Raw genomic sequence first — 144,179 nt, 5'->3', positions numbered from 1 at the left:
TCAGGTAAATGAAATCTATCAAACAAAAGGCAAGAAGTTATTACCTTTTAAGAGAATGGTAGATGATCTCAAGAAGTACTTCCCATATGTAACATTTCAATAGTTTCCAAGGATAGAAAATAAAGCTATTGATACCATGAAAGTTCTTAACTAAATGTTACAAGTACTAGGAAATGATTTGTGCTATGAATTCCTAGTAGAAGAGTTATGCTACCTTTCCTATGATTCTCTAGACTTCTAGATGATCTATTCTATTGTAGGACATGATTAATCCTGCTATCATGACATCTACTCTTATCTTCAAGATCAAACTATTCCTGAAAACCTAACTCAAAATGAGAGATGTAATTTTATTTGTAACACTTCATGGTGCATAGTCATAGCTAACAAGTTATACAAAAAGGGACTATCTAATACCTTACTTAGGTGTTTAGAATGTGAAGAATCTAAATGTGCATTAGTTGATGTACATGAAGGTGTTTGTGGATCACTCTCTAGTGGTGTGACATTAGATTAGAAACTACCAAGAGCAAGTTACCATTGGTCTGAAATGGAGAAAGCTATTCAATTTTCCAAAGCATGCAAATAGTACCAACTACATAGAAATATGATCCTTATGCCTACTACAAAGCTCATACCTTTCATCATTCTTTCACCATTTCAACAATGGGCCTTTGACTTGAATAGATAGATTTACCTGTCATCCTCTAATGGACATAAGTTTATCATAACTACGACATAATACCTTAAAAAGTGGGTAGAGGTAGTATCTCTCATAGAAGCCACTGGTAAACAAGTAGCTATGTTCATCTTGAAATACATAATATAGAGGTATGGTATCCCATCTTCTATCATCATGAATAATGTGAGGAAGTATAAGAACAAATATCTTAAACAACTTTTACAAAATTCAAGATCAAACAATAGTTGTCATCCATCAACTATCCTCAAGGTAATGGACATGAAAAGGCATCAAAACAAGACCTTGCTAAAAATCCTATATAGAAAATCAACAAAATTAGAAGGGATTAACACCTTCAACTCAATCCATCTCTCCGGGTGTATATAATGACTATTAGAACATCTACTGGGGCAACAACCTTTGCATTGTGTATGAAGCAGAAGTGGTACTACCTATTGAGATTGAGATTCCCACTTTGCAAATTTCTCATAAAGGTTTTATCACAGATGATGATCACAAAATATCTAGGCTACAAGAGTTGTAACTATTGAATGAAGGTCACCAAGTTGCATTTGATCACCCGAGGGCTTATCAAAAGTAGATGTCAAGAGCTATAACAGGAAAGTATGACCAAGATAATTCCAAGTGGGTGCTCTCATTCTAAGAGAAAATCTACAAAATAACAAGAGCATAATTTATAAGGGTAAATTTGAGTCAAACTAGCTTGGACCTTTTATCATTACTGAGGTCTTTGGATTAGGAGCATACCAGTTGTCAACGCCAGAGGGAGAATCATTCAAAGAACCCATAACACTCTTCATCTGAAGAAGTTCTATAGTTGATATTTTGAGAAGCTATTTGTACATTCTAAAAAGTCCTAAAAAATAATAAAAATTGAAAAAAGTCATGAAAAATCATCATTCTGGTGAAAACCTAGCAAATAGGCACCTTGGTGATATAAAAAAAAGTCATTTGCTTATAGTTTTTCTTGCTTACAAGTGTATTCATACTTTCATCTACTGCTTTAGCTTGTGCATAAGATTTAGTCACTTTTGTGACCTTGCTGAGATCGTGATGGATTGAAACCAATTAACATAATAGACATGGGAAAATGAAACTGTACATAGGGAACAAGGTCCTGAGCATCTAATGTGGTTATTCTTCCATCAGTTACTATCTTTCCAACCTGAGTCATTCACCTATCTCCTAACCACTGAAGGTATCTAAAACCTAACATCTTGATCATCAGACATGGTAGACAATCAAATCTATCAACATAAAGCAAGAAAGAATAAAACTTGCTTGGTTAATACTAGATTTTTTCTTTATATTGATTTTGCTTATTGTTCTCCCTCAAGCAACTCTGGGATGTCTACTTAGACTTAAACAAGTGATGACAGAGGCCATAGTCTTTTCTTTATTTTTTGATTGATGGTTTTGTTCCAATGATCCAAAAAATCCAAATGAAAGGGGTATCCACTATGAGAGCCTCCATCATGTGTTGGATGGCCATGTGTACCTCAAATCATTTTCTTTGGACACTTTGGTGAGGTTGGAATTTCTCCTTGTCTCTTTGAGTAATATTTTGATTCTATTGTAATTTAGATGACTATCCTAAGATGTGAATGTACGAGTCACTATAGGTAGATGAAGCTAAATTTTGTCTTAGGTTATGAATAATAAAGGATCATTGTGAACAAAAAAATCATAGTTATATAACATAAGAAGGAACTCTAGCATATTTGATGTGCTTGTACACAATGAAAATTTTGGTCATCCTAGAATTTATGTGTTGATGCTTATGATAAATTTCTATATCAAAAGGAAATGATATGCTAGTCATGCAACTAGTTATGCCTCAATGCTTGGTTCTCTTTCTGATGTTAATAAATAGAAAAGAAATAAAAGAAAGCAATGAGTGTCATATTCATATCCTTATGGTATTCTAGCTAGTAGGGGTCGTATTGACATTCGATATCCATACAAAACCTTGTTGGAAATTACAATTGGAATAATTGTTATGTTGTCATTAATATCAAACCTTGCTAGTGAGACATTTACTGATAGTTTAGAGTGCCAAATCAGTTGATTAATGAAGAATATTTAAAAATAGAGATAACTAGATGAACTAGTGAAGTTGTTGAGTAAAAAGGAGTAAGTATATTGGAATTAAAATGGGAACTTGATCAGTTAGTATTTGAAAAAATAATGTGTTTCTTAATCATTATATGAAGTGAAGAAGATTCTTTAGTTAATTTATAGAAGAGAAGATAAGAAGTTGAGTAGAACATTAAGCTTGACTGAGTCACAGTTTTACTAGATTGATGAAGCAATACATTAAGGAACTTAAGAGATAGCCAAGAAAGCAGTATCAATCAAGTGATAGTTATGGGCAAGAAATGTGAAGAAGAAAATTGAAGAAGTGATTGAGCGTAATGAAGATTGAAAGAGCCAATGTAAGCCAAACAAGATAGAATAGTAAAGATCAAGCTACCTAGTATTGACCAAGAAGAAGAACATAGTGACAATCAAGTGTCAACATTTTAACACTTTGTGAAAGAATTGAGATTTGAGGCTGACATGGTTGAATTTTTGGATTGGTCAAAATGCATAAATGATAAGGATTCATGAGATAGAATATTTAATGGATGAATTAAGTTTGTTATGCAATCAAAGGAAAGGATTCAAGGAGTAATTTCTAGTAGTTTTAAGAAAGGAGGACATAACAATGAACATATTTAGTAATTTGATCAAACCTTATGACCTACAGTGATGTTTAAGTGGAAAAAGATCAAAGCTACCTATTTAAGGATTGCCAAGAGATGTTTAATAAGGTTGGCTCATTATTGATTGTCAAATTTATGAAGAACCTGTGAAGAACAAAGCAATAGAGGAAAAGTGAGTATATTGGTAAAGTGTTATTACTTGAAGGGTTTCCAAGTAGATAAGAGATGGTGAACATAATGAGGTCCAATTAATGAACCATTAATTGAGCCAAATGGAGATCTAAATTTGCAAAATGAGTTGCATATTGATAGATCAAACATAGCTGTTATTTTCTAACCATTTTGGCAATAAAATCCTTTAACCAAGGTTGACCTAATAGTCATTTGTAAATCCTCTAAAGAAGGTGACATTCTAATGGAATGATCCAAATTCCTCTAACTAGGACACTCCTAAAAGGGTGATCAAATCCTTTAACATGGTCATACCTAACAATGTGTTTTGTAAGCTTTAATAGGCCCGACTCTTCACCAAGCGCACTTTGGAAGAGTGAAAAGTGGTAGCATGTGACTTGGTTGTTTTCCCAAATTGGGTTTCCACATTAAATTTTGGTGTCATATATGTGTGAATGTTGTTTTGTAATGCATGATATGTATTGTTGTTTATTTTTGTTAGTCAACATATATTGATCAAAGAGCTAGTGATGAATGAATAAGTTAAGTTGTTGATAAGTTGCTATATTGGCCGAGTGATTTTATGAGATTGATTATGTTGTTTAAAGTTGTTAAAAGTTTAATTGGTACATCTAGACATGAGGATAACTGATTCATCCCCTCTCTCTAGTTATTCTAAATATTCTAACAATTGGTATCAGAGCTTTGGTGCTTGTAAGGAAAGTTTGAAGGGACTTAAGATGAAGATCAAGATGTACAAGAGAGAGGTACCTAAGATGAACAAAGAAAACTTCCCAACATGACAATGCCTGATGAGATTGCATCTATGTAGAGTTGGAGATTCTACATTATACTACTTGGAAAATATATATATTGAAGTACCTAGACCCATGACTATTGAGAAAATGAAGGAAAATCAAGAGTTCAACCAAATGATGATAGATCTAGTTGTTAGAATGATTTTAGAATAACTGAGAGGGTGGGTGGGGGGGGGGATGAATCAGTTATCATTGGGTCTAGATGTTCCAAATAAAATTTTAACCACTTTTAACAACTTTGATTTATTCATTAGTCCATTTGGTCTCTATATCATCTTAATAGTAACATAAACTTCTAGTTCATTGTCCCAATAGTAACCTACTTGTAGAATGTAAAGAAATAAGTAATAAAAAACATAAAATAAAATTCACACAAGTATGATACCATGATTTAATGAGGGAACCCAATTTAGGAAAAACCACCAGTAACATGCTACCAACTTTTCACTCTTTTGAAGTGAGCTTAGTTAAGAGCCAACCCTGTTAAAGGTTACAATACACACTGTTAGGTGTGACCTTGTTAAAGGATTTAATCACCCTATTAGGAGTGGCCTTGTTAGAGGTCTTAAGATACCCCATTAGAATATCACCTTGATTAAAGGATTTACAAATGATTGTTAGGTCAAACTTGATACAATGAAAAAGTAACAAGTTGATCTGATAAATACAACTCACTTTGCAAATACAAATCATAATGTAACTCATTTGGTGATCCAATAACTAGCCTTAACTAATATCTCCATCACCAATTTTCTTGGAAACCCTTCAAGCAATCACACTTCATCTCTACTTAGCTCTTCACAATCTTCTACTCAAGTTTTCCACTCAACAAAATCAATAATTGCTAACGTCTATAGGTTAATCCTTATACCTCCTTAAATAGGTGGGTTTGATCTTTTTTTGTTTAAACATCACCATTGATCTTAGGGTTATGTTAGATTTATCAAATCCTTCCATCATTTCATTTCCTTCTTCTCCTTCTAGATACTTCTCAAAAATTCTCTATGAATCCATGCTTGGGAATGCTCAAACACGGTTTATCATTCATTAAATTCTCTAGCTCATCAATACCTATTCTTCACGTGCTATGACCAATCTAAAAATTTAACTATGTGGGAACATTAATTCCTTTGAAAACTATCAAATGTTGCCACTCAGTCAATATTGTGTTCTTCGACCTCGGTCATCACTAGACAACTTGGTTAATACTAATTGTCTTGCTTGGCATACTCTGTCTTTTTTGATACTTGGTCGACACTATATTTGCTTGAATTCTACTATCACTCAGTCGATACTAGCACAACTCAACTTAACTATAAGTTCCTTAATCTTCAGCTTTGCTGCTTAGTTTAGCCTATGCATGCATTTGGTCTTCCATTGATCATCTGTATTAGGCTTTAATTCAACTATCTTCTCCACTTAATGTAATGATTAAACAACACATTATCTTGTTAATGTGTGAACTAATCAAGTACCCTTTCTAGTTCCACATAACTCAACCTTTTCGGTAGGTCTTTTTGTTATCTCTTATTTTCAAATCCTCTTCATCAATCAAATAATATGGCAGTCTACTTAGGTAGCAATTGTCTCACTAGTAAGGTTTGACATCAATGACAACATAATAATTGTTCCAATTGTGGTTTCCAACACTAGCATCTTCCTCGAGTTATGTTGAATATGCTAATGTAAAGGATTGTACTATTGCTAAGAAAATGTGGGATAAGTTGGCACAAATTCATGGCGGAGACAAAAATGTGTTAAGGGCTAAAGCAAAAAGTTTGAGAGGCAAGTTTGGTGACATAAAAATTTAAAGGAGAGACTGTTGCACATTATTGTGGCAAAATCAAGGAGGTTGTGAATGCTATTAGAGGGGCAACATAAAACATACATGATGAGACTATGATAAGAAAGGTATTGAGGACTTTACTTCCTATCTATGCAATTAGAGTATCTGGAATTATAGAACTAAGATGTACACCTAGTAATGATCTGACCTTATATAGTCTAATTGGTAGACTCACTACATATGAATTGTGAAATTTGATAACTATATACCTTATACCATTGAATGTTCTTTCCAGTCTCAACTAACCCTTGATGGATCTAAAAGAAAGAAAAATAATAATCCTATGGATAGTGATAGTGAATTAGATGTTGACCTTGATGAGTTAGAAGAATTATTGGCAAGAAGGCCACCAAGAGGAAAATGAAAATACAAAGGTAAACTTCCTATTATCTATTTTACATGTAACAAAGTTGGTCACATTGCTACAAGATGTCCCAAAAGAGATGATAAGGAAGAAAGGAAAGACAAAAAATACCAAGAAGGAGAGACAACCGAGGTAACAAAGACTGTAAAGTAAAAGGTAGGAAATCATGTTACATTGCTGAAGAAGATGGTTCTGATAGTGATACTAATGAAAATGATGAAGAAGTTATTTGTGTTGCAATGAAAGATGAATCTGATGAGGATGATAAAATTGATTTAACCTCACAAGTGAATAAGAATGACAACTGGATAATTGATAGTGGTTGATCACATCATATGACTGGTGATACTAGTAAGTTCGAAAATCTTGAACATTATAATGAGAGTAGTGTTAAGTTTGAAAATGATGCACCATGTTATGTGAAAGGTAGAAGATTGATAATATTGAATGATAAGATCATATGTGACAATGCATATTGGGTTGATTAAAACAATGCATGAGGATGTTGATCAAATGGAGAAGAACAAGACACATACGTTAGTACCAAGACAAAAGGACAAGAATGTGATAGGAACAAAGTGGGTATTCATAAACAAGTTGAATGAGAAAGGTGAAGTCAGAAGGAACATAGATTGACTAGTTTATAAGGGATATACAAAAGACAAAGGATTTGACTATGGAGAGACAAGAACCTTGCTTGCATATGCTACTTTCAAAGGATTTAAAGTATATCAAATGGATGTGAAATCTACATTTTTGAATGGAATCTTGGAAGAAGTCTACATTGAACAACATGAAGGATTTGTTGATCCTAACAAGAGGAACATGGTACGCAAACTACACGAATAATTATATGTTTTAAAACAAGCCCCTAGAACATGGTATGAAAAGTTACATAGTTATTTGGTGAAAATTGGCTTTGCAAGAACTAATGACGATAAAAATTTGTACTTGAAAAGTAAATACAAGAGTAAGATATTGCTACCAGAAATATTTTTTGATGATATCATATTTGGAGGCCATGATATGCTATGTAAATCATTTGGTAGTGAGATGAAGAAAGAATTTAAGATGTCAATATTTGGAGAGATTAAAATATTTTTTGCTTTGGAACTTTATTAGATGAAGAGTGATACTTACATTACACAATCAAACTATATCAAGGAGATATTAAAGACTTTTGGAATGGAAGATTCAAGACTAGTTAGAACACCTATGATTATTGGACATAAAATTTCAAAGAATGATGATTCTACTGAAGTAAATCAAACATTGTATAGGTCAATGATTGGAAAATTACAATATATTGTTCATAGTAGACCTAACATTGAATTAGTTATTGGTATTGTTGCAAAGTGAACCAAAAATTGAACTGAATGGAGATCTGAATTTGCAAAGTGAGTTGTATCTTGACAGATCAAACCTAGCTGTTACTTTCTAACCATTGTGGTAGTAAAACCCTTTAATCAAAGTTGACCTAACAATCATTTGTAAATCCTTTAATCAAGGTGACATTCTAATGGAATAATCTAAAGTCCTCTAACTAGGCCACTCCTAATAGGGTGATTAAATCCTTTAATAGGGTCACACCTAATAGTGTGTTTTGTAACCTTTAATAGGGTTGGATCTCAACCAATCTCACTTCAGAAGAGTGAAAAGTGGTAGCATGTTACTTGGTAGTTTTTCCCAAATTGGGTTTCTACATTAAATCCTAGTGTCATATATGTATGAATGTTGCTTTGTGATGCATGTTATTTATTGTTATTTATTTCTATTGGCATATACTAAATAGAGAGCTAGTGATGAATGAATAAGTTAAGTTGCTGATAAGTTGCAATATTGGTCGAGTGATTATTTGAGATTGATTAATTTGTTAAAAGTTGAATCTGTACATCTAGATCCATAAATAACTAATTCACACACCCTCTCAGTTATTCTAAATATTCTAACAAATCTCAGTGATAAAAAATAATATGTGGTTTGGTGTCTAAAGTCATAGATTTGCATTCATTTTAGATTTGTATTTGATACATCTAGCACGATAAAGTTACTTATTATATTGAAGCATGAGAAATGTGTTAGGGTTTAAAGAGACTGAAAATAAAAATTGCATACAAATATAACCAATATTAGAAAATAATAATGCACATTGAAGATGATCATATCTCCTAGCTGCAGAAACAAAGATCAAGCATGTGTCATAATAATAAAAACATTTCCTACATGAGAGAATTAGTCATATACATACATCTAGTATCATCAATATGCATAATCATAAGGAGATATCTATCCATGCATTTTCATATCATTTAAACATCATTACATAATAAATGTTGCATAACATAACATCATTAGGTGCATATGAAAGATCAATAAACATCATTGCATATTCTCTACATACATCCATCCAAAATCAAAATGAAATTACATGATACATCATCATAGATATATTTAATGATAAAATACATACATACATGACACAATATCAACATAAAGTACCTCATTAGCAACATCTCATGTAAGAAAGAAATCAAATATTGTATATCATATATATCATCAAATATCAAGGGGTGATACAATCAAAAGATAAAAAATAATGAGTGTTAATCAGAGCACTATCGATGCATAGTCTCAAAATGATACAAACAAATATGTCATAACATCAAGTATGATCAGAATATGGTACAAATACATGCACAAGGAATAGGGATACAAAAAGAAACTAACTACATCCTTCCCCTTCATCATCAGGAGGAGGAGGAGCATCTTCTCACATAAGGGGGGATTGCACCATCAAAACCCCTCACATAGACATAAAATCTAGCAACATGTTGATCCTTAGACATTGCAACAATATAGGCAACATAGTAATAAGTGGCCCATACAGTCTGATGGTGGGTCTTATCACACTTTCTGTCCAACTGCCTCCTCAAAATGAAAATTTCTTGATCACACTTTGCTAAATGAGCATCTCAAGCTGTAAGTTGAATATGGAGATTTCCTGCCTACTTTGAGTGGCTTCAGACCTCTCTCTAGCTCAACAAAGTGCATCCTATGTATGAGCTAGGAGATCATTAGTTAGTTGTGCCTTTGGTGGCTGGTTTGACATCTCATCATATGCTCTTTTGACATCTAACTCTAGAGCCTATTGTGATAGATCCTCCAACCCTTGCTTGTAAGTATCTCCTCCTACAACACCTAAGGTGCCCAACTCTCTTCTAGTATGCTACTATACCTACCCACCACCGCTACTGACTACAACTAGATCTACCCTCATAGCACGAGGAGGGATAAGAATCTATGTCACCCTCTCTCAAGGACCCTACCGTTGTGCTAGCTGAACATCAGGACCTACTATGGTGGTGCTTCTATTGGAACTATCTATACTGGTGTACCCATCCCCATAGGATCAATGATTATAGGAAAAGGGTGAGTAGCAAAATACCCTCTAAACTCAAGTGTACCCCAACATATTCAATATCAAGTAAGTAGTCCCATCTTGAGATGACAATGCCTTAGACATCAATCATGCACCTCCTAGGATCCAATCATGGAGACCAACCCTTCTTCACCTCCTCGATGAAGCAAGCATAAGAACAATACTCTTGAGAAATATCCCGAGGGCGACCAAATTGTCTCCATAGTTGTTTCAAGGGAAATCTCTCAATATGTTGAATAGAATGACTGGTTAGTAGTTGTGAGACTAACATGTATCTGAGTTGGGATAGATTATCATCCCATGCCTTAGTACATTGTCATGGTTTTAAGTAAGAGACATCAAATCATCCAATTGCCACCATTAGTACTGTTGACCTAGTTTTTCACCTAGTAGAATTTTTAAAATTCATTGGGAAAATCTAGATATTCATTATATGTGATTAGGGTTTATTTTTCTCATGATCAACCATACCCTAGAAAAACCCTAATTATTATGCCCTAATGTCTCGTGCGCCCTAGGTTTCTTCAGTTTTTAAAACTAACCACACCTTTTGAAATTGAGGTGGTAGATTTAAAAATACCCTAACACTTTTTTAAATTTCTTGTTCTAAAGGTTTCTTTGTGATAATTTAAAAAAACTTTCACAAATTTTTCATTTTTCCCTAGCTCATAACTCATTTTTTTACCTAGGTTTATGTCATTGTTTGCCACGTTTTGTTTTTCCTCATTCATAATCCTTCTGATGAGTTTCTTTTTCAGCCATTGATTTTCTTCAAGATCAATGGGCGTCACATTCTCGTAGATTAAAGATGTGAATATTTTAACCAAAGTGAGAAAGCGACATAATGACATCTATCCAGTGGGACTTGAGGAAGTGTAGAAATTAATTGTTTAACTATAGTTGTTGATCTCCTTTTAGATCAACGAATATTGTATCCTTGCAAATCTAAAATGCTCATTATTTAAGGAATGCAAGAATGTGACATATTGACGCATATCACTACACATGTCAAAGGAACACTTGTTTTCTAGCTAGGTTTAAGATGTTTTATTGAACCTACCCTTTAGCCTAATTGTATAAGAATGTGTAAATAGGGGCATCCTATAGGATTATGAATGTGTTCACATACTCCTCCTGGTAGTTATTTAGGAGCACTTGTAATAGTGAAAAAAAGATCAAAACTATCAATCTTGTTAGGTTCTATGATTTGATTTAGTGTTAGTTAATCTAATTATTGAATTATTTTTTAAACACAAGTGTAATAGAATTGTTTGTTAAATTCATTTTCATGTTAAGGTAGTTAATCAAGTAGTAGTAAATTACAATTAGTTAACAAAATTTTTAGTTACTCATGTTCATTTGAAAAGGAAAGGAAATTCTTCTTATTAATTTGGAATAAAAGTAAAAATATATATTTCTTATGAATTGTTTGTTATTTGATATTCATCTAGTAGATAGTTTTAACATGTTACGTAAATAATTTTAACACAATTGTAGAAATCATATCGGTATGTAATAAAGCTAGATTTGATTTCATGATACCTCCCCATGTGTTATTATCATGAGATTTGGGTAGACAAGAGTGGAAAATTTTACAAAGATTTCTTGGTTGGGGATTTTAATATTAATAACAATTCTAAGGTAATGATTTTCTTTAAACACTAATGAGACTAAGAGTAGGACCAATATTTTTTGTAGCTTATTTTGTTTTCAAGTTATATCCACCGAATGAATATTCAAGCAATATTATCATGATATTTGGATGTGCTATATCAAAAATTAATATGGAAGACAATCTCTTGATTGAGCTTTTCATTCTCGTGGCTTTCAATTTGGCTCAAATTTTGTCATTCTAGCTAGCCCAAATTTTGTTACTAAGCCATAGTAATAAATATGATTGTAGTTTTATTAAATATTATCAAAGATGAAGCATGTGCATCCACATTTCAATTGGAAAAAGAAGTATTTGTGGAAAATAACTAGAGTTTTTCCTATGTATCTAGATGGGCCAATCTTGGGCCTAAGAGTTTATGTGACATTGCAAGAATATGGTACCTTGTTTCCCAAAATCACCATTTGAAAGGACATGGAGGTGAGTGTTGATCCCTAAGTCATGTTGTCTATTAGTGTCAAACACTTAGTCATTCACAAGGTAGGGTTGTTCAGTCATCATTATAGTTGAGCCATCCTATATAGGTTGAGCCAAGTATTGAAGACTTGTATATATTCCAAGTTATGTGTTGAGCATTAGTTACTACCAAGTGAGTTAAAGGTCACCGATTACTACAATGAGTGTCGAGTTTATCAAGGATAGTAGTTGACCCCGAGTGATACAGAGGTCAAGTAACCTAGTATATGCCGAGCATATTTAAGGCCAAGGGATAACATGATGAAATAGTTTATGTCGAGCATTAGTATGGTGTAATTGATGAGTAACATGGTTTTACATATTTGTTTCGAATGACACATAATCTTATATAAACCATATTTATCGAGATGGAAGTGTGTTTTGAAGATTGAGGAGGTAATTGAAGAGTTGATTATGTGTCAAATGGAATATTATTAATCCCTATGTGAAGCAATCCAACAATGATAAAATTGCATCTAGACTAAGCAACAAAAGAAATGAAGGGTCTATGACCTAGTTTGTTTGTGTGATTATTTATGGATGAAGAGTCTTGTTGCATGCAAAGCTTTGTAGGTGAATCAGAGTGTTAGGACATAAGAGACTGAGTAGTGCAGTGAACAATTTTTTCCAGAGATAAAGAAGATCAATCATAGTAAGGTGATATTACATTGCATAGAGGAGATTTGATATTAGTATTGTAAGTGCATACCAAAGGACTAGGCACTAAACACTCTAAAGTGTCTTAGGGTTTAAATTTCTTAACATAGTAGCTTTAACAAGATTTTATAAATCTCATAATAGATTAATTACTTAGTTGTGATGTAAAAATTATTTAATTACGGTAGAACCTAGCAGTTCTTAAAGCCTTTAACAGGGTAGGCCCCTCACAGGGTAGATCATCAGAAGTGATCAAATATTGTATCCTTAACAGACATAAATTTATTGTTGCATTAGTGAAGATTTTGTGGATGTCATCCACACCATAGTTTTACCTTCACCTTAGAGGGTTTTTGCATTACCAAATCTATGTGTTAATGTGTTATGTGTTTATGATTTTTCATTCATATAGTTAGAAGTTAGATATGATATTATATTGATGTGAATGATTACATTGATGTAAGGTTTATTTTTTCAAATGAGGGTTTATGTGAAGATATCAAATATGTTTCATATTTCACGTTTGAAGTGTGAGAAGTTTTATAGATCCTGATTCATGCACCCACCCCCCCTAGTATCTCACTTTCCCTATTAGATTTTCAAACAACTAGTATCAGAGTAGTGTACTCTTGGAAGAAGTCTAACCACTTGGGAGTTAAAAGATCTTGAAGATGGAAGCCTAAAAACTAGGAATGATCATTAAGAACCAAAAAAATTATGTTCATCTTGCATATGAACAAGTCAAGATTGTAAAGGAGACATTAAGGCAATCCTTAAAGAGAAGGAAGGACATGGAAATTCAACAAAATGACACCTAATACAAAGAAGAGACTATTGAAGAACTATTTGATGAAGGAAGTTCCAGTGAATCTGTTGCAACAATAGAAGATCTGTTGGAGAGGAACAACATTCTAAATGAAGAAGTTAGAGCATTGAAAATAGAACATGAGATACAAGTAGTGAGGCTATGTAAAGTGATTGAACACAAGAAAAAGGTTGAGGAAGATAAAGCAAAGGATGAATAGGACAAGGCAATGGTTGATGAAGACTAAATATAGATGGCTAAAAGACTTGATGAAAGGATCAATGAAGTAAAAAATACAATCTACAATCAATTTGACATGATCAATCAATTTCTAAATGCAAATAATGAGATTGCAAGAAAGAAGCTAGAAATTGCAAATCTGAAATTTGAGAATGATGGATTGGTAAATGGGTTGAAAGATGAAAAGGAATTTATTGAGAGGTTGAAAAAACATAAAGAGGCTATGGTATTTCTTGATGAACATATGAATGCACCAAGGAAAACTCATGACACCTCTGGACTAGGCTATGTCAAATTCCTATTAGGTTTCAAGCAAGGAGAATCATCAAAGAAAGGAGAAAAAAGGAATATGACTGCAAAACCAAAGAACAAGAAGCCTACACATTATCATTGTGGAAAACTAGGCCATACAAAAAATGTCCACAGGAGCAAGATTGGTAAGTCAAACCCTAAAACCAAACTCAATAGTTATTATTTCACTTGCAACAAATAAGCTCATCAAACACATGAGTGTAGATCAAAAGTCAATAGGACACCAACTACTTCTATATTTGAAGGTTATTGTTATACAAGTGAGAAGTATGGTCATAAGGCACAAGATTGCATATCTAAAGAATAGAAAAATTGGACACCTAAAGGTCAAGGCAAAGTACCTAAGCAAGGTAATAGCATATATTGGGATTACAATACTTGGGTGAATTGTCAATATTGTGGAGAATATGGACACAGTGTAGAAAATTGTGCTAGGATGCATCTTAGAGAAAGATTTGGAAACTAGAGAAATTCTGGACCAATATATTTCAATTGTCAAAAGGTCTATCACCTAAGAAAAGACTGTATGAACTAAGCACCAACACCCAATGTTGAAGTGAACCATGGGAAGGACAAGGTCAATGTTGAAGAAGTATGGAATGAAATGAATCAAACATGGAGGAAGAAATCAAATAGAAGCAACAATTCCAATGAAGAAGTTGTGATCACCAAATCCAATGGATTAGGTAATTCCCCCACCTCAAACTAAATGATAAGGTATGTATGGAACTATGTTTCAAATTGATAAATCATGCATTAGTTCCTAATACTATATGCATGTAAGTCCAAATTTGCATGATAGAAGATGCATAAGAACAAATCTAAAGTTTTGACTTTTGGGGCTGAGTTGAAAATTTGGCAAGGACCAAGTGCTAGTATTAAATATTAGTATGAACTAAGTCATGATACTGACCAAGTGAAGCTAAAGGAAGTATGTGTTCCGAGTTTCACTAAGTAAGATGAGATAGTTTTGATGCACTTAACACATGTACAGAGCATTTATGGAGATCCAATTCGACAATTTGAACCTGTATAGTATATTTTGAATCTCATTTCAATTCACTAGGTATTCAAGAATTTACAAAGAAAAGTATTCAAGTAACTATAGAGAAAATTTATGTGAAGTTTTTGAAGATTTAAATGTGTGCCAACAACTTCACAGGTAAGTTGAACATAGTTGTATTTAAACTGATTTGTGAATTTGTTTACATTTAAAACCCTAGATTGTGAAGATGGCATCAACCACATCTTCTAGCGAGAAGAAGGAGGTATTGGAGGATATAAATTCTCAAATTATTTGTAACAAGGCATGTCCTCTGCCAAAATTTAAGGCATACCTAGATATTGCTTTGACTAGAGGTTCTTCAGTGGCATTGTCAGTAATGCCACCAAGAGTGATCAGGGTTCATAATGATAGATCATGCTACATGTGCAAGATTAGAGAGATCAGTGATTTCAAGCTAAGGAGTGTGTATGAAAACTTTGTAACAAAGGTAGATTGAAAGACAAGCATAAGGTAGTAGCTGAGAAAGGATTAACTCTTGCCTTATATTTTCTAAAGGTTTTTTAGGTGGAGTGGAAAAATATTGAGTTAAGTCACATCCATGACATGAAATTATGGTTGGAGAATGGACAATTAAGAATCACAAAATCAATCATTCATCATGTAATTAGATACCCTATTCTAGATAGGGTAAAGATAGTTTGATGTCAAGGAAGGGATGTAATTGAGAATAACATGAAGGCAAAATCAAATAGTAGAGGCATGTCATTCAACACTATTAAAGACCTAGAGATCAAATTCATTGTTTGAGTCATTGCACACAAGTTTTATTAGTCAATTCGACTGAACAACATGTCATATGTTGCTGTTGATAAGGGTAAAAATCCAGTTAAGAAAGATCACATATATGATTTGGTCGAGCTACAGCTTACTCAATTAGAAGAGAACCTAGAATTAATAAGGAAAGTGAAGAACAACTCATGTAAGATTAATTATCTCATTGTGTGTATATCCTTTAATGTACATAATTTATTCTCCATGATTGGAGATGTAGTTTAGCAAAGGAAGATTCTAGTTATCGAGTAGATCAATGATTTTATTGGTTAGATAGGTGATAATATTGAAATAGTTATAGATGAGTATTTTGAAAACTTCAAGAAAAATATGAAGAATAGGTTTAGGATCCCTAAGTTGGTAGTTCATCTTGATGACATATTCTTCTTAGTGGATATTGATTACACATATGCTCAAGTTGTTATTCCAAGAGTTGCATGGTTAAGACCTCTTCATTATGAGGTAAACATTGATGGAGTTTCAAAAACCATCATTGCATTATTGGCCAAGAAGATAGAAAAAAATGAAGAACCTTTTGGTACTTATGAGATGACTAAAATTAACATGATGATGCAGACCAAGGTTCCTAAAATGGATAGAAAAAGAAAGAAGATGATAGAAAGTTTAGAAGGTAATTTTGGTGAAGCACTGTTGTAGATAACAGGAGGAAAAGGTATTTAGACCTTACCACTGAGGAAGAAGATGAAGGTGATGAAGAAGGACATGAAAGTAAAGGTAAGGAACTAGTTGTTTTCGAGCCTAAGGAAACCAAAGGAAAATAGTTTTTTGTGCTTGAACCAAAGGTGAAGAAGGTGGCTACCAAGCCAAAAAGCACACCACAAAAGATCATTGGAAAAAGATCCTAGGTAGTTAGTCTTGCATTTTTCGAGCCATTGAAGAAAGGAGTTGTGAAAATCACCAAGACTGCACTAGTGTTGAGTGAAACAAAGAAAAAGACAACATAGAAGAGACTAGGCCAAGAAAATTAGTGAAGAAACTAAGAAGAAGGCTCATGGTGAAGAAAGATGAAGAAGAAGCATAAGGGATTGAGTCTAATGCCTTGAGTCAATTTAAAGTTGTAGTACATAAGAAACCTTAGAACATTGATGAGGTATGTGACAATCTTAGAAATGATGTAGGTTTATATGATTTTCATTTCATTAAATATCATAAAATGAGTAGAGAAGATAAGGAAAAAGTGGAATAGGCAGTAATTGATATGATAATCAATTTTAAGTATATGCCTATAGAGCTAGGAATGTTAATTCCAAAGGAATTTTACATTAAGCTAGATAACAAGTGGAAAGATGATCTAAGCACTGAAAGACAGATATGGGAGGCCATATTGGCACAAATAATGGCTGAATTCACAAAAGGGTAGATTATTTTAGCATTGAGAGAGCATACCAATAAATTTGTACCTAAGAGGAGAGACTATTTAGTTTTAAAAATATAAATTGAGGATATTGTGCAAGCTGGCAAGGTTATGTGGAAGAAGGTATATGACTTAATGTCGAGTGATGAAAATGACAGGGAAGGGGAGGAGAAAGAGGTTGGTCAAGTAGAACTTGACACTACAGAAGATGTTGATGATTAGGGAAACCTAGGTGATACCTTCAATGACCTAGTGAAAATGAGTGAAGGAAGGATAGAGACTATAACAATCAATGATGAATCAAATATTAGTTTATTTAAGTAATAACCAAGTCAACACAAAAAACTAAGAGCCAAGTTCATGTCGAGTCTATTCAATTGCCAGTCCCTACATAACTATTAGACTCTAATCATGTTTTAGTGTAGATCAAAGATTATCCTAAGATCAAGGCACGAGTGGAAACATAGTTGGTTGAACTTGAAAATTCTCACGTTGAAGTACTAAGTAAATATGTCAGCTAGGGTGATGAACAAGCAATTTTTATCAAGCAATTGCTATTGAAGAGACAACAAAGATAGATACAACCATAGAGGGAAATGTTACAGAAAATGTTGAAGGATAACAAAGAGAAAAGGGTCATAATGATCAAGTAGAGAAATCTACTAGAGGCGAGGAATGGCCACAAGCCTCAGGACCTCAGATTGAGAGAGAAAAAGAGGCAAGACAATATAGTTCCATAGTTGAACTAAAACCTACTGGAGAGAAGAAACAAAATGAATAGCCTAAGAAGGTAAAAGATACAAAAGTTGAGACTCAGAGACCAAGTTTGGAGCTCCTGCAAACACAAAGCTTGCAAGTATCCATGCCAAGCTCCAATACTCCAAGTAAGAAGACTAAAAGAGAGTTTAGTCCCCTATTTCATTTCAAGCTAAGCTTGTTACATTTTATGAGGACATAGTTAAACTAGATTGGGACAAGTCCAACTTGACTAGAGAGAAAATAAAGCTTTTAAGTGAACTATTTGCTAGGAAAAAAATAAAACTTTAGCTGAAAAGAGAACACCAGCAAAAAAAATCTCAAAATAATGTTATATGACATAAAGGATATATTTCTTGATTCTTTTGTTGTTGATAATTTATATGAGAATGTTCCTATTGTTGAGAAATTGATAAAGATTATAGAAATAATAAATGACCCAAATGTTGATGCAAATGAAAATTTGAGGTAATGGTCAGAAAAGAAATTTGAGAATTTAGAATAATGGAGAAGGTAGTAGTACAAATTGCTATTAGGCAGATACAGTTGTCAAAATTTGTGACTAATTTGGAACAAGTTTCTAATAATTTACATATAATGTTTATAAATTTGTATGATAGCTCAACATACACAAAGGACATCAAAGATATGATGGATAAGTTAGAAGATGATTTTCAATATAGTGCTAATGCACTAACTATGGATGTCAGTTCTAGTATTGTGCACTTATCCAAGGTTCATTTTCAGTAGGCAAGGCTTATAGAGTTGATTGTAGAATATAACAAAATACAAGAAAATTTGATTTCAATACAAGCCATGGCAACACCTCATCTTGAGGTTATGCATATGCATTTAAAGAATGAAAAAGAGCTAGTCCAAGTAGATTCAAATCTACCAATTTTTGATAGCATGGTGGATCTTGTAGAAAAATTGGAGATAGTGATTCATACCATTGAATCCATCAAGACTAACTAGGATAGTACCTTAAGTAACATTTTGAAAATTCATAAACCATTTTTGGATAAGTTTGGTTTGACCCCTCCACCCTAGTAGTCATATCTAACAAAAATAAGGGGGAATTTATGTAAAAAGGGGAGATAATGATAATGATCAAGATGACACTGATGATGAATAAAGATGATCAAGTGGAGTTTTGCAAATTTTGAAGTTTTGAATGAAGTCTTGCATGTATATACCGAGTGCAGAGTCATAACATGTACAAAATTTACTGAGCTAAGATATGAATTATATTCTAAGGAGGTGTACTTGTGTTTCATATTTGCAATGAATTTTTTTCACGATGAATTATTTTTTCCACTAATGTCAAAGGGGTAGATTGTTGATCCCTAAGTCATGTTGTCTATTAGTTCCAAACACTAAGTCATTCACAAGGCAGGGTTATTTGGTCATCACTGTGCCTGAGCCATCCTATATAGGTCGAGCTAAGTATTGAATACTTGTACATATTCCAAGTTATGTGTTGAGTGGTAGTTACTACTAAGCGATCTAAAGGTCTCCGATTACTCCAACGATTGTCGATTTTATGAGGAAGAGTAATTGATGCCAAGTGATACCAAAGGATTAGGTACTAAACATTCTAACATGTGTTTTAGGGGTTAAATATCTTAACATAGTAACTTTAACAAGATTTTGTAAATACCCTAACAATGTACTCACTTAGTTGTTATGTAAATATCTTTTAATCAAGGTAGAACCTAGCAGTTATGATGTAGGAGCATCCTAGGTGTAGGAGAAATCTTGCATCACCCCAAAATATTTCCTTTTAGTTGTTTCAATAAGGGTTTTCTCAATGTAGAGTTGTTGTTTATGGAGTCTTTCTACTTAGTAAGTCACACAAGCTCATAATGTTCTAATTTTAGAGGTGAAGGTTCATTTTAGTTATATCAATTTGTTAGTGGAGTTTCATGGCCAGATTATATGTATTTGTGAAGTTATTACAAATTTTGGTATAAAAACTTCAAGCTCAGTTTTGAAGGCCTTAGAGGCTCCAGATGAGGCCTAAAAATTTGATGGATGGGCACATGCACATATCTGATCTTGTAGATCAGGAGCTAAGGTTTCTAAAAGGTGGTTATAATAGCCAATCAAAGCAACAATTTGAGAGTTATTGTCTTCTGAAGTTAGGCTACCAAAAATTTCTAAAATAAATGATAAAAGTGTATTTGGTTGACTCTATATGTATTTTTAGGGTCTATCGGCCCTAGGTATTAAGTTTGAGTGTCTAGAACCTTCGCAGGTGGCATAAAATTGCCTATTTAAGAAAGGCCCAAATATTGTCTAGGACAACTTTGGGTGATAGTTGAAAACTTTATCTTGTAGATTATGGTAATGAAGGTGCCCATGTGAGTTAGAATATTGAATTTTTGAATTCTATAATTCTGCATTTGTGGTGATAATAAGAAACCTATAATTTGTTCTCACAATTTATGTTGTTTCTTTGATTCTATTATGTGTTTATGGTATTAAGGGGAGCACCCTTCAATAAGTGGTATTAGAGATGAAGTTCCTCAGTGTGTGGACAAATCTATGATTGTGAAGTAGTTCGCACCAAGACCATAGTTTGGGCTGAGCATGTAGACAAATTGCCAATTGCGAGGCAATTTGTACTAGGGTTTTAGTGGAAGCATGAAAATGCCTACATGAAGAGAGCGTGGTGGAAGAGTTGAATGTGTTACACTTGGAAATTTTAGAACCATCTAGAGGAAAATGCAAGCATTTCAAGAACAAATGTGTAGAGGAATGAAACTTACCATCTAGGAGATGATGAAAGTGAGGATGAAAGAGAAGAAGAAGAAAATGTGGACCGAGCCACAGTACAGGAAGTTCTTAACTCAGAGGAGGCAAAGCTTTTTAAGGCCATTTCTAGTATTGGAAAAAAGACCTAAGTTTGATGTTCCCACATTTTTGGAAAATCTCAACCTTGAAAAATTGGTTGACTGGATCAATGAATTAGAAGAGTACTTTGAATATGAAGATATTGAAGATCCAAATAGAGTCAAGTTTGCAAAGGTCAAACTAAAGGTTCATGTAAAGATATGGTGGGAGGAGATCCAGTTAGATTGAAATAAAAGAGGAAAGGAGAAAATCACCAAATGGGATCAGATGGTAGCTAAAATGAAGCAACAGTTCATTCTTGTGGATTATGAACTTGATTTGTTGAAGAAAATACAAAGGTTGAAGCAAGTAGGAAAATCTATAGAAGAGTATATCAAAGAGTTCTACCAAGTTCTAATTAGAACTGGCCATGTAGAAGCTGATAAGGAGGAAGTGGCTAGTTACCTTAATGGGTTAAGGCCAAGCATTCAAGAGGAGCTGATCCTTTTTTGAGTGACCAGTATTGAGGAGACGTACTAGTTTTCCCTAAAAGTTGAGGAGTAGCTAAGCAAAAAGTTAGATAACAAAAATAGTGGTAGAGGTCATAGTGGAAGATCTGGTGGATTGTCTTATGGAGGCCAAAATGATGACCAGGAGAATAAGAATAAGGCTAGAAGTAGTAGTCAAAACCAGAGGGGAAATAATTCCACTCATTTCCATGATCAAAATAATAGAGATTAGAGAGGAAGAGGCAGAGGAAAAGGATATGGAAGAGGAGGCTTTCGTAGGAAATGTTTTCACTACAGAGAAGAAGGGCATATAGCATTTGAATGTTCCTAGTGCCAAGGAAGGACCGATCAAAGAATAGAAGCTCAGGCAAGAGTTGCACATGTTGATGAAGATGCTAGGTCATCACATTCTGAAGATGCTAAAAGGGGAGAAGTCCTAGTTAATATAAGAGTTCTACAAAGTGGCGAGAATGAACCTGATCAAAGAAGGATCTTGTTTCGCACAAGGTGCAAATATAAAGATAAATGTTGTGACATGATCATTGATGGTGGAAGTACTGGAAATCTAGTGTAAAAAATGACGGTAAAAAAATTGAACCTAAAGAGGCAGAAATACCTGCGTCCATACCATATTTCTTGGCTGCAAGATGACCAAAAGGTCATGGTCAGTGAGCAATGCTCAATGAAGTTCAAGATTGGAAGCTACCAGGATGAGGTGCTTTGTGATATCATATCGATGGACATATATCATATGTTATTGGGTAGGCTATGGTAGTTTGACAGGCATGTTGTACATGATGGGAGAGAAAATACCTACACTCTAACAAAGGATGGAGTGAAATATAAGTTGAAGTTGTTGAAGGAGAAAGAAGAAAAGGTATGTAGTGCTGCCAAAATATGTTTCATTGATGGAACGAAGTTTCTCCAAGGTATGAGACATGAGTATATGTGTTTTGCTATAATTCCAAAAGATGGTATAGAAGAAGTAGAGGAGGTACTTGCAAAAGTTGCAGATATGTTGGGAGAGTTTTCTGATATTGTGTTAGATAATGTACTAGATGGATTACCCCCAATGAGGAAGCTTAGTCACCAAATGGATTTGATTCCAGGAGCCAGTTTGCCAAACAAGGTAGCGCATAGAATGACACCAATAGAAAGTGAAGAGTTGAATAGACAAGTTCATGAATTGTTATAGAAGAGATTAATTTGGGAGAGTTTGAGTCCATGTGTTGTATCAATGGTATTAGCACTAAAGAAGAATGGAGAATGGAAGATATGCATAGATTCTTGTGCTATTAACAAGATCACAATCAAGTACATATTTCCATTGCCAAGGATAGATGATGTTATGGACTATTTCAGTGGAGCTATATATTTCAAAAAATATATTTGAAGAGTGAATACCATTAGATTTGTATTGGAGAAGCCAATGAGTGAAAAACTATTTTCAAGACAAGGGAAGGGTTTTACGAGAGGTTATTCATGCCTTTTGGGCTAACCAATTCACTGAGCACTTTCATACAACTCATGAATGAAGTACTAAAGCAGTTTCTGGGTAAGTTTGTCATTGTTTACATAGATAATATTTTGATCTTTAGTAAGACATTAGAGGAGCATTTGATGCATATTTGAAAGATGTTTGATAAGTTGAGGGAAGAAAAAATGCTAATAAACCTGAAGAAGTGCAGTTTTGTGAAGGAGTTGGTGTACTTGGGATTTGTAGTCTCAATAGAAGGTTTGAAAATGGACCCAGAGAAAGTGAAGGCTATCTTTGAATGACCTACTGCAAAGAGTGATTGAAACAATGAAAGGGGATAGAAAAGAATTTAAGTGGACTATAGGAGCAGATAAGAGTTTTAATCTATTGAAATAGAAAGTTACTAAGCAACCTATTTTAGCACTTCTAGATTTTAACAAGGTGTTTCAGGTAGATTGTGATGCTAGTGATACTGCAATAGGAGTTGGTTTGAGCCAAGAAGGTAGACTTGTTGCTTACTTTAGTGAGAAATTGAGTGATGCCAAAAGAAAATATTTTGTTTATGATTAGGAATTTTATGCTATAGTTTAGGCATTGAAGAAGTGGAGAAATTATCTTCTTCCTAAGGATTTTTTTTTTTGTATACTGATCATCAAGCTTTGCAATATTTGAATAGTTAAGGAAAATTGAACCAAAGGCATTTGAAGTGGTTAAATTTTTGCAGAGTTATACATTTGTTTCAAAACATAGGAGTAGGAAGTCTAACAGGGTGGTAGATGCTCTCAGTAGAAGATAGATTTTGCTAACAGAGATGCAGATTGAGGTGGTTGGGTTCAAGGAACTCAGTAAATTGCATCTAGAGGATCCTAATTTTGGTGAAGCATGGAAGGCTTGTACAAAAACTATTACTCTTGATAGGATAAAGTGATTGGATTTCAAAATCCAAGATGGTATGTTGTTCAAAGGAAGTGAGTTGTGCATTCCAAGAATTTTAATGAGAGAGAATCTCATCAAGGAGAAGCATAGTGGAGGATTGGTTGGACATTTTAGTAGAGATAAAACCATTTCTTTGGTTACTAAGAACTATTATTAGCCATAATTGTAGCAAGATGTGAAGAATTTTGTACAGACTTGCAAAGTTTGTTAGATAGCAAAAGGCATGAAGCATAATACTGGATTGTATCAACCATTGCCTGTACTAGAGAAGCCATGGGAGGATGTTAGCATGGATTTTGTTCTTAGATTTCCAAGGACTCATCGAGGGAATGATCTATTTTTTTTGTTGTTGAAAGGTTTTCAAATATGACACATTTCATTCCTTGCAAGAAGACTAGTGACGTTGTTCATGTGGCAGAGTTGTTTTTCAGAGAAGTGGTGAGACTACATAATCTACCAAAGAGTATAGTTTCAGATCAAGACACCAAGTTTGTTGGGTATTTTTGGCATACATTGTGGAAGAAATTGAAGACAAATTTAAAACTTAGTTCATCACATCATCCACAGACTAATGGACAGACATAAGTTTTGAATTGCAATTTGGAAAATTTGTTGATATGTTTGGTTGGAGATAAGACAAAAGGTTGGGATCTAATTTTACCATAGGTAGAATTCGCATATAATAATTCCGTCAACAGGAGTACTAGTAAATCACCATTTTAGATTGTATATTGGAGTAGTTCCAAAAATTCTTCTAAGTTGAGGTAATTGGATAAAGGAGAGATAAGTAGTGTTGAAGGAGAAGAATTTGCTGAACATTTGAAGAATATCCATGAGGAGGTAAGGAAACACATTATCAAGATGAATACACAGTATAAGGCTAAGGCAGACATGAAAAGAAGGTATAAGGAATTTCATATTGGAGATGATATCATGGTTCATTTGTGAAAGGAGCATTTTCCAGTGGGTACATATAATAAATTGAAAATGAAGAAGTTTGGACCATGCAAGATAGTGAAAATTGTATGATTTTGGAAATGCCTATGAAGTGGAGTTGTCTGCTAAATTGAATATTTCACCAGTATTTAATATTTTAGATTTGATAGAGTACCATGAAGGAGGTGATGGGGATGAAGTTGCAGACATGCAATGGAGTATTCCAACAGCTAGTTCAACAACAAAAGAGATGGAGGAGATATTGGACAGTCGTGTTGGAAAAAGTATAAGGAACAAAACTTATGAAGAATACCTAGTAAATGGAAAGGGAGGCTAGTAAAAGATTCATCATGGATAGTAAAGGAGGAGGTTAACCGTCTTGGTTTTCCTCTTAATACCTATGACATGATGGGGTCACTTCTCAAATTACCCTGGGTGTCTAATGCAAGAGCATCCTTGGTGTAAGAAAAATCTTGCATCACCCAAAAATATTTTCTTTTAGTTGTTTCAATTGTTTCAATAAGGGTTGTCTTAATGAAGATTTTTTGTCTGTGGAGGATTTCTACTTATTAAGTTAGTCATGCAAGCTTAGAATGCTCTAGTTTTAGAGGTGAAGGTTCATTTTAGTTATATCAATTTTTCAGTGGGGTTTCATGGCCAGATTATATGTGTTTGTGAAGTTATTACAGATTTTTGGCGTGTAATTTTGGTATGAAAACTTCAGGCTCAGTTTTGAAGGCCTTAGTGGCCCCGGATAAGGCTTGAAAACTCAACATATAGGCGCTTGCAAGGATCCAAGCTTTTAGATTAGGAGCTAATGTTTTTAAAAAGTGGCTATAATAGCCAATCAGAGCAACAGTTTGAGAGTTATGGTCTTCTGAAGTTGGGCTACCCAAAATTTCTAAAATAAATGTCAAAAGCGTATTTGGCCAACTCTATATGTATTGTTAGGGTCTATCAACCCTATTTATTAAGTATGAGTGTCTACAACCTTCCAAGGTGGCATAAAATTGCTTATTTAATAAAGGCCCAAACATTGTCTAGGATAGCTCTAGGTGATAGTTCACAACTTTCTCTTACAGATTATTGTAATGAAGGCACCCATGTTGGTTAGCATATTATAATTTTGAATTATATAATTCTGTATTTGTGGTGATAATAAGAAACTCATATTTTGTTCTTGCAATTGTTGTTGTTTATTTGTTTCTGTTATGTGTTTATGGTATTAAGGGAAGCACCCTTCATCAAGTTTTTAAGCCTTTAATAGGGAAAACTACTCACAAGGTAGATCATTAGAAGTGATCAAATATTTTAGGCTTAATAGGCACAACTTTATTGCTGCAAAAGTGAAGATTTTGTGGGTGTCATCCCCACCACAGTTTTACTTTCACCTTGGAGGGTTTCTATATTACCAAATCTGTGTGTTAATGGGTAATGTGTTTATGAGTTTTTATTCATGCAATTAGAAGTTAGATATGGTATTACGTTGATGTGAATGATTACATTGATGTAAGGTTAATGGATATCGAATATGTTTCATGTTTGAAGTGTGTGAAATTCTATAGATCTTGATTTGCCACCCCTCCTCTCAATATCTCACTTTCTCTATTAGATTCCAATAATGAGACAATATTTATGGAAAATAGCCAATTTTTTCCTCCATTGCAAGAATATGATACCTTATTTACCAAAATGACCTTTTGAAAGGAATGGAGGTGAGACAATAGCAATTTCCCAAAATTGCCTTTTGAAATTAATGGAGGTGAGATAGGAGAAGCATTTGAATGTGTAGCATATGAAATAAACTCCTTTATTTGCATGCTTCTCAACAAAGTCACACATATTTTCTAAATAATTCCCAAACAAATGGAATAAATATTTTTGTATGCTAATGTGCTAATGATTTTTACCATTCATACTATTAGGCTACTAACATTTCATTGCATTGTAATATATATTAACATTTTTCAGAAAAACTAAGAACTCTGGGTCTAAGTACTTTGTCACCCATGCACGAACCTTTGATTTTGTATCATTTTAGTTGTCTTTTGATAGTTTTGCATTGAGGTTCAACCATTCAACACATACTTTTCGCATCACATTTGGCATGATAAAAATTTACTATTAATTAGTTGGAACTTTCTTTCAAGCGAAGGATGACTAGCTTATATATTTATCTTGATATAATATATATATATATATATAATCAGAATAAATATATATAAGCTAGTAGCAACCACAGTACATGGAAGACACCTATGATAACAAAAATTGTTATATATAATTTCTTGATAATATTATCCACATTTCTAAATAGAAATACATATTAATATAAGTAAAACTATTTGAACAAAATATTTTTTGTCATTAATTGGAAATATATTATATGATAATTTACTGCAAAATAATTTATTTTTTATAATAGAGTAAAAATTGGAAGACATATATGATAACTAGAATTGTAAGATTTTTTAATAATATTATCCAAATTTCCAAATAGATTTTACTTTTTATTTTTATTTTTTCAATAATTGAGGATAAATTGGAAGACATATATGATAATTCAAATTGTAATATTTTTGCATAGTATTATAGAATTTTCTAAATGGATTTACATAATGATATCAACACATGCTTTTAGACAACATATTTAGTGACATAAATTGTAAAGATATTGTGGGTTGATTAGTACGCACAAAATAATTATTATATTTAATTTCAATAAGAGAGGAAAGGTGTGGAGCCATTATATTCCCTCGCCCCCATTACCAAATCTGAATAATTATAATAGTAACTTATGACTAATTTACAGTAGACAATTTTTTGAACAAAAAATAAAACGTTCTATAGTTAAGATAAACTAAATCTATTATTGTTGAACCTTTTTAAGAATATAGTATTAAACATTTCTAGAATTAGAAGAAGAAATAGTTCAACCATTTCTAGATTTACAAGAAAATTTAAATGGCATTTGTAGTAACAACAACACAAATTACAATAATCAATTTAAACCATTACAAAAGGATTAGAGTTGAAAGACCACATAAAATAATACTTCATGTTTTTGAAATAAAAAGTGACCAAAACAAGGGGGTTGACCCTTACTGTAAGAATTTGGTATAGATCTGATACCATGTAAGAATTTGCCTTAGGGAAAAATTCACCCAAGATCAAAGAACTCAAGCACAAGCACAACAGTAGACCAAAAAGAGTATGATCAGAATATCAATATGTATTCGATTGAATGTGAAAGTACACTAGGAGTGCCTATATATAAAGGCCTCTAGAATGCATAGGAACCAACAACATGATAAGTCATACAACCAGGTACATGTCCACCAAGTGTGGGTTATCCTCCATTAAGCACAAGAGTAAGTGCGATGATGAGAGGATAAGCCTACAAAGGTGTAGCATGCAAAATAATGTTATAGACACTATGTGCTAAAATAGGATTGCAAATAACTGTGTTGTCTACATGACAACTCAGTTAATTAAGCAAACTCCAGTGTTGTAGACACCATGTGTTGAATTAGAGTTGCTTACTTCTGTGCTTTCAACATGACAACTCATATAAGTATGTAAACTCCTAAGTGTCTCACTAAATAAATAATAAAATAATGCAATAAAATAAAATAATGTAATATAATAAAATAATGCATTAACCTAAGTAAACTTAAGTAAAGTGTAAATAGTAAATACGTATTTACACCAACACTTACAACCAAAACACTGCAAGCAAAAACAAGCAGATGGAAGTCACTACTACAGAGAACAACAACTAGCAACCAAAAAAAAACACATGAATAAACACAACTAACATAGACTCATCTATACTAATTCTAAAACTATAGTACTAAACATACTATGATTGTTCAAAACATAAACTGTTGGCATAAACAAACCAACCCAACCCAAAAACAACACATGATCATTTACAACTACCAGAGTATCAGCTATACTAATTCTAAAGATTATAGTACTAACCATACTATTAAAGTTCAGAATATAAAATTGTTGGCATAAACAAGCCAACCCAAGTCTAAGAATAAGTTATAGACCAGAAAACCAAGTAGCTGCAAAAACAAATAAACAACTAGGGCTAAAAACCCCTACAGACCACCACATTATTTCTCATCCTTATCTTTTCCTTTCCTAGCGAGGAGCACCCTAGCCCAATCCTCAGCAAGAAACTTATATAGGAGCTTGTTGTCCTCCATGTCCAACCCCATCTCGTCCTTCTCCTGCACCAATAATTGGAGGGTAGTAGTAGCAGCATGGGTTACCTTCAAGGAAAATTTAGAGGAGTAAAATCCATCCTCTATAGACTTGACCTTTTTCTCCATCTATGCATTCTTCTCATTCTGTTCCCCCTCTTTCTCATTTCCTTTTTCTACCTTCTTATGCGGCTCCTTAGTCTTTTTCAATGGTTGGTTCTCATCCTACAAAACCTGAGGGTTAGTAAAAACATTGGTTTTTTCCTTTGCCGAGGAGGAGATGGCAATAGGGGAGGTATCCACTTTATTGCTGTCCTCATAGAAGGTAATAGACTACAAGGTAAAACTAGCTGACACACGAGTAGTCTCAGTGGTATTGACACCCGGGTGTTATCAACAAAGTTTTCACTTTTTTATTTGTCCTCATTCCCCTTTTCTCTCTTGGATTCAGGATGTTTCTCCTCCTCCAACTCTCTTTCATTGTTCTTAGAATTCTCCTCTTCTGCCTCCTCGACCCTAAATCTATTTGCCTTTTTTTTATACCTTGCTTGTGTTTTAGCTAACCTTCTTGACCTTCTCCTACCATTTCCTCCCTTCTCCTCCTATGAATCCCCAATGTCCACCTCCACTGGCTTTTCAATTTTGATTTTTTTACTACCCTTTTGTTTAATTGCCAGGTCTGGGTTTTTCTTTTTCTTATTATCCCTACTAGGGGAAGGTGCGGGGTGTGGATTCTAGTTCTAGTGTTGGTACTCAGAGGGGGATTTTGGTGGTGGCGTTGATTATCAACAACAATAACCCTAGGGGGACAAAGGGCAAGATGAAACTTGTAAAGTCTAAAAATCATACCATGGTGAATGATAGTGAAATTATTACCCTTACTTCTCTTCTCCCTAACATCACTTATCGTGTCCTCAAGGGAATGTATCAGAAAGAACGAAATAGAAATAAAGTCTCTATTTCTAAAATGGTTCAGGAGAGGGAAGTGATAATAATAATAGACTCCAAACTTGCCTTCGAGCATGAGGTACTTCATGATCACCACATAGACATCATCCCAAGGAGCCTGTAGCTTATCCCTCCAGATGCCTCCCTTATAGCGAATAGGTTCTCCATCCTTAGCAAAAAAGCTATTCATGCTAGCCTCGTTTGCCATTTTCCTAACCTTCCATTTTTTCCCTTTTAGAGACAAACTAGTGGCCATCACAATAACCTCCTCATTTACTTGGAACGTGATACCATTTATGGTAAATCTACGATTATTCCACCCATTCACAAATTGAAGAACACAATTTTCATCGTAACCCACCATTGCCTGCATATAAGGAAGAAATCCTCCTTTTAACAAGAACCAAGTCACCATCCTATCCTTAAAATTTTCTATCTTTGTTGGCTCTAATCAATTCAAATCTCCACCCATTTCTTCTTTGCTAATTCCTGACCCCTCAACCTTAGTAATTTGCATCTGAACCTTCTTACCCTCAAGATTGCTGACAATGGGGATATTTTTAATCAATAACAACACTGCGATGTTGAAAATAATAACTCTAGGGCCTTTAAACATCCTACAAGCATGATTTTGAGGCACTTCAAAATCCCATACCTTTTCATTATGGGATCCATGTGTACTTTATATCATAACTCTAACACCCTTGAAATATCTAACAGTATCTACAATGATATTTTTCATACTTTCAAAAAGAAAATGTTTAAAATTTTGCATTATGTTACTATAATTGCAAAGTAACTCTTGCCTCAAATTGTGTCTATTTATTATCCAACCTGTATGATGGTGTCTCATCATCTTTCCTTTATACTTCTTATTAAATTTAGTAAGCTTTTCCTTCCTAGATATGATATTGCCAAATTTGGCACTGACCTTTATTTGTTTAGCCATGCTCAATTTTTGCCCCCCCCCCTTTCCTTGCAAATTAGGACCTTGATTTCCTCCTTAAGGATATCCATAATTCTCTAGCATGTCATTTCTTTTAACTCAAACCCCATGGAAGTAGCAACATCTGCCACCATATTGCCTTCCCTGCATATGTGTTGTAACTGAACTTTTTCCATCCCATTTAGGATATGTCTAATATCCGTGATAATATTTTGGATATTCCATCCTGGTTGAGAGACTCCCTTCTCCATATCAATTATTAATTTAGAATCACCTTCTATATGTATTTCCTTTATTTGCATATCATTAATCAATTGTAGGCCCCAAAGTAGAGCCATCACTTCAGCCATGTTATTACTCCCTCCACCAACCTTCCCAAAATAGACTAGCAACACTTCACCATTTCCATTCCTCGGCACTCCACTAGCAGCCCCAACACCCTCTCTTGCACCACCATAAAAGTTTAATCTAAGTTGTGTTATTGTTGGTGGTTTCCATCTTGTTTGTTGTCTCTTTATTGTTTTAGAGTTATCAAAATGATTAAAGTTATACTGGTTACCCCATCTTTCCGCTATTTGGCATTCTTTCCTTCCTGGTTCTTCCTTCGGTGTCTTACATTTGGTAATCATTATATTTCTTTTAGCAGTTTCTCCATAATTCCCATAACTACCTCCACAGGCCTTTCCTCTTCCCGAAAGATTCTATTGTTTCTTTCCTTCCATATGTGCTAGAAAATGTATGGTGGGAAAATTCTCCATAGGAATACCAGCTTGGGGTGATAAAAGGGACAATCCCAGTTTTCCACAAATTGACTCAAATTTTTCTTCAGCACCCAACATAGTCCAAATTTTTCCCACACTAGTGACCAGATCTTTGGAGTATATAGGCATTCAAGGAAAAGGTGAGAGACACTCTCCTCTTTTTCTTTATAGAGATAACATTATGTGTGATAAAAAAACCTCTTTTTTCTAGATTGTCCAACGATAGTATCTTACCATGTTGAACAATCCACCAGAAGAAATTAATTTTGGGCAGAAGATTACTAATCCAGACTTTACGCCATGTTGTGGGACAAAGGTCTTTACAAAAGAGAAGTTTGTAAGCATATTTGATAGTATAATGGCCACTAGAAGTTATATCCCACCCCACTTTATCCTCTTGTATTAGAATTGGGAGTCTTTGAGCTTCCATCAACTCCTCAAGTTCTTTAAGTAGTTGAATATCCTCCTGAGGACATGTATCCTTTCATAATTTCTTCCACTTCCTTCTAGGTTCAATATAATCTGCCACTCTCAGCCCAACCTTTGCCTTCAAAGTTTCCATTAGTCTTCTAAATTTGTTGTAAACCAGCGGTTTCCCCCACATCCAATTATCCTCCTAGAACCTGATGTTTTACCCACTGCCTGTAATCCACGTCACCCTTTCCCTCAGTATACCTCTGTTGTTGACAATATTCATCCATATTTTGGATCCTCCCAAGAGATCATTATTAAAAAGATTTTGAGTAAATAAGGAGTTAGATAGGTATTTAACTTTCATGATATTGCTCCAATCTGTGTTGTTTTCTCCAAACCTCCCTAATTTTAGCAAGAAGGGCTCTATTCAAATCTCTCAGTCTTCTCACTCCTAAACCCCCCCTCTCCTTTGGTTTGCAAGCATCCTCCCATTTGACAAGATTTAATTTGTTCTTTTCCTCCATTCCAGACCAAAGAAAATTCCTCTATATCCTCTCAATTTTGTCGGCCATGTTTTGGTTTATTTTCAAAAGGGATAGAAAGTAAATTGGAATTCCCTAGAGAGCCACAAAGAGTAGCTATAGTTTTTTGGCATTACTGAGGATATTCCCTTTCCATCTTGCTAGCTTCTTTTGGATTCTTTTAACAATGGTATTCCAGAAGTCATTTGTTACCTCCTTGGTGGTTAAAGGTAAATCAAGATAAGTATTCAGGAAGTTAGCCGATTGACAGCCTAAAATGTTCCTAATCTTCCTCTGCATAAAAGCATCAATGTTAAAAAAATAAAGTTTACTTTTAGAGTAATTTATTTACTAACCTGAGTTGTCTTCATAGTTTGTAAGGATACTCTTCCATGCTCTGGCTTCCATGATAGAGGATTCTCCAAAAAGAAAAGAGTCATCAACAAATTGTTGTAAGACTTCAATTTCAGCAGCAATGGCAGGTTTAATACCTTTAACACAACCTGTATTCACTAGTTTGGAAAATGATCTTCCCAACACCTCTGCCACCATAATGAAGAGGTAGGGAGATAGTGGGTCTCCTTGCCTTAACCTCTCCCCAATTCAAATTTACCCCAAGGAGAGTCATTTAGTAGGAAAACATACTGGATAGTACTTACCATCAGCCTAATAAGGTTTATGACCTTTTCATTAAACCCAACTCTTTCAAGAACATCATAAACGAAGTCCCATCTTACCTCATCATATGCCTTAGAGATATCTAGTTTGAATGCCATACCAAGTATTTTATTTCTCTCCATTGAATGTATGATCTCGTGAGTGGTTATCACAGCATCTAGGATTTGTCGCCCCGACACAAACCCCTTTTGTGGTGTTCCTATAATGTTCGCTAGGAAGGGCTTAATCCTTTTGACCATTACTTTGGCAAAAACCTTATAGATTGTGCTACAAAGGCTTATAAGTCTAAAGTCAAGGAGACTCGTGGGTATCAGAGTCTTAGGGACCAAAGCAATAAAAGTCTTATTTATCCTTTTTAGCATCTTCCATATTTTAAAGAAATCCTTGGTTGCCCAAATCATCTCATTTTTAATAACCTCCTAGAGTTGTTGGAAAAATGCTGGGGGGAAACCATCAGGTCTTGGGGCCTTGTAAGCTTTCATAGAAAACACTACCCATTTCACTTCCTCCTCTGTGATGTTTCCTATAATGCTATTATTTTCTACTTCTCCTAGCACTTGCGGGATCGTGTTTATCAAACTTCTTCTTATTACCTGATTGCCTATTCTATTTTCCTTTTTATAAGCCTTGCAAAATTACTCCACAACATGTCTTCCCATCTCCTCCTAGTCCTTATATTCTCTTCCCCCTTCTCCTTCCAACCTATTGATCATGTTTCTTCTTTTATGGTTCGAGGCCGACTTGTGGAAAAAGGTAGTGTTCCTATCACCTTCAATTAACCATTGAACTCTTGATCTTTGCTTCCAAAATATTTCCTCTCTCAAAATGATGTCCTTCCATTTTTTTCTGTACTCTTCTTCTTCTTCTATAGCTTCTTCCAAATTATTACCCTCAGCAATCTCCCCTTGCAATTTTTTAAGTTTCTCCTCCACTTCTCTTTTGACTTTGAAAAAATCTCCAAAGGAACTCTTAGCCCAGCCCTTAACATTTCTCCTTATATTATCTAATTTTTGAGTTAGTCTGTACATTGCAGTAGCGTCTATCCTTATGTTCCACCATTCTTGGATTTGATCTTTGAATTCTAGGTGGGATTCCCACATTATTTCATACCTGAAAGGTTTCAGACCTCCTTTTATACCATCCTCCCAATGGAAGATTAAAAGGGAATGGTCAGAAATAGTTCTTTTGAGGTTCTCCAGAAAGGAATCACTCAACCTGTTCCAGTTCCCCATCACCATCAGTCTATCCATTCTTTTACTTGAATGAGATCACTTATTTTTCTATTATTAGTACAGGTGAATGGGTTCCCTCTCAAGTTTACATCTATTAAATCTATTTTTCCCATAAAATCATGAAGATCTTGAAAACTTTCAGGGCAGTCTCTATCTCCACCTAACTTTTCTGTGTGGTAGAGGGGGGTATTAAAATCTCCCATACACATTATCTATTTTTCCTTCATAGTATCCATTATCCTTTCTAGCTTTCCATAGGTTTCTTTTCTCCCTATCTTATTATTAGAAGCATAGATATTGATAATCCTCCATCTTTGATTACAAGTTTGGAACTCAGTTATTAGAATTTTTTTGTCTTTCCATAACTCAAATCCAATCATAGAGTACAGGTTCCACATGGTAGCAATACTCCCTGAGGCTCATGTTAACCATATGAATTGATTTGATTCAAAATAGCTGGAAAATCTCTATAAGCATTACCATATATATCATAAACCATAACGAATCATAGTCCAAACCATGTAATCTATATCATAACTTAGAAGTTTATAAATGGTTAAATAACAATTTTTTTCAAGTTTTGAAAAAACATCAAAATTACATAGAGAATACTTCATTGTAATGGTGCAAATACATTACATATTCTTTGGTTATTAGAATGGTATTATGACCTTTATTATGCAAGTGTTCGTGATATACTTCTTCTATAAAACTTGGGAAAGTAACCACTTTTGTATATGTTTCCTTAACCTTGTGTGCAACATCTTTCATTTTTATTATTTCCAGCTCATCAACATACTTAATGGATAAGGAAATGTTTTCAATATCTTGACAAAGAGCAATACTGTAAAATTGATCTTGTACACTTATCAATACATTTTTCATAAAATGAAGTAGAGTTGACTGAGGTGTTTGGACTTGCATCAATAATTTTAGATTCATTTTTCGATGGATCCAAGGATTGAAATTTTATGTGAGAATTTTATAAAAACAAATGAATGTTAATATATATGATTTAAGAGATTAAACTTCAAAATAAATAGTATAGATTCAAATTTTAGTTTTTAGTTATAGAGATAGATAGATAGATAGATAGATAGATAGGTAGGTAGGTAGGTAGGTAGGTAGGTAGCTAAATAGATAGATAGATAGATATGTGCAAGTTTCTATTGATGCAAGCATTTTAAAGTGTTTGTAATTTTAACTCATATAATGGATCAAAATATTGTAATTGAAGCAAATTTAAACAAAAAATTAACACCTCAATATTCTTCTAAATATTTAAGTCTATTTTCCTCAACATTTCTTTTTGAAAGTTGTATGTCATTTTTCATTTTCTCATAACGGTCATATGTGAATGGTGGTGCTATTCAAAGATTTTCTAGAGATTTCACATGAGATATAGACACAAATGTCAAACTTGTTCTCTCTCTCTCTCTCTCTCTCTCTCTCTCTCTCTCTCTCTCTCTCTCTCTCTCTCTCTCTCTCTCTCTCTCTCTCTCTCAGACCTATATCAATTGTAGGTTTTGAGAGAGTTAGTCCCTGAGATTTATAAATGGTCAATGCCCATCTCAATCTTAATGGTAATTGCAGTTTTCTACCCCTTTGTATTGGTATTATTGGGACTATATTTGGGTGATGATCTTAAAAAATATTCCAAAATAATTATCAAATTCAACCATAACATGTGTTGGTGGTCAAGTGGTTCACTTTCTGGTTTGTCGACAATCTTTTGAATATACCTCAATGCTCCATTTACAAGACCTGTCTCTACCCAAATATTTGAAGTCAACATCACCCTTGAATTTTTTGCTAATTAATTCAATATCAAGCTCTCTATTTTAATAATCTTCTATTGTATTCAAACTTCCCACTTTCATTGCAACGCTCTGTCTACAAGATGCTTTAATGAATGTAACACTATCTTGTTATGATTATAAACATTGCCATTTATGGAGAAAAAATGGACATAGTTTCAAAACTCGTCATTTTTTATAGCATTTAAATTGATGGGAGTTCTCATCATAAGCAATTTCCAGTCATCAATTTGTGGGTTAGCATCTCTAAGATTTGTTAGAAGTTGACGAAATCTTTGTTGCTTGATGTTTCCCCTTCTTGCTTAAATTTTTCATCTTAAGTTACCACAATTTTCAATTCTTCCCACAAGAACTTTGTTCATCTTTTTCTATCATATGTGGGTTTTTAATTCACTGGGGGCAATTGACACAAGTATCCAACAAAATTCATAGATATACCTAAAAGAAATTAGCAAATAAATATTAAAATTTGTACAGTATTTTTATTGTGCTTATGAGGTATATATTGTAGTAAAAATGACATAATATGGCAACGTGTATTAATAAAAGTGAAAATATACTTGCAAATCTTTAGTTTGAACTCTATGGAAATATTTTCCCTAATTGAGAATCTATGTCTTCCACCATACTCTAACCAATAAATCTCATTTCATCAATCAAGATATATTTGATATGTGTCATTTCACCTTGGAAACTTGTAAGATGTGCTCCTTCTAGTTCTAAAAAATCTCTTATTGGTATTCTTAGTTTTGAATGAATTATAAAAGCCCCAATATTAAATGTTGCAACTCTTGTCGTTGCTAGTAAAAGAAGGGGGCAAGGACCTAGCACAATTAGATTTTGAAGGGTTCCGCTAATGGCACCAATCATATATGAATTTCATGTTTTTTTGTTCCTTGAATTATCATGAACATTGGGCTTCTAATTTTATTTCTATAGTAGTGTTTCATAATTATGTTCATTGCCTTTTGCTATTTATTTCTAAGGATTCTATAGTTCATGTATTGTGGGTTATCGTTATATATGAGACATCCATATTCTTTCGTATTTTTAATAAAATCAATTGCTCCCATTGTGTACTCTTCAACTTGATATTCATTATACCAATTTCTATTGTTATCAATGTATCTTCTTCCTAATATATCTATTTATGAAATTTACATATTTTACTGTTGTGAAGTCTAGACATGATTTCACATTTGTGCTCTATTGTACTACTCGCAATAGCTTCATCTTCTTCAATTTATAAACCATTATTATTTTTATCTTCCTCTATAATTGTTTCTCTTTGCATATGCCAAGCATTATAATTGAATGAGTCTCACTTTTCTATTATGGATTCAATATCTACATCAATGCCCCTTTCTATGTCATGAAATGGCTTGTATAGTAATAACTATAAAAAATAGAACTCTGCCCATATTTTTGAACCAAGTGGAGGAATGGATGCAAACCTCATAAATACTCTGACTATAGTTGCTCTTTCCCTTGGCTCCCTTTTGTTGTCTTTTTCTCTTTTAGAATTATATATCCATGATTTGGCCACATCAATTAATGTGACACCTTCCATACAAAGAGGCCTTTGTTTTTATCCATCAATGAGATTTTGTTTGTTCATCATTGTTCTCCTCCTTATTCATAGTTAGAAATTTGAACACTTCATGTGAGACATTTAGATTAACAAATCTTCTACTACTCCCCATGAGTGGAAGTTCTAACAACATGTCATAAGTTTCTTGAGCTCAAATGTCCCTTTCTATCACAATTTTTGTTAGAAGCCTTCTATATGCACATGAAGCTAAATTATCAAATTTTTCCAAGTTTGAAAGATGCATCAACATTTGATGGTATGTTTTAGAGATTTTCTCAACTTTTGATGCATACTTTGCTATGTATTTTATTGCTACATGTTTGGAAAAAATATGTTTCCAGTCTATATTTTCTCTTTATAATTGCAGTATGTGATGATAATCTACATTCATTCTATCATCATTTCTTGTTGACTCAAACTTTTTATCACCTATTTATATGTCTTCATATAATTTAGATCCAATACTTGATTCAATGGTCAATGAGCATGATATCTAAAAGTAGTATAAGAAGATGAATGATTTATTATTTCATTAAGTAAATATTAGAATGTGATATACAAATATTAATTAGTGTAATAATTACCTACAACCCATATTTCCTTATATTTTTGTGTAGCCATGTGCCCTCTCTACGAACTATGTGATGCTTAATACAATTTAGTAGTTCTTCATAGTTGTGGCCGATATCCATCTCAAAAAGTTGTGTTTTATTTTTGAGACATGGATGTTAACTAAAATTTTGGAATGCCTATGATTAAAATTAAGATATTTGATATATGTTCATTATATCTATATACTTTAAAATATATGTCATATAATAATGAGATATTTTAGACAAAATTATGAAGTCACCTATATATTTCTTTGATGTGGATCTTCTCTAGGATTCCATATATTTATAGTGCAATGAAAATATTATTCAACAGCTCTTCGTTCCTCCTCATTTGACCAATCATTATTGTCCATATTGGGAACACCACTGATCCATAAAATTCCATGCACGTGCAAAGAACCTATATTTTACCACTCATACCTACACCAAGAATCCTTGACATCCATTCCATTTTATAGGATCTATTTTGTAAATATTGTGTGTCTTAAATGCATGTAATGTGAAACTATAAGAAGATGGCTAATAACATTTTGTTTAAGCCAATTTTGAGCTTCCCATGCATTATTTGGGCATTTTTCTGGCATGAGAGCATGTAGATAAGGTCAATACATATCTTCTACACTTAAGGTGAAAAATATTGTTTGAGTGTCAATTTGGTGAAGCATGTATGTCAATTCAACACAACACTTAGTCCAATATGACCTTGTTCCCCTTTATGTTGTTCCAAACTACATCAACTTATCAGCTAAATCAAATTGTTGCATCATTTCCATATGCTCACATAACTAATTGATAGTGATGTGCATATTTTGGATATTTATTTTCACAAATATTGGAGATGGATTTTGTTTTTGGTGTCCCATTACGATGTTCATCATAAAATATCTAAACAGTGGATGTTTACCATACCTATTATCCCTATAGCATAACAGACATTTCAGAAATTCATGTAGATGCACACGCCTTATTTGTGGTTCTAACCAATCACATCTTCTATCATAAAATAGTGTTGGAAATGCCATGTCTAGGAATCTTAACATTACATACTCATTGTGATGCATGATGCTCCTGCATCCGAATTGATAGGAGAACAACAATACCAAGCCACTCAATCAATGTTGTTGGTTTTGCATCATGATTATAACCCTCAATTGAATTAATTTAATTTCTCTTTCAGTATTTAGTGGTTTTGAATCCATTGATGTAGCGTTGTCTATTGTATTGTCTTCACCAATCTCCAAAGTAGGACCAACATATGTGATTTCATTAGTATCGGAATCAAATTTCATTTGCACTATATTTAATCTATAGAAAATATTTTCATCTTTATTCCTTGGTAGGTCGTTGAGAGCATTTTCATCAATAATAACATATATATATATTTGAGTTCTTTTTAGACACAATCTCTATTGGCTACAAAATTATAATTTGTGTGATGTTGATTCCTTCTTCAAATAATAATAGGCAAATTTTGTATTGTGTGGTATAATTTTTTAAACTTGTTGTACATTTTGAGGAAAATTTATGGCTTTCCATTTGTATTTATATTGACCACCTATTGCGTGGATCACTCATAGTTTTGGGCTTACATGTGCAATCAACATTTCCTCTACTTTGGCAATTTTGAAATATCCTCTAGTTGTGGTCCAAGATCCATATTATTTGAAGATGAAAACCTATGAATTCCTCTTTCTTGCTTGCATCTATTGCATATAGGACCTTCATAACTTTGTGATACTTTGATTCCAATATAAGATTCTTGACAAACATAGCACATCTTTAGGGTTCTAAAAGTATCTAGTTGAATTTTAATTTGCATTTACAATCTTTTCAAATCAAACTTAACTAAATCATTAGAATTTTCCATTTTCTCCACACCACACTCAACATATACATTCATTTGTAATGAATTTCCATGTTAAGGTGTTTCTGGAACACAGTGTATTGGGATTGAATTTTCATCTACATCATTCAACTCCATATCTCCATTTAGGTGAGAATAGGTTATCTCACTTCATTGGGGATGAGTCTCTTGTCTTTTTTGTCCTTGAGAATTAGAGGTTTGTTCAGGTGTCCTTTGATGAACATTTGTCTACAGACTTGTTCCCTCTTTATTCTCAACTTCAAAAAGTTTTACAGTTAGATTTACCTTTTTTTTAGCATATCATTCTCTATTAGCTTTATTGCACGTTCCTCTTGGTTCTTCTATCTAATCACTTGTTAGTTTTTCTCTTCTTTGTCTACAATATTCTATTTAGCATTCTCTTAAATATAGTCTTCGTTGCTTCGTTGATTCAAAATTTCATTTTGGGTGACCCACAGTTGATATTGGAAAAATTTAGTGACACCAAAGAAAGTAGATTTCAATATGGTTGATATGGTTGATAATAAGGGACTAAACGTATTCTCTTATATAAATCATGACTAAGTAATTTATTTATTTCTTTTAGTATTGTGTTTTTATTTTCCAATAGATGTTTACTTATCAATGAGACATTTACTTTTATATTGATTTTATAATACTCATGCACAAATAGTGAATAATAATATAAATATATATATATTTACATAGATTAGGTGGTACACAAAAATTCAAGAGTTCATTTATTTGAGGTTTTTGCAACAACATAAAGTCAAAGAGCAACATTATAGTATCTACTCATTCAAGCAACGTAAGAAATCATCGCATAAAATTTAAGATTTCTCTTAATCATATTGCTTATCATAAACATCTTTGTCATAAATACTTCAAAGTTTCCTAGTTTGCAAGCTACTTTTTGTATGAAGCTTGTCATTTCTTTGGATATGTTGACATCAATAGCATCAACACATGTATACATAGTGCTAGGTTATCAATATGATTTACCATCTCTATGAAATGGCCACAAATATTTTTCATTACATTTTCAATGCATTTTTTTACGTAGCCTTCTGAAGCTATGGAAATGGTAGGGCTTGGTGGAGATGGTCCATTTACGGTGCCTTCTATATCTGATATTTCTACGATGAAGTTATTTTCATTGCAGTGCAAGTCTATTGTATATCTAACCAATAAATATAATTGAAATTTATATCATGTATACTGTCAATTTCATAATTCAAATTCAAATATATAATCATACAGAAATACAATACAATATAAGAAATTATTTTATTAAAATAACAGTTCAAATTATTATTAAAACAAAATGGATCCATTCAAAGTACCTAGATAATAACCTTTATAGGAGTGAGATGAGTTGTATGACCACTATATCAGATCAAGAAAACAATATATTATGAGTGCCAAAGAAAATTAAATTGTTCAAAATATAAACAATATATAAAATAGTTCAAAAATTGAATGTAATGCACATTTTGCTTATCGAGTGTGTGTGTGTGTGTGACATTAAATAAATAAATAATATGTTAAATACTAACAATATCAAAAATAGTTTAAAAAATTTGAAAGCAATAAATAAAATAGTTAATGTGATGTTCTAATGAGTCTAATCTTCTAATAAGATAAAAATCATAAAAGAATGATATATAATAATAATAAATAAATTAAATTTATTTTTTTTAAATGTAAATAAAGTAGATAAAAGATAAGAAAAATCATAAACTAAATTAAAATTGACATGAATTTTGGAATTTTGTCATTAGATATAAAACTCCACACTTAAACTTATTTTGTAGTTATCTTGAAATTTACAAATATTTTAAAGATAAAAGAGAATATTAATTATTTAAAAATATTCTTTTACCAATAAAAAATATTTAAAAGATAAAAAGTGAAATTAAAAATAAATTTATCAATAATAAGATCGCATTTTACTCTTATAACATAATTGAAACTTTGATATTTTTTAAAAAAATTAAAATATCTTAAGCTAATTTTTTTAAAAATAATTATTTAATAGTTGAATAATTTTAATTTAAATGAACTCAAATTAGATTAAAACCTAGACTTTAAAAAAAAGTTACAATAAACTTGCTTGAAAGAAATTAAATAAATATTTAAATCATAAATAGAAGACTCAAATATAGAGAAAGAAACACTATTAATAACTAGCACTTGCAGTCGATAAGAGGTACGCCCATAGGAATACAATGTGAGTAATTATAAGTTATATGTAATGTATAAGGATTTTATGAATAGTCATATCTAAAAGGTAACAAATATACTAAAAATATATATACAGTTTTATTTAATAGTATATACAACATACAAAGGGGGGAGATGTAGTACAAAAGGGAAAAGTGCAATGCATACTTGTCCTCGCTTTATTGAGAGTTGGTGGAGTTGAGACTTTTCTTGATAATTGTGAATGGATTATTTTTCATTCATGAATATCAATCAAAGGAGAATAGTGGTTGTATACGAAGGTCGTACATTATTTTAACTCTTGCTATGGCTATAAAAGTTAATCATTGTCTTTCTATTCTACATATACAAATTGTTGCTTTGGGAAGTGTTAGCCCCTATGATTTATGTATATTGATTTTTCATGCCATGGATATTAGTATCTACCTATGGTTCCTTAGGGATAAGGATTTAATAGGTATTAATTTTTATGGGATATTTTGGTTCCAAGGTGCGCCAGTAATTATTGAACGTAACAACCATGTAGAGAGATTAATCTAGGGGTTTAGTGCTAATTGTGTACACAATATGTAGTACTTCACTAAGAGATCCATTGACCAATAATGTTTGGCTCCACACATGTTTGTGCTAACATTGTTCTTTGTCCTTTACATAAAATAATTTCTCATTGTAGGTGGTAATCATTAGTATTAGTGTTTGGATTTATGTATGTAACATAAATATATTGCACTAAAAGAAATATATCTCTATCTAATAATAGATAAAATATGGAATGTTTATAAGGAATATACTAGCATTCATTATGCATCTCGAATAGCAAAGAAAGATAAGGATGATCAATATCAAAATATAAATGTTGTTCTTCATAAGGAAGAGATAAGAAGAAGAATAAGATAAGGGTATAATACTAATGGATAAAAAAGAAGGATATAATATTATAAAATATGAAGAATACTTGTCAAGGAAGATATAAAGTTAATACATTTTATTATCCCCTGTCTAAAAGCTAGAAAGGTTCATTTTTTAGCCTACTATTTGCATTTGAAAAATGAGATGAAAAGAAAGAAACAAATCATAAGTTTTCATATAAATTCAAGAAATATAGTTTATTTTAATGATTACATTTTTTGTATTGGATCTTAAGGGAAGTATGTATAGTTGAAGCATGTATGTTGAACACAACAATTCCTAGAGGAGCAAAAACAAAAAGTGGGCTTTATGTTTTTTATGTTAAAATCTAAAGTGTGTGTTTGATGCAATGTATAATGTAATATTTGTATGTACTTGGTGTTCCTTGTATGATCATGTGTAAGGGATTCTTGTAGGAACAATTAGTATAATGTTCTTTGACAATGGTAAGTGTTAGTTGTTTGGAAGATAGTGGGTGTGATCTCCACATACCATCCACATTATCAAGGTCATTAGCCTCTACATGGAACTAACCTCTATATGATTGAGGTGATCAATATGTTATTCATGGTATTTATAAGTGTTACATTTGCATCCAATTTTTAAGAATGTTCTCTTTAGTTAGATAAAATAAGATAAGATAAATTTATTAATGTCCAACAAGAGACCACAAGGATCTATGGGACTGAAAAGTGTACAAGATAAAAGACCACTGGTTGCTAGAGCACCAAACAATGCCAAGGAAAGAAAACAAATAGGAAAAACAAGAGATACAAGAAGAAGCAAGGAGTACAAGAATGAGGCAAGGACTAAGGGTCCTTCCTCGGTAAAAAATAGCCAAACATTGAAGTGTACAGACTAGGGCAAAAAGGTTCCCTAAATTGCCACCGAGAAAAGTTGGGAGGGTTTGCTGATGAGTATAACAACTACAAGGTCTCACTGATCTAGAATGACTGGCCACAGTGGCACTAGAAGGTCGCTTTGTCCCACATGCTAGAGACAGGGGAGAGAAGAAAGCAGTGATAAGTTGAACTGAGGTCACTCTTTGAGGGAATAAAAGTTGCAAGGTGTGGTCGCAAAGTTGCATACCCTCTCTGAGGTATAGTTTAAGGTATCTTTGGCCCGTGAAGAAGGCCACGAGGGAGTTGCACTCCCTAAATAAGCAATAGAATCTCCCACAAATCTCGTAGTAGGTAGGATAGTGAAAAATGAAATGGATCTTCGTCTCGGTCGTGCCCAAGGTACACAAGTGACAAGTTTGGTCCTCTTTGTCCATGTGGAGATATGTCTAAATCCGAAGCTAGTGGGAGCGAACCTTGAAGGAGTCCAGAGAGATGAAAAGGCATGACACCAACATCAACACAAGTAGCTAAGAGGCACAATGATACCGTCTCTGATAACCAGAAAGTGTTCGGCATAAAAGGCCATCTTCAGGCGTAACCCACCACTAGGATTACACCAAGTCATGGTGATATATTGTCTATAAATGTCAAGTCTGACATGCTGGTTCAACTCCTGTTGTGAGGGGAGGAGGTGGGCAGGAGCATTGAGAGAGAACTGAAAGGGAGGGAGGTGGTCAGTATCAATTTCAATTGAGCTCAACAAAGACGAAGCCTGCATGAACCAACAATAGGTCCAGGAGGTCGAATCAAAATCCACCACAATGACGGAGGAGAAATAAGCCAAGTAAGAGTATCTACACAAGTCACCCACAGAATCAACAAAACCACGAAGACGATGAAGAAACCAAGTCAGGTCAAAAATGGCAACCAATCTAAAGGGATGGGCACCGAACTTGGCCAAAACAATATTGTGGGGGGTGAGCCGATGATATCTGATAATATGCCAAAGAAATATGGTCTAGACACGCTCGATGGAAGCCCAATCAGAATCAAGGAGAGTGGATCCCCAATCCATCGAACCATAAAGAACCATTGGTCGGACCAAGGAGTCTAGGAGGGACAACTTGGACGAAGTGTCCTAGAAGTGGTGTCTGAAGCACTATCTCTCAAGCATGGCAAGGGAGCCCATACCTTTATTAACCCTAGGCTGGATGACGAGTCTCAAACAAAAGCGAGGTCTAGAGAACTTGACCCCAAGGTACACATGATGTGGTGATCTTGATTTCATGACCTTGGAAGTAGAAGTATGAGAGGTCTTCAAGTAGTTGAAGATCATAACCTAAGTCTTTCTCAGGTTCACTAAGAACTGACGAAGGTCACAAAAGGAGGCCAAGCCATCGAGAAGTCTCTGAAGAGACTCTAGAGAGGAGGCCAGAAGGATCATGTCATCAAGAAACAAGAGAATAGATATCAAGACTTGATGCAGGTAGCAACCATCCACATGGAGTGAGGAGTCTCTAAGGAAGGTCTCCAACTCATCAATATAAATACAAAACAAGGTAGGGAAAGAGGGCAGCTTTGTTTCACCCCAATAGTGCTCTAAATAGGGGCTGAGAAACTCTCTAGCGACTTGAACCTACCAGTGACACTCTCATATAGTCTCATAGTGGTAGTCAACAAAATCTCCAAAAATATCGATGTCTCTTAGTCTCTAGAAAAGGGCAACCCATGAGACGGTATCAAAGGCTTTATGTAAGTCCACGAAGCAACAATAGACTTTCTCAGAGCGATGACGAGCCTCCTCGATGATGGCCCGCAACATCAAAATATGGTCCATGGTTTGGTAATCAGCCCAAAAACCAGCTTGACCCTTGGCTTTGCACGCTCTCCTATCAAAGTGCTAGAAAGAATAACATTCAAAGTTGTAGCATAGAGCTTAGCAAAGATGTGCCCAATCATGGTAGTTTTGCAGCAGTTACCTGGATCCAAAGTTGAGCTAGTCTTAAGAATCGGATATATGATGTGCCTCAACCATGAGTTGGGGAAACCGATGCAAACAACACTATTGAAGAGCATAGGAAGAAAGGAAACTAGGACAGGGACGCCGAGCTTGAGGAGCTCGGCCTGAAAACCCTCCTTGTCTGCAGCTCTACTAGAGCTCGTGAATCTGATGGCCTCACAAATGATGGACAGGGTGAAGAGGTAGCAACTAGGAGGCAAGGTAAAGAGAAGAGGAAGTTGATCAGGGATATCGTAGAGAGTAGAGAGTAGACAGCAATATCTATACAAATCGTCCAAAAATGCTTGTAAAGAAGTATCTCACTCTAAAGAATTGTGTTAAATTATTTTGAATCCTCATTAGGTATAACATAGAATTGAGGAGAGGCATTGATAATTGTCTTTTGTTTCTTAGATTTCTACTTGGAACCTTTGGAATTTGACAAAAATGAAAAGGATCTACAAGATTCAAATAGTGTCCCCAATTCCATCTTAGCAATCATTGTATGTAGGAGTGTAGATAATTCATTGGCAATGCATTTTCATGTGGATTTCTTCTTAAGTGACGAAGTATTTTTCTCTTAATATTTGCAGTCATAAATGAACAACTACAAAGAACTATTGGCAATTTTTGTAACATATACCATGTCTCCTATGTACCTATACCATATTCTACAATGATCTCATCCATAAATTTTTAGTAATTGGTCTTCTTCTACTAATTTGTTAAATATTCACATTGGCATAGTAAGACAACTCTCTAATTTCCTTTCTGCCTTGGATGCATATTGGGCAATTATTCAAGAACAAGTTCTTTTGATACAATTGGTTTACAATCCATATTACTCTCCATATGGATTTCATTTTCGGGTTGTGTATGTTAAACTTATCATCATTTCTTGTAGGGGTGTGTGCTGTCTTTGCAGTGTCATAAAAGGACAAGGAAAAGCTAGCACATTTAGGTCTCAATGTTTTGTAAAAATGCTCTAAATCTTGACCCCATTTGCATAGGCATATTGTACTCATCAAGTGTATTTCTAGATAATATCGTTGTTGTATTCAACAAGCAAGGTTCTTCATGTGATTGATGATGTCTTATGTTTTATCTTTATTGACTGCAAGGAAGCACTTATGTATTGACAACAAATGGCTTTGCTTGTTCTACTATAGTATAGTTTTTCCACTCAAGTTGTCCATCTGTGGTGCATTGGGAAGCCAAATGAATCTAGGTTTGTGTCTTGATCCTTGATGTTGTCATTCATATTTGCACAAATAAAATAATAATATAATAAATATTGAATTGATTGACAAATTCGGAATACTAAATATTTAGTTTAATTAAAGCTATAATGCAACTTCAAAAAGTAGAGCATATAAGTACTAACTCAACCAAGTGCCATAAACGAGGCCCTCATAAAGAAAAAGTGGCCAACATTAATTAGGATTAATGACATAAATGGTGGAGTTTCAAAATTGAGAGAGACTTTGATTATCAGCCTTCAGAACAAAGTATATTTATAAAAAAAAGTTTATTTAAAAAACTTCATTGTGAAGCATAAAAAAGCCCCTAAATTCTCATATTGCCGAAGCTTCACACCGTCTCAGCTCACAACTTTTCTACTCTGTTTGGAAGGAATCAAATAATACAAAAAGGAGATTAATACAATGACTCAGAATTGCAGCCCTCAAAGATCATAAAACTTTTGGGTAGTAGCTATATTAAATAGTGCTGGAATATTGTGAGTTTTCGTTGTTGTATTATATATTATAGAGTGCTGGATATATGTGAACCCACTAGATACTTTATTTGATATAAATGAAATTATTTTATTAAATATTGAGGTATAATGATCAAATGGGGAAAAGCAGCTGGGTTGAAATTTGACCTGGATTTTTTTCACTAATTAGTTTCTTTTTTTCAACATTACCAATGGGTTTTTATATATTGAACCCTATACAATGGGATATATTTTACAAGGTTAGTAGCTCAGCTCATCCAGATTAATTGTCTATTCATACCCGTAAGGTGAATTTAACTCTCTCTAACTACATATTAGTTATTAAAATCCATATATACGGTTATATGGACTCAGCGGATAATAATATATTGAACCGTATATAATGGGATATATTTATATATACTTGTAATGTGAATTTCAATTTACTGTGTCTCGGTACAATATTCGTTAAGGTTAAACACTACATGATCCTGTAAAACAGTAAATTTACTGTGTATCAGTACGGTACAACATGATCATCAAGATGAAGCAATAGCTAAACAGGAAAAAATCAAAATTAGAAGTCTGACCATTTCATCACAAATACTCATATTACAAATGGTGAATCTGTCATGCAATAGTCAAATGAATTTGAATTTATTGTGTATCATACAATATTTAACTAAATTTCAATTTACATGTAATAACTAGCTTGTTCAGTATGCCTTGATCATCCAGTGCCTGGTGTGCAGCAATGCAAAAAGGCATCTGATCCATTTCACGATCTCACAAACTAAACCGAAAGCATGTTAAGAAGCATAATGCTATGTATAATTTCTCTCACTGTTATATCTATCATCAGTATGGTACAATGGAAACACAACCATGATATATATCTCCATTATATTGAAAATAAATTGAAGGATAGCGAAAGTTAATAGATGTTGATGCCTCGATGCCATAATTCATACGATGTGTCAGCTTATATGATATGAGAATATTATTATTTACCAAAATGCCTAAGAACTAGAAGCATTATGCTCCAAATTTTACAAAGATTTAAAATCCAGTGATAAATAATCACAGGCATTCTTCAATCCAGTCAAGCAGCAACATGACAGCTAGCTATTTTAAACTTTCTGCAGCAGAGAAGTCATCCCAACATTGTAAAATCATTGGCTACACGCATTGGATCTTCAGTAGTTGTCTAGCAGCACCATTACTAACTGGCTTCTGGATCGCTTTTGCAGCAGGCATGCCATCACTATCATCATTACCCACTCGCCAAGAGCGATCCTTTTTTCTCTGTGGTTTTCTATGCATTTTATGTGGAGCGTGCATTCCCTTGCTGTTTTTGCTCCTTCCAGAACCCCTTGGTCCTACACCATTTACAGAGTCAAAGGCATCAAGGTCATCCAGGACACCCTCTAGACTTGTGCTACCCATGATGTCTAAAAGTTGTCCCATTTTAGCTTCCTCATTGGAGCTACCATCATTAACATGTGCATAATCATCTTCTACAGAGGAAGTAGATCCTAGTTGTTCATCATGGATATCCAAAGCTCCCTCTTCCAGCCCAGCTCCAGAATCTTCTATTTGCAATTCTGGAGGATTGCAATCTCTGAAATCTTCACCTTTCACACTGTTTTCTCTATCCAATGGCATTTCAAAATGAGGTAGCTTTCCATCTATGTAGTCTTTCAAAATTTTCCGGGCCGCACGTGTCTCATCTGGCAAACCTCCTGTCCCAACATATCCTCGTGAACGAGCATATGTTCTTAGCAGCTCAAAAGCTGCAGGAGGTCTGTCCTGTGGCTCATATGGTTTGGGCTTAGGCAATGATATCCTATAAACATTTTCCAGAATATTTCTGGGAACCTTTTCAGCTACAACTTGAATAGCCGCCCTATGATCAGTCATCCGATCAATGGGCAAAACCCCAAAAGCAACCATATCAGCTCTGGAGCTGGAAAAGCTAGGAAAAACTAAACCTGGACAGTCACACAGCATTAGCTTATCAGAAATAATAAGTGTTTGGAAATGCTTGGTTTTTCCAGGTGTTGACGTGACCCCAGTTTTCTTCTCTCCGACCAATGCATTAATTGTGGAACTTTTACCAACATTAGGATAACCAACAAACCCCACAACCACACGTGTAGAAGCAGGACGCAGTGTAGTGGAGTTAGGGGATGTTCCACTGTGATAATGAGTTGAATCAGAATTTGAAGCTTTGATACTTGTTGAAATTGATTCTGCCTCTTTTTGCAAGCGGTTCAAAAGCTCTTCTCTGCCATATATTTTAATATCTTCAACTGAGACATCAGACTTTTCTAGTTCTTCTGTGGATTCTACAAAAGTTGCTGTGTTCAACCCTTCTTTACCTTCTAAAGCAAATGAAGCAGCCTTAGCAGACCAAAATACATATAATATACCCTGTGAATGAAAATATTTTACCCATTTGACTCTGCAATTTCAAAAGGCATACCCAAAGTTTGCATTCGTCAATCTTTTATTTGCAAAAGTTACATTCACAACTTCATGATATAAGAAATTCCAAATTATAATTATCAACCACTGCAAAAGAGGAACCACCTCATATATACTGGCAAAAGATCTGCTTTATTCACAAGCAACATTGTCTTCTTTTGGGAGTTGATCTCCCTCACATATCCCTGCAGATGAAAGGAACAACTGTAAACTAGGAATTTGTTCACTATACAAATCTGCTGGAAAGAAACAATATGAATGAAGTTAACTAATGCCTGTACAAATAACAAATTATTTTGCCATTTTTGCAATAAATAGCGTGCACTTTCAACACAAGATTTAGTGGTTTTTTATCCAGATATTGAAAAATTAATAAAGCTGATCATCAAACAATCAATAACACTATACAGGACATATTATGGAGGTCCTGTACAATCATCATGCAGTACTTTCCATCATAACTGCTATTATTTTCAAATCATCCAAAAGAAATGGAAGTGACAATTTGTGGTCTTGAAAAGTCCTGACGACAGGTCTAGTAGGATGGCCATTTTCTCAGAAACTTCCATTTTGATTTATTTATTGGTGCATTTATCAACAAGTTCAGGCTATCTTCTATTGAGTCACTCCTGCAAATATTGTCATTGATGTCAAGGTTACTCATATGTTTTCTAGACTTAATCATTTATATCAATAGCACTCTATGAAGATTGATTTGTTAAGAAAGCCATTGCCGCCAATTGATTGTCAAATGATAGTGCCATTAATTGATTATAAAGTTTCAGTTTGATAAAGACACAAAGAAGATAAACCAGTGACTAAGCTTGTCGACTATGAAAGCTCAAGTTGTATACTAAGTGATGGTTTAGTGTACAATGCTATCTTAAGGGAGACTAATACCAAAAGCAAATAGGAAGAAGTGTTTAATGATAATGAGCAGCAGTTCATAGATATATAAATAGTGATAAATATTTTGATGCAGAGAATTATATAAACAAAGAAGCACTTTTGATCATGACAAAACAGCAATGTAAATATGAAGAATGATATTACGTTCGCATACTGAGAAGTCATTATCAGAGTTGCAGTTATAAAAGATACACACTGGAACAGAGGGCAGCATCATATGCAGTGTCCTTGATACATAGTAGTTTCAGTCAGATACAAGGATGATTGCTTGTATTGATTATATGTGTGCATGTGTTTATGTATGTTCAGTTCATTATGTGAACTGACACACATGCACACATACACAGTTCTTCTGCTCAATAAGAATTATCATTTCATATACCTTGGAAACAAAGCAATCATTCTTGCATTAAATCGAAACTCTATATATCACAGTAAGTATACTGAAAACTGAAATTGTAGATTCATCTTCTCTTGGTACAGATCGAGTAAGGATCAGATATACTGATACATGCATAGAATCGATCAAGCAATGATCGAGCATAATAATATTCAAACATAATGAACCTGTTTTAGATCGAGCAATGATCTACAATAGCATATGCAGATTGGCAACTTGGCATAAGTAAAAACTGGCTAAGTCTTAACAAATCTGATTAGGATTATAACTAGCACTTGCACCGGAAGGAGCAAGGGGTATGCTGATAGTGACAAAAGGTGACGGTTGCCCATGCATACTTTTTTTCTAGTAAAATTAAAAAGATTATGACCATTTGAGATAGTAATTGAAGAATGATAGCCATTTTAGGCACTCTCTGCTTAAAAGACTAGGAAGCAACATTCTAAGTTTTTGTTGCTTTAGAAAATTAGGTAACTATAGCAATAAAATGCCACAATAAGGTAAAGAGGCACGACAAAATTAATGATTTTTTTTTCCTACATATCTCTTCATGAGCATATATTTGATCTTATACTTGATGCTAAATTTGTTATACATTCTGTTTATTTACAACACATAGGTCTTTTGAGTAATGTAATTAAAAAGAAGAGAACAAGAACGACAAAGAGAAAAATATTATCAAGTTCAAGATTTGTAACTTGACCTGCTACAGGCAAAGAGTACCCATCCAAATTCTTGTTCATATAGTGTTTTCATAGTTTTGGAATACAATCTCAATAAGCATCTTCTAGGCTCTGGAGACCACAATAGTCTACTGGTAAGGTGATCTTCCATCTAGGTTATCAGGGATGTCGCTTAAAACGAACTATCTATTGTTTCCTATTGATGAAGGGGCCTGAGTTCGCAACCTCAATGTTTTTAGAAGCCACCTATACTTAGTCAGTCATCATTTGTAAGTGATGTGTTGGAAGAGGGAACGGGTGAAGGAGTACTGGAATAGAGTCTGAGGCAACTTGGCATAAGTAATAACTGGCTAAGTCTTAACAAATCTGATTAGGATTATAATTAATATTTGTTTATGTAGAAAGTCATATCATGAGCAGACATGAGACATGCCCTCTCCTGACATGTCTTTTGGAAGCAATATTAATGCCCACCCGATCATCCAAGAGAAGCATCTAAATTGACATATGCTTTCTCATGTACAGATCGGTGGTTTCAGAATTGAAGACAAATTAAATATTCAGATTTGAAGCATAGATTTCATTGCCATTGAAATTCAGATTCATTCAAGAATCAGTCTGATCATAAACTGCAAATCGAATAGTAAATTAGTACTCTACAATCTGCAAATTGATAATATTACACCAGTCTGATAAGAAGTTTAATAAACATTCGCGGGTGTAAATTCCTTCACATGCTGCTGAAGTTTTTTACGGGGCTCTGCAAAAATAATTACAGAAGGTAGACAGACTAAAGACAGCAATTACTATATGATATACTTCACTGCAAGAACAGCCCAACAAACACTGGTAGTGATAAAAGAGATTGACAGAACAAACAATCAGCAATTCGGAACAATGTATATCTGGAACAATGAGCAATCTCTGTTAGAACCATTGATTTGTTATACTATTATAGGGAACGTTTTACATGGAGCAAATTGCAGGGACTATGTTTCAGAGAGCAGTAATCCTGATGGTCGACTCCCTTGCTGGCCCACGTACAACATAATGCCAAGTATAATAGTTCAGCTTGAAGCAATAAAAAGAAAAATATAAATCAGATTCAATGATGAAGAATGTCCACATGGTAACTTTAGAGTATTAAAAGAAAGCATCAATATACATAAGAGCATCACTGGTGTAAATAATAAGATGAAGAGAGATAACAAGAATGATCTAGTTGACATGAAAATATTACAGAAGTTGACTAAAGAGATTGACAACAATAACAAATGGTGATATATAGATTAATGACATTTTGTTTGAGTAATGAAAGTCAGCAATAAAGACATGATTAATATAATGCCACAGAAATGTTCAGTGATGTGGAAGACTGCATCGAAACAAATACATCAGTGATTAGACAACTTATGGGCAGTCATTGACAAGGGGTTAAGTATAGTAGTTCAGAATTATAATGGAGTGGTTTTCACAATGATAGCTACTACACACAGATCAAAGACTGAAATGGTGTGACTTTCTTAATGAATAAAGTATGCAGCGATATTGATTAGTAAGTCAAACTAAGAGACAAGTCAGCAAATGAAATGCTTGGATGAAACTTAGGTGTGATAATTCATATTTCCTATTGATGTGCTAAGACAACAAAATGTTTGTTATTAAAAAAACTAATAAACAGCAATTTTTTTTACAACAAAAATAATCAAGTTGCCAACTACAGAAGGAGAGATTAGTTAACAACTTCATAATAAGAAATATTATTAATCACATAAGTCAAATGGCACAATTTGACTTATTATCATGAGATGCTTTCATGATCTTTAAGTCATAATGTTATAGGTTTAAAGTAAAGTGAATCATTAAAAAGGCCACATCGTTATTAAAAACTATAGAGTAAAAATTTGACAGGATATGTCTATTCAATAAAAAAGGTGTGATCCTTGAAATAAAGGGATATGTATATATGAAAGTAAAAGAAATTTGCAGTGAAAGCGTAGGTGTTGTGGATAATGAGAAATATTTGAGTCTTGAGCAGATAAAAGAGAAAAGGCAAATGTATGAAGAGTGTTCTACATTCATATCAAAGATTATGCTATTATGGTGGATGAAATTTAAATTGTTGAAATTTGTTATTATGCTGATTCATCCCCAAGCACCCCCCACTCCCTTGTATAACCGTGTGCTCTTCAATTCCAGATTCATGATGTACATAACTTGCATATTTTGTCATTTTAAACAACAAAGAACAAGTGCAGGAGGTGAAATTTCATAGCAGTCTCCTTTCGCCCATTAAAAATCATTTTTCTGTTTAGCCTGTAGAAGCAGAAATCTGTAAACAATTGTGATTATACACGATTAATCAGGAATAGCCAATGTTGCCAAATTGTTTCCCAAAAGATTGTGATTATTTGGTCAACAATTATCAATGATTTTTTTCATGGTTTTTTGGGTGATTTATAGTTAAAAATTTGTGATTAATTGGCCAAAAAGAAACTATACAGTAGTTTTCATAGAGAATATCCGAATTTCAAGGGGCAACATGATGGTCAAGAAAGGGATCATGTTAAAGGTAAGGTTCCATGTATACGCATAAAACCCTACCCTACATTGGTAATTTCAGTATCTTCATTCAAGATTTGTGAGAGAAGTCACATTTGAATATGAGATGTCTTTCAACATTAGAAAGGTTCTAGAATTTCTTTAGAGCATTGATGAGATCAAAGAATACTGGATGGGTTTTCTTTTATCTGTTTATTTAATTTGATTAGTCATATTTTTTGAAGATATAAACAAAGCCCTTAGATTGACAGGGCACATCTATTCACTGAATCTTAATGGAATGGACAGAGATATCAGGTTCTGCTCATAAAGAGTATCCATTATCTTAAAGCTTACTACACTGTTCTAGATATGGGTTCCACTCTTCTTTAAAAGATCTCATACTTGGTTTCAAGAGACATTTCAGTTTTGAAGGTTTGTCTCATCAGTGTTCAAATTATTGTTTCGAAGATCAAAAGACTATCCTATAGGTGAAGAACTGTTCTATGAGAAGAGTGATTGACAGTTCTAAAAGAGTGATCAACTATCCTTGAAGAGTTTTTCTCCCTGTTTTAAGGCAATACTCACTGTTAAGAGATGAGATCTATGAATAGACAGTGTCATAAAAAGTACCTTTAGTAATATGCACAAGGATACATGTTATCGTGACAAAGAGAACCAACATGCAGAACAGTCCTATTGACTGTCATAGAACAGTGAAAGGAAGCCTTGTTGTCTGTGTTCTTGTCAGAAGGTTAAGACAATGTACAACTAAAGCGTAGAAGTGATAAGGTCAATGAAGCTTCCAAGAACAGTAGGTGGAAACAACGTGACAGGTAAAATTGTAGTTGAGAAGATATATGCAACCAAATGCATATAATGATGCAATGATATACTCCACTATAACACATGCTTGTGTGACCAATAATATTTTGGAAAGACAAGTGATGAATCTCAGCATTAGAGAGAAGACATCCATTCACAGAGAGACTCCCAGCTTAAGAAGACCACAAAAGAAAGAATATGTAATACATCGAGATCCAAGATTTGCTAGTACAAGTAGTCCTAGGGCACCAGGAGCTTCACTGCTTTCATGCAGTGAGAAACTTGTAAATGGGAGTTTAACCCAATTTGCTTGTGATGATCAGAAAGAACCACAAGGTAAGGTAGGTAATGCAAATAGTGCAGGTGTAAAGTTACAGGTGCACGGAAATGGCGAACCCATTATAGAAAATTCAATGGCTTTGTTACAATCTCTTCTATTTTCTACAATTAATGCGTTGAATTCTATATTTTATTTGCTCTCAATATATCTATGCTATTAATTTTTTTTAATGTATTTCTTGACTGTTTTCTTCAATTTTTCGCAATTTATTGTAAATACAATTCTTTCCCGAATTTTCAAAAAATCCTACACATTTGGTTTGTTGATATATTCCACGAATGATTAATGCTGCCACTTAGCCTTAACATAACTGATGTTATAGATGGAAAGAACAGACAACTAACCTCTAAATCAGGGCAACGGTAAAATAATGGATTGCGACCATCCACCACTGTAACCACCTGGAACATAAGAACATTATTAGTTAATCAGAATGTGAGAGTAAAAAAGATCACCTACAAAATAAGATAATAAACATCAAGGAAAATAAACTACTGAAGCTCCGTGAGTGTAGAAAGATATATGTATTCACAAGTAAGCATTTGCATTCTAGATAAGCTTCCTTGTGTGCTAAGTATAAAGAAGAAAGCATTTTCAGTTCTGCTCATTTGATAAATTCAGTTCTGTTTCCATCTAAGCAACATGTACATGAATCGACATGATATAGATAAAGGTGATACGCAGAAAGGCCAAAGTTTAAGTCAGGCCACTAACAATTTGAAAAAGGATCCAAATGAGATATGATTAGTGATCAGAACTGCTTAAATTAGATTCTAATACAAAGGGTTTGCAATTAAACTATTCACACACATCTGTACAAGGGATAAGCATTCTCCAAACCTTCTTGCATACCATTATCATTGTACATTGTAAAAACATTCCATCAACTGAAAATAAAAGTAGAATAGTCAAACTGGATCAGCTCAGCCAGTATATCATTGGTGCTTTCATTATGGAGACCCGTGTTCAAACACCCGGGAGACATCTTACATGATTAATATGTACATGTTAAATATTGAATCAGGTAAACTACTAAATCCAATTCTGGACGTGGAGTACCTAAATGGCTGAAGCTAGGTGCCAGTCCTGGGTGAATTTGGCAGAAAAGAAACCTGGCATCTAAGCAGAAGGTCATCCTATAAGGGAATATTCAACCTAGTAAAAAACAACACGAAGTAAAAATTAAAAAATACAATAACAATGGAGAATTTTATTCTGGATGGTTCAGACGTACTTAAACTAATAGCTACAGTAGCAAGTGAAATATATTAGTCAAAACAAATCATTGAGATTTCCATGGCAAAGTTACTCAACAGAAAATTTTCATGACTTTTGATGTATTTTAAGCATAACTTCAAAAAGTGTAAACATGATATCTAGTATAGCAGCCACAATTTTCAATGGTCCACTTGTTATTGAAATCCTTCTCATAACACTTATTGCCAAGAATATACAAATTCAAAATTCTGCCTTCACTTCAACTTCATGCATTTCCATAAAATTATTGAAAACCTAGACCATTCAAATTACCCCTACCCAATTTCACAAAAAACAGATAAACAAGGGTACAAAAACAATACTAGATCACTTCGCTCCAGCACTCGCCAGAGCTGCCTCCATATGTCAATATTCTTTTCGAAAGGCGTGATCACAAGTTTTTCATTCTCCTCCAGCCTGAAAGCCATTATGACAAACCAAATTAGCATACTATAATGAAAATTCACAGAAATTGACAAGTCATTAGTTGAATAAAATAAAAAACTAGTTCCATACACTAGTTATAATATAATATTCCATTTCAAAAGGTAACAAAAAGAAACAAAGCTACAATTGTCCACATGTTCCTCTGCCTCAGTGCTCTGAGTTTAAAGCATGGTGGGATGCCCTTTGGTTTGGTGAAAAACCTCGCAGATTCTCTGGAAGGAGAGTGACAATACAAAAATTGATGACCCTGGGGACTTGCCTGGACTCTGCCATGCAGCTGCCAATAGGGGGAAAAACATAGTATAATATGTTTAAAGTTGCTCTTTTTAGCTATATTTGCTCATCTCTTCTTAAAGCAATATCATTTCATTTCAATGACAAAGCAGGAGAAAAAAAGTTGTCAGCAAATTTTAGAGTGCATTCTAGGGCATCTAGCAAAGGAGGTAGAGCAAAATTCCATTGTTGAATTGTATTTGGGCAGCTCTGGGGATACGTTTGGTGCATCAAGAGGTGTCTACCAATGATTGAAGGGAGTGCTCATTGATTTCAACGTTCAAGTTTGTTTAAAAGGTAAGCTTAAATTTTGAAGTTTTTTTTAATGTTCTTATACTAAGAATTGCATTTTTTTTACATTGAATTTATTCTTTCCATTTTATTTTACTAGATCAAAGAAAGAACACTGGTTATGTTTGATTTAATTTTTAACAAGCCCTATGTGTTTTATTTATGAAATAACTAATTTTATAATTTCAAACCCTACTCTTTTGTATTAGTTTACTAATTAATAAATTATAAATCACAATTCACAAATGTTAATTATTTTGTATTTATACCCCAGTTAGAAGGGGCCCATGTTGGAAACATGTTGAACATTTCCTTGGCAAAAGAAAGGAGAGGTAGCATGTTATTATTTCAAAACAGTTTATAATGGAGGCATTAATAGATTGAAATACCATTGCACAAATAACAGCCCACGATGTTGTGTCATGCTCACAAGTGCCTGATGAGGCTATGCATGACGTACAGGTGCAACTAAAAATATTTGACTACAAAAAGAAGTAAAAGAGCCAACAGAGAAGATGGTGGGCATTGGTGGTAGTGGAGAGTCTTCTTCCATGCCTCCATTTTGTTCTTCTTCAGGTGTTAGGAATGGTAGTGCTAATGTTGGTGTCATTGTTGATGTTACTGTTGGTGGCGTTGTTGATGTTAATGTTGGTGCTAGTGATCATGTCAGTGACATTTAGAGGTATGTTGAAATTTAAACTCCCCATTTTACAATAAATTTATCTGTGACATCTGTAAGGTATTCTTATTAGCCAAATATAGGTGATGTCAATACTATTTGTGGGACACGGTCCAAATCTCTTAGTGAAAATGACATGTAAAGGGCCCAATTTTGACAGAAAAGGTGGCTGACGTAAAAGCCACAATAGAGGAGTAACAGTTGATATGAAGGACGGGTTGCACCATCATAACCAGTGGTTAGACTGATAAAAGAAATAGGACATAGTTAAATGTTATTGCTTCTTTCTCAAGTGATTATATTTCTGCAACGAATTGCTTCAGTGATTCATATTTTAAATTTATGCTTTACTGAATCATTAATTCTTTTTATTTTTTAGGTGGCACCATATGGCATATTCATCAATCAATTGATGCATCTGGATATGAAAAAAATGCTGCATTCCTTTGTGAAGATTTAGAGGGAGACCTAGCTGAGGTGGGTGAGGAAAATGTGGTGCAATTGGTGACAAATACTGCAGCAAACTGTTTTGTTGAAAGTAAACTATTGATGGAGAGACCCCCTCAATTGGGTTAAAAAGAGAGGCTGAAATTAGGCCATGGCAGAGGAGAAGGTTAGAGAATGAGCATACACATTGGATGTTGGTGCGTGTGGTGCAGAGATGGGCGGAGATTATGGTTGCAACATCAACCAAGACTTATCTTAGACACCTTTTTAGAAAGGGCGCAAGCTGCTTAGAGCCATAGACTTCTTAGCTTTTTCTTCGAGATTTGTTTGGAAATTTTGATGTTGTGGATTTCCTATTCCATGAGTTTTGCATACATTTGAAATTTTTTATAGTTTTTATATATCCATGTGTTTTCTCCTTCACCAACAATTTGCATTACTACTTTGTGATCAATGTATAGTAGTATATTTGACGATGTTATTGTGTCTGTGACATCTTTTAATAAAGGGTGCATCAAACAAGTTTTATTTTAAATCCTTTAAAATCTCTGAATTTCTTAAGTTTTCTAATTTGTCAACTCTTTCTTGAGTTTTTGTACCAAGTCCAAAATCAGTTTTCCATTTAGGCATGTCCAAGTCTCGTAACTATGATATTTTTATTTCTTCAACTTATATATATTCCAAAATTAGCTTGCCGAGCTTTAGGCGAGTCCAAGCCTCATAACTGTGATATTGATATATCTTCAACTTATATATATAAACTCTAAAGATGTTACATGTATGATAAGTGTGAATGATCCTCTCTGCCCACCAAAAATATCATCACCACCTGCTAAATTGAACTATCACAACACTTACAATTAACAAGTTTCTAGAAATGAAATACATAAAATGTAATATACTAATGAGCATTAATATTTACACCAATTAGAGGTAAAAGCCTACAACACAGTAATAAGTTGTGAGCCTCCCATTTGGAAGGTCTTGGGTTCAAGTCTACTCAAGCTTAACAAATAATAATAATTAATCTCAACAAATAATAATAATAACAATTAATCTTGGCTTTGGCCCATTACCGATCAAAAAAGTATTTACACCAATTAGAGTCTCCCAAGCCATATAGAACAATGCGATGTTCCCTCTCTAATATAAATGAAAATAAATAATTATTATTTTAAATATAAAAAAGATAAAGATAAATAAATAATAAAATATATTTCAATAATGACGAGCACAATAGATACTTGTAGGTAAGCAATCTCCATCTAATGGTCGTTAGGAGCAACGGAAAAGATGACAAAATCCATAAAAATATCTAATTCCATAAGTATCACTACTGAAGGATATTGATTGACTAAGTCATGATCATCAATTGACTTAAGAATTATTAAGAAGACCAAGGTATCAATATCTAACTGATTAGTGAAGGAAGCTAGTCCATTGGTTCATAACACAGTTCTTGGCAATGTACGGATCAATGATCGCTCTTAAATAAGAGATAATGATAAGAGTAAAGAAGTTACTAACTGATTATTTAATTTTAATGCTAGCTGTTAGAGTCGATCTGGAATATCAGCACTTGAATGATGAAGGGGTGTGATTCAATTTATATCAGATAGCTTTTCATATATATATATATATATATATATATAATCAGAATCATCAAAGGATAAGGAAGGGGGAATAGGATCTATGAGTGGCATACCTAGGAAATGATAAATTTAAGAGTTGACTGACACCCATTTCAGGGATGGCGAAGACAATATATCTATATATTATCTGGTAATTTATGTTATCAAATCATCTAGGAAGGATATAGTCAGCACTAAGAACAGTAGAGAGGTAGTATGATGAAAAGAATTAGATAAGGCAGCCCAATGACAAACAAATGATTGCAAAAGTATTAAGTGTTAAATAATGATTATATGAGAAGTGACACTATTTATAAATACAGAACAGTGATAAAAAAGATACCAGTTAATATATTGTATATTTATTTATAAAAAAGATATCAGACTTCTAATCAGAAATCAGAAATATAAATATATGTATATATATATAGAAAGAAAAGGAATGCCCTAACAATAATATATGTAAATATATAGCATTTATAAATAATTATTTATTATTACTGAATTACTGATTCTGATGCGAATGCAGGAATTGGATATGCAATTTTTATTTTTTGGATTTTGGATACATTTGGATCTATGTTAACCGTGGACACGTCCCTGCCTGAAAACCCAGAGTTTTGGAAACTTACATGTGATGTGATATATGTTTAACTTTATTTTAATTTATAATTTTCTCTATAGGTATTGCACATACTTCATCTTTATGGAGATGATGGTTGAGATGCATGAGGTCCTCTAATTGATGGTGGTGAATCCAGAGTGGACATGATGGTCCAATTCTAACTTCTTTGAAGGAAAATCGGTGAAGCAAAAGACCCTTGATAACAATTGGTGGTCTGCAATAAAGTAAGTTGCTGACTTTTAAATTGAATGTGAGTCTTTTGCTTACTGATGGTCATACTAACTTAATATTTCTAGTTTTGATTTTAATTTTTGTTTGCATCTTGTAGATATACTTGGTCTGTCATAACACCCATTGTAGATGTCATTGAATATGCAGGTACTAACTCTCCTAGTCTTGGAGAGATATATGAGACTTTTAGCAGCATGCTAGGGAAGATAAAGCAAATTGGAGCAGCAAAGGATCCTACATTGGGGTTTTATGAGGACCATGTTAAGCCTATTGTGACATGAAGGTGGAACATAATGAATGCCCCGCTTCATATGGCAGCCTTTGCTCTAAATGCCAAATGATATGCAAAGTTGGATGGAAGGGGCCTCCCATGTCATGATCCTGAGGTATTGGATGGCTTCACAAAATCCATTGATGAGATGTATTCAGCTTGAGAGGCCTCTACTCTTCATGCACAGTTCCTTGACTTTGCCAATCTTTCTGGCCCAAACTTGAGTAAGCCACAAGCGAGGTTGGATAGAGTGGTTTTGGCATAGAGAGATCCTATTGGATGGTGGACCTGGCATGGGAGAGATACACCAGAAAGGAATTGGTTGACATATTCATTCATCCACTCTGTCAAGAGGAATAGACTTACCTCTAGACGAGTGGAGAAGCTAGTGGTAGTGCATTGCCCCCTTTGACTTGCGGATCATCAGGCTCTAGAGTATAGGTGGACTTCAACTTTGCGGTGGGATGTTGATCCTCAAGATGAAACAACACCAGGATTCCTCTAGATGAGTGGAGAAGCTAGTGGTAATGTGTGCTCTTCAACTTGCAGATCATCAGACTCCATAGTATAGGCAGACTCCATCTTTGCGGTGGGATGGAGGATGTGGCCTAGATAGATGAGGATGAGACAGAACTAGGATTGGTTGGGGTTCCATTGGGTGAGAGTACGTTTCTTGTAGAGCATGATAGCGAGGATGAGGATTCTGATTTGATGTCATGGTGGCATAAACAGAATAGGAGCAGCAGTCTGCTTCATTTTTCTATATTTTGTATTTTATGTTGAACTTGAACATCATGATGAAACTTTATGGCAGTCCTCTAGCCTTGGGCATATTTAGATTTTCAAATTTCTATGATATTGTTCACTGCTAAACTTATATATTTGTTCACATATTGACAATTGAAATTGTTTTTAATATTATGCATGCATAAGACTAGAGTTAAGTTTTTAATACATATTAAGTACTAAATTGGTTATCATTTCCTAGATGGCATTCATGGTGTATGTTAAGGTTATATAATGTTTAAATGACATGCGTTGTGCTTAGTTTCATATGAATAACATGTATATTTGCAAATTTTAGTGTATATTTAAAAAAGGTCCTGTATTTATATAGTCATCCCGAAAACCCATCCCACTGTCCCCTGTCGTCTCCGTCTCAGAAACTCAAGGTAACATAGGTTTGGATGCGTCTATATATATATATATATATATATATATATATATATATATATATATATATATATATATATATATATGTTATACTATACTATAATTTATATATGCATAGAAATATACAAAAAAAAAGAAAAAAAACGTTCCACAGCATGATACTTCATCACTGATAGTTCAACTTCAAACTTCAGAAACACAAAGTGAAAAATATACAAATTGAAATAACTCATTAGTAGATTTAAAATTACTCAAGTTCAAGATTGCAATGCAATTTGAATTACAAAATCAAAACTTAGTTCATGATTCAATGTTGATCAATCAAGACTCGTGACTCAAGATTCACTAATCAAATTCAGTCATTCAGAATCATAAGGATTCTCAAAAAAGTCCACATTCTCATAATCATCCAGTAAACACGTGCTAAAATTGTCACTTAAGTGATTTTTGGCATTTAAAAGGCCTTTTGGCCTCGTGTGCTTTCTAGATGTGCCCAGATGCTCTAAGGATGCGCTTCTTGAAAGAATCTGTGTACCATCCTAACGCACCCAAGCATCCGGATGCATCAGAACCAGCATCTAGCCATTTAAGCAGAGAATCGGTATATATATATATATATAGTGAAATCAAAAGTGCATATGCACAAATATATATAAATAATAATAAGTCATCTATATAGATAGATATATATATATTACATTTAAACACATATCAATAATATTTACTCATACATGTATGAATTATATAGACCATGGAATATCTAAATACAAAAGATAAATTTGAATTATTTCACAATTATATAGATTTCAAATATATATCTATCTATTTATGTATATATATGGAGATGGGAGTTTTATAATATAACCAAACAGGGGAAAACTAAAAAGGAAAGGAAGTGAAATACAGAGAACAGATCAATACATCAAATATGCAGACTGTATATATATATATATATATATATATATATATATATATGTATACATATCTATCTATCTATCTATCTATCTATCTATCTATATATATATATATATATATATAACAGTGAGGCATCGTAAGTATAGAACAAATTCAAGCTATTGTGCTAATAAATATATAAATTCTATATCAGGTACGTATCGAAAACTGAAACTCCTGTTAATAAATGATTGATGTATATGTGTATATATATCTTGAATATATATATATATGATTTAGAGAAGGGAAGTCTGTGATGTTACCGAGGAGAGGTTTGTATAGATCCAAAGCAATGGATCTATGTCTCAAGATAGGGTAATGCAGTCAGTGTTCCGAGAGCCTTGAGGGCAAGACTCGAGATGGGATATGGATAGTTTATCCATTGAAAGTTGGTATCTAGGAAACTTGGATAACATCTACACCTTCGATCATTAAGCTGAATAGTAATATGATTGGATATGTGGGAATTAATAGATAATTTATCCTGATTCAACTAGTTTTGTTTATGAATACCTTAGATTGAGATTATTGTATCTTAGGACATACAATGCAAGAATTTGAATATGTAATAAAAGTCTAACCTAACAGGGGACCTTACAACAATACACAGCCCAACCATTTCCATTCAGAAACTTCTTTCAATACAAAAAATTTAAAAACCAATCTAAGAATTTTGCATCACAAGTTGAGTACAATAGAGACTCAGCACAAGCTAGCCAATTAAGCAAGCTTCCGGGCATAGATTTCAACCCTTCTGAACCAGAACCAATTTAGCCAAATTATACTGAGAATCCAAATCGGTTTCTCAGAACCTTTGGTCAATGTGTCCAAAAAGTGCAACATTCGAGTTTTGGAATACACATGGAAACAATTGTAACTATGCCAATTCAAAAACACAAAAGAACGATTCTGTCTTGTTACTAACAATTGTAACAAAAATTTTAGGTTCCACTTAGTGACAACTAGATTTCTCCTGATATTGCAGGAGTAAAAGAGTGAATGTTCAAAAATTGAAAAGGAATGCTCAGATAATAGATGTGAATTAAATTGTAAGCCAATTAGGTATGAAGACCATATCTGTTCAAGTGCTTGTATTTGTTAGAGCCTTTCCTATACTCTCAAAAATTAGGTACGCGGAAGATAAACACTGTATATATTCAACAATTTGTAAAAATGGAATTGAATATGCTACTATCGAGGAAAACATATTAGGTAAATCATTTCAAAAATACCTGGCAAGACTCCTCCGCCAATTTAAAAATGACTGCCTTTCTTTAACATCAAGTTCTTCTGCAGACATATTTGCATTCCACTGTGGCCTGCATTGCCATTAAATCATCAGGAATAAATTCTGACATATAAAATCATGTAACATAAATACTCTATGAGAACAAAGACTGCTGAATGAATTCAATTTAATCCAAGTAAAATCAGGATACGGGGATATACTTGCGAAATTTTTCATGAATCTGACAATGAAAGTCGTAAAAATGGATTTGTATCTCATTCAAAACTCAAACAACCTATCAAGATAACTTACAAAACATCCAAGAGACAAACCAAAAATAACAGAGCTTACTATTAAAGTCTAATTGGAAAATGAATATGCAATTCACAAGAACTGACTAACACATGGAATGATAACTTGGATTGAAGGAGCCTCTCATTTCAGGTACACTTATTCGATGGTTACCATCCAGCTCATTTCTACAAATTATCTGTTCTACTTATAATCTCAATAAAAGATCCCCTATCTCTGAAGGATAATTTTAAATAATTTGTCCATGCCAGATCACAAGCATCGTTGGTACTCTGATGAGAATATGCTTCCAAGTTGCTTCCATCTTGGTACTTGGTACTTTGATCACAAGTTGCTTCCCATGCATACATATCCATTTCAATCACAAATGAGATGGTAGATATATCCAGGCTTCCATTTACCTCTTCCCTTTTTTAGAGTCTAGATAAAGTCAAATTTCTTGGTGTTGAGTTTATAGAAGAGACGTTTTACAAGGAAGAACTTGGTATCCACAGATGTAGAGCTTACTAGTATTGGTAACTAATAATAGTACTGTAGGTTGCAAGTTTGCTAAAGTTCAAAGTTGCCAGTTCAGATTCGGGTTTGACATTCATTCAAAAAAATTGGGTTGGGTTCCAGATTCGTTTTGGGTTCATATGTACAAGAACACGTGTTTTTCAAAAAAAAAAAAAAAAAGATGTGTGTGTGTGTGTGCAGCAGCAAATAAGTCCATACACCACTTAGTTCACACATTCACAAATGACATATAAAACCACCTTTTTGGCCTTTTTAGTGGTTATTTTTAGGGTTGGAGGGTGAATGGACCTAATTTGGCAAAAAAATAAATGAAGAAGTCAACAAAACGTGTTTTCTGGACCAAATTCACTCAAAATTCTACAAAAATTTGTCCGGGTTCATCTGCTGGAATCCAAATTTGCCCAAAATTCATCTAAATTCTGCCTGTGTTCCTCTGCCAGAATTTCCAGAGAATTTCAGTCACTGTGGCAAAATTTTGAGCGATCTGGTAAGGACCAGACTTTGGAGCTAACCGAATTTGGAATTCCCAGGTCCAGGGGTAAATCTGGTAACATAGCTAAACTTGGTGAAGAAAGACAATTATATATTTGCCTCTGGAAAATTCAGGGAAGAGGCAGTACACAGTATTTCTCCACTATCGCTATTCCTTTTATAGATTCTAAATGAAGCCCAAATTTCCTGGCTACATCATTGCGCAGGTGTCCAGCATAAACTATGAAATAGCAAAGATCTACAAGTATGCAATTATTTAACCAATCATACAAAAAGGTTGCCAAAATGCAAATGCCTGGCTAAAATTGGTGCATACTCACACCAAAGATGCACCTAGGACGGCCCAACACCCAACCCATTTATCATGAATCTCACATATAACTTGTAGAGAAATTATACCCAAATTTCTTGTCCCATATGACAAAATTTGGGGCATACCAGTTGATTGTGTCTGTCATGTTTTCTCAGGTCATCTTAATCTCTAGTCAATACAGGTTATTTCAGGCTATAGAAACTTTATGCCTCACTTGCACATGCAAAGGACTGTGCATACTCCTCCACTCCCCTATAGTTTTCTTAAATTCACTAAAATAAAATCTGTCAGAACTATCAGAACATTAAGCACTCTGTGTATATTCAAATCTGTACATAAACCTCAAATCTGCAATCAAAGCCTTCAAATTTTGTCAGTGAGTTTGTGGGGATTATCAGAAATGAAATGCATGCAAAAATTTAACAAACAATATAAAAAAAACTTGAAATTTAACAAGGCAAAAGAATTGCCATGATCATCAAAATATGATAGCCCTCATGTATTTTAAAGGGTGCATACCAAACCCAAAAGTTCAACACAAAAGATTACTACATAAATATTTATATTTTGCCAGGTTGTTGGATCTCAATGCACCCATTGCACTATGTAAAAGTGATAGTTATCTCACATCTCCCATTAAGTTTTTCAATGAAGAAAAGGGGCTTAAAATCAATAGAAATCTGGATTACTTCCACCCCCTTGCATTTCATCAAAGCAGCTAATGGGTAAAAATGTTGGTATTGTCAAAGCCTCATATATCTCTTGCATTAAGTAAAAGTGCACAAGATTTCCAAAGTTTTAATCACAGCAAGTTTACGTTCTATATATGTAAAGTGTTTTCTGTTGAAATTGTCAGACCTTCTTGCATCCTTTGCAAATTGCAAGTTGTAAAGGTGCACACTCGCTTCAGATACCATCATTGGATGTGTGGTTCTAGGAAAAGGGTGTCACAAAGAAAGAGAACTGCGTAACACACCCATATGTGGTATAAGGTACCTATTCAAGCAGTAGTTGCTCCCCATGTGCAGATCCATTGAATTAATATGCCACTCAAATTGCACTCTAAAAATTCAGGAGGTGTCAACTTCTAATTCAGTTGTGGCCCATTTGGAAGAAGATTCCATGGATATCTTGCAAGGCATTTCACTTAGGAGGAGGTAAATCACAATGAACCATGCAAGTACACTATAGAATAAAAATGCAGAAAAGAGCTTGCATATAACAAGAACTTACAGCATAAAAATATGCAAAAAAAACATCAGGCCAGTGCAAAGGTCCTGTTCCACAATAATTTTCTCAATTCAGTTAGGGAAAACGGATATGGCATCCCTGCTTAGCAGCACTGTAGCCAATGGTAAAGCCGGGTAATTTCATTAGATGGACAAGCTCATTTATATTATTCCTGTAAAAAAAGAGAGAATTTCATTAGATGAACTTGCAACAAGGTGACCATTTCAACAAATCTTATGCTCACCTGCAGCAAAATAAAAAAAGTTCATTTTATTTTAAATTAAAGATTTGAAAGATTAGTTTGGTTCAATACTTTCAGAAACCAGCACGGCTGTGGTTATATACAACACCACCATCCAGCTGCTCCTCCTGCCACCATCCCCTTGGTGTCCCAAATCGAGGCCTTTTTCCCCCCATCCTAGAAAGCCATTCTGTTGTCCCCCCCATCCTAGAACTCCATTCTGTTGTCCCCCCCATCGCCCTTTCTCCAAGTCAGTGTAACACTGATTCTAACAAACACAGTGTGTCATATGGCATAACACAGTGTGTCATATGGCATAACACAGAATTAGTTTGTAGATGCACATGCTGGTGAAAACCAACTGATATTTCCTCGTGCTCATGGGAACACCACCCAAGTATTTATCCACTACTTTACTGATACCACTTATAAAACGGTCATACGTTGTCAACAATGATGGGGACTCTGTTTCTCAATGAGGTGGTGAAAATGTATCTTTAGTAGTGAACTTCAAACCTTTCCTACTGAATCTTGTTATGCAAAGTCCATACCCCAATGCTCAAAAGTGTTGAATATATGATATGTAAGAGGAAGCATGAGGTAATCTATCATTCCTCACTTTGATATAGTATCTTCAAAAATACAACCTATAACGTTACATAAGGTGACACTTAAAGCATCATCTATATGGATGAACTTTGTCAATCTTATGCAGAATTAATTTGTTTCTATCAATCATAATAGCTAGTAGTCCCAAATGCAAGGGTCATCTAGTCCCCAAACAGCAATGAACATTACTGCTGTTTTGGACGCATCTACAAGAATCAGGAACAGAGAGGAAGGTCCCCTTGCCATCACATCATTCGAAGGGATGGGGACAAGGATATGGAGGCTGCTGGGGAGGCATTCAAACATCAAAGTTATAAATATAAAAAATAAGAGTGATACTCATAAACCCATAATTGCCAATAAAATTATACATAAACTATCTCATATATTATTTTAATTATTTGCAAAAATAATAATATTCAAGAGTCATAATGTCATATCACAATGAAAATTCAAATTACAAACTGTTGTGTGGTTTTCACACCATTGCCCCAAAACTTTGGGGACCACCCCCCTTTTTTGGGCAGGCCTTGGCAATTTTCGTGGGTGTTGTAAGTCTTTGTTTGCCTTAGTGAATTTTAGGAGTTGTCTAGAGGTTTCGAATTGGTAATTTTACACCTTGCACGTCTTGGACTCTAGGTGGGATTCGGTTTATTTTCACCTGGTGCTAAACTTGATTTTCTAGAAAATGTAGTTTTGTCCTTAGGCCTAGCAGAATTCAACAACATCATTTTTTTCAATGGTTAAAACAATAACTGGCAGGACAAATTTGCAAATTTTGGACTCAGTTGAATTTTTGAAAATTTGATATAATTGTATAAGCTTGAGCATTTTCAAAATGAATTTGTGGACTTAGTTGTTTTGGAAATCTAAAAAAACTTTGATGGTGAAAAGAATTTTTTTGATGGTGAAATTGAATTTTGAATGAAATTGAATTGCCAAATAAGGATTTATTTTAATTGAAAATTGAAATTGTATAGCAAAAAAATTGAAATTGGATTGAAGTGCAAAATTTGATTGAGTTGATATTAAATTGCCTAGAGGGGGATTTCGAAATTTTAAAAGGAAGTGAAATTGAAATTAAAATCATATTTTTGGGCTAAGTGTTTGTAATTTGGAAATTTAATTTGGCCCCCTTTGTGTGTTAAATTTAATGTATTTTAAGGCCTAAGAAGTGTGAAATTCAAGGTAAATTATTGGGTCCACATGGGGAAGGTTTAAAGCTTTACTAGAGGCCTACATAACTTTTTTTTTAAATTCCAATTTTAGGGCTTATGGTCATTTCGGATTTGGCTAATTTAAACCCCTTATTTAATTTTATTTCCCTCCAATGTAGGTAGGCCCTATTCAAGAAGGCAAAAGTTTGGTATAAGAAGAGGCTCCTCTCATTTCTAATTCCAACTTCTTCCATTCTGTGGAGCAGCGAATTTGTTTGGAGGGGGAGCATGGTTGATTGTGAGGTCTGATTTTCCAATTTTTGGCAGCAGTTTTCCTCCTTGTGGGCAGTGACTTTCTTCATTTGAGGAGCGTTTTTTTTGTGAGGAGCAGAGTCTTTTCTGCCCTAGGTGAATTTGTTTGGAGGCCCAAATTTGCAGCAGAAGGTCTGATTTAAAGGAGCAATTTTCTGCCCTAGCTGGGCTAATTTTGAAGGGAGCAATTCTGAATTTTATGGGCAATTTTCTGCCCTAGTTGGCCGAAATTTGCAGTATGGCAGAGTTTTAAAGTGCAGACCTGAATTTGCAGCAGAGGTGCAATTTTGAGGACAGAATTTTGGAGGTTGGCAATTTTTGCTTGGGGGGATTGCGATTTCTCCTTGGGGCAATGATTTTCTGCCCTAGCTGGGCGATTTTGAAGTCTGAAATTGGTTAAAGGGCAGCAAGGTTGCCTTGGAAAGTCTGATTTAAGTTGAGCTGGGCAAATTTCACAAGAGAGCAGAATTTGCATGAGATCTAATTTTGCATATTGGAGAATTTTCAAGAGAGACAAGGTTGGTGAATTCTGATTTTCGCTAGAGATTCATTATTTGCAAGGACTGATTTTCTAAGATCAGATCTAAACTTGAAGAGGCCCAATTGTTGGTAGAAGGCAGATTTAAGGTAAGACTTTCATTCATTTTTAGAAGTGAAGATTGGTTTTAAAGGCAGATTTTATTCCTTGTTCTTGCTTGGTTCGTTTCCCTTATCTTGTTCTTGCACTATTCATCCACCACTTCATCGTTTCCATTGATAGGCTGAAGTTGGGAGATATAAGTGTAGAATTCATGATAGGACACTTGGAGAGGCAAAAATAAGCTAGATTCCATTGATAGAAAGAAGTTTGGAGATTGATAAGTGTAGTCCATATCATTTAGAATGAAGGGGTAGAAATAAGCGTTTAGGATGGTGAATGTTGGTACAAGCAAGAACCCAAAGGGAACAAATACCCAAAAAGACAAGGAAGACATGATGCCTAAGACCACCTTCTTCTCGAAAGTGAGGCAAATAAGTGATACCAATATTGGCATGGTGAACATGGTACAATTAAAGGATAGATTGAAAGAAGGACAATCCCCATGGCAAAGAAGATCTACAAATGCGGAATTGTACACATGGCGGCTTTCCCTCCTACCCTGCCTTGTCCGGAACTAGTAATGGAGTGTGCATCTAGGTTTGATATTGTGACCAAGTTCATCATTTTTTATGAAGGGAAAAGAGTGTTGGCTAACATCAGCAAACAAGTGGTCGAAGAAGTATTCAATATTCCCCAACATAAAGGCATGACAGTGGTAATGATGGATCAGGCAGCCAAGTTCTTTCAAGATAATCAGGATGCTTACTTCATTCATCTAAGGTAGAATTGGTTACACGAAGGCAAGAAGGGAGTTACTAGGCCATCAAAACTCACCTGATCAGATTTCAAGTCGGAGTATGGCAACCTTATTGTGCTTCTTAGCAGGATCGTGGGGCATGGGCCAAGGTATGCAATTCGAGAATTGGATGTACTATTTTATTGATGAAATTGAAAATGGAAAGAGAAAATTTGATTAGGCTAGAATTATAAGTGAAAATTTAGAGTTGCAACTTAGGATAGTGCAAAATCAAAAGCAATTCTATATGGGGTCCTACCTCTTTTATTTAGTTTAGAGGCGATGAAAATTGAAAAGTAAATATCAAGGAAGAGCAAATTTGGAGGAAGTGATTTGAAAATATTTGAGGCTAGGCAAGGCTTGGCTATTCATGCAAACCAAATTCGAATAGGAAGGTTAGAAAAGACTAGGAAGGTTAAGAAAGGCAAGGATAATGGAGGAAAGTGAGACGAAAGGTTGAAAGAGGTCAAGTTCGATTTCAAGATGGTGGCCAAGAGCAAGACTCTCAAATTGCAAGGAGGTTCACGTCTGAGCAAGCCACCAAGGCCAAGGCAAGATTACCCCAAGTGCATGGAGACCTCACCCTTTCAAGGTCAAGACATTAGGTACAAGCAAGTTCAAGTGGTGATGAGAAAGTTTCTATGGACGATCTCAAGCATCCAAGGCTTCACCTCATCTCAAAGATTAAATAAATTTATAAGAGAAGGTTGATGAAGTGGCATTTTCCTACACATTCAATCAAATCATGTCAGTGTCCTATGTTCTCATTGGCTGACAAATTATCATAATTTTCTCATTGGCCCACAAAGTTGATGCCCTCATGTAATTGGTTGAATTATGGTAATCCTAATTAGCGTTTGTAAGGTTTAATCTTGGCCCTTGATTTTGCCTCTTAATCTCGGCCACTCGTAATTTTGAGCCTCTATATAAGGCCATTTTGTTCTCATTTGTAAAGGAGAGTTATGAATTGTTGCCAAAATACTATCAAAATTGTTCTTTATTCATTGTTGTGGCTTGCATGGTGGATATACATGATTATTTTGGTGTATTTGCGTGTTTCTTCTCATCTCTCAAATTAAAGTAGGATTTCATTTCATGTTGTTAGAGTAGAAGTAGATGGCTAGTTGTATGATGATGTTAGTGAATGTTTGATAGGGATCTATATCTAGGCCACTAGCATCCTAGCGGCTTATTAGGAAGCCTTGCGTGGTAATCTAGTCTTATTTTTCCTTGAATCATTGCATCTATGGAGGTAGAGCCGCTGGTAAGCTTTCATCAAATTTGATTCTCGTCCATTTGCTAATCTTTCCATTCGTAGGAGTAAAAGTAAAGCAGCAAGGAGTTTAGTAGTTGGAGTTCATTCAAGAAGAAAGTTAGAAAATCAGAGTGTTATTGGTGGGCATAACCCCATTCATCGACATCAACATTATTTGGCGCTAATATACATTGCAAGGCTAGAATTCATCGTCATCACAACAAAAGTTCGAGATCCTTGAAAGAACAGCGTAAGCCCGCCTACGCGATTAACCAACAAATCACATTTATATAACTGAGTTAGTATCCACTAGTGTAAGATGCCTTGGAGTTTTCTCATGCTCTTCATGAGTATTTATTTTTTAAGAGAGGGTTGAGTATTTGATATTCCATATCAAGTATTCAACTGCTATATGTTATGTAGTGCTAAAAAACTGACATCAACATTATTTGGCGTTAGAGGGAGGGCATGAATGACTTCCATTCTTGGATCAATGTGGAAATTCAAAGCATAAATTGACGAGGAATGAGCTTTGAAAGTTAGATTTGATATGAGAGATCTCTTTTAAAGTGAAAATTTAAAAAAATCAAAAAAAGAAAGCTTTCTCAATGGATAGGCAAGTGGATGTTCTTCCCATTTGGTTTGATTTGAACAAAAGGTTACCTCCATGGGATTTGTCTCAACTTGCAGCATCAGGGAAGTGCAGGATACATGGTACTACAAATCATGAGGAGATGAATGGTTTGGTGTTTCTCTTGAGAGTGGACTTGGCATTAAGAGGAAAATTTTCTTTTTCACAAGTACAATGAGCCTGTAGTCCTTGTCAATTTGGAGGAGGATTTCCTTGTTTTCAAAGAAGATATCAAAAGGGAACCAAAAAACATATATGGAAGAAGTTCTTGGTGCAATGTACACAGTGTCTCACTTGCCCATCTTGCCAAGACACCATTGACTTGGTCTAGTTTCAATCGGGTTGGTATGAGGAAATATCAGTGGGAGGTGGTAAGGATTTCTTTCAACTTTTAAGTTGGACACCAAAGAATGAAGAGGGTAAGATATATTAAGATGATATGGTTGATTCTAATGTTCAAGATAACCAAGTGGATGAACCTTCACACATTATATCACGAGGTGGAGAGGTTGACAAGAAAACAGACGAAACAATTGAATTTATCCAAGAGAGAGAAAGGTTGGTAGGCAAAGGTCAACATGTGAGGGCACATGAAGAACTACAAATGGAACATCGAAAGGTGGATGAAAAGGAAATCTTTGGTGAGCATTCATACATAATTCAAGGGGTGACTCTTGAGGATGGGTTGCAAGAAGTTTCAAATATCCTTAAAGAGGAAGATAATCAAGTGGGTCAATTGAACAAGGAATTACAAGATATCACAAGAGAGTTCAAATATGAGGAAAATATTAATAACCCAATACAAGGCGCTATCTCCACTACATTCTTTGGGGTCTCTTGAAGATCATATGGAAGAAATACAAAAGAGTAATTGCCCAAAGCCTTTCAAAGTGATCAAGTTGTTGCAAGTGGCATGATTCACCATCAACTTCGACCTCCAAAAATTTTGCCACTTGAAATGGAAGTTGATGGGCAACTCACAAACATGTATGATGGTTCTCCTATTAGTCTTGAAGGTGCTATGTTTGGTGAGAGTCTATATAAAAAATTGCAAGATGTTCCTAAAGAGTTCAAATGGAAATTACATACTAGATGATGAAGCTCCTATTGGTGAAGATATGCAAGGATTGTTAAGTGGTGATCAAGTTGCTTCCATAGAGAGGGAAAACAAAGAATAGTTTGGATTGATGCTACAATTGGATAATGTGTTCAAGCAATTTGGAGAGGTGTTTGATGGGGAGAATATCAAGGAATCCTTGATTTTTGAGGATACACTTGAGGAGATTCACAAGGATGCATGGTTCATGTTTCACAAGGACAAGACCCCTAGAAAGATGTTTCAAGGCCTTAACTTCACGACTAATCCTGCCTTGATCACTCACAGGTTTGGTGTTGATGCTATTGGGATGGTCCACCACCAACTTCAACCTCTTGAGGCCATGGAGAATTTGTAGGTTCCATTTAAATTTGAGTCACGCAGGTTGTTTCTTTCCCAGCTCTTCATGTTCAAAGTTGTAAAAGTTGTTATTTTAATTATGGAAATTTTAGAGAGAAAACTTGTTTGTGGTTTGATCATGGTCCTAATAAATTTCCTCAATTGTTGATCTTGCATGATAATTTTCTTGAGGTTGAGTTTGAGGTGACCAGATTTTTTTAGAGTATAAGGATGAGTTTGCAAGATTGAGAATTATCACCCAAACCTTGTTACTTTTTAACATCCTAAGAAACCATGTTAGATCCAATGTATATATTAGATCAGTTAGTGTTGTCCCTTTAGAGTCTTGTACATAGTTAGGGTAGGTTTGTCTTGGACCATTTGGTTCAGGAGTGTAGTTTAGTTTGCTTTTGTGTGTGGCATAGATTAAGTTTCCTTTCAGTTGTTTCACGTAGGTTTCTTTCCGGAGGGTTAGAGTAAGTTTCCTTTCAGTCATTTAGTTTAGGTGTTTTGAGAGAGCTCGAGTTTAACGTCAAGTCAATTGACTTGGGATCTTTTAGCTTCCCTCAGTTGAAAAGCAATTTTGGTTTTGGGGCTTTCCAAGTGAAAAGGGGTTCCTGTTATCACTCGTGGATGAGGTGTGTAGATTTTAAATTTTTGTGACAAAACAAAGTCCGTCTTCTTCATTTCTTGAATACATTTGGCAAGATTCGGAGATTTTTGGGGTGTGCTTGGTCGTTAGTCTATGGTAGGACTTGTACTAAATTTGGGTCAAACTCGATAGGGGTTCTTAAGTTATCTTTGACATGGTTACAACATTCTACTCACACTTAATTGCTCCGAGCTCTTGGTGTTTTTGAAGTGAAGTTGGACTTAGTAAAAATCATACACCTGCTTCAACGCCACTGTGATCTTCTAAACCCTCTGTAGGCTTCATTGCCTGCATGCCAAACAAAAGATTGAAAAGAGAAAGAAATATCATGAGAAAAAAATGAGAATTTATGCAAAAGGAAAGGCAAAGTCAAAAGCGAAAATAAAGATGAAATTTGGCTCAAGGGTGTGCAATCATCTCTACCAGTGCTATAAAAGTAATCACTAAAGCTAGAACCATGATTGTGGTGCCACAGCTATAACTCCGTCGGGGCTGTAGACGCCTGACTGGCAACGGGGCTCTATCCAAGTTGCTTTTGAAGTAAGGATATTATAATAGCTAAGTCTACTAGATCTGAGAGATTATCAAGTTCTTGTCGAGCGGGGAATAAATTATTTGCACACGCATGAGTAACTTATGATCAGGGTGCTTAGGGTCAAGTTCGATTTCAAGGTGGTGGCCAAGAGCTAATCTCAAATTGCAAGGAGGTTCACATCTGGGCAAGCCACCGAGGCCAAGGCAAGATTACCCCAAGTGCATGGAGACCTCACCCTTTCAAGGTCGGGACATTAGGTACAAGCAAGTTCAAGTGGTGATGAGAAAGTTTCTAAGGATGAGCTCAAGCATCCAAGGCTTCACCTCATCTCAAAGATTAAATAAATATATAAGGTTGATGAGGTGGCAATTTCCTGTGCATGCAATCAAATCATGCCAAGTGTCCTATGTTCTCATTGGCTAACAAATTATTGTAATTTTCTCATTGGCCCACAAAGTTGGTGCCCTCATGTAATTGGTTGAATGATGGTAACCCTAATTAGGGTTTTTAAGGCTTAATCTTGGCCCTTGATTTTACCTCTTAATCTTGGTCACTCGTAATTTTGAGAGTCTATAAGGACGTTTTGTTCTCATTTGTAAAGGAGAGTTATGTTGAAGAATTGTTGCCAAAATACTATCAAAATTGTTCTTTATTCATTGTTGTGGCTTACATGGTGGATATACATGATCATTTTGGTGTCTTTGCCTATTTCTTCTCATCTCTCAAATTAAAGTAGGATTTCATTTCATGTTGTTAGAGTAGAAGTAGATGGCTAGTTGTATGATCATGTTAGTGAATGTTTGATAGGGATCAATTTACTAGGCCACTAGCATCCTAGCGGATTGTTAGGAAGCCTTGCATGGTAATGTCTTTTTTTCCTTGAATCATTGCATCTATGGAGGTAGAGTCATTGGTAAGCTTTCATCAAATTCGATCCCTGTCCATTTGCCAATCTTTCTATTCATAGGAGTTGAAGTAAAGCAACAAGTAGTTTAGTAGTTGGAGTTCATTCAAGAAGAAAGTTAGAAAATCAAAGCATTATTGGTTGCCCCCATTCATCAACATCAACATTATTTGGTGCTAATATACATTGCAAGGCTAGATTTCATCGTCATCATAACAAAAGTTTGACATCCTTGAAAGAACAACGTAAGCCCACCTACGTGATTAACCAACAAATCACATTAATATAACTAAGTTAGTATCCACAAGTGTAAGGAGCCTTGGAGTTTTCTCATGCTCTTCATGAGTACTTACTTTTCAAGAGAGAGTTGAGTGTTTGATATTCCATATCAAGTATTCAATTGCTCTATGTTATGTAGTGGTACAAAACTGACATCAACACAAACTTTATTTAATGTTTCAAAATTGTGCTTTTAAGTAGAGCCTATTTTTGGACTCCCATTGCTGCAAGTCCTCTAGGTACATGTGGGTTCATCTCGTTTGCAACCCCAACACCCAAGTTCCCTATGGATTGTGCCCAGCTAGACCCACAAGGATCCTAGGTGCCCCAACTGCATCCTAGGTATAAGAAAGAGATTGAGAAGGCAATCAAATATTTATTGGATATGGGGCATAGAAGGCCTAGCTTTAGCCCATTTGCATCATTTGTAGTCTTGTTCAAGTAGAAGGATGGAACATTGAAGATGTGTATTTATTATAGAGCAATCCATAATCACTATCCCATACCAAGGATTGATGAGTTCCTTGATGAGCTTTATGGAGCAAAGTATTTCTCTAAGATTGATTTGTCCTCAGAGTATGTAATGTCCCCTTTTTGAGACATTAGGAAATTAAGGTCATGTTCATGTAACATTAAATTGACTTATGAGAACATAATATAAATTAATTAAAAAGGGGGTCAATTTAATATTATAAAGTGGGCCAAAGCAACAAAAGGAGGGAATAAGACGAAAAGACAGAAAGCAGTCGAAGAGTCATTGTTTGGGCATTAAAGGAGGGTGTACCATTCATTTCAGCATGCTTAGTTTATGATTCAGACTTCATTTTCTCTCTTGGAGAGTTATTTTGGAAAGCTTCAACTTTCATCCGGCCTAAGGACAGAAACCCTCGTGTCGGTAGGCAATGAACACAACCCCATTGTTTGTGGAGACGTGAAATATCCCAAATGGATATTGACCTGATTTCGTTCTCAAGATAACATTTAGACCGTAAACATATGACATCGCACTATAACTAAGCCAATAATGTAAACCATAGGAAATATCCCCAATAGATATTTATCCAGCTTCTTAAATATAATATTCAGAACTCAAACATATGAAATTTCGTTACAAACCAGCAGTATTAAAAAAAAAACCCAGTAAATTCTCATAAAACTCCGTAAAACATATTATTTCATTATACAACACTAATACAATAACCAGCATTCAAAATCCAATCTTAAACACAGTTTTACAGTCAAATTGGAACACTAAGAGAAGAACCTATAAGTGCATACGAAACACCTAAAGTGACGTCTCCACGAACAATGGATTTGTGTCCATTGTCTATTGGCACGAGGGGCTATGTCCTCACACTGGCCGAAAGCTAAAGCTTTCTGAATAACTCTTGCAAGAGAGAAACTGAAATCTGAATCATAAATCATGCATGCCAAATGAAAGAGTCTCTTCTCCTTTTATCCTCACAGTCGTAACTCTTTGACTTCCCTCCTGGCTTTTCGTCTTCTCTCCTTATCCCTTTTAGCCCACTTTATAATATTAAATTAACCTTTTATATTTTGAGTCCACGCTCTCCAAGTCAACTTTAATATTATATATAATATGTCTTTAACTTTTCTAATATCCCAAAAAGGGGACATTACAAATCTCCCCTCCTTGAAATCGCTTGTCCTCAAGCAATTAGTACCAGGGTCCCATATGAATCTGCTGCAGCCCAATCTAAAAACAAATCCTGCCACACTGCAAAGCAAGGTGTCACTCTGCAACCCCTCCATCAACCTGATCCCTGGATCCCATATAAATCTATGAAATATCGTCGCACCTATAGACTGTACAACACTTATTATCCTCGCATCCAGTCTCAAACTGAGTAGAACTATAACAAAACCCTCAATAAGCCATAGATACATACTGTCAACACCTAAGTCCCAAACCCTGTTGCCATGACCACCTGATATGATGAGGTAGAAATGTATCAAAGGGCTATGTATAACCCAATTGGTGGTGACAACCCTACCTAAATAGATGATGTAAGAAATGAGTTGCACAAGAGCTGAAACTAACATCATGGGCACATCAAAAACCATACCATCGTCATAAATCTAGAGAACCCCCAAGTACATAGGTGTTTTGAGTAAGTATGAAGCTAGAAAGCTATTCGCTATGATTGAAACATAGCTCTCATCAATATTCCACCAAAATCTATTCAATGGCTGATGTAGGAAATCGATCCAACTCTTGTATGGGGTGAAATCGGAAACCATATTTGGACTGATCCAATGACAAGCAACAATAGTCAAATCACTACTCCCATCTTGTGATCAAGATTCACTACTAAGGGTTGTACTAGGATCCAATATTCTGAAATCAAAATCATCCTCTTCATGGCAATCAAAAGTCAAAAGGAGTCCCCTCATTTATCACAAAAAGGGGATTATCGAAAGTCTAATCAGCATCTACTTCAAACATAGGGTTGTCTACAAGCTAAAAGTGATATGAAGTTTTGGTACTTGATAGTTTGGGGCAGCTATCCAAGTCATACGTCTACTGAATGCTATCAAGTTCATCAATTACTTCTTGGAAAAACTCCTGCTTCTCTTTACCCTCATGTTCCCGAGAGTGATTTGTGATCCTAATCTGATTTTTTGATTCCTGAAGAGAAATCCAAGCATCATCTAATGTCTCATGAGTATACTTAAGCTCTCTATTAAGCTCCATAATCTCATTCCTTCCTTTATTCAATTGATCAATGTGTATTTCAGCAACCTTAAAAATATAATCCCTATCAAACAACAAACATAAATAATTTGATTCCATAGTTTCAACAGTTGTTTTGATCACCTGCAAATCAGCAACAAGCCAATCTCCTTGCACTCCCTTTTGAGCCTTCTTGTAGACATTCTCAACCATCTTGTGAGTGTTGTCATAACGTACCAGAGACGCCACAACCATGCCTTCACTAACCTTCAACCGGTTCTTTAAGGTATGCATTTCATTATTGTCATGTTGAAGCGGTTGATCATCTTATAGTGCCATCTTGGATTGTTCCTTTGAATTAGTGTCATGGGCATAAGAGATATACGGTTCATCACACCCTTCAACATCATTTGTATATAAAAGCTCATCATACAACAACTCCAACCTGATATTACCTTGTGTGCAACCAACCCCATTAACCTATTCATCACAGTTGACCTCCAATTCACCAATGTAGAAACTTGCACCTTATGTAACATCTTCTATGTGATCACGGGAAGGCTGCAAATCACTAGTAGTTGACTTCTCTTCTTTTTCAAGACCCTTTATTAGATGACTTTGGTCTGCTGGAAATTCTTCATACACATTTTTGCACTGGTCTTTTGCAAGGAGATCCTGAACCAATTCCAAAAACTTCCTTTTTGCCATGAGTCTTATTTTGCTGCTCTGGATGAAAATTCATGTAATCACTGAACAATAAGTAATTTTGAACTCAAGTAGGAAGTTTTTTGTACTTTCAATAAATGTAGTAGAGTATTTCAGCTCTTATATCGGATTCAAAATTCTAGGCTAACTATGCTTGTAGCTTCATAGTACCTTCCCTGGTTTTATCCAAACCCTATATTTTGAACTTGATAAGAATCAAGAAAACCTATAAGAACCTAGAGCTATGAAATTCTTGAGCCTTTCTTGCTTACAACGTTGTTCAATTTATAATGGCATCAATTTTCATGACATGATATGACTGTAGCATGTAATTGAGCTCCTCTTAGGCCATCGAGCAACCCAGCATGCATCCGGTATGCTGTTATAAATAATTCTTAGTTGAAAACACCCCACTTTGCAGATTTCCTTTACTAACCCCTAGATAGACGGCTCAAATAGCTTTCTATGTGAGTCTCAATCCCTATTCTTTTGGTGCGAGTCAGCTGGGCTCATACCAAATGGAGTTTGTAGTTGTGATCTGCAATTTGGAAAGCAATTGAGTCTTGGAAAATACCAAACTACTCATAGATTTTACAATTCCTATTTTGCTCAAATAATGAGTTGCAAGATCACTAAGGCCTTCTCAGTGATAACTAAATCTGGAACGATGCTTAACATTTGAGAGCATGTCTTTTAAATGTATTCTTCATCTTCAGTAAATCACCCCAATCCTCTTCCTTGCATTAACTCTGTATTTGTTTGGTTTTCCCCTTTTCTGTACTCTAGTGCAGTCCAAAGAATGACTCTTGGGTTCATAATTTTTCTCCTCAGTTCCACTTCTGCCAATCCATTCAATTGATTGAATTCATCTTCAACAGCATGATCTAGTCGTATCCTTATTTGATGTCGTGCAAATGGTGTGTGAATATTGTTTTGTTGTCTGACTACAGCTAATTGTGAAGTATAAATTCAAACACAGTTTGTGAACGGTGCTAAGAATGGAGCCCATTTCAACAATTCATAAGCTCTTGTGTTCTTAGTTGCTGCCTGTGTAAAGAAAACCTCATCAATTGCTTAATGGGCATGAAAATCATATGGAGATGTAAACTGGCGCCTGCTATTCCAATCTTGCAACTGTCCCAGGAGTTTTGTTGCTACTATGTTGACTTTCTCTTGAATTGATTGTAGTGAAAATCTTTTGTGAGTTAATTCAGACTAAATGGACTCTTGAGCTGCAGTAGCCTTTGAGGGAATCACCCATAACAACTACCACAATGCTTGTAAGCTTGCGTATCGTAGGAACAAAGAAATTGCTTGATGAAAAGAATCAAAGATTCTCCCGTGAACAAAGCTTTTGAGCTATGGAATGGCAGTTGAAAGTTTGTTCAGATTAATTTCTACCAATTGATAGATTGCAGAGATAGCTAGCAGAAGTAATGGTGGGTGCAAGTGCAATTTGGTATGATACCATAGAAAGGCAAATTCAGAAGCAATGAATAACCGTAAACTACCAAATCCTATCAGTTCTGGTGTTCGTAATTTCCACCTCCAGATCTCGTGCGTTGAAGACATGAGTAGACTGAAGTTTAATCATGACAAAACTATGTCCATCTATCGACATTCTTAGACATTCTATAAATGTCGAGCCAACCAACTATTGCCAATCCTCTACTTCTGGCCAGGTCTATAACAACAATTGTTTGTCTATTAGTGGTTCTAAAAATAGCTCAACAAATTATTATTATTTTTTGTGAGTTACCTTTCCATTACAAGAGCTTGGACCCTCTGAAAAGTGTAAGTTATTTGTTGATGTTAAACTCCATCATGGAAAGAGAGATGCTCAATAAAGACCATCATAAACTTTTGAAGGCATTTGACATATGCATTGTCTTGGCAACCGACTAGTGCCACTCATGCAAGATGGATGTTGCACTTGTTGCCTAGACACGGAATCTATGCCTGTTCACTCCACACCATCTACAGTTTCTAGCGGACACCTCTACGAAACTTGGATTCACCTGCACTTCAACCGTCAACCTCAATGTCAAGCTCCCTCCTAACCATGAAAAGTAGATGTTAACTGGCAAACTGGAGCTTTCCCTGCTAACTTTTCTGCCTGACTTAAAGCACATGATTCAGTCGATGCTTCTTGCTACTAACATACTTATATACCTCCCACAAGCTTGTCCTCTACTTCCTGATTATTCAACAACTGGATAGGCGATTTATATGAAGGTAGTACAGACTCAATTTTATTAATAGTGGATATCTAGTGGAGGCCCGGCTATACTGTTTGTGCTTGCTCAACATCCATCAACCTGTCACTCATTCTTCGTATGCCATACGTGGTCTGTTGTCTGCTCGGCCCAACTGTAACAGACCTGGTGTCTTGTCCACTTTCTCTCATACATGTTTGGTTCAAGCGTTGGAGTTCTATATCGCATGGTGCTACCACTCGCAACTGCTTGTAAGTCACGTGGTCACAAAACCAAGCACCTCCCCTAGTTACAATAGCTCCTGTATTTACCAAAAATATTTGTAGTGTATATCAGAAAATGCCAGGATGGCTATTTCCACATGCTACGGCTACCCTACTGCATTCACAATGGTCTTTCACAGGCTCTAATAAGCTCCTAAACTTTATAAATCTATTTCGAGAATTCAACCAATATTGTTCAAGGCAATAGACTTTATGAATCAACCCTTCGGTAAAGTTTACAAACTATGAGCTTAAATAATTAAATATATCAGTCTTCAGAGAGCGGCACAAACTCCCCGTCAAGTTTGATTCCTTTCCAGATTTGATAAAATCAATAACCTCACAGAATGGTAGGATGCACAGCTCTAATACCACTAAAATATCCCAAACACATATTGACCCAATTTCGTTCTCAAAATAACATTTAGATCATGAACATGCAAGGTTGCACGGGGACGGGGGTACTTGGGGTACTTAGGGTACCGGTATGGGTATGGGTACAACTATTTTTTATAATAGAGGACGGGAGTACTTGGGTCAGTCAAACTTTATTTTTTATTATACTTTTATATTTATAGAAAACCCGAAATTATGAGTCATGACAATGATTTTTCAAATCAAGAACAGTGATAAAGTTTGCAAATGTAATGTATTGCTTTCAGTTTCAGATTTGTTATATGTTTGTAATAATAACTTATGATAAATGTTTAGATGCATAACATAGAAGGCAGAATTTAAATATGAACGAGAAGATCATAAATCATATGACAATGACATATTGCAAATGATAAATTTATAGCTTTAACAATGATAAAGTTTATTGTTGATCAATATTGTATCAAAGTTTCAAACTGATTAGGTATTGAATTAAGCTTGATAAACAAATAACAAAGAAGGAAAACTTTAAACATGAACAAGATCATAAATCATATGACGATGACATATTGGAAATGATAAACTTATGCTTGAATGGTGATAAAGTTTATTGTTAATCAATATTCTATCAAAGTTTCGAAATAATTAGGTATTGAATTAAGCTTGATAAACAACGCGCTGATAGACAAAGAAAAAAACCGAAAAAATAATAATCAGAAATCTCAATCAAGGTCCTTAGCTATGATGCTCTCCACCGAGTACCCGGTACTTGGGATAGGTGTACCCGGTACTTGGGTACGTGGGTACGAGTACCAGGGGTGTGGGTACAAGTACCCATCCAACCTTGTGAACATATGAAATCGCATTATAAATAAACCAACAATGTAAACCAGAGGAAATATCCCCAATAGATATTTATCCAACTTCTTCTTGAATATAATATTCAGAACTCAAACATATGAAATTTTGTTACAAACCAACAGTATAAAAAAAAACCCAGTAAGTTCTCATTAAACTCCCTAAAACATGTTATTGCATTATACAACAGCAATACAATAACCAGCATAATTAGGTATTGAATTAAGCTTGATAAACAACGCGCTGATAGACAAAGAAAAAAACCGAAAAAATAATAATCAGAAATCTCAATCAAGGTCCTTAGCTATGATGCTATCCACCGAGTACCCGGTACTTGGGATAGGTGTACCCGGTACTTGGGTACGTGGGTATGAGTACCAGGGGTGTGGGTACAAGTACCCATCCAACCTTGTGAACATATGAAATCGCATTATAAATAAACCAACAATGTAAACTAGAGGAAATATCCCCAATAGATATTTATCCAACTTCTTCTTGAATATAATATTCAGAACTCAAACATATGAAATTTTGTTACAAACCAACAGTATAAAAAAAAACCCAGTAAGTTCTCATTAAACTCCCTAAAACATGTTATTGCATTATACAACAGCAATACAATAACCAGCATTCAAAATCCAATCTTAAGCACGGTTTTACAGTCAGATTGGAACACTAATAGAAGAACCTATAAGTGCATATGAGACACCTGAAGTGACATCTCCACGTACAATGGGTTTGCATCCACTGTCTACCGGCACGAGGGGCTATGTCCTCACACTGGCTAAAAGCTGAAACTTTCTGAATAACTCTCGCAAGAGAGAAATTGAAATCTGAATCATAAATCAAGCATGCCAAATGAAAGAGTCTCTTCTCCTTTTATCCTCACAGTCGTGATTTTTTGACTTCCTTCCTGGCTTTTCGTCTTATCTCTCCTTGTCCCTTTTAGCCCACTTTATAATATTAAATTAACCTTTTATATTTTAAGTCCATGCTCTCCAAGTCAATTTTAATATTATATATAATGTCTTTAACTTTTCTAATGTCCCAAAAAGGGGACATTACAAAGACATCACACCAGGTGTTTCACATGTGCTTACAGGATCTTTCTTAGTTTTACAATCTGACTGTGAAACTATGTTTAAGAACCCCATTGTCCATGGAAACGTCACACCAAGTGTCTCACGTGTGCTTACAGGTTCTTTCTTAGTGTTAAAATCTGATTGTAAAACTGTGTTTAAGATCGGATTTTTTATTAGTTGGTTATTGTATTGCTGATGTATAATGCAGTAACGTATTTCTGAAGAGCTTATATGAGCTTTGCTGGTTATTATTTTGTATTGCTGAAAATCATAATACAACTTAAGTTTTCTACATGAGCATTTGTTGTTTAAATCTGAAAGTTTATTGCATGCGCTGTCTATTTGCATTCTAAAATTTATTGTGAGAAAAAGTATTGGGACAATAACTGATTGGGATATTACTGTGTACCACAAAATTAAGGTAAGAGATGGAAATGTACATAAAACAGCTTTTATATGGCATTATGAGCTCTTGATCATGCCATTTGGCTTAACCAATGCAACTACAATCTTCAATCCTACATGAATAAAGTATTTATTCTTCAATCGAGAAAGTTTTTATCATTTTCATTGATGACATCTTGATACACAGTAAGACATGGGAAGATCATTTAAGGCATTTAGATGAGGTGCTTGGCATACTTGAGCAGCATTCCTTTTATGCTAAAGTCTTTGAATGTGAGTTTGTATTGACTGAAATTTTATCGGGATACAAAATCAGTGCCCAAAGTGTTAGCGTGGATTAATAAGACTTTGCAACTATTATTGTAAGAATTTGCCTTAGAGCAAAATTCACCCAAGACCAAGAAACTCAAGCACAAGCACAAAATAGACTAGAGTATGATCAGAATAACAATATAGTATTCAATTTCATGTACAAGTACACTAGGAGTGCCTGTATATAAAGGTCTTTGGAATGCTTCTAGAATGCCTAGAAGTTAGCAACATGATAAGTCATACAACCAGGCACATGTCCACCAGAGATGGGTTATCCTCCATTAAGCACAGGAGTAAGTGCGATGATGAGAGAATAAGCCTACAAAGGTGTAGCACGAAAAATAATGTTGTAGACACCATGTGCTTAATAAGGTGTGCAAATAACAATGTTGTCTACATGACAACTTAGCTAATAATGCAAACTCCAGTGTTGTAGACACCATGTGCTGAATTAGAGTTGCGTACTTTTGTGTTGTCAACATGACAACTCATAAAAGTACGCAAACTCCGAAGTGTCAACCTAATAAATAATACATTGACCTAAGTAAACTTAAGTAAAGTATAAATAGTGAATACTTATTTACACCAACACCCCCCCCTAAATGCAACTTAGGGGAATGCACTTAAGCTCACAAATGCACGAGGCCATGTTAGGTACCCATGTACAAAAGCAATGCTCTATATGCAATGTGATGCAATGCAATCTCTCATAAAGCGGAGAAAGAGGGAAAACCTCATGGGAAAAACCCTCCTCCAAAATGAGAGACAAGTACAATAAAGAAGATGAGAGAGAAGAAGACCTCATATGAGGAAAAGATCCCTCCTAGAAGAAAGAAGAGAGAAGTCAAGGGACTCCCCTTTCTGCAACATCCCGCACCCCCGAAAGATCTCGCAAATGAATATACTTGACCTCAATGAAGGGTTTGGTGAAGATATCGACAACCTGCTCTGTTGTAGGACAATACTGTAATGCAATGATTTGCTCATGTACCAGCTCTCTAATGTAGTGCATATGAACCTCGATGTGCTTGGTCCGCTGATGCTGAACTAGATGCTTAGAGATCTCAATAGCACTCTGACTGTCACAATGAATGACTGTAGGTTTAGGAAGGTCAAATTCAATCTCCTCCAGGATGTGTTGTAACCAAAGAGCCTCTGTAGCTGCATTGACAGTGCCTCAATACTCAGCCTCGGTGGAAGAAAGAGCAACATTATTTTGCTTATTACTCTGCCAACAAATAGGGTCGGAACCAAGGTGAAATATGTAACCTGAAGTAGACTAGCGACAATCAAGGTCCTCGGCATACTCTGAGTTTCTATATCCAGCCAATTGAAGTCTTGTACCTATTGCATAGTGTATCCCATGTGTAGGTGTACCCTGTATGTAGTGCAAGATGCACTTGGCGGCCTTCCAATGAAGCTCATGTGGTTCTTGCATGAAGCGAGAAACCATGCCAACTACAAAAACTATATCAGGGCGTGTATGTGTCAAGTAGATGAGACTCTCAACCAACTATCTATATAATGTAGCATCAACAAGTGGAGTGGTACACTTGGCCTCTAACTTGACACCTGAAAGAAGGGAGTAGGAGCAGGCTCGCAGTCACTCATGTGAAATCGAGAAAGCAAGTCAAGAGCATACTTGGGTTGAGAAAGTGTGATCCCTGTTGAAGACTGTGTGATCTCAATACCAAGGAAATAATGTAGTAAACCCAAGTCTGTCATAGCAAATCTGTCTTGCAAAGAGGTCTTGACACTAGCAATGATGGATGAAGTGCTTCCTGTAATGATCAAGTCATCTACATAAAGCACGAGTATCAAGTATGAGTCATCCCTCTGAAGAATGTAGACATTCGAATCAAAATGACACCTAGTGAATCCTGCTGAAAGTAGGAAGGAATCAATCTTGGCATACCAAGCCCAAAGAGTCTGCTTAAGACCATAGATAGACCTCTTCAATCTACAAACCATAGTAGAATCCTTTATGAACCCTTGTGGCTACTCCATATAAATCTCCTCATGAAGATCACCATTCAAAAAAGCACTCTTTACATCCATCCGGTGTCCAACCCAACCATGAGCTACAGCAATAGCTAGTGTCAAGCAAATGGAGTTCATCTTGGCGACTAGTGCATAAGTCTCTATATAGTAAATACCTAAAACCTGTGAGAAACCTTTGGCAACTAGTCTGGCCTTATGTTTATCCACACTTCCATCCGTTGCAAATTTGGTTCGATAGATCCACTTACATCGAACCACCTTTCTTTCCTTAGGAAGGGGAACTAAGTCCCAAGTGTTGTTTTTCATCAAAGAGTTATATTCTTCCTCCATAGCCTTGTCCTATTCTGGAATCCCTAATGCTTCCTTAAATGATTGTGGATCTGAAGTAATGGCAATATAAGCATGTAGAAATGATTTGTGCTATGACCTTGTCCTTCAAGTCTCTAAAGGATTCCCCACCAATGAACTTGTTAAATCAAGGGTCTGTTGTGCCCAATGAGGTTTAGTGGAAGAAAAAGGAATGTCCTTAACTGTTTGTTGACCCTACGAAGGTGGTGTTCTACGGACAAAGTTGAAGGAATCTCATCTTCCAAGTCACTATCATGAAGGAGGAAGAAGGAGTTGAAGAAGCCAAACTTGGACAAGTTTCTTCAAAGTGAACACTTCTCTCGTAAAAGATTTCATGTGTCTCTAGATCCATGAGTTTGTATGCCTTGAGATGGTTAGGATATCCAACAAATATGCATGGTTTGCTTTGAGGGTCTAATGCCTTTCGCTTTTGTGGAGGTATCCTTGCCCATGCTAGACAACTAAAAACTTTAAAGTGCGTGGCACTTGGTTTTTTGCCACACCATGCCTCAAAAGGTGTAATTCCATCTAAGGCCTTATGGAGACTTTTGTTTTGGATGTAATTGGCACAACACATGGCTTATGCCCAAAACACTTGATCTAGAGACTTATGTTGAAGCATACAAGTGGTCATTTCCTTAAGGGTTCTATTCTTCCTTTTAGTGACACTATTCTGTTGTGGCGTGTATGCAACTGAATGTTGAAGATCAATACCCTCATGAGTGCAAAAGTCTATAAGCTTGTAGTTGACATATTCCCTGTTGTTATCTGTTCGTAGAATCTTGATGGCTTTCCCTGATTTTTTTTCAACTTGAGCTTTGAAGGTGATAAACTAATCAAATACTTCACTCTTATGAGCAAGAAAAACGACCCAAGTGTACTATGAAAAGTCATCAATAAAGGTGAGACCATAGCGGGCCTTACTAAACGATGGTACTGGAAATGGGCCAGCTACATCACTTTGAACCAATTCAAGAACAACAGTAGGCTTCCAAGACTTCCCCTTGTCGTATTTCTCTTTGAGATGCTTGCCTACTTCACAACCTAGACATACACCCTCAGAATACGTGAGTTGAGGTAGACCAATGACCATATCTTTGCTGCTAAGTTGTTGAAGGTAGCGATAATTGAGATGTCCAAATCTCTCATGCCATAGTTTACTTTCTGTATTTGAATGAGTCAACAAGGCAAGGGAAGTGGACTTAGGCACAAAATGTGAGAAAGAATAAAGTCTTGTCTCATGATTAGCCTTTTCAACTGCCACCATAGAATTATCTTTGAGATTTTTCACCACAATTGTATCTGGAAGGAACTCCACTTTGTTGCCACATCCATAGTGAGTTATCTGGTAGATGGAGAGAAGGTTAATCCTAAGGTTAGGAACATGAAGAACATCCTTGAAGACGTCGTTGTCCAACTCAACATTCCCTTTCCCTTCAACTTCCACTTGAGTGTCATTTCCCACATAGATGTAAGGTACATTTGATGGTTTCAAAGAGGAAAATTGCTCCCTTGAAGCACCATATGATGTGTTGCTCCTGAATCAAGAACCCATTCCTCAGCATTGTTTGTACTTGCTACCATAGCTTGTCTCTTACCCTTTGAAGTGGTTGAAGATCCCTTATCCTTATAGGCATTTGGTACATCAATTTCGTGTTTCCTCATTAGGTTTACTAATTCATCAATCTGCTTATCTTTACACTCATGTTCATCATGACCATTCTTCTTACAATAGGAACAAGTTTTCTTCTCCTTTTTGTTGGAATTGTTCCCCTTTTGATTATTTTTGGAAGAAGGCTTACCTTGTTGTGAAGAAGATTGTTGAGTGGAAGAAGATTGATGCAAGGAAGATTGTTGTTTTGAGGAGGATTGTTGCATGCCATCTTGTGGCTTGACCTTCCACTGCTTGTACTTCTTGTTGGAGTTTTTACCACTGGTTACCTTCATTAGCTACCAAGGCTTTGGTCTTGGAAGACTTGAGAATTCCCATACTAAATTGTCATGTTCTAAGATCAGCATTTTTGAAAATTTCTTGAATGAAGGCTTAGTGTAGGCACTACCCATCGTTAATTTGTGAGTATTATAACTGGAAACAAAAGGAGCATATTCAGGTGGAAGATGAGTCATGATATGTTTGGTCATCTTTCCATCCTTGATGGATTCACCACAATCCTTAAGTTGTGCCCTATATGTGTCTACTGGGGTAAGATAGTCTTTGATGGTGTTGAAATTCCTAGTATCCAACTTGAGAAGTTTTTCTTCAATGGTGTAGGCCATGTCTTCATCTACTATCCCATACAATGCTTCAAGTTTAGCCCAGACCTCTATTGAATCGGTAAGCTTCCTAATGTGATATTTGACGAGATCAGAGATATTTTTCAACAAGGTTCCTAAGACCATCTCTTGTTTGGATTCCCAATCTTCTTTCTGAGCTTCATTAGCATCAGTAGGAGGTTTCTTTGCTGCACCAGTTACATAACGCAATAAACCTTTTTCTACGAATGGTTCCTTTATGTTTTCTTTCCAAGTAGCATAATTATGTGGAGTTAACTTTGAACAAGAACCCATAATGCAAGAGCACAAGATCAAGGAGACACAGTACACAGTACACCCCACCTTTTCACTCAATCAAAAAATCCCCCCCCCCCAAAATGAATGATTTTGGCACTTTATATGTAGTGAGTTTACAATAGGCCACTTGTCAAAATGGACAAAGTGGGCTTCTGATTTTACTGTTTCCAACCTCTTTATAGAATACAAATCTAGAATTTTACAAAGTAGCTCAAAAATACAACAATTGCAAAGCAATACAATGCAAAACAAGACCTATTTCTGAAAGTGGTATTTTGTCCACACAAGCCTATACTCTAATGGAAAATCTGGAAAGTAGACGAAATAATATACACTTTCAAAAAAAACTAAACCTGAAAAGGAGTCCAAATGAGCCCGTACAGTGCGTTTGAAGTTGCAAAATGTAAGATTGGACAGGTACAGAAGCTAAAAAATGTCATTTATGACAAATTCGTGCACCAAAACCAGAAAAGAACTACACCATTGAAAAGTTTAGGAAATTCTATCCAAAATTTTAAAAAAATTTTAAAATTTCACCTAATTTGGAGTCCGGATGACCAAGTTATGGCCTCTCAAAGTCGGGCTGCCAAATCAAAACTGAATCTGAAGAGGGGTCTGGAGAGGAAAACACGATGTTAAATTTGACGGTCAAATAGCCGTCGCACCAGTCCAAAATTGCCTTTGGATGACGATCAAACGGCCATCAAATTTAAGCCATAGAATTAATGACTTCAGCAAAAACACAGGCCCTTGTTGACGTGGTGGTGACATCAAGTACAAAAAAGTACAAGTGTTGACGTGCACTATATGATAGGTGCTGGAGTGGAGGCCTGCGTGGCGTATGACTGCAGGTGACGTGGACAGGCCACATGTCAGGCTGCGTTGTCAAGTCACTAAGTTGGCACAAGTGCCACGTGGTGGAGTTTGCGCCGCGGATGTGATTGCCTGACTATATTGTGGTCATGGCTGTGATTGTGCCGCGTGGCCTGCAAATCACGACATCGCATGTCTGGTCTACGTGGCGAAGACTGGCAGCGTAGGCTGGTACTTCGAAGCTATTCACGTGTCTGTTCAGCAAGTTTGACGTAGAGTGCAAGCGTATGCCGCGTGTCGCCGGGTGGTTTAAAGACAACGGAGCCAATATTAAAGGTAGCACTTGGAAACCGAAAAGGTGAGCTAGAAACTTGAGCCGGTGGTAAACCTTTAAAAGGTTTAGTCCCACATTCAGTGGGGAAAGGACTTTGGAGATGTTGAAAAGCACAAACCAACAGGTTTGAACTTGGCTTGAAGCCATCCACTGGGAATGGTATGTTGTGGCCAGAAATTCAAATCCCATGCCGAGTGCTCGGCCGATAATGATGTGTGCGGTTGGTGTGTTTAGCCGCCGGAATATGGTTGAAACGTCGAATTTGATAGTTGGACCGCCGAAAATTAAAGTGGAATATATCGTCGAACTGCCAATAAAAGGAATAAAATTATGTGCAGGGCCAGGTTGTCACTGTCGATGCTTGTACAAAAAAATTTACTCTGCACGCCCAATTGGGCTAAAAGTTCGAAAAAAATACTCCAAAAAATGTAGAGAGAAATAATATTATAGATTTGAAAATAATTAAGCAGATCTGAAAGTGACCATACCGAATTTGCAAATTGAGCCTTCAAGTTTCGGTTTGTAAAAAAAAAATTTGCCTCAAAATCGACTATGACCAAAAATAGGCGAATTTATAGTCGATTTTCACTTAATCGTCGCTTCAGATGCAATGGCGAGGTCCGCTTCGGCTCTAGACACTCCCAATTGCTGCAGATGCTCCGAATCTGAATCGGGTCCCTTCTAGAGATGAAGCAACAAGGTCTCCAATGGCTATGTGACGAGAATCTCCCTCAGCTTTGATACCATGTAAGAATTTGCCTTAGGGCAAAATTCACCCAAGACCAAGGAACTCAAACATAAGCACAAAATAGACTAGAGTATGATCAGAATAACAATATAGTATTCAATTCCATGTACAAGTGCACTAGGAGTGCCTGTATATAAAGGCTTCTGGAATGCTTCTAGAATCCCTAAAAGTTAGCAACATGATAAGTCATACAGCTAGCCACATGTCCACCACATATGGGTTATTCTCCATTAAGCACAAGAGTAAGTGCGATGATGAGAGGATAAGCCTACAAAGGTGTAGCACGAAAAATAATATTGTAAACACCATGTGCTTAATTAGGAGTGCAAATAATTGTGTTGTCTACATGACAACTCAGCTAATAATGCAAACTCCAGTGTTGTAGACACCATGTGTTGAATTAGAGTTGCGTACTTATGTGTTGTCAACATGACAACTCATAAAGGTACGCAAACTCCTAAGTATCAACCTAATAAATAATAAAATAATGCATTGACCTAAGTAAACTTAAGTAAAGTGTAAATAGTGAATACTTATTTACACCAACACTTATAAAAGATTGGTGAAAGAGTTTTCACAACTTGCAGCTCCTTTGATCAATTTGATGAAGAAATGAGTAGTCTCTTGGAGTCTAGCAGGCGCTTTTTATAAACTCAAGGAGGTAATGAATTTAAGTTGTGTCTTAGAAATTTCATATTTTTACTTCATTTTGTTCTCAATTGTGATGCTTTAGGATAAGGCATTTGAGCTGTCGTGATACAAAATAAACACCCCATAACATATGAGAGAAGGAAGCTGAAGGAGGGTGAACAAAATTTCTCTATTTAAGACGAAAAGATGTTCACTATTACACACGCATTAGCCAAATTTCAACAATAATTGTTTTGTGAGACCTTCGAAGTCAAAACAAGTCCTAGTCGCCATGAAATTCTTACTCAACCAAAGTGATTTGAATGATAGGTAGCAAAAATGGGTAAAGAGAAATTCAAGCCTGTGATTTCAACATTAAATATGTAAACTCGAATAATAATGTGGTGGCTGATGCACTCTCTAGGAAGCCTAATCTTTATCCTATAACTGATATACACACACACACATATATATATACATACATACATACATACATGTATGTATGTATATATATGTATGTATGTATGTATGTATGCATGCTGATTGGAAGGCTTTAATAGTGGCTAAGTATGTGAAGAATCCAATGACTAATGATATTTTCGAATGAAACTTATAAGATGATAGGTTTAAGGTGATTGATAAGCTCATTATTTGCAAAGATCAGATGTATCTCATACCTGAATATAAGGCAACCGAGAGGATTTTGAAGGCATGTCATGACAGACCACTTGCTGGTCGTCTGGATTTCTACAAAACATACAAATAGATGAGAAAATATTTTTCATGAATTTAGCTTTAAAATGATGTGTTGCAACATGTAGAGAATGTATCAAATGCCTACAAAACAAGCCATAGCATGTCTTGCCAACTGGTTTATTGCAGCCCCTCCCTATTCCAAATGAGAAATGCGAGAGTATATTCATGGATTTCATCATTGGGTTGCTGAAAGTTCAACAGGACTGTATGTATGTTGTTGTTGATAGGCTCACAAAATATGCACAATTTAATGCCATATCTTCAAAATTTAAAAGTCCACAAGTGCCAGATCTGTTCTTTGGAGAAATTCACAGGTCTCATTGTTTGCCTAAATACTCAAATATTATAAGTGACAGGGATAGCAACTTGTTTTGGCAAGAACTCTTTTGTTTAACAAATACCAAATTGACTCCAAGCACTAACTATCATCCACAAATTGATGAAAAAATGGATATAATGAACAAATGAAGAGAGGAATACTTGAGCAGCTAAATTACAGGGCAGCAGACAGCTTGGATCAAGTGGTTGCATCTAAAGAATAAGTCAAGGCCCTTTGTGGTTATGATACTACTTCATTTATGGATTTGACTCTTACAGATAGTAGAGTCCCAAGTGCAAAAGATGTGGTATAGCAAAGTATGTATATCTTGGAATCTCTCAAGGTAAATTTGGAGCAGGCCTAAAGTCAGCAAAAGTTATATGCTGATAACATTAAACAATAAACACCAAATTGGAAGAATCTTTGAGGTTGGTGACATGATACTTTTGAGATTGCAGCCCTATAGGCAATCTTCTATAAAGAAGCTCAAGCCATGTTTCCATGGACCCTACATCATGGTAAGATTGGTGAGGTGGCTTATGAAATAAAACGACAATTTTTTTATTAATTAATAGATTAAATTAATGAGCAAAAGATAATTATTAAATATTTTTTAGCGTAAGGCCAACCTATTCCAACTGCCTGAGAGGTAATTTTCTTCCTTGTAGCCAACCTATGCAAGATATGTATAATAGAAAATCGTGAGAGATTGTCATAGTTTTCTATCCTTGTACATGCCATCCTCCAATAAAGCAACTTCTTGTCAAAGATCACGGCCTGCTGTCATTTATTTAGTTCCACCAAATGGTTCTGCAATTGTCAGATTCACACATGTCCTATAAAAAGTGTCATGGTCATCAAACAAATGACCTACCAACTTGCATGACCTCCATTTACCACAAAAAAAAAACAGCAAGCCAACAAGCTTAATAATAAACTTATCAAGGAGAATATCACATGGGTGAAGATGCTTCCACTCTGTCAATGGCTTCGAGATCCATAAAATATCCCAGCTTATGTATAGCTTGAATTCATCTGAAGGTTGAGGATTTTGGCCCCTATACAACCTCTCAAAACAACTTGGGATCTTCTTCACACCCACTTTTTCTTAATTTAGGATTTTACAGGGAGATGGCTCTATCAGCTTCTATTTTCTCTGAAATAATTATAAGCATCGTAAAATCAAAGCTACTTATCTAGTTGCTTAAGGTAACAAGTCCATGGTAAGTGAGTGGACTCATGTCACATTGCTTGTACCTCACTAATCACCCCTTGAGAGGCATTTATATTAAGGTGTCAATGAAAGAGAAGATCATCCTAGAATTCATATTTTATTGAAGCATTGGTGTTATGGAGGTTGCTCACTCAAAGAGATTTGCTATACTTGTTTCAAATGTTTTCATTGAAAGCATACTCACAGCTATTTTTCCAAGCGTTGCATTCTTTTTTAGCATCTATGACCATTTGATAATATTTTTAAGGGTGAAATTCTCACAAAATCAGAGGACATGCCACTGGAAACCGAGCCCAGATCCAAAAATCTGAAATTAGGGAAGGTGGAATAAATTCAAACTCTTCAAATCTGCAATCAATTTTTTTGTCTATTAAAAGAATCTAATTTATGTCATTAACAGACTTGGCAACAGAAAAATTAGTTCAAATATGTTAAAGTATCAGACTTAATTCTTATATTATACTGAATCACTGTTCAAGATCAGAATATAATAATGGACTGAATAAGGTGTGAAATGTTTCCAGTACTATAATATCCTCGAAGTCGATATTCAGAATTTTCCTGCTTTAAATAACTTGAAGACTTATATAATTTCTGTATTCGCTGTATGTTAAAGCAGAGGAGACCGATAGATAGATATATGTGGGCAGTATATAGGGGAGTCACGACTAATAGCCGTGACTCACGTCTATTAGGCATGACTATTAATAAGAGACATATCTGAACGCAGTTGATATTATTGCGTTGATATTATTTACACAGGCACCCAAGACTAATGCAAATGCTCGATAACATATACCGAGACTAATATAAACTGACACCCGACAATGATAAGTAAGATTTATATTTAATACCGAAGAACCTCTAATTTAATGTGAATAGATTGTAACTTATGTCTTTAGTTTATATTTAGAATAACAGTGTATATATATAAAAGTTTATCAAATATCTCATAAGATGACATAAGTATAATTATAAGAGTTATGAATAACTCTCCAACTAATCTATACATTAACACTCCCTCTTAGATTAGTAGGGTAAACACGTATAAGAGGTCTTTGATCAGAAGACTTCTTTTATCCAATGTCAAATATAAACATTGTAACACGTGAGAGTTTGGCCTGCAAGAATATCAATTTCATGATATTCACCAATCTCTCAAAAGCAATGGCCTATCAGAAACATCAACTTAATGATGATCACCAAATGCTTAGTGTGGTAATGGCCTATCAAAATATCAGGGCATGATATACACCAAGTACCAAAAAATATCTATACAAACAATTTGTAGATAATCAAATTAATGCTATCAACCACCTAGTTGCTGATTTACAAGATAAAGCCCTTACATGAAACACTTTAAAAAATGAATCATGCTACAAATTATTGTAAGGACGTCACTTTACAACAACTTCTCCTGATACAAGTGAAATCTCTTTAAAAGTCGTCACTTCTTAAAGATTAACATAGGTTTTTTTTTTTTTTTTAAATTTTAATATATATAAAAAAAATGTACAATAATCAATTTCTCTGAGACATGTCCTCAGATTTTACAATCATAACAAGTTCTTTGCAGAAAAGTTCCACCTTTGGCTTAGCAAGTGGTTTGGTAAGAATGTCTGCAATTTGATCTTCTGTACTAATATATTCCAACTTGATTACATCCTTCTCAACCATGTCTCGAACATAATGGTAAGGTATCTCGATGTGTTTTGATCTGTTATGAAACACAGGATTAAGAGATAGCTTGATGCAGCTCTGGTTGTCACAATAAATAGTAGGAGGTGGAAGTGGCTTCCCAAATAATCCAAATAGAAGTTTCCTCAACCATACAGCTTCTCTTGCTCCCATAGATGCAGCTATGTACTCGGCTTTTGTAGAACTCTGTGCTACTGAAGACTGCTTCCGACTAAACCAAGATATCATTGCTGAGCCCAAAGTAAAAAAGCATCCTGAAGTGCTCTTACGATTCTCTAAATTTCCTGCCCAATCAGAATTTATATATCCCTTCAAATTTAATTCAATTTTAGAGCATTTGAGACCATATCCAATAGTGCCACTGAGATATCTGAGAATGTGCCTTGCTGCCACCAAATGAGTTTGTTTAGGTTTGCACATGAACTGACTGAGAACATTTACAGCATAACAAATGTCAGGTCTTGTATTCACCAAATATATTAAAGAACCAATTATCTGTCGATATAGAGTAGGATCAACACTTTCAGAATCTTCAGTTGCTTCTTTTAGTTTCAGGAGATTTGTTTCCATAGGAGTTTGCATTGCCTTCCTATCCAACATGCCAAATTTGTTAAGTAGATCCAGAGTGTACTTGCCTTGATTTAGGAAGATCCCTTTTGAACGCTGCCATACTTCTAGTCCTAAGAAATAGTGTAGTATTCCTAGATTGTTCATTTCAAATTCAGATATGAGAGCTTGTTTACATTTTTCAATTAAATGATCTTCTCCTGTAATCAAAAGATCATCAACATATAAAACCATGATTAACATATCCCCTTGTATTATTTTGTAATATAAATTTGGATCTGCAATGTTTTTAGAGAAGTCAAGTTTAGTTAGATGCTGATCTATCCGTTCATACCAAGCTCGGGGAGCTTGTTTCAATCCATATAAAGCCTTTTTCAATTTGCATACATGAGTTTGTTTATTGTATACTTCAAATCCTTCTGGTTGTTCAAGATAAACTTCCTCTTCTATAACACCATTCAAAAATGCAGTTTTTACATCCATTTGATGAATTTTCCATCCCTTGGATGCAGCAATGGCTAAAACAGTTCTGACTGAGGTATATCTGGCTACTTGAGCAAAAGTTTCATCATAGTCTATTGCTTCCTTTTGAGAGAATCCTCTAGCAACAAACCTGGCTTTGTATTTGTCAATACTTCCATCTGCAGCATGTTTTATTTTAAATAGCCATTTGGAGGAGACAACTGATTTATTTTTCAGTCTAGGAACAATATCCCAAACATCATTCTTAAGTATAGAGTTATATTCTTCTGTCATGGCATCTTTCCAGTGTTGATGTTTTATGGCTTCTTTTACATCAGATGGTTCAGATTTGGAAATTTCACTCATTAATGCAATGTAACTTGAGTATATATTAGGACGTTTCCTCTCCCTAATGAAATTTGAAGGAATGGAATTATTTTCTTCAATTAGCTTTCTGGCCCATAATGGTCTTTTCCTTTCCTCGGAGGTGTGAGTAATGTCCATAGGTTCAATTTGTTTATCTTCCTCCATTAGAGACTCCCTCTCATTATCAAGGTTTTGTTCTTCTAGAGTTTCCTCTGAATTTAATTCATCTTTAGATCTTTTGTAGGCCAAATCTTCATCAAATATTACATCTTGACTTAGTTCAATATTCCTTTGACCAGGGATATAGATGCGATATGCTTTTGAGGTTTCACTATAACCTACAAAGATCCCTTTCTTTCCTAAGGGCTCTAATTTGGTTCTCTTTTCTTTAGGAATATGTACATAGACAGGACAACCAATAATTCTTAGGTGATTAAGATCACGCTTCTTCCTAGTAAATACTTCTTCAGGGGTCTTAAATTCAAGATAAGAGTGGGGACATCTATTTTGAAGGTAAACAGCAATATTTGAAGCTTCACCCCAAAGAAAAGTTTCAAGACTTTGATCATGAAGCATTGCTTTGGTAGAATGAACTATAGATCTATTTTTTCTCTCAACTATTCCATTTTGTTGCGGATTGTAAGGAACAGAACACTCCCTCTTGATCCCAACAGTTTTACAATAGTCCATAAAGATATCAGAAATGTACTCTTTACCATTGTCTGTTCTTAATACTTTTATTTTCTTTCCAAAAAGGTTTTCTACAATGGCTTTAAACTCTTTAAATTTAGAAAGGATTTCCTCAGATTCTTTACTTTTAAGAAAATAGATCCATATCTTCTTAGAGAAATCATCCACAAATATGATGTAGTATAGAGACCCTCCTAGAGATGGAACAAACATATGACCACATAAGTCTGAATGAATAAGTTCTAGAATTTCTTTGGATTTAGTTTGACTATTATGGAATGTACTTTTGATATTCTTCCCTAGAGCACAACCTTTACAAGTTCCTTCATGATATGGATTAAGCTTAGATATACCTGTTACCATTTTTCCTATAGAAGATAATCCTCGAAAATGAAGATGACCTAATCTCCTGTGCTAGATTTCATTTTCTTTGAAAGAATCATGAATTAGAGCTGAATGAGAGACAAAGTTAACTTGATAAAGACATCCATGTCTTGAGCCAATTTTGTATGCACTTTTTATGTTAAGAGTTTTTAGGCCAAGCTAAGACCTTTCCTTCCATAAATGTAATCCTAAGTCCTTCATCTTCAAGAGTAGAGATAGAAAGCAAGTTTCTTTTTATGCTAGGTACATATAGTACCTTAGTAAGTTCAATTGTTTTCCCTGATTTCAGATGAATGGTACATGTTCCTATTCCCATTATGGGGTAGCTTGTATCGTCTCCAATGGTTACTTCATCAACATAGTCTTCTTGTAGAGAGTCTAACTACCCTTTAAAACCTATGATATGTTGAGAGGCTCCACTATCAATTACCCAAGTGCTTGATCTGGTTGATGCTTCATTGGAGAGTGCTGAATAGAAGGCATTATGTTTAGAATTTCCATTAGAGTTTTGAGTGGTTGCAAATGAAGCTTGAGTCTTAACTCTATCAGGACATCTAGATGCTGGATGTCCAAATTTATCACACCTATAACATTGCATTTTGGAGAAGTCAGTGTGCTTTTTCCTTCCTTTGAATTTTCTTTTCTTCTTATTTACTTGAGTGGATAGAGCATGTACTTCTTCTTTTGAGGAGGAAACACTTTGACCTCGAGCTACTTGCATACACTCATCTTGTATACAGTCAGCTTTTAGTCTTTCAAATTTAGGTAACTTAGACCGAGAGCATAACCCTTGTCTGAAGGTATCCCATGATGATGGAAGACCTTTTAGAGCCATTATTGTTAACTCCTTTCCATCACAGATGTGTCCTATGGAAGAAAGTTGATTTCGAAGATCGGTTATTCTCATAAAGTAAGAGGAAATTTTCTCTCTTTTATTCATTTTAATATTTGACATTCTATCCTTTAATGTAATGATCCGAACGGTATTGTTTATCTCAAACATATTTTCAAGAGCATTGTACATCTCATGTGCAGTGTCTAGTTCTGAGATTACAAGACGTAGATGAGTTTTAACACTGTCCACAATAATTTTCATAGCTTTATTGTTATCACTTTCCCATTTTTCTATTTCATCATTTCCTTTAGGTGACGGGTTAGATTTTTCAATAAACTTATTTAAACCATGTTCTTTAAGTATAAGTTTCAGATGTAGCTTCCAGCCTGCAAAATCTAAATCACCTTCTAGCCTATCTTCAAGTCTCATGCCGTTCACCATTTTATTAACAATATCTGATGCTTCTATAACCTAAAAAATTATAGTCTGATATCAGGATACTTCTTTTAAGCCTGCTCTGATACCATGTTAAAGTATCAGACTTAATTCTTATATTATACTAATCACTGTTCAAGATCAGAATATAATAATGGACTGAATAAGGTGTGAAATGTTTCCAGTACTATAATATCCTGGAAGTCTATATTCAGAATTTTCCTGCTTTAAATAACTCGAAGACTTATTTAATTTCTGTGTTCGCTGTATGTTAAAGCAGAGGAGATCGATAGATATATATATGTGGGCAGTATATAGGGGAGTCACGACTAATAGCCGTGACTCATATTTGAGTCACGTCTATTAGGCGTGACTATTAATAAGAGACATATCTAAACGCAGTTGATATTATTGCATTGATATTATTTACACATGCGCCCGATAACATATATGAAGACTAATGCAAATGTTCAATAACATATACCAAGACTAATATAAACTGACACCCAACAATGATAAGTCAGATTTATATTTAATACCAATGAACCTCTAATTTAATGTGAATAGATCGTAACTTATGTCTTTAGTTTATATTTAGAATAACAGTATATATATATATAAGTTTATCAAATATCTCATAAGATGACATAAGTATAATTATAAGAGTTATGAATAACTCTCCAACTAATCTATACATTAACAAAATAACATCTTTTTTTATAAATGATGATAGCATGTTAAGAACCAATGCAATGAGAAGCACTGACAAAATCAAGAAGCCATTTTAGGTGAGTTGAGTAATTTCTGGCTGCTATGATTCATTTGTGCAGGCATGCATGTGAAAAGTTATATAATTGCATATGCACATAAAAAATGAGGATCTTCATCAGCAAACTTTTGAATCTTTTCACTCATTTAAAACTTTTACGCAGGTTCATTGTGAATGTCCAAGCAGTTCAAGTTATTTTAAATTCACTTAAGTAAAAAGCTGAAAAAAATTTATTTAGTTAACTAAGTCTAATAAAATGCAGAAAACACTATTGATTTATACTATCTTCCAAGTCATCTCTTATGCGAGACAAGAATGATATTCTTGGAAGATTAGATTTCTTAGCTGAATAGTGAATAGTATAAAGATAAATACAAGATAGAAGTTCAATGACTTAGTAGCTAAGTAGAGTTTAATAATTCTGTGCAGTTTTAAGTTCTACCACTGTGGAGGTTTCCTTGTGAGATTTCAAAGGAATGCAAAGCAGCTTTCAAGGTGTAAATTGTTTGCATTATTGATTTCATTTCCGGAGTTCCAATTTTATTTATTTGAGTGATTAATAGCATCAGGTAATTAGTCATCATAATTGTAGTATTAACATAAACAAGTGTGTGCCTATTCATATAGCACGTGTGGATGTTTAGAAAAACTTAGACAAATTTTTCCGTGTGTGTTAAGACATAGTCAGCTAATACAAGAAGAGCATGAATTCCCAATTTTTCACACACTATGTAAATAATTTAGATCTTTTATGGAAATTAGACCTTGCAGCACAACTTAGTCTGTGATTTTACTCATGCAATAATTTTTTAGGCTTAATCATTATGAATTGTCCCCATAAAATAACCTCAGTGTCTTACGTTTTTGCCTCCACAGATTTTCTATAAGACTGTGAAGCTTGTTTTAATGAGACAAATAGTTTTTACTACCCATACAAATGCTATGGGAATTAATCGTCATTAAATAGATATACAATAAAATACCTGGAAGAAATTGTACTTTAAGACCTGAACTGAAGCTGGTTCTATTTAACTCCCTGAAAAAAGGGATAGGTATCTGATGAAAAACTATTACCTCACTGCTGATCTTGAGCCAAAAAACTGTTATATTCATTTTATTGCATTTTAATTCACCTTATAGCAGTGAAACCAAAGTATGGAAATCAGATCCTGTTTTATCACAGATTTTCTCAGCTTTGCTCATGATCATTGTATCATATATTGAATTTTGTAAATGCTTCATTTCCTGATTCAATTTAGTTTTTGGACACTTTTGCAAGTTTTCGAATACTGCAAATAGATTTTAAGAAATTTCACATGTCTTGCTACCCAAAACCCAAAATGGAACATATTACAACAGCTTTTCGAGTAAAACTTATCACAAGCAGGATGCAAACCAGGTCCAGTTTTGCCCACTGTATGATATGTCGAATCTTGTAGAAGAAGACTTTGTTTCCTGCTTCAATATTGTTCTTGGATATTTTTGCAAATTTTCTACAATTGCATAGATTCTTAAAAACTCCCCATGTCAAACATAAATATAACAGATTATAAAGTAAAACTCATCGCTAACAACATAATTGACTAAAAAATCACAACATAGAAAGGTACCTTCTTGGAACTCGAATACATGCTTCATACAAGGCCTCCTCTGCTTTCTGCTGTTTCTTCTTCTCATCAGGAGTCAAACCATTCTTTGTTGAACTTGAGTCACTGAAAAGTTTACACTTTTAATACAATTTTTCCAAGAACACATCAAGACATTTAAAATAATAACTGTACTGTCTTCTAGATAGCCCTTCGATAAATCTTCATAAAACATCTGCCCATACGGAACTTTCAAAATCTCAACATGAAATATAAAAAACAATGTTTGGAATGATACAAGTGAAAACCAATGTGAATGAACATACACCATAGCTCATCCTAAATGCTTTACTTTGTAAACAGACCATATTCAAGAATGCACGAATTGGCATATGCTTGTAATTATTCTTTGCAGGATTCAATATTCACTAACCACAATTGGAACAAAATTGATATAGGTTGGAACTTAACTCTAACTTTCAAATGGAATCTAAATGCTTACCTAGTACCATTATAATCCAGGCAGCAGATGCAGATGATGAAGAAAATAAGGATTTCAGAGCACCTTATATATGTGTATGTATGTGTGTGCGCTGTAAACACACACACCCATTGCAAATGGAGACCCCCTCTTTTTTCATTAGCTAGCTCAGTTTGTCATAGGCATTTGTTAGTTTTGTATAGCTTGGCAGTAATTTTGGTAACTTTGTCTCCTAGTTTGAATGCTGTCCTTGGAGAAGTAAGCAAGTCATCTACCCAGGCCTTAAATCCATGAGAAAAAGTCATAAAGTTTGGAAATTGAAGGCAAAATTACAAGAGATTTCATATAGTGGGAAGTGAAGTACAAAAGTTGTCAAAATGTTGTGATATGTCATCAAGATTGCAAAATGATATTTGCTTCATGCCAGGGTTGAGAACCAAGCTCTTGGATATTGAAGATTGTAGCAACAATAGAGATATTTGTCTCTGGAAAAATGGACGTTATTATCGTTATTGTCACCTTCAGCTGAAAAGGACACTTATGTTTAAATTGTAATGTTATATGCGTTGAGGCATGGAAATTTGAAGAGTTGCAACTGTAATTGTAATAAAGAGTCACGTTTTGGGAAATTGGAGAGACCTTCAATTGAAAGGTGAAGAGTCTCTCCTTAAGTTATATATATTGCATCAAACAATAGGTATTGTACACTTGAAAATTTATGATCAATAAAATGATATTTTTGTTGTGTGGCTGGGTTTTTCCCTTCATTGTAGAAGGGTTTTCCCAGAATATTTTTGGTGTTCATTGTTTCAGTTTTGTCTCTTTCTTATTGTTGTTTATCATCATGATTTTTGGGCTCGAGTTTTAACATTGGATGTGAAATTTAATAAATACTAAGTGGAAGAGAAAATTAAAGTTGAGTTGTTGGATGAAGTTAGTAGGAATTCCAAATCCTTAGTTGAAAATGAAAAGAATTCAAGTGAGTTTTAAGTAAGATTTCCACCTAAATCATGAGTTAGTGACCAAGGTTGAAAGAGGGGGATTCTAAGTTAAAATGAGAAATTTAAGGATTAAATGTAAATTTCTCCTTTTGAAACTTCCAAGTTGTGGAGTAAATTTTGCTCTATATCCCCATGAATTTCCTATAGGAAGCAAGACGAGTTCAAAAAGATACATTGGAAATTCTTAATTTTAAATAAGGGATTCCTGAAGGAATGAAAATCCTTGGTAAATGGGCAAAAAGTAAAGGAATTCCAGCTTATCCTCTCAATTGCGCTCAACCTCAAGGTCATTTCCAGCTCCATGAGGAAGCCTTCCCAAGCATTTTCTCATTTCCAGCTTGTCCTTTTAATTGCAGCCACCTTTGGCTTACAAATTCCATGCTTTAATCGAAATTTTGCAAGTTTTTCAAGGTCATTTCCAGCTTACTTGCTAGTTTGGGCCCAAGGAGACTTCCATTTCCAGCTCAGGTGAGCATTTAAACCCTCAAAACTTTTCCATTTCCAACTAAAAGTCTAGAATCCATCCTAGAAGGAGATCATTTCCAGCTCAGATATTCAAACCCACCCTCAAACTTGGCCATTTCCAGCTTTAATCCAATCTCGCATCTTGATTTCCAATTTACATGCCCAACCCAACCGGCTTTGGAGATTTCCTTTCTGTCTTTTGTGGTTCTATTCTCAATCATTTCTGTTATGGAAAGATCGTTTTCTATTCTCTATTTAAGGAGTTTTTTTCTCCTTTGTTAATATCGAACTTTTAATTATCATTTCAGGACTGTCATGCCACCGCTATGAAGAACACTTCTCTTATTACAACTTTAATAAACAATAAATGTCTAGGTGTTGAACATAGGGCATTTCTTAAGCATTTGAACTGGGAATTTTAAGTATTTTTTGCTTTTTTTGACTTGATAGCCATGTTAAGAAAACCACTCCCATCTTTTAGTAATTATAATTTTATCTAAAACTTCTTGGTAATTTTATACAGGATTCTCTGCATACTTTTCTCTCCCCTTAAAAACACAGAAGAGAAAATGAGAGTTTCGTTCAAAAAGTGAAAGTAAATTTGATAGAAAAAGATACCTCCAAGTGATGACATCAATGCAAAAAATAAAACCAAATAGCGTGCACTTGCCACATCATTACAACGATAAATAGTCGGTCTTTTTCTGTTCAGGGTTCCTCATCAGATGGTTTGGTAAGGGCAGCACAAGAATTAGAGTGAGAGAAAACTCTCGGAAGGTAAAAATCAGCCGTTGAATTGAAGCTACCTAGTGGAATAATAAAGAGTTACGCCAACTGAAGGACGAGAGACCTCTCAGACGTACAATTCAGAATAGAATTGAAACCAAAAGGTGGTCTAAACTTTCATGGTACACTCGAAACATATTTGTTTGATAAAGGGTGAGAGTTTAAAACAGCCCATCAAAAATATTTCTTCTAAAAATAATTATGTCATTTACTAAAATCAATAACTTTACAGTCAGCTCTCCGCCATCAAATCCAATTCCCTAACCATCTGGGTGTATCCGATGTTCAAACGAAGGAAGCCAGACCCTAATTTTATGAATAAATTTGGTGGATTTGCGTAGAGACTCACAGGTCAATGGGAAGGTCGGGAGCTGGATTTTGAGCAGAGAAGATGCGCCCTGCCTCCTCTGCTTCCTCGACCACGAGTTCAATGTCCTTAATGTCTGTAACAGATTCCAAAACGCGCTTAACTTTGACATAGCCCCGCTTCTTCACTTCCTCTACCTGATGATTTCGCTGCTTAATCAGAGCCCTTCCTGGACCTCCCTTCTCACTGTTCTTCGTCATGCTGCCGGTCTCTTCTACAGCGTACTAGACTGGGTTTCCTGGCTCATACGCAAACACTAGGTTGCTTTTAGTTTTATCCCTTCAGATAATGGCAATATCGGCGGCTAGGTAATTACAGAGTTTGTATGGAAGATGCCTCCTTTGAACGAAGATGTTTTCCGTTTGTACTCTTTTTCAAAAGGGTTTGATTATTATATAGATATTCGTATTTCTATTTTCAATATTTATTTTTTAGTATTATTAATTAAAAAATATTATAGAGTGTATTTTAATTTTGTGTTTTTTTTAAGTAAGATATTTTATTTTGATGATACCATAAACTCTGCATTAGGTATTCTACTAGTTCTTAAATACTCAAGCTATAGAAGTCAAGTTGTAGTGGTGTGCATATCAATAAAATTCTTATTAAAAATATTCAGGTTGTTCTTCGTGTAGTAATCGGTGTCATGACTAAGGAAACCATGAATACCTTCCAACTTCTAATTATAATATCCCCACCAATTGACTTAGAATTTGTACTTAGACCCATTATCAAGGAGTTATTCAAAACTTGATAATAACCCTAGATTCATGGGAATACCTTATATCCATTTTGTAGTTTTGCAGTCCAAAGCCAACTTGATGGATTATAAATTGATATTTGGGATGTCATAATTAGCCATTACAATACTTTTAGTCATTGTATATATGGCAACATGATTATCTCTAGTGAGAATATAACAAAGAATTGTGTTTTTTATCCACCAATACAGCCTCGTGCTAATATAGAACAACTTGTTTGGCCTAATTAAGAGAATGGTGATTTGTATGCCCTCCAAACATGCATGAAAATATAAAAAAGTCCTATGATTGATCGTGAAGATGAAGAACAAAGCATTGTCCATATTGTACAAAATTCTTATTTCGACCTGCGATAAGAGGAATTCTTAAACTGCCTGACTTGTTTAGTGCATACTTTCTTTTCCAATGATGGTGCATCTACATCGACCATGGTATTGTAATACCCCTAAATTGGCACATTGGTATTCTAAACCAATTTTAGTTTATCAATCTTACTTAAGTCTTATTGTACTAGGCATTTATGATTTTGATAATATCTACTTGACCTAAGTGTCAAAGGCAGGAAATCATTAATCTGTATTGATCACTTACTTTACTTAATTCCTAAATATTAATTGAATTAGCTAAGTTAAACCTTTTAATTTAATTAATTTAATTATAAGTCCTAAGTACTTTAATTAAATTTAATCTGCTCCTTTAGCTAATACACATAAAGAAGAAATTAAAATACTTTGGTTTAATTAAATATATGTCATGATTATTCAAACTAATTATTTATTTAATTAGGATAATCTATTATAATGACATGTTTGAATGGATCAATATCCTTTCCTATTTCATCTCACATGAAAAAAGAATTAATAATATTCATTAGTTCAAATATGTCCTCATAATTGTTGAAACTAATTATTTAATTAATTATAAAATCTAATTATGAGCACATATTTCAATGGATCATTGTTATCTCCTATTTCCTCTCATTCAACTCCATCAAAAATGGAGGTTTCGATCTCATCTTAATCAAGACCGTACATGCAGTTTGATCTTGACCGTTGATCAAATTTCAGGATTCTATAAAAGAAACCTTCAACCTCTCATTTTGGAGGATGCACATGAAAAGTATCGAATTAATGCTAATTTGATTACTCAAGTGCCTTGCATTCGAATTTGTTCTTGCTTTCATATGTTCATCATTTAGACTAAAATGCATTCATCTGGTTATTACTTTCCATTGTTCTTAGATTAATTTCAATTTCACTTAGATTAATCTATGTATCTTTGCATTTGAAAAACATCAAAAAACATAGATTAGATTGCATTTGCATTCTTTCAAATCCTTTGTACTTATTTGGTCTGGTTGTTGATCTCTCAATCCTGAGAGTGAATAGCAAAACCACATCTAGTTAGAAGGCAACAAATCACCTTGTGTAGGCATACCGAATGGACAATCATATGTTCATTTTGAGATGTTTCTAACATGTAAAGATCATGTTGAAATGTGTGTGGATTTAGAGGCCTATAATTAGCACTCACATTTCAAGCACCCACCATAGGGCAGAAAATCAATTTTATGGCCTCAATTTTTAATTATTTTTTGATATTCTGACATTTGTGTTTGTACAATTCAACGAATTCTCATGCGATAAGACCATTCCTCACACAAAGAAATTAAATCTTTGCATTCATCTCTATACTTTCTCGCACGATAAAGTGTATCCTCATGCAAAGAAAGTTGTTTCTCGTGAGGCACATAGTATATCCTCGTGGAGAACCCTGCAAAGTCTTGCGTGAGGTTCAACACCAGTAAAGGAAAAATTGCAATTTTCAATTCTATTTTTCAATAATGTCTTTGATCTAGCACTTATCTTTGAAGCATCTGTTTTTTTTTTTTTTTTGAAGCAACTTAACATTGGTTCGCAGATTGATTTTCAAAGACACCTTGATACAAACATACTAACAGTACTAACAGTTTGATTGTAGGACGTTTAGTCAAAGATTCACTTGTCAAAGAACAAATTCAAACCTACTCAAATAATGTGTGTATTTTAATGCTTTCTTACACACATAGTTTAATAGGGCTTGTAAACTTCGTAGGGCTCTAGACAAAGGAATAGGGGAGTATGCTCTTTGCTACTTGAAAGTGATGCCCAAGAGTAAATCAAAAACCTAGATGCCTTTGGAAGATGGTACCCAAGGGAGGCAAGAAACTTAGTGATTCTCCCAAGAAAAGTTTTTTATGAAGATATGATGATTTCCTTTTAGAAAAATTTAAATCTTGGAAAAAGACACATTGGGATTGATAAACTAACTCAGATATGAACATGTTTTGTGTATTTCGGTAAGATGATGAAGTAGAGGAGTATGCTCTTTTCCCTTTGGGAAAATCAGAAACTTTGACCTTTGAATCCGAGTTATAGTTCGAGTCAACCTTTAAAGGGCCTGCCAGAGTGATCCAACCTCTAGGAATGACCCAAGTGAGCACACACCTTTCACCAATGATTCCAACTCACTCTAATAAAGAAGCTTTGTAGAGCGAAAGACTCCAAAGCCATGTTAATTTCTTCTTCTTGATTTTGATATCGCATATCAAGAAGAGGTCACGTTTGTTGCACTAAGTGGTGCCACCCCCGAGCTTGCTAGTCAAGTTTGTGCACTTACAGATGTCGGTGTGGGTTGTTGGCCCCAACTTTGTTCATGAAGCCATTGGGGATTAATATGAACAGAAGACAAGTAAAAACTTTGTAGACAGTTGCTACTCGGTTCACCTCTAAAGGGGGGCATAATCTTCGTGCAAGGAAAGGGAAGAATTTCTCTTGTAGATCCTCACCATAGGCATGTACCTGGACACTGGAAGGTGGTATATGCCCTTGACCCCTACCACAAGGGTGCTCATTGAGTGTATATGTTATTGAGTCCTTGGAATGCACCAAAAACACGAGCACCCTCTAGTGGGGTGACATAGATGTGTGAGGTGAATGCATGTGCATAAGTTGTGAGACAAATATTTGGTTGCCTCTACCATTTCTATTTATAGGGATAAAAGAGTGTCTTTTTTGAGTCTACAAATTGTCCAAACAACAAAAAGGTCAAGACTCCCCCATCCTTCTGAGTTGTTCTGTCCTCAGTCAGATTGTTTATGACTGTTGTTTACATCCCTTGTCTGAAAAACAACTATTTACTTACAAACCAACATGATGTCCAAAATCTAAAAATGATGTCCATGTTTGCCTGAAACTTACAAATATCAGGACTTTGTTCAAAAATTACCAAAATCATTAGAACCTCTTCAAGTACAATCTAAATTTGTCAATTGTATCCTTTCCTCGCCTGCAGTTCTACAAAACTTCGCACGAGAAAACACTTTTAGGCCTATCAATTAGCATTTCCTTGAGTAATCCTTTGTAATTCCTTGCATAGGAAGTTGAGAATCCTCACACAAGATTTTACCCAAACATGAAAATTTTGGTCAAAAACTTGTCTTTGCTATAAGATTATCATTTCCTTGGGCGGCTTTGTTTGAATCTTCGCATGAGAAAATACTTGCAAATTTGTTATTATGAATCCTCGCATGGTTCATTGTACTTCCTCATGCAACTCTGTATGAATCCTTGCATGAACTTCAGTCATTAAACTATTGAAATTTCTCTACAAGAGGTGATTCCTCGCCTAGTTATCAGTATTTCCTCACCTAAAAGTCATTTCCTCATGTGAGTCTGTCCAGAATTGTCCAAAAATAGTGAGTTATTCTGAGCTCCCTTATCAAAACTTGATCCAAATCTGATATATATCTAAATACATTTAGTCATTCATATGTCTGCAACAACGTAAAACTTAGATTTCTTTCTTAGTTGATCACTTGTGATTAGCACACTAACTAGTCTCCTTACTTGATTGTCCTATTTTGCTCTCTTGTGTTTGTTATACCTTATGTCATTATAGTCAAGAACTCTTAGTTGTTCTAGCCTTTTCTCAAACTATTCATACTTAGATATACATCACATTAACTCACTTTGAGACAACATTCTAGTGTGATCCTTGTTCAAACTTTGTCTTAAGTCATTGTCTATGACTGTTGCAACAAGGAGTGGAAACATGTTTCCTCCCCATAGACCATGATGTGATAGAGATGGAAGTATAAATCATGGCAGAAGTCACTCCTAACTTTACCTATAGTCTAAATTCAGCGAAGGGTCCTCGCAGTCTCTTTCACCGATTTGTCCACCTAGTGCTCAAAGAATATTTTCCATAAGCTTGCAAAAAACTAGGAATCCATTATATCAAGAACATCCAGATATTGACAAGACACTTATGTCTTTAAATAGAATAGTTGAACTTTTGTTCCAAACACCTATACAACTTACACATACTAAAACCTTCTACACTCCTAAAATGGTTGATCAAGATCAAGAAACAGGAGACAACAGTAGGAGACAATACCAATAATACTACCAAAGAAATGAAAGGATGAAAGAACCTTACAACTACATGAATGAGTATGGGGATACTAAAGAGATACCCCTAAAAGACATAGAGAAATATCATGAGGATAAAAACTTTCAAAAAATGATGGAGATCTTGCTCCATGATGAGAAAGAATTTTTTTTTCTCAAACTCACTCAAGAAGGAGCAAAACTACCTCAACATTTCAATGTTGAAACGATTGTCACGCGAGAAGAGGAAATTGAAACCTCCAAGTCACAAAAAAAACTTCAAGCCATATAAGAGCAATTGGCCCAAATGATGTGTGATTAGGATAAACCAACTAAAACATACACATTAGACACCATTTGTCCATTTCCTTTCGGCAAGGATTTGTATATGCCTCCTTTTTCCTAAAGGAGTTGAGTTACCGAAATACAACAAATACTTAGGAACATCTTATCCCCAAGATCACTTACGGGAGTTTGGTGCTTTGTCTATGGAATTCGTGCACAACCAAACCTATCTCATACATTTGTTCCCACGAAGTCTAGGTGGTCAAGCCATGGAATGGTTTTCAAGATTACCTGCTAGTATTAAAATATTTGATGAGATTGCTAATATGTTTATTCAACAATACTTACACAATATACAAGATCCAGTCAACATACACAATTTATGTAACCTTAAATAAAATATTGGAGAAACTTTCCTAACGTTTCTCCAAAGATGGTGACAATTATATACCAAATACTCACGAAAAGACCCTGAAATAGAAAAACTCGATATCTTCATGGATAATATTTTACCTGATTTTGGGTATAGAATACAACTTCAAGGTCCACACACCTTTGAATATATGATTACACAAGCTATCCAAATAGAGGAGTTCATGGTCAAAAAGGGTGAAATAACCCTTCAAAAAGATATCATGCAAGGGTTTAACTTTAGTAAGGATAAATCCAAGTATGTTAAAAAGAATCGAGAGATAGGACACGATGGAGTAGTAGAAAATATTACGCCCAAACCCTCTAAGATGACTTTCAACCTCATAAAAAATATCAATGCATCTAAAACTACTGACAAATATACTCCAGATAACAAGACATTTGGGAACAAAACAAAGAACTCATCTTGGTTTACATGACCCAAACATGAGTATACACCTCTTTGTGAACCTCTAGATGTTGTCTATAAAACCTTGCTTCAAAATCATATCATTCATTTATTGGATATTATCATCCTTATGATCCACAACCATGACCCACATGGTGGAATGAGAATGCATTTTGTGAATACCATCAGAATAAGGGTCACAAAACAAACAATTGTATCAATCGACATCATAAAGTTGAGGAATAATTGATGATGGTAAAATAGTTTTGGGTGGACATAACAAGAATTCAAACCACAAATATTTTAAGGAGCCATTTCTACATTATGACAAGGGAGAAATCTCTAAACAAAAAACCAATAACAAGGTCAATTATACATACACCAATTCCTTTAGATCTTGCTAAGTTCTTCGCAAAACCAGATGACTTTGTACAACGTGTTAGTATTGTTGATGTTGACAGTGATTCTTCTAAAAACACTACTGATACTCCTCGTATTCAACAAGAATAGAGAGATTCCAATCATGTTGTAGTTGTTGAATGACTCTATAAAAATCAAGATGATAATGAAAGTCGAGAATGGGTTCCCATAACTATTGGGGAATTCTACAACCTGACTCCATGCAACACAAATTCTCTCTAGTTCAAATTTGATTCTCTCTCAGAGGCAACTTCAAACAAGGATGTAGATCAAGTTCATACACATGAAAATTAGCTTGAAATAGGTGAAAAATCTAGGGTTTGGTCAGATGAGTCTCATCCTGCTAGTGTTAATGAGTCTTTAATTAATGTCATTACAACTCAAAGGCATTCAAATATACCTTCAGATGAGATCGCTTTAGGTCTCGAATTACTCATCCAAGCATTTGATGACTATACTGTGAACACCATCGAACCTGCCACATCTCTCTCACCCACTTATCCCGAGTTAATAGATTGGAATTCCAACACTACATCTAGTGAAGTCCTTATATTCTAGAATGATTATGCTCTAGCCTGCTATTTACATGTTGTTGAACCAATAATGTCCTCCACCAATGAATAGAGTATCAATATGTCTAAAGTTGATACCAAATATCTCAATCACACACTTAAAAGAAAAATAATTAGATGATTCGATGGTGAAAACCACAATGTGGTAGTATCGAAACCCAAAATAGTAAAAACAAAAGACGTATCCAAAGGTGAAAACATCTCTGAGGTGCCTAAGGATGAGATATATGATGTGCTTCCAAGTCATTTTAAGGAGAGATTATCATTGTTGATAGAGTCAACACAACTAATCAACTTGGGAACAACAGAACATCCTTGTATAATACGCCTTGCACAATCTTTATCTACAGAAGAAAAAGAGGAATTTGTTGCTTTCTTCTAAGAAAAAAATAATTAATTTTGCATGGACTTACTCAGATATGGAAGGTTTAGATCCTAACCTCATAATGCATCATTTATCTATTGCACCAAGAGTAAAACATGTCAAATAGAAGCTTAGGAAGATGCATCCTCATGTAGCACTACTTGTTAAAGTTGAACTAGAAAAGCTTTTAAAAGTTGGTTTCATTTGTGCTATTGCTTATGTTGAATGGATCTCAAACATTTTTCTAGTCTCCAAACATGATAAGTTTATCTGAGTTTGTACAAATTTTTGAGATCTAAACATAGCATGTCCAAAGGATGACTTTCTACTACCCAATATTGATATGATAGTGGATATGATAGCAGGATATGAAGTGTACTCACTCATGGATAGTATTTCATGGTTATAATCAAATTAAAATTGCACCAAAAAATTAGGAGAAAACTACTTTCACTTGTGCATGGGGTACCTTCTGTTGGAATGTGATGCCATTTGGTCTGAAAAATGTTGGTGCCATGTATCAAAGGGTAGTTACAACAATCTTCCATGACATGATGCATAAAATGATGAAGGACTATGTTGATGACACCTTGGTCAAGAGTACACAACATAACACTCATCTTCAAGATTTGGGACCGATCCTAGATCGAATGGAGAAATTTAGTCTTAGGTTAAATCCCAAGAAATGTGCATTTGATGTCACATCAGGGAAGTTACCTGGTTATATTGTATCTGCAAAAGGAATTGAGGTGGACCTAGAAAAGTTCAAGCGATAATGGAAATGCCTCCACCCCATAATATTAGTCAAATGAGGGGGTTACAAGGAAGACTCCAATCCATTCATAGATTCATTTCATAGTCAGTAGATAAGTCACAGCCTTTTACTAAGACTTTGCATAAAGGTATAAAATATGACTGGAATAAAGATTGTGATCAGAGTTTAATACAAAGAAAATAGTATCTTGCCAATCCACTGATCTTAATGCCTCCTATTTATGGGAAGCCTTTCATTTTGTATATTTCTACAACAGAGTCATATCTTGGTATCTTGCTAGCTCAAGAGGGAAATGACAACAAGGAATGAGCTATCTATTACCTCGGTCGCACATTGACTTCTTATGAAATAAACTATGACATTATTGAAAAAGCTTGCTTGGTGGTTGTCTTTGCTTCTCAAAAGTTGAGTAGCTATGTGCCTGCTCACACTACATGACTGGTTGCAAAAATTGATCCATTGAAGTATTTACTTAGCAAGGCAACTCTAATAGGAAGGTTAGCTAAATGGGTCATGATACTAAGTGAGTTTGATATTACATATATTGAAAGAAAGGCTATCAAAGGATAGGCAATTGTTGATTAATTAGCAAAAGCACTAATGCAAAGTCTTCTACCACTGCATATTGAATTCCCTAATGAATCTATTTTAATGATAACACATCAAACATGTGTGATGTTCTTTGATGGTTCCTTCATACGACAAGGATCTAGTGTTGAGCTCTTATTCATAACACCACATAAATATTCATTGCTTAAGGCGTACAATATTTTATTTCCTTGTACAAATAATATTGCAAAATATGAAGCCTTAATCAATGACATGAAAATTCAAGTCGAATGGAGAGTAAATGAATTGAATATCTTTGGTGATTCACATCTAGTAATCAATCAGGTCAATGATGTATATTAGACAAAGGATGAGAAGGTGACACCTTATAAATGAATGGTTGATGATTTCAAAAAATACTTTGCCCATGTCACTTTTCAACAAGTTCCTCAGGTAGATAACAAGGCAGTTGATGCCATGGCTACTCTCGCTTGCATGCTACAGATGCCTAAGAATGATTTTCGACTTGAATTCCTGGTGGAGATGTTACCCTACCCTGCTTATAATTCACCTAAATCCTAGATGATCTATTCTATCATAGGACATGATTCATCATGCTACCATCATATTTATTCTTACCTATGTGACCAAATAGTTCTAGACAATCTAACCTAGAATGAAAATGTCACCTAATTCGCAGTGCATCATGGTATGTCATAATTGTTGACGACTTGTTTAGGAGATGTCTTGATGGTACACTCCTTGGGTGTCTAGAATCCTATTAGTAAAAAAAACTATTCTTTGAAAATAAATACATTATATGACTCAAAATGCCCAAACAAAAGAACAAAAAGATACTAACAATTGGATGAGTTATCATTGATTGATAACTATCCTCTGAATTGAGAGGTACAACTCCCTCTTACAAAGATTTATAATGAATTAGATGACTGGTTATGTCTTTTACCTAAAGACACGAAGGTTTTCTGACATTCACCCATCAACATGGAATGAATGTGATTATTAGATTAAGAATAACATGACGAGAGAGAGAATAGAAAGTAGCCACATGACTAATCATTCAACTCCCTTTGCATGACAAAGAATCACAGAAAACATAATATTATTTTGCAACTATGAATAATCAAAGGACTAAATTCAAAATATGAAAGCATTGACCATACAATCAACAACAATCCTAGAATTACACTTTCAAACCACAAGATCTGATGAACATAAACTATTTTTTTATTAAGAACACATAACAGGTAACCATACAATTAAGTTGCCCCTGCAACTACAAATATAGTATAACAAAACAAAACTCCTTCTCCCTTTACAAACAAAAATGTCTTCTTCCCTATAGCCACATGTCTTTTGAAAAAGAAGAACCCTTGTTTTGATGTTTTGTTGCATATTTATCCTCTTATCTTTCGGGTGACTTCTTAGTTATCATAATTGATTCTTGGAAAGCCTCTTATTTTTCTACCCTCCTCTTTTCAACATCCTCTCCTTTTCCTACTTTATAAAATACACTGTCAAAATATGCAATTTGGCGATGAGACGCTGTCATAATTTCATAATTGTCATTGATAGTTTTGATAGTTCACGCCAATCCTCATAACTTGTAATCTATAAGTTATCTGACAGGACCGTTTGGAGAGGATTTACAAAACTAGGATTTATAAAACATATCCAAAAATCAACCCAATCCAACAGATATATTGAAATATATTCCCCTCAAAACATGACACATTTTTCTGCTATCATTTTGTAACTATTATGGATAATATTGACAGTACTGCACTCAGACATGTGTAACTTTTGATCCATTGAGAATCAGATTTATTTATTTTTGCAGAGGATTTAGATAATTAGGTTTCTTCAAACATATCCAAAAATTAGATTGATCCAACAGTGGGATTTGGCAATATGGCCCCCGTATAGAGACTAATATTTTTGTCATCATTTTGTAATTGTCATGGATAATTTTGACAATGTTGTAGTCAAACATGTGCAACTTTTGATCTATTTGGAATCTAAAAACAACCTTTAGAGTGGATTTAGAGAACTAGATTTTCTCAATCATATCCGATTAAAATATTAGAAAAGTTATAGGTTGTTGCTGTTAAAAATTGGACAATTTGAATCTTCAAACTTGAACTTTGAACTTGAATTTGGTGGTTCAAGGTTGAAGTTCAATATGACAATTTCCAACCTAAACTTTCAAACCAAGATGATTTTGAACTGTTTGAACACTTGGACTAGTTGAACCATTTGAACTAGTTTCTCCTCAGAATTTGAACCACTGGGTTGCTTGCAACTCTGAACCACCACATCTTGAAACAACAAACTTGAACTTGAACTTGGTTGTTCAAGGTTCAAGTTCAATATGAACTTTAGGCTATCTGTTTGTTTTGATAGGCTCGTACTAAAACATCAATATATCTTACATTTGATAAAAAATTTCCAATCGCTCCAATGAGAAGTTGGAAAACTTGTCTCTTAACAACATATTCAAAATGGTGAAAAATCCAACAATTGAATTTGGAGATATTGCCCCCACGCTAAGATTGAAATTTTGAAATTTGAACTTTGAACCCTGAACTTCTGTAACTGAACCTAAACTTTGAATCTGAACACTGAATCATGTGCCTTACATATCTAAACTGTATTTCAAGCTTTGAACGTTGAACCATGAGTATTTGAACATATGAATCTACCTTTTGAACCTTGAACTTTGAACATTTGAACTATTAAGTTCAAGTTAAAGTTCAACATGAGCATAGGACATTGCTTCTACATAGTTCAAACTTTATAAAGGCACCATTAGTAACAAAAACCAACCAAAGATTCATTTATGGGGTTGATTTTGAGTTTAAAATCTGAGTGCTAAAAGTATGCTTACAAATTTGATGAGTCAAAACACACATTAATCGATGTACATGAAGGCGTTTGCGGATCTCACTCTAATAGTTTGACACTAGCTCATAAACTTATTAGAGTTGGTTACTATTGGCCAGATATGGAGCAAGAGGCAATTAAATATGCCAAGTCCTGCAAACATTTCCAACTCCATAGAAATCTAATTCATGCTGCAACTAGGGAGCTAATTCCATTTACCACGCTTTGGCCATTTCAACAATGGGCCTTTGATCTAGTAGGTCAGATTCATATGTCTTCTTCAAATGGACATAAGATCATTATCACAACTACAAACTACTTCACCAAGTGGGTGGAAGTAGTCCCTCTTTCAGAGGCTTATGTCAAAATTACAGCTCTATTCATTCTTATTTACATCATATGCAGGTATGGTGTACCATCCTTCATCATTACTAATAATGAGAGCCAGTTTAAAAACAAGGATCTCAAAGAGTTGTGCTCAAAGTTTAAAATCAAGTAGTATTCATCTTCTTTTTATTACCCCCAAGGTAATGGACAAGTGAACACATCCAACAAGGATATCCTAAAGATCTTACATCACACAATCAACAAATCTGGAAGGGACTAGCACCTTCAGATTAATCCAACTTTATGGGCTTACAAAACTAGCATCAGAACTCTAATGGGAACAACACCCTTTGCTTTGGTATATGGAGTAGATGTTGTGCTTTTTATTGAGGTTGAGATTCCTACTTTGAGAATCTCTCTAAAAGGCCTCATTAATGATGATGATTATAGAATATCTCAACTTCAAGAGCTAGAATTACTAGATGAACATCGACAAGTAGTGTATGATCATCTCCAAGCTTATCAAAAGTGAATATCTAATAACTACAACAAGAAAGTCAAAATACGTGATTCCCAAGTGGGTGACCTTGTCCTGAGGGAAAACCTTAAGAATAAAAAACAATAGATATAGAAAGAGAAGTTTGAACCTAATTGGCTTGGTCCATACATAGTTACTACAGTGTTTGGATCTGGTGTTTATCAACTTTCAACAATTGAGAGAGAATCACTCAAAGAGCCAATCAACACCCTTTGTCTGAAGCAATTCTACAACTGACATGCTTTCAAAACCTCTTTGTACATACTTAAATGTCCTAAAAAAATCTATTATCTTGGTGAAAACCTAATGATAGGCACCTTGGTAATACCAAAAAAAATGAAAATTTTAAAAAATACAAAAAAAATGGAAAATTCAAAAATACAAAAAAATTGGAAAATACAAAAAAAATGGAAAAAGTAATTTTTTTAAAAAAAATTGAAAAACAAGAAAAGTGTCATTGATGAAAACCTAGCAAATAGGCATCGTGGTAGCAAAAATAGAATCTATGCCAAGAAGGTGAAAACTTGGTAACAGGTGCCTCTTGTTTCAAATGATCTTGTGGCGCATATTCTGGCTCTTGTACAGTTGCTTTCCTACTTTAGGTTGCTACTTTCACTCATGCATCTATGGATTGAATCTAGTCATAGTGTTGGGGATTCAAAGAGTCGATCAACACCCTTCATCTAAAGCAATTATACAACTAACATGCTTTCAAAAGCTCTTTGTACATACTTAAATGTCCTGGAAAAATCTATCATCTTGGTGAAAACCTAGCAATAGACACCTTGGTAATACCAAAAAAATTGGAAAATACAAAAATACAAAAAAAAAATGGAAAATTAAAAAATACGAAAAAAATTGGAAAATTCAAAAATATGAAAAAATTAGAAAATACAAAAATACAAAAAAAATGGAAAAAGTCAAAAATTCAAAAAAAATTGAAAAACAAGAAAAGTGTCATTGATGAAAACTTGGCAAATAGGCATTGTGGTAGCAAAAATGGAATATATGCCAAGAAGGTGAAAACCTAGTAAACAAGCACCTCTTGTTTCAAATGCTACATCTTGCAGTGCATATTTTGGCTCTTATACAGTTGCTTTCCCGCTTTAGTTTGTTGCTTTCACTCATACTTCTGTGGATTTAATCTAGTCAAAGTCTTTGGGGCAACACCTTGTGGTCTTGAAGAAGATCTCTTTTGTGTCAGTCACCAGTTGTTCTAATTGTGTTTGTATATTGTTACTTACTTTACTATTGAGATTCCTCTCAAAGAAGATCTCTTTTGTGTGAGTCATGAGTTGTTCTAACTGTGTTTGTCTACTGTGGCTTACTTTACTATTGAGATTCCTCTCAAAGAAGATCTATTTTGCTTCAGTCACTAGTTCTTCTAACTACACTGTCTACTGTCACTTACTTTACAATTAAGATTCCTCTCAAAGAAGGTCTCTTTTGCATGAGTCACCAGTTGTTGTAACTATGTCTATCTACTATCACTTACTTTACTATTGAGATTCCTCTCAAAGAAGATCTCTTTTGTGTTAGTCACTAGTTTTCCTGACTGAGTATGCCTATTGTCATCCTCCTACTGAAGAGATTTCTTACATAAATGTTCTAAACATCAATACTTGACATTAATCCTATAACACTGACACTAAAATAGAAACATTGACATTGTTTGAGTTATGTTGAGCTTTTATTTGTTTGTTTTTCTTTTTCTTTATCATTTCCCTTTGAGCAACTCAAGGATGTCTCTTTTGACTAGAGAAGCGAGGACTGGGGGCATGATCTTTTCTTTGTTGTCTACTTGTTGGTTTGGTTCCAATGATCTGAAGCATACATATAAAAGGGGTGTCCACTATAAGAACCCCTATCTTGTATTGGATGGTCGTGTGTACCTTGACTCATTTTATATGGATACTTTAGTGAGGTTGGTTCTTCTCCTTGATTGTTTGAGTGAATTCTCTACGCTGTAGTATAATACTAATACTCGTCCTGCTAAGTGAATGTATGGGTCACTATGAGTATAGTTAACACATTTTTGTCTCAGGTTATGAACGTAAGGGTCATAGCAGACAAAATCTTTATTGAATATTTAGCATAATAAGGATCTCTCATGTGTTTGGTGTGTTTTCACATAAGAAACATTGTGGTCATCCTAGAATTTATGCTCTGATGCTTATGTTCATTTGCTACATTAAAAGGGACAAATGTTTTGGCCATTCTGGCTTATTGTGCCTTAATGCTTACATTTAATCCCAAAAAATCTAAGACACATGTCATATTCATATTCTCATGATTGCAATGTTAGTGTGAATTGTATGACATTTGTGGGTCTAACTAAACACTCGGTGATGATAACTTTATGATTTCAGTAACCAGACCTAGGGATACATATAGCATAGGGTTGCATCTCATACTCCACTTACATAAGAGTACATTTTGATTATTACTTTACTTGTATCTTTCAACATGAGAGGTCATTGGTTTCTTCAAAGTATCACGTTTCTTCTCGACTGCACAAGTGTTATGCTCCTTGGTTTGTCCTTTTAACTTTTACGGGATACTTTTCATTAACAACAAACTAGAAACTTGCATGAGAAGTTATTTCAATCACATTTTGCATTTCACATACATATTTTCATATTCATCTCATCTACACTACATTCATACATTTCATCAATTTGCATTCATCACAATCATATTACTAACATCTCTTGTATGAACAACTATAACAAAAAAAAAGACACATGCAAAGGTACTCAAATCAAAAGATCTCATATATATTTATCTCTCCAATGGAGTCAAGTGTACATCGATAAAAAATAAATGCTACTCGAGCACTGTCGATCTCAAAATGATACAAAATGATGTTGATACATCCAAAATACATCCTTAGAAGGTAATACAGAAGAGAGAAAGCTAACTATGTCCTTCTCCCTCATCCTCAGGTGGAGGAGGGGGAGGGGGAGCATCTTCTCTCGCTATTGGACATACACCCTTCGATGCTCTAGCATACTCAAAAATCTAGGCATCTGCTTTGCAGCATTAGGCACTGTTGCGATATATCCAGCATAGTAGCAAGTTGCCCTAGCACCCTATAACTGAGCCTCATCTCACTGCTTCTCTAACTTCTCCCAAAACTCACAAATCTCTCGATCTCGCTCCATTAACCACATGTCTTGAATGGTGACCTGAATCTACAGCTCACCTAACTATCGATGTGTTATCCTCACTCTCTCTTTAGATCGCCTTAGAGCATTCTGGGTTTGTTCCTAAGCCTCTCTATTATGTGGCTCTGGAGGAGGTTGGTCTCGCATCTCCTCATCGCCCATATTCAGCTCTAGTTATTGTGGAGGTTGGTCATCTACACGTTGCCTCTACGCATCACCACTAATGGCACCCAAGGTACCCATCTCTCCTCACAATCTCCTCTATGGAATCCCACTCCCACCAGCACATGGATCTACTCTCATCTAAAGTGGAGGGATATGAACCTATGATGTACAGTGTCTAGGTAATTGCTACCATGGTTAATGTTGTGGTGCGCTCACTGGCTATATCGACATTGCCATCCCAACTAGATTTGTAAACTGAGGAATGGGATGACTCACAAAATGCTCCCTGTATGTCGGAGTCATTCCCCCATTTGTAACTATTGCCATATAATCCCAGTGTGTCATGGTAATGAAGCATACATCAATCATGGATCTCCTAGTATCTAATCTAACTGACCACCCCTTCTTCACCTCCTCAATGAAGTGAGTGTAGTTGCAATACTCTTGGGATATATCTTATGGCCTTCCATACTATCGCCACACACGTGTCAATGGAAATCTCTTGATCACCTAGATCGAGCAACCAATCAGTGGCAAAGAGGAAAACATATATCTGAGCTCTACTCATGCGTCATCCAATGCCTCTATCTCTCTCCATGGTCATCATATCACTGACATCAAGTCATCTAGCTATGTTGTCCACATCTCAGTCTTACCCATAGTAGTCTGGGTCATTTGGCCTCAATATTGACAAATGTAAGGCTCCTGGGGCTGTCTCATATCCTCACAAATGGGTCTAGTAATCGGCAAGTGCTCCCATGCCCATACTTGTAGAACATAAACACCTACTACCATGCTCTTCTTCTCTTGATACACAACCTCATGCATCTTGTGATACATGTGGGCTAGTATACACTGACCCCATCTAAAATGTGTGGGTTTCTCTAACATCCTCTATAACATCTAACCCAACCACACTCCAATCTATGTTGGCCTCTATTAGGCATCAGAGAGCAACTAAGAAAAAATTCCAAGTACCACTGCCAATCTGTGCATATCACCATATAGTTATATCAACTCCTCTGAGGGAATGAATCTACCCATAATGATCTCAACTTGTAAGATGGCCCTCAATGCTAATGTATTAGATCTCGACTAAATGTCATACTCTATTAAGGTCCATGAAATGGGATTCAAAGTATCCTATAAATATCCTCTAGTGTCATGGCCATCTCTCTTAGGGAAAATGGAATGTGTTCATCTCCAAATGGAAACACTCTACTAATGTTGTCAACAATCTGTGATTCACCACAAATCAAGGATATCACATAGACGCGATAAGCAAAGAATGCTAATATGCGCCCGTTTTGCAACATCTAGTTGCCTAATTAATGCTCCTATGAAAAGATAATGTGATCTAAAAGAGATGTCTAGAAACACAACTTGCAAACATGCAAACAACATAACACGATCAATATCTACCATCTAAAACACCATACTACTCCTAATGCGCTAAAAACATACTGCATACATGCAACAATGATTGACGATGATGCTACATGACTGTTAAAAAAATCATGTTTTTGACAAACTAATCATGCAAACAAAGTTGAAATCTCACATGAGATTTCACATTCTCGTGCAAAGAAATGACTTCCTTGGGCGAGGAAACTCACTGGACCATGTGACAAGCAGATCTCATGTGAGAAAACATTCAACTACATGCAAAAAATAAAATAAAAAATTAGGGTTTCTTGCTCGAGAGATGGGTGTCTCCCACGTGAGGAAACCCAACGCCTTCGTGAGAAAGTGCCTTAATGACACTTCCTTGTGCGAGTTTCCTTGATGGCTCACTCAAAAAACTTGGTTCTTGCACGAGAACACTGATGATAGCCATTCCAAAACACATAAAACAAGTACAAAAATGACAAATTTAAAATGCAAGAAAGGATTATCAATTACTCATCAGAGGTCCATAGTCTGTTGGTTGACTGTGTCATATGGAACGCTTGAAATGATGTGAATGCACAAGAACCACCATGTTTCCACCTCAGAGCTCTTTTCTTCACAAAAGACAAATGCACAAATGATTTGAAAATGACCTTTTGAGCACTTATATAGGTTTAGACCTAATTTTTCAAAGTGCTCTAATCGATGTGAAATTTTTCTAGAAAGTAAATTTGACTACTTTGAACCTATTTTTGGGATCAAAATCAAAATCTAACCCACTCAAACAACTCAAAATTGCACTTTAAAATTTTGGACTGACGCGATTGAACACTTGTGCAGTTCCACTTATTAATACTTTGTGAAAATGAGAATGTCTTCAATTCATACATTACTTCCACTTTTTCAAAAATTTCAAAAAAAAGTCAACTCTAGTCAATTATGGTCACCCATGGTTCAAATTTCTTCAAAATAAACTTCATTCTAATGTGTCATCTTTCGACTTTGCTCTTGAGGGAGTAGGATAATGATTACATCATTAAACATCTTTGAATCTTTCAAATATGGCTTCAAATCTGAATATAATGTCCTATTCGCTAGGGGTATCACATCACTTGGGGCATATTTGTTTCCCCTATCTGACATCATATGTTATTCAACTAATCAATCTTATAACAGTCATTTTCATAGTTCAATGGATGGGTTTTGGCACATTCTAACCCTTACTCTTGAGGATTAAGCCTCATTCTAAGGATAATCCTACAAATCGTGATTAATCTTATCATCTTCTAATGGATAGGTATCGAGACAATCTAACCTTGACTCATGAGAATTGAATCTCATTTTGGGAACAATTTTGTGAAGTTTGATAATATTTGTTCTTTCATATTGGTATCTAACTGTTCTATTTGGATTTCCTAAGGCCAAGCTTTGTTCTGAAGGTAACCTTAAAAATCTCATCAGTTGGTCTGTGTGTCATCAATCTTGAAACCAATCTTAGCTTTGATCTATATTTTTAGAATTCTAATTTATTTGAATCAATGTGTTGCTCACACATTTATTCAAAGAGGGGCAAATGTAATACCCCTAAATTGGTACATTGGTATTCTAAACCAGTTTTGGTTTATCAATCTTACTTAAGTTCTATTGTATTAAGCATTTCTAATTTTGATAATCTCTACTCGACCTAAGTTTCAAATGCTAAAAATCATTAATCTATATCGATCACTTACTTTACTTAATTCCTAAATATTAATTGAATTAGCTAAATTAAACCTTTTTATTTAATTGATTTAATTGATTTAATTATAAGTCCTAAGTACTTTAATTAAATTAAATCTACCCCTTTAGCCAGTACACATAAAGAAGGAATTAAAATACTTTGGTTTAATTAAATATATGTCATGATTATTGAAACTACTTATTTGTTTAATTAGGATATTCTATTATGATGACATGTTTGAATGGATCAATATCCTTTCTTATTTCATCTCACATGAAAAAAGAATTAATAATATTGATTAATTCAAATATGTCCTCATAATTGTTGAAACTAATTATTTATTTAATTAGAAAATCTAATTATGAGCACACATTTGAATGGATCATTGTTATCTCTTATTTCCTCTCATTCAACTCCATAAAAATGGAGGACCCAATCTCATCTTCAATCAAGACCGTACATGTAGTTTGATCTTGACCGTTGATCAAATTCCAGGATTCTATAAAAGAAACCTTCAACCTCTCATTTTGGAGGATGCACATGAAAAGTATCAAATTAATGCCAATTTGATTACTCAAGTGTGTTGCATTCAAATTCACTCTTGCTTTAATATGTTCATCATTTAGATTAAAATGAATTCATCTAGTTATTACTTTCCAATGTTCTTAGATTAATTTCAATTTCTTTTAGATTAATCTATGTCTCTTTGCGTTTGAAAAATATCAAAAAACATAGATCAGGTTGCATTTGCATTCTTTTAAATCCTTCGTACTAGTTTGGTTTGGTTGTTGATCTCTCAATCTTGAGAGTGAATAGCAAAACCCCATCTTGTTAGAAGGCAACAAATTGCCTTGTACAGGCATACCAAATCGACAATCCTATGTTCATTTCAGAATATTTTAGACATGTAAAGATCATGTTGAAGTGTCTGTGGATTCAAAGGCCCATAGTTAGCACTCACATATATATGACATCTTACCGCCTAATTATAACCTTCATATATCTTATCTAGATTTTGCCTCAATCATGACAACAACAATAATCCTTTAGAAACATCTCTTGATATAACACTTAACACTAGTAATGAGTTAAGTATCTCCCAAAGTTTTGATTTGCTAAAGATGTAGGATCACACCTTTGTATTTGCACAAGCTTACCATGATATGAAAGGCAGTGATCCTAGTTTGTGTATGCATAAAATATATATCAATAAAAGATGTAGACTACCTAGAAAACCATAAAGAAGGAAGAATCCAACACTTGGGGATTAAGTCAAGGTTGAGTTGAAAAAACTTTTAGATGCAGGATTCATTTATCTTATTTTACATAATGAATGTGTATTTTCTTCAGTTATTGTTCCCAACCGAAGGAAAGAAAAAAGTGTGTGTAGACTATAGAGAGCTAAATCATGGGAAGGATCATTTACCTTACCTTTCATTGATCAAGTTTTAGATTTTCTTGGTAATAAGAGATACTTCTCCTCTTGATATGGGTGTAATGGTTGTAACCAGATAAACATAACCCTTAAGGACCAAGATAAAACCATGTTCACTTAATCATGGAAAATGCATGCCTACTCAATGCTTCCATTTGGCTTTACAATGCACCAACCGCATTCCAAAGTCTTGTTCTAAGCATATTTTTAGACAATATACATGATAAAATGGAAATTTACATTAATGACTTCACTGGTTGTGGAAAATGTTATGAGAGGGCATTAAGCAATTCTTAAAAACCAATTTGAAGATGTAAAGATAATAGCTTACCCTTGGACATGAAAAATTCTTTCTAGTGATGGAAGAAGGTGTTGTTCTTGGTCATCTAGTTTTAGCCAATGAGATTCTGGTTGACCCAGCTATGATTGAGATTGTATTAGAATTTCTAATGCAATAGAAGCAAAAGAATGTGAGAAGATCCCTTTGGCATGTGTTAGTTATTATAAGAACTTCATAAATGATTTTAGCAAGATTACTACACCCCTCTTTATATTTCTAACTAAGGAGGTAGATTTGGAATGGAATACAGGTTGTGAATAGGTAGTCAATCCACTAGAGACGACCATCACTCAAGCACCAATATTAAGAGGATCTAATTGGACTCTTCCTTTGTTGAAATTCTTTAGAACAACTGAGAGGGTGGGGGGGTGAATCAGTTATCCAAGGTCTAGATGTACAAATAATACTTTTCATAGCTTAGTGAACCCATATCCATAAAATATATTCATGCATGCATCCATTAGATCATACAATCACTTAAACTTGTAGGTTACTGTCAAATCAACTTTGTAGAAATGTAAGCATGAAACATAATAGATTCAATAACACATTTGTTCACAAGGATTTTATGGCGAAACCCAATTTTGGAAAAACCAATAGTAACATGCTACTAATTCTCACTCTTTTGAAGTGATGCCCTGTGAAAGGCCAACCTTGTTAAAGGTTACAATACACACTGTTAAATGTGACCTGGTTATAGGATTTCAATCACCTTTTTAGGAGTGAGCCTTGTTAGAGGACTTTAGGTCATTCACTTGGAATGTCACCTAGTTAAAGGATTTACAAATGACTATTAGGTCAACCTTAATTCGAAGGATTTACCCTAGACTAGTACAATGATTAGAAAGTAATAGTAAGGCTTGATCTGATAACAAATTACAACTAACTTGTAGATTACATATCTCTATTTCAGTCCTCCATTCTGCTTGGCTTTCACACACTTTAGCTCTGATAGCTCGTTCACCCTTCAAGCATTCATACCCTTAAGCCTTCTTGCTTTGCTTGCTAATAACAGTCTCTTATGTTCTGTCACTAAATGAAGCAATATCTTAGACCTCTTGTCTAACTTAGGTTCTTAAACATGAGTCACCTTGTTTTTGACCAGCAATCTCTATAAATAAATAAAAAAGATCTTTTGTCATTCAACCTCTATCGTCCATTTTAGGGTTAGGTAGGATTACATAGGATTCAATGAATCTACCTACTTTTCCATTTGGTTCATCTAGAAATTTCTCCTTCAATCCTCTTTGAATTCACCTCAAAATGGTTTACCATGAATTCTGTGCCACCAACTCATCATAGTTATCTTCCACATGCTTCACCAAATTCAAGAAAACAAAATTGTCGGCTTAGATTCATTAAATCTACGATTTAACATGAATACTAAAACTTGACATCAATATGTTGTCACTTGGCTTCTATACTATTCTTCCACTCATCATCCATTAGATAACTCAAAAAACACCAAAGTTTACTGGTGCTCCAACTAAACTTTACTTGGTTTATACTATATCACTTAGCATACACTGAACTTTCACTTTGCTTGACTCCAATTGATTTTTTGCTCAATTTGCACTAACTTTACTCAACACCTACTATCCACTCGGTCAAGCTTGGCAAACTCAATTCTTCTTACTTGTTCTTGTAGACTTAGTTAGTCTAACCATCCTTTGCAACCTTAAGTAGATAATTAATACACTATAACATCATTGTCTTAACTGATCTTTGTACTCTTATTTCTTACCATAACTCAAACTTTCCTCTAGGTGATCTTATTATCTTATTTGATCAAAACCTCTCCATTAATCAAACACATGATAATACTTAGATCAACTAGGCAGTTGTCTTACTAGTAAATAACAAGTTTGACAATAGTGACAAAACAATGATTGAAATACACTCTCATACTTATGTCAATCTATTCTCAACAATCTCCCTCTTTGGCATTGATGGAAAACCATACCAACAACAATACCAAAAAGAAAATAATTCCTTGTATTGAAATCTCTCCCTCTATCAACAACTTTCATCTTCTGTATAGGCCACAAAATTATGTTATTGTCAACAGAAAATCAACTCTTCGTTATGACCTATATCTCCCTCAATATTTTTCTCCCTCTTATTAGGTAGATGTATGTCTTATAGTCATTTCTCCTTCTTTAGTAAACATTAGGTACACTATCTCCCTCTGAGTAGGCATTCATTATTTCTTTTTGATCTATATTTCTCCCTATTCTGTATTTCTCCTATTTCTCCCTTTGCGATTCCTCCCTCTTTGACAATAATGCCAAAGACTTGTCATCTCAACATGCAGATGTTAACAATTTCAATTTCTCCCTCTATCACCTAGCTTGTAACTGATCTACAGCTCCAATTCTTTGATTACTTTAGGCAACTCCTAAAGTAAGATACTGCATCAAATTGTAAGATACAATTTTTAGTTCTTGATGCAAGGCACTACTCATGCTTCTTAAGTAGCTTTGGATATGGGTATCACCCCTAATTTACCTCTTAGATACTGATGAGCATCCTTGCGTAATGCTTTTGTGAAGATATGAGTTATTTGCTCTTTTGTACTCACATATTCCATCTTCACCTCTTTGTCTAGAACTATCTCTCTCAAGTAATGATACTTGCTTGCAATGTACTTAGTATTTGTATGAATCATAGGGTTCTTTGATATATTTATAACACTTGTATTATCACAATAAAGTATCATAGGTTCAGTGATTTCCTCCTTCATACCTTTGAGTAGTTGTTTCATCCAATATTTGTACAATTTACTGTAACAACAACATATTTAGCTTTAGCAGTAGATTGAGATACACAATTTTGTTTCTTTCCAGTCCACGTAACCAACCTTTTTCCTAAGAAAAATGCTCCTCCACTAGTGCTCTTTCTATCATCAATATTTCTAGCCCAATTAGCATCAGTGTAGGCTCTCAACTCAAACTTCTCATTTTTCTTGTAGTATAGACCATAGTCTTTTGTTCCTTTTAGATATCTCATAATTCTCTTAACAACCATGAAATGATTTTCCCTAGGATTAGCAAAGAATCTTGCAACTATCCCAACAAATAATGCAATATTAGGTCTGTTATGCACTACATATTGCAATTTGCCAAACATAGACCAATATAATGTTTGAGTCACCTCAATTGAATCATCATTCTTTGACAACTTGTGTCTTGTTACCATAGGCGTGCTTACTAGCTTGGAATCTTCCAATCGAAAAGTTTTCAATATTTCTTTTACATACTTAGACTAAGTGATGTATATACCATATTGCATCTGATGTACTTGCAAACCCACAAAGAACTTGATCTCTCCAAACATAGACATCTCAAATTCTTTCTTCATTTCATTTACAAAGGCTTTACATAAAGTATCTTTTCCTCCAAATATGATAACATCAACAAAAATTTCAGACAATAGAATACCTTTGCTTTTTTTAGTCTTTAAGTACAAATTGTTGTTATCATCGGTTCTCTCAAATTCAATCTTCACAAGATAATTATGAAGCCTTTCATACCATTCACTTGGTGCTTTCTTTAAACCATATAAAACTTTGTGTAGTCTATATACCATGTTTTTGTTGTTAGCATCAACAGACCTCTTCTTCTAATATGCCATTCAGAAATACAGATTTAATATCCACTTGATAAACTTTGAAACCTTTGTATATAGAGTAAGCAAGCAGAGTTCTTACTCCTTTCAATCTTGCAAAAGGGGCAAAAGTTTCTCCGTAGTCTATCCCATCTTCTTGTGCATACCCCTTGCAAACTAATCTTGCCTTATTCCCTGTGACCTCACCATTTTCATCTAATTTATTTCTATACATCCACTTGGTTTCAATCACATTCTTATCTTTTGGTCTAGGAACTAGAGTCCATGTCTTGTTCTTCTCAATTTGTTCAATCTCTTCTTTCATGGCTTTACTCTAGTCCTCATCATCTAAGGCATCTTTCACTATTTTAGGTTCATGCATACTAAACAAACATGTACCACTTCTTAGCATGTTTCATGTCATTGGTCTTGCATCTTTATCTCCAATAATTTGTGCAGTAGGGTGATGTCTTTTGACATACTTTGACAATCTTGTTTTTGCTCTATTTTTCTCATTACATCTATCAACTTTTGAATCACTTTGTACTTCTCTATCATGTATTTCAACATTTTTTTCATGTACACTAATCTTAGAATCAGAATGTGCCTCAGCTTCATTCTGCAAATCGACACTTGATTGTAGCTCGGTTCTTGAATGCAACTTGACATTCATTCTATGTGACTCAATAATCATTGAAACGTGTTGTTAATTTGCAACTTGATTTACAACATCTTCATTAGTAGGGATATTTCAATAAAACTATACAAAAGATTTGTATTCCTCTGGTTCCTTCATAGGTTCAGCCTTATGTACCTCTGTATATTTATCAAACTTTACATTTGCACTTTCCACAACTTTATTAGCGTTAGTATCTAAACACTTATAAACTTTACTTCTTGTAGATTAACCAAGGAATATACCTTCTTCACTTTTTGCATCTAATTTTTCATTCCTGAAATCTTTGAGAATATAACACTTGTTTCCAAATACCTTAAAATATTTTACATTGGGTGAGTATCCATACCAAAATTCAAAAGGTGTTGAATGAGTACCTTTCTTGACTTACACACAGTTTAAGGTATAGACAATTGTACTTATAACCTCTCTCCAGTATTTCAAAGCAACGTTCTTCTCCATCATGAGTGTCCTAGCACATTCCATTATAGATTTGTTTCTCCTTTCAGTAATTCCATTTTGTGGAGGGGTCCTAGGTGCAAGTGTATGTCTTTTGATTACTCTTTCATTACAAAACATCTCAAACTCATTTGATGTAAATTCTCCTCCTCTATTAGATCTCAGACATTTCAAGATTTTACCTATTTCCTTCTTAACTCTTACTAAGTACCACTTAAACATTTGGAAAGCATTAAATTTCTATTTTAGAAACATAATTGTCATCATCCTAGAATAATCATCAACAAATAGCATAATGCAATTATCACCTTTGTAGCTTTGCTCATCAATTGGTCCACACAAGTTAGTATGAACAATCTCCAAAATTCCTTTAGAGGTGTGCATCTTACTCTTAAAACTAGACTTTTTCATTTTGCTTAACTAACATTATTTGCAAATTATATTGTCGGGCTTCTTCAATTTAGGCAAACCTTTGACTCTCCTCATGTTATTGACACTAACCAAGTTATCAAAATTAACATGACATAACCTTTTTTTCCATAACCACACATCATAAAATTCTACAACTAGACAAGTAGCATTATTCATATCAAGGTAGAATAGATTACCTCTAGTTTGATCACCTTTTCCAATTAGTTTTCCATCAGTATCACATATTTTAGTTATCTTGTTCTCAAACTCAACCTTGCAACCTAAACTATTCAGTTGTGACACACTCAACAAATTATAGTTAAGTCCTTCAACATACTAAGCATTGTCATATAAAATCTTTTTTGTGAGTTTGATAGATCCTTTTCCTTTTATCAGACAGGGTGCATCATTACCAAACCTTACACTATTTCCATCATAATAATTCAAGGTAATGAACTTACTTTTATCTCCAATCATGTGATGTGAATGTCCCCTGTCAATTATCCATCTGTCATTCTTGTTCACACAAGACACTAGTGCAGTTGCCTCATCCTCATCAGAATCATCCTTCTTTGCAACATACACCACTTCATCATCATGATCGTTAGATCCATCTTTGGTTTCCTAAACCACTTCATCATCATGATCGTTAGATCCATCTTTGGTTTCCTCTTCTACAATGTAGCAAGACTTCTTGCCTTTGTCTTTGTAATCTTTATTGTCCTCATCTCTCTTACTTATGTATTTGTCTCCACTTTTATAGTTCTTCTCTGGACATCTAGTAGCAATATGACCAACCCCATTACAATTAAAACAAATTTTAGGTAACTTACCTTTGAATTTACCTTTACCTCTATGAAATCTCCTTGCTAGTAGCGCTTCAAGCTATTCTACATCCTCCTCATATGTATCACTATCACTGGAAACATATTTAAGCTTTTTCTTCTTCTTCTCATTAGGTTCCTTCAATGACAACTTAGCTTTGAAGGAAAATTCAACATTGTTGGATTTGTAGTTATCAAAATTAGATAGCTCAAAAGTAGTGAGCCTACCTACTAGACCTTCTAGAGTCAGATTAGAACCTAGTATATATCTCAACTCTTGTATGGAAAAAACTCTAATAGCATAGATGGGCAACAATGTTCTTAGTACTTTGCTTAATACAATATCATCATCTATCTTACCATTCGATCCTCTTATAGCATTAACAACATCTTTTATTCCAGAGCAATATTGAGCAACATTCTTACCTTCTTGCATTCTCACACCATGGAACTTACCTCTAAGACTTTCAGTTTGGCTCCCAAAACATTTACATCTCCTCCATAGATGGTTTGAAGAGCATTCCACATCTTCTTTGCACTATCACAATCCTTGATATCATCGAACTCAGAATAACTTAGGGCAGAGGCAATCTCCAACATTGTCTGATTATGTTCTTTCTTCTTTTTCAGATCTTCAGTAGTTAGAGCTCTAGTGGGATCAACATGCTCAGTGATGATAGTATATTGTGCATGATCTCCAAGACCTCCTAGGTGTAGCTTCATTAGACTTTGTCATGCAGGGAAATTATCCTTGTTAAGCTTGGGCACCTCTCTCTTTGACATCTTGATCTTTTGCTTCTAGTATCTTCAAACTAGTCCTCTTAAGCAAATGACTCTGATACCAATTGTTATAATTTTTTAGAATAACTAGGGGGAGTGAATTTTTTATCCAAGGTCCAGATGTATGAATTATACTTTTCATAGCTTAGTGAACCCATATCCACAAAACATATTCATGCATGCATCCATTAGATCATACAATCACTTAAACTTGTAGGTTATTGTCAAATCAACTTTGTAGAAATGTAAGCATGAAACATAATAGATTCAATAACACATTTGAGACAAGTATTTTACGTAGAAACCCAATTTGGTAAAAACCACCAGTAACATGCTACTAATTCTCACTCTTCTGAAGTGATGCCCTGTGAAAGGCCAACCCTATTAAAGGTTACAATACACACTATTAAATGTGGCCTGGCTAGACGATTTCAATCATGTTGTTAGGAGTCAGCCTTGTTAAAGGACTTTAGTTCATTCACTTGGGATGTCACTTGGTTAAAGGATTTACAAATGACTATTAAGTCAAAATTAATCCAAAGGATTTACCCTAGACTGATACAATGATTAGAAAGTATCAGTACGACTTGATCTGATAACAAATTACAACTCACTTGCAGATTACAAATCTCTATTTTAGTCCTCCATTATTCTTGGCTTTCACATACTTTAGCTTTGATATCTTGTTCATACTTCAAACATTAATACCCTTAAGCCTTCTTGCTTTGCTTGCCAATAACAATCTCTTCTGTCTGGACACTGAATGAAGTAATATCTTAGACCTCTTGTCTAACTTAGGTTCTTGAACATGACCCACCTTCATTCTGACCAATCATCTCTATAAATAGAAAATTAAGATCTTTTTTTGTTCATCCTCTATTGTTTATTTTAGGGTTAGGTAGGATTAGGTAGGATTTAATGAATCTATCCACTTTTCTATTTGGTTCCTTTAGAAACTTCTCCTTTAATCCTCTTTGAATTTTCCTCAAAATGGTTTACCATGAATTTTGTGCCACCAACTCATCATATTTATCTTCCACATGCTTCACAAAATTCAAGAAAATAAAATAGTCATCTTAGATTCATTAAATCTATTATTTAACATGAGTACTGGTACTTGACATCAATATGTTGTCACTCGGCTTCCATACTGTTCTTCCACTTGTCATCCATTAGATAACTTGGAAAACACTAAAGTTTACTAGTGCTTGGCATCAACTAAACTTTACTCGGCTTACTCTGCATCACTCAACATACACTGAACTTTCACTTTGCTCTGCTCCAACTAATTTTTTTCTTGGCTTACACTAACTTTTCTTGACACCTGATGTCCACTCAATCAAGCTTGGTAGACTCAATTCTTCTTACTTGTTCTTCTAAACTTAGTCAGTGTCACCATCATTTGCGAACTTAAGCAGATAATCAATACACTATAACATCACTTTCTTAACTAATCTTTGTACTCCTTTTTCTTACCATAACTCAACCTTTCCTCTAGGTGATCTTGTTATCTTATTTGATCAAAAATTCTCCATCAATCAAACACATGATATTACTCAAATCAACTAGGTAGTTGTCTTACCAACAAGTAGCAGGTTTGACAGCAGTGACAAAACAATGATTGAAACACATTATCATACTTATGTTAATCTATTCTCAACATCCATATTGTCAGAGTAATAAAGTATTTTCTTATTAATTAAATCATATTGATTTAATTATTAAGTCACTTATTATCACTATTTTACTTAAGCTAAACTTTGGGCAAAGAATAATTAATTATTATTATGCAACCTAGGTTTTACCTTTTAGGGTTTTAGTCTCCTTTATACGGATTGATCTCTTTGTAATAATTCATTCAATACAATTTGTAATTCATTTTTGCACATCAATTATGTCTCATCTTCTATGAATCTCTGAAATTGAGCCTCCATAACTTTTGCTTCTCTCTTTCTGTAATAGGTGTTTGCATATAGCGATTCTTAGGATCTATGAGGTCGAGATTTCATCAACTTCAAGACATATTTACAATGATACATATATTTTTGTAGTTGAGGTAATATTGGGATAGAAAAAGGCTTTTTTTTTGGTTTAATTCTCTATACTAGTAAGAATCTAGAAGGAGCTAAGGATAATTACACAATTATTGAGAGTTGAATGTTAGCTCTCATGTTTTTCATTCATAAATTTAAACATTACATAAATGGTTATCTTTTTTTTATTTGAAAATTTTCCAGGTGGATTGTGTAGAATTTTTTCATCAATATTTTGGATTATACTTCATGATCCATCATCAGGATGATAAAGACAACATAAGGAGATCAAAAAAATAAGATTATGCAACAATGTTATCTTGTGAATAAACTAGTGGTAAGTGGGAAACTTATTAGGTGGCTACTCTTTTTACAATATTTTGAAATGGCTATATTCGACAAAAAAATTAGGCTAATGTAGTGGTTGATTTACACCAAACTAATAATAGTTGGAAAGTTTAAATGTGGGACCTAATGTGCTCAGTAAAATAGCGTATAAGAGTTTAGAGGTCAACTCTCTATTCTTAGGGAGGTGAAAAGGGAGAGAATTAAACAAAGAAAAATCTAAACTAAGGAGATGCATTAAGGAAAATCTTTTAGAACACTTTAGAATATTCCTCTAAGACACTAGGAATTTTTTTTTTTGGAAAGAGAGACATGATACACCACAAACCCTTCATTTTTAGGAAGGGTAACAAAACATATAAAGTGACAATGACATAGAGTGTGATATTCAAATCCTCACTATGGGTAGCACCGCAAGGGGTCTAATGAAAATAAATATGTCCATAGAAATTCATACAATAATTAGGTATTAATGGACTTCTAATAAATAATATAATGTATCTTCTAATTTAGGTGAAATGGAAGAGAAAGAGATCTACATGGTCCATCACCAAAATTATAAGAATCTATAGGACCACATTCACATTTTACTAACACAAAACACATCAATGACCAATAAAATAAAGTGATAAGAAAACAATCTTGAATACTTTATCAAGAGAGAACATGCTAAGGCCAAAATGAAAATCACATGGCACAAAATTAGCAATAGAATACATCTCCAAGTGGATACAGAGATTTCTCAAAAAGATAATTTTATAAGACTCTCAAATCCAAACTTGAATTATCACCAAAATATAGAATTTGAATGTCCAATTTCCATTAGTTTACATTATGCATATATACTTTTATAAAACACAATCTCCTTCTTGTGTGTTGACCATGTTGAATTCTGGAATCATGATGACCATTGCAACTTCTTGTATGCTAATAATTTTCATGTTATTAGTATTTCCCATGTACATGGAATGAATTATAGTGGTGACTTCCTCAGCTTTGTCATTATCATGAGAAGTTAATTTTATAATTCTACCCATATTGATTACTCACTTTTTCATGCATGGTGGTGGTTTTCCTATCAAATATGCCTCGAGATACATTTTCAAATCAACAAGTGGTGTCTTGCTCAACTAGGTCCCATAATTCACCATCATTGTTATCATAGGTAGGATATGCACATAACTAAGAACATTTGGATTTATTATTTTTGACTCATCTTGAACTTGTGCAACACCAACACATGGCAAGATAACAAGCTTGCCTAAAGGTTGATCAAACCTTAGTGCCTTTAAGAAGGAGAAATACACCAAAACATGGTCCATCACAACATAAGACTTGGATATATAAATATAAAGGTAAGGTACTTTTATAGTTTGAAAGACTACTATAATATATGACATCTATAGATTTGGAAATTCAAAAGAGATCATCACTCATTGGGGTGGGGGTGTAGGGGGAACTTAGGATCTTTATTTCTATAGATTAGTATTTGAAAGTTATTTTGCTTCACCAGTGCATGTTAAATATCTTAGATGAGTTCTTAACAATTAATCCACTAAACATGAAGTCATTGAGCATGTTTTTATGGAGTAGAATGTTGCTTTCTAATTTTCATGTAACCAAGAAGAATTTTGGATGTCAAAACAACAATATAGATTAAATTGGCCAAGAAAAGATTTTTTTCATTACTATAAATTTGAAGTAAAGTCATCAATTCCATGATATCGATGTTATAACATCATGAAATATTCCACCAAAGGGAATTCCTATCAAGGATCTCAATAGGACAACCTGGGACATGGGAGCACAATGAAGATGAAAGAGCCCAAATAGAAACAATATATACAACCCACCACAACATGAGCTTAATATAATGTAAAAACATGTTAAGGTCAAACAAGTGATAATTTTTTAAGTGGTAGTATTTACAATGTAATGTTAGGGATGATTTTTTTGGATTAATGAAATAGTAGTAGAAGACTCATGTGCATAGACCTTCATCACATAAGATGCACAAGCCACTCATTCTGATGTGTGTATTATGGTTGTTTCTCCGCTTTTGTGAGATGGTATAAAGTTTAGATATTTTCTTCAATGAGATATATAATTGATTGTCTTCCCTAATAGCTAATTGAAAAGAGTTGGGTTTCCAAATAAGCAAATGTAACCCTAATAGGAACATTTATTTGGCTCTTAAGAAGCATATCTCTAGTGTCAACCAAATATTAATAGCCTTAGTAGAGTTACATGTATCACCTGAATATTTAATTTTTACTATTTTATTTTATTTATCCCTTTTAAGTATGTTGGCAAAAAAATCCTTTTGTTGAGATGGAAACCAAAGTGGCAGCAAGAAGTGACCATCAATTTTTTCTTATAGATTAAGAGCAAGGATTTTTTCCAAACACCACCTTATAGACGTAATTGATATGTACACCTATATTTGAGAAGGTGTCTACGACATGAAAGTCCATGGTTGGGGAGTGAAAAATTAAGAAAAATCAAAATAGATATTGCATCATAAAATGAAGTATTAAATTAATTAATTCCTAGCCCTCCATTCTTATTGTTCTTTGTCATGTTGTCAATCTCTACTAAGGCATACTAGAATGCCTTTTTTGTATCATATGTAGATTCTAAGTTGAATTTGTATTTCTCTATTTAGGCAATGGCAATATGGGTGGCTAGATAATATACTATGTGTGTAATATGTTTATGATGGTGGCAGAGGTCATCTTTGAATGAAGATGTTTACCATTTGTCCTTTTGTTAAAATCTTTTGAATATAAACAAACACCACTATTTAAATTTTTAGTTCATATTTTTTATATTGTGGATTTCACTTTTTCTATTTTATGTTTCATATTTCTAAGATCATTTAGTCTTCTTTTTATACCATCTTAAATTGGACACAATTCAATTTATGGCCTTTTAGCTCCTCTCTAGTGTGTTCACATTTTACGATTACACTTTGGGCACACTTTCTCTCTTTTCTCCTCTTTCTCCTAGGTGTGATAAGTCATCCTTGATTTCCCTTTCTCTCACACATTTGTCAAGGTAGGATATAATTCCTAAGCATCCTCCTTGATGAAGGGCGATCCCCTTAATACCACAAACACATAGCAAAAATGCAGAAATGACAACAAGTTGCAAGAACAAAATATTTCCTTTTCATTATCTCCACAAATGTAGAATTACATAATTTTGAAATACAATATGCAAACCCACATGGGAACCTTCCTTATAATAAATTACAAGATAGAGCTATGAACTATCACCCTAATTTTTCCTTAACAATGTAATGCCCTGCCTGGAGATCCTTGGAACAAGGATAAATAAAAGCCAAGATATATTTTTAAAAATAAGTATGGATGCACATGACAATCAAAATACGAGGATTACAAAGATCGCAACAAAAGACTAAACAAGTATCCAAACACCAATGGATCTCCAAATGACACTATTGACCAAAAACAACAACCCATAGAAGAATGCAAATGATTTTGAATCCGAAACATTCCAAATTCAAAATCCAATACCAAGAGATTCAAGAACACCATAGAGGGTAGTCAAATCACCTTTCTAAAACTTTTAGATAAACTAAAAAGTGTCTGTTGTCTACCTGAATAGGTTCTCCCAATGACCCAGGCAATACTTTCATGCAACATTGTGTGATACTTTCTAGTATCGTACGACATTTCTCAAGAAATGTGCGATACATTCAAGGTTTGGGTGACACTTCTCCTAAGGTCGTGCAACACTCTTCCAGTGTCATACAATGGTTTCTTAAAGGGCGTATGATACTTTCCAATTGTTGGAAATACAATAGGGAAAGTAAACTCTGGGGGGGTGAATTAGTCCTTCAAAACTTTAATCCTCAAAACATTCACCACACATCCAGCTCACAATTTGCATGTAAACTAAAATACCAAATTAAGCATGTACATCCATAACATGAAAACAATAAGCATTCAACACATATATGAGACAAGATATTTGGTTATCCAAAAACCCTCCAATGAGAAGGTAAAAATGGGGTGGGGATGACACCCACAAATCTTCACTACTACAGTAATAAAGTGTATCCAATGAAGGCTACAATGTTTGATCATAAAATATGATATACCTGGTGAAAGGTCTACCTTGTTAAAGGCTTACAAAATGGTTAGATCTTACCCTATTAAAAGATTTAAACACCCCATTATAAGTGTGTCTAGTCAAAGGACTTAAACTTACAATAAATTAAGCACCCTGTTAAAGGATTTACAACAGCCTGTTAGGACTACTCTATTAAGAGATTTAAGTAATTCACCTATTAGAATGTCTCAGTAGTGATCCTATAGTTAACACTCTGCTGCTAGATAATAGATCACCTCTTTTCATGTATCCTTGATCCTCTTTGATCAGATCTATCAATTATGTCCTCTAATCTCTTTCCTCTATTATGCCCTAACTGATTCTATAATACTCTACTCTTTCACAATTCACTTTCAACTCCTTAGCCACCATGAATGCTCTATTTGTGATGCAAAATTCTCTCTTCACTCCTTCCACTCTTCCGATCTTTTAGGGTTTGTCCTCCCTATTAAGACTTAGGTGACTTAGGGTTAGGTATGAATCAACAATTGTAATTCACCCATTTTTCCACTTCAAACATCCCTTTAACTAATTAGCGGCATGTACTACATAGGGATTCTCAAATTTCCTTCAAAAATATCTTCTAGAATCATCAAACAATCCTAAAGTCAGCTAAAAAATGGTTTACATAGTAGTTTGTTCTATTACAAACAACTATGTCAAAACTCTCTTACTCAACACTTGAAGTGTCTAATGCTCGACATCTGTTGTATCTTCAATGTTGTAACTCCTCCTCTGAATGACTCAACATCAACTATCTACGTGGCACTTACTGTTCACTTGGCATATACTCTATAATTCACTCAGCATACATTATCTGACATCTTATGCTCAGTGTACATTACTTATTCGGCATGAACTAAGAAAATGAATTAAGTGTATTTTCACTCATATGTCAAAACCAATCTGAGATTAATAATCTCCCCCTTTAACATGAGTGGCAAAAACACTTTGTCATGCATGAATAACCTTAGCTCTAGAGCATAACTCAAATAATCTCTATTTAGTGCTCATCTTACATACAAAATTTCAAAACTTCAAAATTATGCAAAACTTGTGACTTATCAGTCATACCTTAAAATTGTATAACTCCCCCTGAGTTGATTGTTCTATTCTGAATCTAAAAATGAATACTCTTGTTGAGTAGATCTATTGTGTTCGCTCTATATTTGTAGTCTCCCCCTTTGTTTAGTCCCTTGCAAAACTTATTCTCTCCTTTCGTTCATTCTCCTCCTTTCTTCATTCTCCCCCATTTTGACACTTAAGTCATGGGTGGTACACAAATTATGTGTTTGTCCAAGAATGATTTATGGACCTCCATCATAATCTTTAGTGCTACATCCAAATTGTCACACTCTACCTCTAAAGATTTGATTTGACTGTCCAACTTGATAGCAAGGTTGAGTAGGCCTTCATGAGTAGAAAGATGGGGATCTTTCTTCATCAACATCTTTGCATAGGCTAGTTCCTTATGTAATACCTTCATGTGAGGGATTAACATGGACTGGATGTTGATCAGTGTAGCCCTAATATTTGCATCTTGAGCTTGTAAAGTTGTTAACTGACCTTGTGCTAACAAAAAATTTATGAAACGAGACTAACTTTGACCAAGAGGTTGTTGTAGAATGTTACATTTTTCTTCAAATATCCCTCTAGATGATTAATGTGTCTTTGCACTTCTTGTGTGAACAGGGGGAACATCACATAACTTGGTGTAAAGAGAGAAAATGCTCTCCAACATCTTCTTCACACCCTCAATTTTGGTTGCTAATTCAACCTGTTGTAGTGCAATGACACTAGATATTTGTTCATTCACCTTTGTTTGAAATTTATTCTCAGACCATTCTAGTAATTTGACATTAGTATTTAGGTCTTCATCATTAATCTTGTCCACAATATTTGCCAACTTCTCAATGATTGGCTTTGTTTCATTAGGTGCAGGTAGGTTGAATGCATCAAGAAATATGTCCCTGATGTCATGAAGTGCTTGTTTCTGCCTATGCTCCCTTCTGAGCAGTTCTTGGTGTTTCTTTCTTGCTAGAGCATCTTGCAATATGCTCATTTTCTCTATTGTAATTGATACAAGATCAAACTTTGGCAATTTAATCACCTCATCTAAGTTGGTATCACCATAGGATGTCACCTCATCAACCTTATATGTGCTAGGATTGGGCTGTGATGCTTGCAATGGTGTAGCTTTTGTACTTGGCCTATGAAGTGCTTGACTAGGAATAGGAGTAGCAGTGTCTGGTAAGGTAACCAGTATCTAAATTGCTATCAGTTCCTCTGGTTTCATAGTCAAGACTGAAT

At 34.6% G+C, this 144,179-nt stretch overlaps 2 protein-coding genes across 2 annotated transcripts; both read right to left on the bottom strand.

The window, feature by feature from the left end:
• Nucleotides 1-31,034: 31,034 nt before the first annotated feature.
• On the bottom strand, nt 31,035-31,586 carry LOC149552683 (uncharacterized). Its single transcript, XM_089790227.1, has one exon. It carries the CDS (start codon nt 31,584-31,586, stop codon nt 31,035-31,037), a length of 552 nt encoding a protein of 183 aa, XP_089646353.1.
• Nucleotides 31,587-49,025: 17,439 nt separating this feature from the next.
• On the bottom strand, nt 49,026-108,003 carry LOC149552682 (GTPase LSG1-1-like). Its single transcript, XM_089788247.1, has 7 exons — nt 107,620-108,003; nt 104,562-104,663; nt 65,836-65,922; nt 57,905-57,998; nt 56,669-56,725; nt 50,732-50,811; nt 49,026-50,603 (listed from the first exon to the last, which is right to left on the bottom strand). Exons 1-7 carry the CDS (start codon nt 107,835-107,837, stop codon nt 49,319-49,321), a joined length of 1,923 nt encoding a protein of 640 aa, XP_089644373.1. The 5' UTR covers nt 107,838-108,003; the 3' UTR covers nt 49,026-49,318.
• Nucleotides 108,004-144,179: the final 36,176 nt, after the last annotated feature.

The sequence above is a fragment of the Cupressus sempervirens genome, chromosome 6 (assembly GCF_028749045.1).
Source record: "Cupressus sempervirens isolate cs-2001-9-10 chromosome 6, ASM2874904v1, whole genome shotgun sequence".
Classification (NCBI taxonomy): domain Eukaryota; kingdom Viridiplantae; phylum Streptophyta; class Pinopsida; order Cupressales; family Cupressaceae; genus Cupressus; species Cupressus sempervirens.
This window is presented reverse-complemented; position numbering and strand designations above follow the sequence as displayed.

What these genes read in the sequence shown, in the direction of transcription:
- LOC149552683 (XM_089790227.1), bottom strand. Translation starts at nt 31,586, where the DNA reads ATGATTACCAAATGTAAGACACCGAAGGAAGAACCAGGAAGGAAAGAA.
- LOC149552682 (XM_089788247.1), bottom strand. Translation starts at nt 107,837, where the DNA reads ATGACGAAGAACAGTGAGAAGGGAGGTCCAGGAAGGGCTCTGATTAAG. An exon ending in CCCGACCTTCCCATTGACCT is followed by an intron (nt 104,664 to 107,619) that starts GTGAGTCTCTAC and finishes TAAACTTTTCAG; the next exon opens with TGACTCAAGTTCAACAAAGA. An exon ending in TGCTGGAGCGAAGTGATCTA is followed by an intron (nt 56,726 to 57,904) that starts GTATTGTTTTTG and finishes CTTATGTTCCAG; the next exon opens with GTGGTTACAGTGGTGGATGG.